General features: G+C 33.8%; 8 protein-coding genes and 1 long non-coding RNA gene across 9 annotated transcripts; 5 read left to right on the top strand and 4 right to left on the bottom strand.

The window, feature by feature from the left end:
• Nucleotides 1–35,387: 35,387 nt before the first annotated feature.
• On the top strand, nucleotides 35,388–41,010 carry LOC111986670 (TORTIFOLIA1-like protein 3). Its single transcript, XM_065770333.1, has 5 exons — nucleotides 35,388–36,447; nucleotides 36,555–36,663; nucleotides 37,631–38,190; nucleotides 39,315–39,746; nucleotides 40,489–41,010. The coding sequence occupies exons 1-4, from the start codon at nucleotides 35,674–35,676 to the stop codon at nucleotides 39,720–39,722; spliced, it is 1,851 nt and encodes a 616-aa protein (XP_065626405.1). The 5' UTR covers nucleotides 35,388–35,673; the 3' UTR covers nucleotides 39,723–39,746; nucleotides 40,489–41,010.
• Nucleotides 41,011–52,227: 11,217 nt separating this feature from the next.
• Nucleotides 52,228–58,868, bottom strand: LOC112014149 (uncharacterized). The gene is made up of 3 exons (XM_065770334.1): nucleotides 58,672–58,868; nucleotides 55,933–57,489; nucleotides 52,228–52,554 (listed from the first exon to the last, which is right to left on the bottom strand). Exons 1-3 carry the CDS (start codon nucleotides 58,774–58,776, stop codon nucleotides 52,519–52,521), a joined length of 1,698 nt encoding a protein of 565 aa, XP_065626406.1. The 5' UTR covers nucleotides 58,777–58,868; the 3' UTR covers nucleotides 52,228–52,518.
• Nucleotides 58,869–72,943: 14,075 nt separating this feature from the next.
• LOC112014147 (pentatricopeptide repeat-containing protein At1g74850, chloroplastic) lies at nucleotides 72,944–77,540 on the bottom strand. The gene is given in 7 exon segments (XM_065770396.1): nucleotides 72,944–73,500; nucleotides 73,503–73,688; nucleotides 73,691–74,899; nucleotides 75,031–75,344; nucleotides 75,912–76,431; nucleotides 76,434–77,299; nucleotides 77,301–77,540. Coding segments are annotated over 7 exon segments (3,804 nt in total). The 5' UTR covers nucleotides 77,453–77,540.
• Nucleotides 77,541–77,715: 175 nt separating this feature from the next.
• Nucleotides 77,716–83,615, top strand: LOC136066286 (uncharacterized). Its single transcript, XR_010627736.1, has 2 exons — nucleotides 77,716–77,826; nucleotides 82,829–83,615. It is a non-coding gene; the product is annotated as an uncharacterized LOC136066286 (long non-coding RNA).
• An 11,462-nt stretch (nucleotides 83,616–95,077) lies between these two features.
• LOC112014155 (transcription factor MYB1R1) lies at nucleotides 95,078–97,460 on the top strand. The gene is made up of 3 exons (XM_024046537.2): nucleotides 95,078–95,524; nucleotides 96,015–96,223; nucleotides 96,806–97,460. The coding sequence occupies exons 1-3, from the start codon at nucleotides 95,251–95,253 to the stop codon at nucleotides 97,244–97,246; spliced, it is 924 nt and encodes a 307-aa protein (XP_023902305.2). The 5' UTR covers nucleotides 95,078–95,250; the 3' UTR covers nucleotides 97,247–97,460.
• A 4,003-nt stretch (nucleotides 97,461–101,463) lies between these two features.
• Nucleotides 101,464–108,126, top strand: LOC136061085 (transportin MOS14-like). The gene is given in 16 exon segments (XM_065770335.1): nucleotides 101,464–101,610; nucleotides 102,416–102,428; nucleotides 102,431–102,534; nucleotides 102,846–102,897; nucleotides 103,142–103,297; nucleotides 104,950–105,073; nucleotides 105,167–105,248; nucleotides 105,331–105,419; nucleotides 105,501–105,575; nucleotides 105,680–105,734; nucleotides 106,350–106,469; nucleotides 106,557–106,649; nucleotides 106,803–106,948; nucleotides 107,049–107,158; nucleotides 107,161–107,225; nucleotides 107,332–108,126. Coding segments are annotated over 16 exon segments (1,674 nt in total). The 5' UTR covers nucleotides 101,464–101,499; the 3' UTR covers nucleotides 107,611–108,126.
• Nucleotides 108,127–109,419: 1,293 nt separating this feature from the next.
• On the top strand, nucleotides 109,420–113,265 carry LOC112014165 (serine/threonine-protein kinase AtPK2/AtPK19). Its single transcript, XM_024046550.2, is given in 9 exon segments — nucleotides 109,420–109,837; nucleotides 109,840–109,978; nucleotides 109,981–110,352; nucleotides 110,355–110,413; nucleotides 111,045–111,127; nucleotides 111,227–111,347; nucleotides 111,489–111,662; nucleotides 112,520–112,627; nucleotides 112,784–113,265. Coding segments are annotated over 9 exon segments (1,488 nt in total). The 5' UTR covers nucleotides 109,420–109,690; the 3' UTR covers nucleotides 113,069–113,265.
• Nucleotides 113,266–120,538: 7,273 nt separating this feature from the next.
• Nucleotides 120,539–131,690, bottom strand: LOC112014164 (transportin MOS14). Its single transcript, XM_065770336.1, has 13 exons — nucleotides 131,335–131,690; nucleotides 129,165–129,242; nucleotides 128,971–129,033; nucleotides 127,817–127,863; nucleotides 127,578–127,724; nucleotides 124,863–124,994; nucleotides 124,694–124,734; nucleotides 122,638–122,729; nucleotides 122,367–122,494; nucleotides 121,699–121,774; nucleotides 121,415–121,535; nucleotides 121,201–121,300; nucleotides 120,539–120,688 (listed from the first exon to the last, which is right to left on the bottom strand). The coding sequence occupies exons 5-13, from the start codon at nucleotides 127,635–127,637 to the stop codon at nucleotides 120,554–120,556; spliced, it is 885 nt and encodes a 294-aa protein (XP_065626408.1). The 5' UTR covers nucleotides 127,638–127,724; nucleotides 127,817–127,863; nucleotides 128,971–129,033; nucleotides 129,165–129,242; nucleotides 131,335–131,690; the 3' UTR covers nucleotides 120,539–120,553.
• A 6,633-nt stretch (nucleotides 131,691–138,323) lies between these two features.
• Nucleotides 138,324–139,837, bottom strand: LOC112014170 (cyanidin 3-O-galactoside 2''-O-xylosyltransferase FGGT1). Its single transcript, XM_024046554.2, has one exon. It carries the CDS (start codon nucleotides 139,835–139,837, stop codon nucleotides 138,467–138,469), a length of 1,371 nt encoding a protein of 456 aa, XP_023902322.1. The 3' UTR covers nucleotides 138,324–138,466.
• Between the last annotated feature and the right edge of the window lie 4,342 nt (nucleotides 139,838–144,179).

Below are 144,179 nucleotides of genomic sequence, written 5' to 3' on the forward strand. Positions count from 1 at the left end.
ATATTTTTAAAGTTCTAATTAATTTCCAAATTCAAAATCTAAAATAAGTTTGCAAATAACAACTAGCTAACTATATTTGAAAATCCAAAAAGTAATACGGCAATAAGGGTAAAGTCAACATTTAGTTGTCATAGCCACTATCATAATTAACATCATCTATGTCAAGAGGCTTTTTTTATATTTGTAATTCACATTTTTTACAGTTCAATATGTCTAGGGCCTATTAGGTCGCTTCTATCCATTGGGTTTTTTTTTCTTAAGCTAACACAAGGAAAATTTTGGTCTTAGTAGGATCTTTAAGGATTGTAGGATCGATCCGATCCTACTGACATGCGATCCTACTACGATCCCACTATAATCCTATGATCCAACTCTTGATTCGTCCAACCATGCGTCCAACCATTTGACAATAATAGTACTTTTGTATTTGGAGTTGATATTGGTATAACCTTTTTCTATAGTATTGGGACACATAAACCTTCATAAGTATTATCCTTATACCTAACAATAATGGCTCAATATGTCTAGGGCCCATTTAATAAATGGAATTGCTCAATTCAAATTGATAAATGGATTCGGATAATTGATGGATTTGCTGGCCCATTTCAGATTTTCGATTCAAACTCACAGGCCTAGCAGATGGAACAACTAAAACCACTCAAGTCCAACCCAAACAAAATTGGTTCACATTGCCATTGCTAGCAGCTAGGGGTGGGGGTGCAGGGCGTGTTACGCGTGTATGGCTCAAGTTTGAGGGTATTTTAACCTAACTCGATTTTGATAAGTTGAGAAATTCGCAATCCATCAATGTGTAAAAACTAACTCAAACCCAACCTATATGGGTTAAGTTGGGTCAATGGGTTGTGTGTATATGTTTTATGTCTTGTAAAAAATTAGGTTTTCATTAATTTTTTTTTAAAATTAAATAAATTGTTACATTTCATATAACATACTTAAATTGTATTCCAAATTTTCAAATTCATCAAAACTAGATTCTCAAAATACCAAAATCAATCAATTAAAAAAAATTAAAATAAGAGTAATAAAATAAACTTATATATATGGTGGGTTAGGTCAGATGGGTTGAAATAATTATCAACCCAAACCCAACTCAACCCAGGGCTCAAAATAAAATTCCAACCCAACCTAACCCACCAACTCACAAAAACCAACTTGAGGCATTGAGTTGAGTTGGGTTGAGTCGGGTTAGTGAGTTTGATGCAACCCTCCCCAACAGCCCCCCCCCACCCCCCTCCCCCAAATGCAGCCAACTATATTACTTTTTAATATTTCAAAGATAATGGACTATTAGTAGTTGAGCATGAATCTAATTCAAAACTTTTTTTTTTTTAATAATAGAATATTTCGTCTGTATTTTAGGTTTTTTTTTAGCAAGTTTGTATTGTAGTTAATGTCTTATTTTTAAACAAAAAGGTTCAGCTTTATTGCAAGGATTGGATCTAGGAACAATGGACCCAAGCCGGTTCCTTAGCCTTAACAGAAGGTTAGAATAGTCCCATCCCATACGGCAAAAGTAATACCTAAAATTATGAAACTTCGATTTTGGTCGAGCAAATGTGGTCAATGAAGCTATCAAGAAATTGGATTAGAATTTAGATCTCTCCATTTCAAAGTAATAAAAAGTGTACATTTCAGGGAGACATGATTTAAAGTTGAATAAATCTAGGATGTAGATTTTCCCAACTCATTACCTTTAGTTTAGTTTAACTGCAGTAAAATTTTATCACAAAAACATTTTAAATGAAGTAACAAAGTCTAGACTCTAGATTTATTCAATTTTAAATCATGGCCTTGAAATGAACAATTTCTATTCTACGTTGAAATGGAGAAGATCTATATTCCAAGGAATTGCATTCAAAAAGTCCTTGCAAGCATTAAGAAGTGGTTCATTTGTCTGGTTATGATTATGTTTCATCAAGTTTACAACAACTATTGCATCCATCCCCGCATAAAGCTTTGTAATTCCTAGCCCGGTTGTACTAAACAGCCCAGCCCATCTTTAACTGCCATAATTATGCCATTACAATTGCTATTCCCACCAAATGAAGGGAATTTTTTTTTTTTTTTAATCCACCTCTCACTCTATATATACACACACACATATATAGATAGTTGAATTTGAGTTATACCTGGTATAACTCTAAGTAATGTTACATTACGTAATAACTTATTATTGAATTTATTTTTAAAAAATCTCACAGTTAGATTGAATACTCTACATATTTTTAAAATGCATGTCAATTGAATATTATTTACTATTTAATCTATAAATTCATCTTTTATATATTATTTTAAACTACAAAAACTTAAATGTAAACAATTAATCAATGACATGACTATTGATCTTTGATCACATTGAAATTCTGCGAGAATGGAAAATATAAAAAGATAATATAATCCAATGGTTGATTTTTCAAAATTTGCATTTAATTAAAAAAATATTAAATGATGTAACATTATTTAAAGTTACACCAGATATAACTTGAACTTTACCTATATATATCCAGCGCTAGCCTCTCTTGACCCCATGCAATAGTGTTTGTTTGGCTAGGGTTTTCAATTTTTGCTTTTCGTCTTAGTTTTATTTCAAATATCTAATTTTTAGATTTTTTAAAAACAAACTAAGTTTTAGTTTTCTGTCTCTTATTATATAAATATGTTACCAAAGTCCAGAAATAAATAGTAGGCAAACGCACATAACAGGTACCAGTTGCACTCACTATCTCTTTGAAGGCTATCTTTCGAGGCTTCAAACTACTATTCAGGTTGTCAAATAAAGATCCATTTTTATTGAGTTTCATCCAATCCCTCCTTGGCTTTCTCCACTTCAAAGGGATTTCTGTTCTGCTTAGTCGAAATTTTTCATTAATCACCATGGAAAAGAAGACGATCTCTTTCTTGAATCAGGTTTCGTGATTTTTTTTATTTTTTATTTTTTTCTATCTATGACACCAATTGAAAAGTAAATTAACTGCGCTGAAGTTTCTGTGGGAATATTTTTATAAATTATAACATTGTTACTCGGTGGCTTTTTAATAAATAAAAAACTTGTTGTAAATATGGTTGGCTGCCTAGTATTCTATACGTGTGGCTAAATTTTTTAATTGCTTTTAACCATTACCTTAATTGGCTTGTTAATGTCAAACGTCCTTTTATTTGTACGGTTTTTATGTTACCGTTGATATATTATGATTCAATATAATTACCATTTACTATCCAATTTAAGGTTAATCAAAACAGCAATAAAGTAAATGTAGTTAAAACCCAATTAAACATGAACTTTATTGTATGTTTCTTTAGCCTATATCTATATTCACCTAACATGTCCGGATTTGGCATGAGAAAATCAAATTTCTTTTAAGCACCATTTTCATGTAAAAACGAAACTCCATACATATTTTTGCTAAGTAAAAATTCTAGTTTCATGAAAATAATATATCCTTATATATACTATATTTTTGGATAAAAGAAAAGAACTATTAAGAGCTTCTTAGCCTACAAGCGGTGTACGCTTAATCAGCGAAGGTGGCTAGGATGTTATTATAGGGGTGACAAATGAGCGGGTTGGGTCATAAATGGATTGGGTTATAAATGGGTTGGATATGTAATTAACCATTTATCCATTTATGACCCGTATATATATAAATTAATTATCCATTACCCGCTCAATCCATTTAATTAGTAACCTGCCCATTTAACCCAATATGGTCCAAATAAATAAATAACGTGTTACTAGATTTTTCCATTAAGTTAGCAACTACAAAATTTCTCATAAATCAAACAGGACCCTTGAAAATCGGATTAAAATCTTTTAGCTTTATAACAACATCAACCACTCCATTTTCATTTATTTTCCCAAACTTTCTCACAAACCAAACAGAACTTCTCCTCACCCAGACCAATACCTAGTTAATCAAACAACTTTGTAAGTATTTACAATGTAATCAACTTGCAATTATCCAAAATCTAAACTAGTTGAGAGAGGGTGAGTCACAAAAACAGTCACACACTTGACATAGACCTTTAATCCCCAAATTCCAAAAAGGCAAAAGTGCAACTACAACAACTACAACCACAGACTCAACCTCAACAACATCACTATCAACAGCAACAGCAACAACAGTAGCAGCAACAACAACCACCACCTCAGGCAGAGGACACAACGACGGCACCCACTAGCTCCGTCTAAGGAGGCACCACCGAAACAAGTGGCTAAAGCAATGGACAGACTCAGCCATGCCACGTGTCTCATTGCCAATATCAGGCTCGACACCAATCGACTCTTGGAAGCACTGTTCATCACCGCACAGCCTCACCAGAGCAACAAACCTCTCCACTTGTTCCTCAAAGAAGACTCCTTCATGCGCCAACACCTCCACAACCTCCACTCCGTCGTTAGGGTTTCGTCGTTTTTGGAATTGTGTTTTTTGATTTACGGTAGGAAGGCAGCTAAAGGAATCTAGGGTTTTGAGTGAATCGCTTCGATCTCGAAGTAATTCCTGGGGTTTTGAGTGAAACACTTTTGGGAAAGTGTTTGGCTACTGAGAAAATTTGAGGGAGAGTGAGACTGAGGGACAAATCTTTGGGCTTAGAAATCTAGAGCTGTTTATTTAAGTTTTAGATTTTAAAAGGTTTAGTGGTTATTAGTGGGTTTATTTAATTTTGAATTTTAGATGGGTTTAGTGGGTATTAGTGGATTTATCCATTTAGACCCACCTAATTAAATAACCAAATAGGTCTTTATCCATTTTAACTCAAATACTCAAATGGGTTGGGTTAAGACTTATCCAAATAAGGTGAGTAATGGGCGGGTTCATGGATATAGATAAAACTTGCCACCCCTAGTTGTTATATCCTGGAGGCGGCACGCACAATATTTAGTCTACTACCCGGAAACCCCATAGACACATGTATCGTCTCAAGAGAGTGACTTGATCCACGCCTTAACCCCGTCATCTAAAAATGTATATGAATTGACAGTAAATTACTTCTTGTTATGAGATTATTGTAAAGTATTGTCAATGTAACATCTCTCCACTAGTTTCTAATTTTATGGTAAATCTAATTTATGTGAATTTTAATCATTTATATGATATGTTGAATGTAATGAAAATCAATTTATTTATCAATTATTGTTCAAAGCAACATCAGTTTCAAATCATTAAATATCAATCTATCATGTTACAACTCACAAGGCTTTCATATTCCATAGAAATCAGTCCCAGTTGTTTCAAATGAAGTGTCCAATTATATAATATATATTATGATATATATATATATATATAATTTTCTTTACAGATAAATTGTGAATAGAATTTTTAAATTGAAAAAAAATCTCGAACTAGTCGGCAGTCGTCACTACTGTTCTCTGGTCAAATTAGATCTGATGATGACTACTTACCCCAAAAAAAAAAATTGATGATGACTAATTAACTAATTTAACATAGGAAAGGACAAAAAGAAAACTATCAGTATGCCAATTCAGCTAAATTAATATCTTATAATTTTTCAAAAAATATTTTAAGACAATTCCCCTCTCCCCAAAAACAGAGAAGAAAATCCAAAACTTATATTAAGTAAAATTTTCAAATAAGTGGAAACATGAGGGTTGGAACCTGATAACCCAAGCTCTATTAAGAACATACTGACACACTAATCAATAGGCAATGCTCCTTTGATGTATCCAAAACTTTATATTAGAGAGGGGATACAAAAAAAAGGACGGTGGTTGTTACAAAAGGTGTGTTTTCATGACTGAAAAAGTGAATTAAAAACTCAAATTTTTTCATTTTAGTTTATGAAAGCACACTGTGTAACTCATTGTGTGTAATAGATTTTACCCTTAAAAAAAAAAAAAAAAATACATCACCAGAAGATGAAGCAGAAGACCAGTACATGATCAGTCTAATTGGTTCCATGTGGAACCATAAGTATGAGGGTAGACTCTAATGCATGTTACCTAGCATTATGCACAACATTTACATGTTAACATTAACTATGATTTCCTTCAAAAGGGAAGGTCCCCTACATGGAAGGGGGCCCCTAAATTTTGTAATCAGTGGGCAAGTCTGTCTTCTCTTTAATTCTAAGTCACCCATCTATTGGAAAGCGAGGGAACGAGACCAAAATGTGTTCAAGTATGTAAGGTTTTAAAGTATAGAAAAGTGAATGAGGTCAGATTCACGCTACTGAACCATGTTATACTTTATTTTTTATTTATGAAAACCATGTTATACTTATATAGTTCTGTCCATGTCGATGAATTTAGATACAATTAATGTTTCCCATAGACTATAATTTGTATAGTTAGTGTATGATTAATCTATGGTTTAGCCTACTATATACATTCATGTTGAGTTCGTTGTAACACAGAATTTACATTAGTTACACTCTTATATAATAAAAATATAGCCCTTAAAGGTTTATTCTGTGGATATAGATTATCAGGCCAGATTATGTAACTCTCGTATTTTTATGTTCTCTATTTTATGCTCCGTCTTTTACATTTATTTTAATACATGGTATAAGACCTAATATTTAACATGATATCTTTTTTTTTTTTTTTTTACATCACCAGAAGATGAAGCAGAAGACCAGTACATGATCAGTCTAATTGGTTCCATGTGGAACCATAAGTATGAGGGTAGACTCTAATGCATGTTACCTAGCATTATGCACAACATTTACATGTTAACATTAACTATGATTTCCTTCAAAAGGGAAGGTCCCCTACATGGAAGGGGGCCCCTAAATTTTGTAATCAGTGGGCAAGTCTGTCTTCTCTTTAATTCTAAGTCACCCATCTATTGGAAAGCGAGGGAACGAGACCAAAATGTGTTCAAGTATGTAAGGTTTTAAAGTATAGAAAAGTGAATGAGGTCAGATTCACGCTACTGAACCATGTTATACTTTATTTTTTATTTATGAAAACCATGTTATACTTATATAGTTCTGTCCATGTCGATGAATTTAGATACAATTAATGTTTCCCATAGACTATAATTTGTATAGTTAGTGTATGATTAATCTATGGTTTAGCCTACTATATACATTCATGTTGAGTTCGTTGTAACACAGAATTTACATTAGTTACACTCTTATATAATAAAAATATAGCCCTTAAAGGTTTATTCTGTGGATATAGATTATCAGGCCAGATTATGTAACTCTCGTATTTTTATGTTCTCTATTTTATGCTCCGTCTTTTACATTTATTTTAATACATGGTATAAGACCTAATATTTAACATGATATCAAAAAAAAAAAAAAAAAGACTTACAAAAGAATTTTAAAGAAATGGAGGAAATGAGAGATTATAAAAGAGAACAAAAACAGTAAAAGACTAAAGACATTTGGACCTTATATATAGAATTCTCATCCCACATGTGGCAGATAAGCACAGGCATTAATCTTCAAAAGGTGGCCACCAAAGAAGATTGTAAGAACAGTCAATTTTCTTGTAACTTGAAACATCTTTTTCTACTTGCATTTATGTTTCATTATCTCATAAAAATACGTACGGATGATATTTATAAGAATGATTGTATGTTTATCAAAAAGAATTATTATATGTATTTGGTCTAAAATGGACAAACCATTTGACATGGAAGCTCCAATCAAGACAAAAAATGTTTTTGTAAGGATACTCAAACATAGTTCATTACGTTTTTACATTTTGTTCGTAGATCATGTTATGTGTCGCATCATATGCAAGCAAATTGCACATGGATACGTACGGATGATATTTATAAGAATGATTGTATGTTTATCAAAAAGAATTATTATATGTATTTGGTCTAAAATGGACAAACCATTTGACATGGAAGCTCCAATCAAGACAAAAAATGTTTTTGTAAGGATACTCAAACATAGTTCATTACGTTTTTACATTTTGTTCGTAGATCATGTTATGTGTCGCATCATATGCAAGCAAATTGCACATGGGATGATGGGGTTAGAGCATTCAAAATGGGTGAGACAGAGAGATCGCAGGAATGGGGGATGGACTTATATTGGGAAGGAGAGATTTTTATCACATTGAATTTGCTTCTATTCCAATCCATATCATGTAGCTTCTCCAGCATGACATTGACCCTATCTTAATAAATTACAAATCTCATCATAGGAACTACTAGATGCATGATAGATTTATGCAACTTATGTCATGTAAATTACTAGTGGAATAGGTTAAGAGTCTTATTGCTTTTCTTTATGACAAGAACTAAAATTCAAATCACGCTTCCCTACTTGTTGTAACAATTAAGTTAGAAAATAATAATAATAATAATAATAATGTTAGGATATATGTGATTCACTTGTTAGGAACATATGTCACTACTTTATGTGATTGGCTAATTCTTTGATAAAACGCACTTTACTTGTATTTTGGTAGATCTAGGATGTGTTTAATACTTCAAGAAACAGTGTTTCAAAATCAAGTGTTGAAGACATGCGAGTCTGTCCAAGATTCAAGCTGAAGAAGTGTTTGTCATTAAAGCTCGATAGCTAACTTGACAGCTAGCCATCCATCAAGCTTAAGAAGCTGTTCCAACCCCGTGGCTCGACGGCATCTGTCGAGGTTTATGAAAACAAAATTTCATATCAATTTTAACTCTAATCTGTAATTATGTGTTTGAGCTTTCTTTTCTCACAACTCTAGACATATAAAAGGATTATTTTAAAGGCCGTTAAATAGGACACAAGTTGCACAAGTGTTGAGCAAAGTTTGTTCAAGCAAATTGTGACTAGAGATAGAGTTTTGCCCTAGTTCATCATTCTTGTAGAAGTTGTTGTGTTTGTGCACCGTAGAGTTTTTTAACCCAACATCTTCCTGATCTTTATTGTGGATGAACTGAAGAACTTTGCAGTCAACAACCTTACCTAGTTGGTGATTGAAGTCGCGTACTGGGATTCGCATAATTGGTTAGTCACGTACTGGGAGCCGTGCATCAAAAGGAGAAATTGTCACTACAGAATAAGTCCAATTGGGTATTGGGGTAAATGTTCAACTGTAGGTTGGTATAAAGTACTATAATTCCTTTACTTGTAACCACTTGTTGTAATAATAGTGGAATTTCGGGATTGATGACCTTAAAATCACCCGGTGGGGTTTTTGCCGTGTAGGTTTTCTCCATTCGTAAACAAATCACCGTGTCAATTTAATTTCCGCTGCATATTTAGTTTAATTGGTGATTTGTTTGTGCTACCACGCATTTGCATGTTAATTTGATTAATTAATTAAACTTGGCTAATTAATTAATTAATTCATCACAAGGGGTCAATTCGTTTTTGACTTATCAAATAATAATAGTGGAAGGCTACAATATCATACCTTACATTTTCTTTTTGATAAATTTGATAGTTATAATAGGGAAGGGAGAGTTGAATTCTGAACCTCTCTGTTGGAAACACTAGAAGAGGCTAGTTGAGCTACAAGGCTCATGACAACATTATACCATACTTTTCAAGGAAATTAAACTTAAATTACAAAAATGTATACTCAACAATGTATACATCATGATTCATGACAAGAGGCGCCTTACAGTTCAATAGCATTATTTACTATTTTGTGAGAAAAATGTTCAAATCTCATCTCTCCCATTCTCGTAACTATAGAACTATTAAGAAATCTATGTCCGGCATCATTCACGCCATTAAACAAAGTAATAAAAACAGTATGGCAGTTAATTCTTTCTTACAATCTTACACAACTTGATCAACATAATAATAGGCCAAGAAGCACCTTCTTTGATCATCATGTTAAGTAGTAGGGTAAATTACAATTTACCCACTTGTGATTTGATTAAAATTTAAGTTGCTTACTTGTGATTTGAAATTTGACATTTTATCCACCTGGGGTTAGCTCAGTTAGATTTCTATAACCCACCTCTGATAAAAACAAAGCTAAATATGTAATTTTGCTCCACTTTTATGTCTCTCTCCTATAAAAACACAAAAAACATATAAATATAAGATCAAATAAGATCAAAAACTATCTATTGGAACACTTGCATCATGGAATTTCAAATTACAGGTAAGCAACTTAAATTTTGGTCAAACCTTAGTGGGTAAAGTGTCAAATTTTAAACCACAAGTAGTTTTGCTCCACTTTTATGTCTCTCTCCTATAAAAACACAAAAAACATAAAAATATAAGATCAAATAAGATCAAAAACTATCCATTGGAACACTTGCAACATGGAATTTCAAATCATAGGTAAACAACTTAAATTTTGGTCAAACCTCAGTGGGTAAAGTGTCAAATTTTAAACCACAAGTAGGCAACTTAAATTTCAGCAAAACCATAGGTGGGTAAGTTATAATTTACCCTAGTTAGTATCATGGGGTAATTATTGAGTACTTTCAGAATACCATAAATGCGTATTCCCCCCTTACATAACTAAGGTTCCACTAATTAAATTTATGATTGGACTCACAATTCATATGAAAGGAGGGAGTACGTATTAATAGTACTCCCAGAATATTCAATAATTTTCCAATATCATTATGGATGATCATTAATATAAAACCCCTCTCATGCATCCATTAAGAGGAGAAAGAGAGCATACCAACCCTAAACAGAATGGCAAATCTAGAGAAACTTCAAAAATATAATGTGCTAGAGTCGAACTTAAAAAAATAAAAATAAAAATAAAAAATAAAAATAAAAATAAAAATAAAATAAAAACTGATAAATAACATGCATAGCACATTCTTTAATTTGGAGGGGAGTTCGACATAATATCATTGTTGTTTCCACGTTTCTCCAAGTTTTTTATTGGTAATTGGGGATCAAAGAGCTATTATATCATGATTATCATCGTTATGAAAGATATGAAAGGAATCATCTGAATTTACAAAATAAAACATCATGCATTTCCATACCTCTAAAACCTTTTTAGAAAATAAACTATTTGTTAGCCTTTGTATTTGGAGCTGACATTGGTAGAACCTTTACGATGGTGACTCAACTATTAGGCCATATAAGGGAAAAACTTAAATACAAGCACCCTTTTAAAATTTAGACACATATCTAATTTAACAGTTAACACCTTCTCTATTTTTTTTTTCTTTTTTCTCATCTTTCTGTCGGATGCATTAAACCTGTGAGGAGTGAAAGAGTCCCCATCCAGGCCTCAAGCCCAAGAAACAATTGGGCCACAGGAAATGAATTGGCCTAAGCATGTATTCTTGTAAGAAGGTCTAGAGGGTTATGGGGTAAGGAAGAAAGGTAATAGGGCCATCCCGAGCACTCAAGAAGAGGAGAGCAACACGGGTAAATAGTTCCCATGAAGAAGGTAAGAAGTTAAACAGCCTAACCTTACCCAAAGCAAGGTGCATGGAGCATGGATGATCCACATGTAGATTCTAGAAGGTGCTCCGAACCAGGGAAAACTTCCAGAAAACACAAGAAGGTTGAAGATCTTTGCCTTCACATTAATGAGGGGATTTCTACCCAACCTCTACCGCATTGAATCTATGTGAGACAACCTGAATAGTACAAACACCTTTAAAAGTCAAAGTTTCAGGATAAAGGAAGGGAGGAAGTCAATAAAGGAAAGGAAAATATCCCTAAAAATTCGGCTAGCGACAAGACAGCTATAAAGTTTAGAACAAAGAATGTACCTATATAAAGGGAAAGATAGGCAAATATGAAGGGGAGGCTTTAGGTGGAAAAAATAGTGAAACAAGGTGAGAGAAGGAAGAAAAGTTATCTATTTGAGAGAGAGAGAGAGAGAGAGAGAGATTATAACACCACTGGAAAAAGAAGATTTCCAGTTGTAATACATGAGTTTCATCTGATATATATGGTGTGGTTGAAATCAATTGTTTGAGTTTCCTATTGTGGAGTGTTTATTCCCTATTGCTCATTTATAAATAGATTGTGTTGGTCATTTAAACTGTGTCCCGTGGATCTCACCTCAGGCTAGTTTTTGTCCCCCACATAAAATATTTGGTAATAATACATTTTACATTTGCACTTGACTTAAAAATTGTGTTGAGTTAGCCTTAGACTAGGCCCTATTTTTGCAGACCATGAATTTGAGCGAGATTTGAAAAGAATCTGTTTGAAGTTGAATTTAATAGAAATGATACCATTTATATTTATAAGTTTTCAAAACTTTTTACTTTATATTTAAAATACTCTACGTATATAAAAAGTCTTCATAGAAATGTGACCTTATTTTACATGAAAGATATTTAACATACTGATAACGTGGTTAATATTGCATATTTTGGCATGATATTTGTATAAAGAAGCCTATTCAATCGAGGCTAAAGTTGTTAAAAAATATATATCAAATTGATGGCTTTTGCAAAAAAGTATTCAATGAGTACCACCATTGGGATATTATAAGAAATTAATAAATAATAACTCTTCGTAAATGACCCCACTTTAAATTGTCGCCTTAACCCACAAAATTCGACCCTGCAACTTTAAGATGTGAAGCTCATTTTGGGTGATGAGCTATATATACTATCTGGATTTAGGAATGAAATGCTAATTCAAATGGAATGCTGCTTTGAGTAGCATGATGCCTTAAAAATGTTTAAGTATACTTTACTATATTCCAAACTAAAAATCTTTTCTTTTCTTTTCTTTTTTAATTTATGCAAGATAGAAATTTTACTCTAGTCTAATCTAAGTGTATATGTGTGTGAAATTCTCTCCTGGAGACTTGAACCCCAGCCCTTGCCCCCCACACTCCATAAACACTTAATACTTGTGGAGTAACTATTGTGCCAAGGGTGAGCGGTGGAAAAAAAAAAAAAAAATCTTCTATTGATTGTGCCTTTCATTGCATTGGCATTACTCCTATATTCTTTGTTCCGAGTGATTCGCTTAATGCAAATTTAATTGTTTTTAGTGACAAACCTAGGTTGTTGCATGCTGTTATAGACATTCCATTTTTGCAACTTACCTTTAACCATTGTTAAGGGCAAAATAGTAATTTTGAACGCAATGTCATAATTGTAATTTCAATTATTAGATCTTTAAATTTGTGATACAAAATGAATATTGACATCTTGACAATCACACAATATGCCATGGGACTCAATCGAACCACTCGATCAAAAGTTATATCAAAACAATTTTCAACGATAGTGATGCATCAACACAATCAAGTCCCAATAACGTCTAATTTCAAGCACTTGATTTTGATTGGTTCCGATGAAAATTAATTAAAATTAATAAGGTGTAATCCTAAAGTTTCATGATATCCATGAAATTTGGGTTCGAAACCTCTTAGTGCACCTTGGAGCCACTCCCAAGGGATTCCTCCCTGTAATAATCTAGTGAATGTAGGACGGGGAATAGTATATGCCCAAGGGAACAATCAGATACTCAGAAGTCTAAATACCCTTGTTTATAAAAATAATAATAATAATAATTGATGATGCCGAAAATCTCACCAGTGAGTTGCACGATGCTTGTACGCTCGAAACAACACCTGCATAACAAAAAGGAGATGACCTCACAAAGAGCACCGGTGTGGTGCCGGCCAAATACCCTCCGAAGGTCAAGTTAGAACTTCTTTCAACTCTAGAGTGCTAGAGAGGGGTTAATTATGCGTACCTCGGTTTATGAGGGTATTGGGGTTTTTATAGTAGTAGAGGGTGGACCTCTCTTCCTTAGAGTAGAAGTCTTTTCCTTATAGGAATCCTCATAAGCGTAGATTGCGGGATCCTTTCCTTATAGGACTCTGATATGGGGCGTGGAACACAAGCAACTTCCCATGCGTGGTGGCCAAGTCTTAGCTTCAACAGAGCCGTCGGCCTCGAAACCGTCAGCCTTCTTTCTCCCCTTCAGCCAAGTTGGCGTCACCTTCTTGCTATACGAGTAACCAAGGAGCTTTGAATAACTGTCGGTTAGAACTGGAGCCCTCAGCCCTGGTTTATCTTCGTCCCGTCAGCACAACTCCGTCTGTCACCCGTAATTGGCCCGTCAGCCGAAGCTCGTGCTGACGGGTTAAGCCCATGACACCTGCTATGATTATTCTTCCATATCAGTTGCCCCCTACTCCATGTCTCCGTCGACTATACCTGACGGGTCATGGAGTTTGCATTCGTCACTTCCTGCCACTTTGATCAAGAGAGGAATTATTACTGCTGACACTTTTAGTATTAAATGCTAGGACAGGTGGCGTGCTTGGATTGGCTCCGTGTCTGAACGCGGGCGTCGCTTCATCTTCCGTGCGTTTAACTTATATATATATGTGGCCCACTTCTTCCCATTTTCACTATTTCATTCACTTGATCCCTGGAGAGCACATCCGTCGCCCACATTCCGTCAGCTCTACCAACGTTCCTGCCGTTGCTTTTTCAACCGTCACTCTAGAACTTGTAAGTTTCCCTTCCTTTCTCGCATGCTTTCAATTTCTTTTTTTCTTAAAGTGAGGTTGTCATCCTAGGTGCTTAGTTTACACCCGTCACTTGTAGGTAGATGTCGAGTGACGCGTCGAGTGATCAGTCGTCGGTCCGCGAAGGAGCAGGCTACGACGAGGTGTTTGGTTCAGGCTCAAGTAGTGAGTCTGAGAGTTCCTCCTGGTCGTCAAAGAGGGAGACGTCAGCCCATGTTGCCGTCGAAGAAATAGAGGGTTAGGGAAACGGCGGCCAGGAGGAGGAAATAGGCGAGGGGAATGAAATTGAATTAGGAGGGGGGAACAGTGACGGGGATGAAGGCGACGAGGAATCTAGTGAAGGGGATTCTGAAGGTCCTGAAGGTAGTCGTCCCTTCATCCTTCCCAAGGACTGGGCTGTGAATAAATTTCTTCCAAAGATGACGCTTAAAATTTTTAATGAACTACGTACCCGTTTTCAAATCCCTGATCATATTCCCATCCGTCTGCCTATGGAGGGTGAAAAGTGTTATACGGGAAGAACTGCAGACGTTGGCATGTATGACGCATTTTTTTTTTTTTTTTTTTTTTTTTTTGAGAAAGATGTGGAACTATAAGTGTGAGGGTAGACTCTAATGCATGTTACCTACCACTATGCACAACATTTACACGGTAACATTAACCATGATATCCTTCAAAAGGGAAGGTCCCCCCCATGGAATGGAAGGGGGGCCCTTAATTTTGTATTCAGTGGGAAAGACTTTTACTTTTCTTTAATTCAAAGTCACCCATCTATTGGAAAGTGAGGGAACGAGTCCAAGACTCCAAAACGTGTTTTAGGTTTTAACGTATAGAAATATGAGTGAGGTCAGATTCATGCTATTCAACCATGTTAATAGTCCTGCCCATGCCGATGAATTTATATACAATTAATGTTTCCAGAAGGCTATAATTTGTTATATTTTTCCAGAAGATATTGTAACACCAAAAGATGGGCTAGCATGTATAATACTTACGAAAATATGTTTTATTCAATTGATTATAATTTTAAAATTTGATTCACATAAGAATTTTAAGGAAATCGAGGAAATGAAAGATTATAAGAGAGAGAACAAAAACAGTAAAGACTAAAGACATTTGAACCTTATATAATGGGGACGTTTATATAAATTATTGAAAAATTATGTTTTGAGTTTAAGGGTCTATTTGGGATTCATTTATTTTGCTGAAACTGAAAATTTTTTGCTAAAAATATTGAAGGTAAAGGTAAAAATTAGCTAAAATAGTATAGTGAGACATATGAATAATACCAAAAAATGTAATGGGACTTATAAATACTATAAAAAATAAGCTGAATAGTAAAATAAGTTGACAAAATTAATAATACCAAACAGAAACTAAAATGAACACTTGTAAAAAAGTTATAAAGGGTTGTGATTGTAAAATAAAGTTTTAAATTTTAAAAACACTTTTTTAGGGGCCGTTTGGTATAGCATTTTAAGCAATATTTTTCAAATTTTAAATAATATTACACGTATTTTTACACATTTTTTTACCGACACGTATTTTTTCAAAAAAAAAAAAAAAAAAATACGTACGGATGATATTTATAAGAATGATTGTATGTTTATCAAAAAGAATTATTATATGTATTTGGTCTAAAATGGACAAACCATTTGACATGGAAGCTCCAATCAAGACAAAAAATGTTTTTGTAAGGATACTCAAACATAGTTCATTACGTTTTTACATTTTGTTCGTAGATCATGTTATGTGTCGCATCATATGCAAGCAAATTGCACATGGGATGATGGGGTTAGAGCATTCAAAATGGGTGAGACAGAGAGATCGCAGGAATGGGGGATGGACTTATATTGGGAAGGAGAGATTTTCATCACATTGAATTTGCTTCTATTCCAATCCATATCATGTAGCTTCTCCAGCATGACATTGACCCTATCTTAATAAATTACAAATCTCATCATAGGAACTACTAGATGCATGATAGATTTATGCAACTTATGTCATGTAAATTACTAGTGGAATAGGTTAAGAGTCTTATTGCTTTTCTTTATGACAAGAACTAAAATTCATATCCCGCTTCCCTACTTGTTGTAACAATTAAGTTAGAAAATAATAATAATAATAATAATAATAATGTTAGGACATATGTGATTGACTAATTCTTTGACAAAACGCACTTTACATGTGTAAGGTTGAATTTAATCAACCATCTAATTGGCTTTATTCCATGACCAATTTGCTTGTAATTTAGCACTTAGTAACCCTGTATTTAGGTGGGAAAATTGTAAGGGTAGTGTGTGAGAAGATGTGAAGAAAAGCTCAAGAATATGCAAGAAAAACAAAGTCTCGCGACTAGGACTCGCGGGTGGTTCGCGACTGGCAAGCTGCGAAAGGCAGTCACGTGAGAGGCACACTAGGAAGCTGAAGGGTCGCGCCAGCTGTCACGCTACAGGACAAAAGTTCCAGTCTGGCCAGGCCGTTACGTCGCGACTTGATTTCGCAACTTGGCCAAGCCGCAAGATCAAGTCGCCAACTTGCCCTGTTTGGCAAAAACTGACGTTTTGCATTCCCTTCTCACCCTACTATATATACACCCTTATACCCATCATATTGAGGGAGCTTCCAGAGAGAATTTTGTGAGAGAAAACCCTAAAAAAAACAAGATTGATTCATCCCCAATCTTCATCTAAAGAGACTCTACAAATTCCTCTACTCTCTTCCTCTCCATTGTCATACCCTTGAGAGGTCATTTACCAAACTCTTATCTTACCACACCCACGTCTGTGAGAAAGTCCATTTGGTGCTTTGGGAAGCAGTTTGGAAAGGAACCAATATACATTGGTTGATGTTATGGTCAAGTAGCGGAATCCGGGAAGCTAAAGAAGAAATAGGTTCGGCGTAACCTCGTTGGAGCAAGAAGTTTGGAGGGTTTAGGTACTTGGGTAGATTAGGCTTGGAGGGTCTTTTGCTGTTCATGTATCCCAACTATATTCTTTAGTGGATTTTATCACCACTTGGAGGGCGGCGGAGAGGTTTTACGCCAAGGACTTCGGTTTCCTCTTCGATAACACATCGTGTGTTGTCCGTGTGTTTGCATCTCTCTTTCCTTTATCTTTGCCTTATATTTCCTGTTGTGGATGTGTTTATATTTGGCTTAGATTGTTTTATCAATTCTGTTATAAGCTTATTATCATATTCCGCACATTAATTGTTTGATATTAAGCTTGAATTGGTATTTTGTTTCTGGGGGTCTAAACGTTCAAGAGTGTTTCATACCCATATTGAACTTTCAACATGTATTTGGGTAGATCTAGGATGTGTTTAATACTTCAAGAAACAGTGTTTCAAAATCAAGTGTTGAAGACATGCAAGTCTGTCCAAGATTCAAGCTGAAGAAGTGTTTGTCATTAAAGCTCGATAGCTAACTTGACAGCTAGTCATCCATCAAGCTTAAGAAGCTGTTCCAATCCCGTGGCTCAACAGCATCTTGACAGATAGGCATCTGTCGAGGTTTATGAAAAACAAAATTTCAAATCAATTTTAACTCTAATCTGTAATTATGTGTTTGAGCTTTCTTTTCTCACAACTCTAGACATATAAAAGGATTATTTTAAAGGCCGTTAAAGAAGACACAAGTTGCACAAGTGTTGAGCAAAGTTTGTTCAAGTAAATTGTGACTAGAGATAGAGTTTTGCCCTAGTTCATCATTCTTGTAGAAGTTGTTGTGTTTGTGCACCGTAGAGTTTTTTAACCCAGCATCTTCCTAATCTTTATTGTGGATGAACTAAAGAACTTTGCAGTCAACAACCTACTCTAGTTGGTGATTGAAGTCACGTACTGGGATTCGCATAATTGGTTAGTCACGTACTGGGAGCCATACATCAAAAGGAGAAATTGTCACTACAGAATAAGTCCAATTGGGTATTGGGGTAAAGGTTCAACTGTAGGTTGGTATAAAGTACTATGATTCCTTTACTTGTAACTGCTTGTTGTGATAATAGTGGAATTTCGGGATTGATGACCTTAAAATCACCCGATGGGGTTTTTGTCGTGTAGGTTTTCTCTATTCGTAAACAAATCACCATGTCAATTTAATTTTTGCTGCATATTTAGTTTAATTGGTGATTTGTTTATGCTACCACACATTTGTATGTTAATTTGATTAATTAATTAAACTTAGCTAATTAATTAATTAATTCATCACAAGGGGTCAATTCGTTTTTGGCTTATCAAATAATAATAGTGGAAGGCTACAATATCATACCTTACATTTTCTTTTTGATAAATTTGATAGTTATAATAGGGAAGGGAGAGTTGAATTCTGAACGTCTCTGTTGGAAACACTAGAAGAGGCTAGTTGAGCTACAAGGCTCATGACAACATTATACCATACTTTTCAAGGAAATTAAACTTAAATTACAAAAATGTATACTCAACAATGTATACATCATGATTCATGACAAGAGGCGCCTTACAGTTCAATAGCATTATTTACTCTTTTGTGAGAAAAATGTTCAAATCTCATCTCTCCCATTCTCGTAACTATAGAACTATTAAGAAATCTATGTCCGGCATCATTCACGCCATTAAACAAAGTAATAAAAACAGTATGGCAGTTAATTCTTTCTTACAATCTTACACAACTTGATCAACATAATAATAGGCCAAGAAGCACCTTCTTTGATCATCATGTTAATTAGTAGGGTAAATTACAATTTACCCACTTGTGATTTGGTTAAAATTTAAATTGCTTACTTGTGGTTTGAAATTTGACATTTTATCCACCTGGGGTTAGCTCAGTTAGATTTCTATAGCCCACCTCTGTTAAAAACAAAGCTAAATATGTAATTTTGCTCTACTTTTATGTCTCTCTCCTATAAAAACACAAAAAACATATAAATATAAGATCAAATAAGATCAAAAACTATCTATTGGAACACTTGCATCATGGAATTTCAAATCACAGGTAAGCGACTTAAATTTTGGTCAAACCTCAGTAGGTAAAGTGTCAAATTTTAAACCACAAGTAGTTTTGCTCCACTTTTATGTCTCTCTCCTATAAAAACACAAAAAACATAAAAATATAAGATCAAATAAAATAAAAAACTATCCATTGGAACACTTGCATCATGGAATTTCAAATCACAGGTAAACAACTTAAATTTTGGTTAAACCTTAGTGGGCAAAGTGTCAAATTTTAAACCACAAGTAGGCAACTTAAATTTCAGCAAAACCATAGGTGGGTAAGTTATAATTTACCCTAGTTAGTATCATGGGGTAATTATTGAGTACTTTCGGAATACCATAAATGCGTATTCCCCCCTTACATAACTATGGGTTCCACTAATTAAATTTATGATTGGACTCACAATTCATATGAAAGGAGGGAGTACGCATTAATAGTACTCCCAGAATATTCAATAATTTTCCAGTATCATTATGGATGATCATTAATATAAAACCCCTCTCATGCATCCATTAAGAGGAGAAAGAGAGCATACCAACCCTAAACAGAATGGCAAATCTAGAGAAACTTCAAAAATATAATGTGCTAGAGTCGAACTTAAAAAAATAAAAATAAAAATAAAAAAATAAAATAAAATAAAAACTGATAAATAACATGCATAGCACATTCTTTAATTTGGAGGGGAGTTGGACATAATATCATTGTTGTTTCCACGTTTCTCCAAGTTTTTTATTGGTAATTGGGGATCAAAGAGCTATTATATCATGATTATCATCGTTATGAAAGATATGAAAGGAATCATCTGAATTTACAAAATAAAATATCATGCATTTCCATACCTCTAAAACCTTTTTAGAAAATAAACTATTTGTTAGCCTTTGTATTTGGAGCTAACATTGGTAGAACCTTTACGATGGTGACTCAACTATTAGGCCATATAAGGGAAAAACTTAAATACAAGCACCCTTTTAAAATTTAGACACATATCTAATTTAACACTTAACACCTTCTCTATTTTTTTTTTTCTTTTTTCTCATCTTTCTGTCGGGTGCATTAAACCTGTGAGGAGTGAAAGAGTCCCCATCCAAGCCTCAAGCCCAAGAAACAATTGGGCCACAGGAAATGAATTGGCCTAAGCATGTATTCTTGTAAGAAGGTCTAAGGGGTTATGGGGTAAGGAAGAAAGGTAATAGGGCCATCCCGAGCACTCAAGAAGAGGAGAGCAACGCGGGTAAATAGTTCCCATGAAGAAGGTAAGAAGTTAAACAGCCTAACCTTACCCAAAGCAAGGTGCATGGAGCATGGATGATCCACGTGTAGATTCTAGAAGGTGCTCGGAACCAGGGAAAACTTCCAGAAAACACAAGAAGGTTGAAGATCTTTGCCTTCACATTAATGAGGGGATTTCTACCCAACCTCTACCGCATTGAATCTATGTGAGACAACCTGAATAGTACAAACACCTTTAAAAGTCAAAGTTTCAGGATAAGGGAAGGGAGGAAGTCAATAAAAGAGAGGAAAATATCCCTAAAAATTCGGCTAGCAACAAGACAGCTATAGAGTTTAGAACAAAGAATGTACCTATATAAAGGGAAAGATAGACAAATATGAAGGGTAGGCTTTAGGTGGAAAAAATAGTGAAACAAGGTGAGAGAAGGAAGAAAAGTTATCTATTTGAGAGAGAGAGAGAGAGAGAGAGAGAGAGAGATTATAACACCACTGGAAAAAGAAGATTTCCAGTTGTAATACATGAGTTTCATCTGATATATATGGTGTGGTTGAAATCAATTGTTTGAGTTTCCTATTATGGAGTGTTTATTCCCTATTGCTCATTTATAAATAGACTGTGTTGGTCATTTAAACTGTGTCCCGTGGATCTCACCTCAGGCTAGTTTTTGTCCCCCAGATAAAATATTTGGTAATAATACATTGTACATTTGCACTTGACTTAAAAATTGTGTTGAGATAGCCTTAGACTAGGCCCTATTTTTGCAGACCGTGAATTTGAGCGAGATTTGAAAAGAATCTGTTTGAAGTTGAATTTAATAGAAATGATACCATTTATATTTATAAGTTTTCAAAACTTTTTACTTTATATTTAAAATACTCTACGTATATAAAAAGTCTTCATAGAAATGTGACCTTATTTTACATGAAAGATATTTAACATACTGATAACGTGGTTAATATTGCATATTTTGGCATGATATTTGTATAAAGAAGCCTATTCAATCGAGGCTAAAGTTGTTAAAAAAAAGAAGAGGAGAGCAACGCGGGTAAATAGTTCCCATGAAGAAGGTAAGAAGTTAAACAGCCTAACCTTACCCAAAGCAAGGTGCATGGAGCATGGATGATCCACGTGTAGATTCTAGAAGGTGCTCGGAACCAGGGAAAACTTCCAGAAAACACAAGAAGGTTGAAGATCTTTGCCTTCACATTAATGAGGGGATTTCTACCCAACCTCTACCGCATTGAATCTATGTGAGACAACCTGAATAGTACAAACACCTTTAAAAGTCAAAGTTTCAGGATAAGGGAAGGGAGGAAGTCAATAAAAGAGAGGAAAATATCCCTAAAAATTCGGCTAGCAACAAGACAGCTATAGAGTTTAGAACAAAGAATGTACCTATATAAAGGGAAAGATAGACAAATATGAAGGGTAGGCTTTAGGTGGAAAAAATAGTGAAACAAGGTGAGAGAAGGAAGAAAAGTTATCTATTTGAGAGAGAGAGAGAGAGAGAGAGAGAGAGAGATTATAACACCACTGGAAAAAGAAGATTTCCAGTTGTAATACATGAGTTTCATCTGATATATATGGTGTGGTTGAAATCAATTGTTTGAGTTTCCTATTATGGAGTGTTTATTCCCTATTGCTCATTTATAAATAGACTGTGTTGGTCATTTAAACTGTGTCCCGTGGATCTCACCTCAGGCTAGTTTTTGTCCCCCAGATAAAATATTTGGTAATAATACATTGTACATTTGCACTTGACTTAAAAATTGTGTTGAGATAGCCTTAGACTAGGCCCTATTTTTGCAGACCGTGAATTTGAGCGAGATTTGAAAAGAATCTGTTTGAAGTTGAATTTAATAGAAATGATACCATTTATATTTATAAGTTTTCAAAACTTTTTACTTTATATTTAAAATACTCTACGTATATAAAAAGTCTTCATAGAAATGTGACCTTATTTTACATGAAAGATATTTAACATACTGATAACGTGGTTAATATTGCATATTTTGGCATGATATTTGTATAAAGAAGCCTATTCAATCGAGGCTAAAGTTGTTAAAAAAAATATATCAAATTGATGGCTTTTGCAAAAAAGCATTCAATGAGTACCACCATTGGGATATTATAAGAAATTAATAAATAATAACTCTTTGTAAATGACCCCACTTTAAATTGTCGCCTTAACCCACAAAATTCGACCCTGCAACTTTAAGATGTGAAGCTTATTTTGGGTGATGAGCTATATATACTATCTGGATTTAGGAATGAAATGCTAATTCAAATGGAATGCTACTTTGAGTAGCATGATGCCTTAAAAATGTTTAAGTATACTTAACTATATTCCAAACTAAAAATCTTTTTTTTTTTTTTTTAATTTATACAAGTTATAAATTTTACTCTAGTCTAATCTAAGTGTATATGTGTGTGAAATTCCCTCCTGGAGACTTAAACCCCAGCCCTTGCCCCCCACACTCCATAAACACTTAATACTTGTGAAGTAACCATTGTGCCAAGGGTGAGCGGTGGAAAAAAAAAAAATCTTCTATTGATTGTGCCTTTCATTGCATTGGCATTACTCCTGTATTCTTTGTTCCGAGTGATTTGCTTAATGCAAATTTAATTGTTTTTAGTGACAAACCTAGGTTGTTGCACGCTGTTATAGACATTCCATTTTTGCAACTTACCTTTAACCATTGTTAAGGGCAAAATAGTAATTTTGCACGCAATGTCATAATTGTAATTTCAATTATTAGATCTTTAAATTTGTGATACAAAATGAATATTGACATCCTGACAATCACACAATATGCCATGGGACTCAATCGAACCACCCGATCAAAAGTTATATCAAAACAATTTTCAACGATAGTGATGCATCAACACAATCAAGTCCCAATAACGTCTAATTTCAAGCACTTGATTTTGATTGGTTCCGATGAAAATTAATTAAAATTAATAAGGTGTAATCCTAAAGTTTCATGATATCCATGAAATTTGGGTTCGAAACCTCTTAGTGCACCTTGGAGCCACTCCCAAGGAATTCCTCCCTGTAATAATCTGGTGTATGTAGGACGATGGATAGTATATGCCCAAGGGAACAATCAGATACTCAGAAGTCTAAATACCCTTGTTTATAAAAAAAAAATAATAATAATAATAATAATGAGATGTTTAAATCTAATTAGATCACATTTTGAAATTTGATGCATGCACCATACAACATGTAATAAATTGGACCAGTGTTGATTTTTCTTATAAAATTTTCCCGTGGATATTTGGGTATTGTGTGTCCATCAACTTATGCTTGGGAGTATGCTATAGGTCGGTTTTTTTCTTTTTTTTCTTTTTTTTTCTTTTTTGGTAGTGCGATGGATTTTTCAAATGGCTAGTTTTTGGGTTTCATAGGATTGATAATAAGTGAAATGGATGAGTAGTAATTTTATTGTCAGGGGTTGCCTTAATAGGTTGTAGGACAAATTTTATTTTGAAAAAATAAAAAGAAGAACAGAATGAATTCTTTCATTTTTGAAATTCAAAACTCTGTTAGACTTTCCAATATTTGATATTCTTGTAATTTTTTAAGATACTTTGTGTTCACCATTGTGACCATAGAGTACTTTTCATTCTCAATTAAACTCTTATTACTTATCAAAAATAAAATAAAATAAAACAATGGTTTTATCTCTCATTTCATAGGACTGTAGGAACTCAATAACTAGCCGGTTGAGTTAGTGTAATTATTTCGTTTTGTTCAATTTAAAGAAAAAAAGTTTATATTAGAGAGAGAATTAGAAGAAAAAAAAAGGACGGCAATTGTTACCCACATAAATTGAAAAAGTAAGTTTAACTCACTTTTTTAGTTATGAAAATACAGTGTTGTAACTCAGTGCTTGTAGTTGTAATAAATTTTATCCTTAAAAAATAAATAAATAAATAAATAAACCATTACCCATAAAAGATGAAGCAAAGAAGACCAGCACATGATCAGTCTAATTGGTTCCATGTGGATTTTTTTTTTTTTTTTTTTTTTTTTTTGAGAAAGATGTGGAACTATCTAATTGGTTCCATGTGGATTTTTTTTTTTTTTTTTTTTTTTTTTTTGAGAAAGATGTGGAACTATAAGTGTGAGGGTAGACTCTAATGCATGTTACCTACCACTATGCACAACATTTACACGGTAACATTAACCATGATATCCTTCAAAAGGGAAGGTCCCCCCCATGGAATGGAAGGGGGGCCCTTAATTTTGTATTCAGTGGGAAAGACTTTTACTTTTCTTTAACTCAAAGTCACCCATCTATTGGAAAGTGAGGGAACGAGTCCAAGACTCCAAAACGTGTTTAAGGTTTTAACGTATAGAAATATGAGTGAGGTCAGATTCATGCTATTCAACCATGTTAATAGTCCTGTCCATGTCGATGAATTTTTTTTTTTTTTTTTTGAAAATGGACTGATCTGTTATTCATTTAAATGTAAGGAATCATAATACAGTGCCTCAACAGCAGGTGGGGGGGTATCCTCCAACCAGACTATATCTTCAGTTACATCTTTTGCATATCTAGCTAAGACATGTGCCACGGTGTTAGCACCTCGTTTAACCTGAGTAAACCATACCCTTCTAATCCCATTGGCTAGCCATTGGATATCCCATGTCGATGAATTTAATATACAATTAATGTTTCCAGAAGGCTATAATTTGTTATATTTTTCTAGAAGATATTGTAACACCAAAAGATGGGCCAGCATGTATAATACTTAAGAAAATATGTTTTATTCAATTGATTGTAATTTTAAAATTTGACTCACATAAGAATTTTAAGGAAATCGAGGAAATGAAAGATTACAAGAGAGAGAACAAAAACAGTAAAGACTAAAGACATTTGAACCTTATATAATGGGGACGTTTATATAAATTATTGAAAAATTATGTTTTGAGTTTAAGGGTCCATTTGGGATTCATTTATTTTGCTGAAATTGAAAAATTTTTGCTAAAAATATTGAAGGTAACAGTAAAAATTAGCTAAAATAGTATAGTGAGACATATGAATAATACCAAAAAATGTAATGGGACCTATAAATACTATAAAAAATAAGCTGAATAGTAAAATAAGTTGACAAAATTAATCATACCAAACAGAAACTAAAATGAACACTTGTAAAAAAGTTATAAAGGGTTGTGATTGTAAAATAAAGTTTTAAATTTTAAAAACACTTTTTTAGGGGCTGTTTGGTATAGCATTTTAAGCAATATTTTTCAGTTTTTAAATAATATTACACGTATTTTCACATATTTTTTCACCCACACGTATTTTTCAAAAAAAAAAAAAAACAACGTTACTAGAATAACGTTTCCAAACAGACAATCTTTCAAAACGGCTAAACAAATGGATCCAATATCTAACTAATTTCCAGAAATACATAGACATTTGAAACATATTGGTGAGAACAGAACAGTCAACTTCTTGAAAGTTGAAACATCTTTTTCTATTTTGCATATATTTTTCATTTTCATCTCATAAAACTACGGATGGTATTTATAAGGATTATTGTATGAAATTGGTCTAAATGGACAGATCATTTGACCCAGAAGCATCAAGACAAAGAATGTTTTTGTAAGAATAATCAAACATATATATAATAGTCCATTGCGTTTTACATTTTTGTCCGAGATCATGTTATGTGTCACTTCATATGGAAGCAAATTGCACATGGGATGATAGGGCTACGCTAGAGTATATCCAAACCGTGTGAGACAGAGAGATTGGAATTTGGAGGAATGAGAGATTTTTATCACATTGAATTTGTCAATTTGCTTCTATCCCAATCTATGTTATGTTCCTTCTCTTGGGGCTTTTCTTTATTGGATAGGCTCCCCATACTTGGTTAGATGCATGATAAATTTTTGCAATTTATGTCATGTAAATTAATAGTGGAATAGGTTGAGAGTCTTGTAGCTCAGTGACATTATTGTTTGCTTTTTTTTACGAGAAGAACTAAAATTTGAATCAACATTTCCTACTTCTTGTAATAATTAAGTTAGAAAGAAAAATAATAATAATAGTAGTGTAATGCTATAATATCATCCCTCATCTTTTCTTTTTAATAAAGGCATAAATGCACTTTTAATCCTTACATTTTGGCTTTTTTTTCTTTTTTTTTTTTTTCATTTTGGTCCATATATTTTAATTTTACCACTTTTAGTCCCTAAACCAATTAACGCGAGTTATTTTCATCCTTTCCATCAATCAACCGATGAAAATACGTGAGATGGTCGACGGAAGAATTAAAATATTATAATAAAAAAAATGCCACATCAGCATCTAATTTTTTTTTTAAAATAATTTATCAATTTTAACTAAACAAAAAAAGAAAAAATAGAATTAAAAACAATAAAATACATAAATTTAGATCTAATTCATTTTGAACAAGAACACACAAAAACATGATCACAGATTTAAACATCAACACAAGAACATAAGAGCACAAACCAAGAACCAAACACAAACTGAAATTTAAAAACACAAAGAACTTTAATCTATTTTTTTTTTTTTCATAAGAACATTTCTTCTTTCCCAGCACATGAATATCATGTTATTCCCCAATAAACAAACTAGCAAACCCAAAAATTTTCTTAGGAAACAAACACACAAAAAACCCAAAAAATTTCAGCTCAAAAACAAAATTATAAATCTCAAAGACAACATTTTCTCAAACCTAGCAAAATCATCAAATTCCAAAACCCCAAAGTACCAAATCAATCCAAAAAATGAAAAATTAGATTATTATAAAAAAAAAAAATAGATGTTGATGTGGCATTTTTTATAATATTTTAATTCTTCCGTCAGCCATCTCAGATATTTCCGTCGGTTGACTGACGAAAATGACGAAAATAACATGCGTTAATTTGTTTATGGACTAAAAGTGGTAAAATTAAAATGTATTGACCAAAATGGAAAAGAGTCAAAATGTAGAGATTAAAAGTGCATTTACACCTTTAATTATTCGACATTTACAATGGAGAAATGAGATTTGAACCTTGGATTAGACATCATTGTTGGAAATATCAAAAAGTATCAATTGAGTTATAAGACTCTTGACGATACTATATCTTACTTTCAAGTCAATTGAATTTAAATTACAAATCATAAGATGTTCAAATCTTATCTCTCATGTAACTATTAAACTATTAAAAAAACAATTCCGACATCATGTGACCCAATATTAATTAGGCAATTAAACAAAGTAATAAAAATAGTGTGGCAGATAATTCTTTCTTACAGTCTTACACAAAGTGATCAACATAATAATAGACCAAAAACCACATTCTTTGACCAACATGTTAGTTAGTACTTAGTATCATGATGATGGTCATTAATATAAGACCCCTCTCGTCTTTTCCACATATATCCTTGTTCAATGTTCGTTAGCAAGTCTTTGGTTCTACTTTTTCATTAGCTGATATATATTCTTTTCCTGTCGAAGGTTTTCAAGTAGGTAAAAGAGGTTGAGAATTGTGACCCACATTTGGAGTGGGATTAGCTGAACTAGAATAACTGATCACAATAATCTCACTACACCATTAGATAGAGTACTAGTCAACTATATATGAGTGTCACACAAATATGAGATTTTTTAAGCATGTAACCAAGCACATATGAAAGTAAAATATTGGGTAGATCCAACCCACTTGCAACAATATAGCATTGCAATTGTTGTGATCATATGGTTTACCATCACTTTGCAAAGTAGTAATTTAGTTTATGTAGTTTCAATTATGACAGAAAAGTAGTAAAGGATTTTTTTTTTTTTTTTTTTTTTTTTTTTAAGGAAGAAAGCATTTGGATGAACTTGGAAATGAATGTCTCCAACAGTCCAACTATCCAATCATGATAAATATAGAGCTATGTTACCAGATTGATTTTGAAATCATCAATGGAGCCCTAAGACCATGATGAATATTAGGGGTGTCCAGACCCGACCCACACCGCCGGACCGACCAAACCGCCCGATCTCCACCGATTTCAGCCCGAACCGACGCTCCTGTCAGTCGGTTACGGGTTGCCGCGCCCAAGACCCGACGCCGGCGGGTCGAGTGGCGTTTTCTTCTCCAAAACCCGAGCCACTCGACCCGACCGATGTTCTATACAAAAAATGCAGAATCCGGCGAGGTCGAGCTTAGATTCGAAGAGATCCGGCGAGGTCGAGCTTAGATTCGAGTAGATCCGGCGAGGTCGAGCTTAGATTCGAGCAGATCCAGCGAGGTCGAGCTTAGATTCGAGGAGATCCGGCAAGTCCCATAATTTTTNGGTCATTAATATAAGACCCCTCTCGTCTTTTCCACATATATCCTTGTTCAATGTTCGTTAGCAAGTCTTTGGTTCTACTTTTTCCTCTTTTTTTATCCCGTTAATTAATCTTCTACTTGTTCCTAAACATAGCTTTCTTTATTTATTTTTGCTAATCAATTAGATACAAACATAGATTAATTTTGTTGTTGAGAGAAACGATCTTTTATTCTTTTTGTTTCAGAAACCAGATCTTGAATTATTCACTCAGAAAAAGACTTCATAACTCATTAACTTGGTTTTTTTTGTTAACTCGGCTTATGATAAATTTAGTTGACCCCTCTCTCTCTCTCTCTCTCTCATGTTTGTTGACTATATGCTATTTCTATTATGTTAATGCCTTCTTCTAACCTCAAAGTATGTATGTTGAGTCTCAATGTATTTCGATTGAGTAAATTGGATGCCTCCTAATAACCTCAATGCTTTACTTCTTTTTACACTCTTGTTAGATACATGACATATCTAACATTTGAACAACTCAATGTCATTTATTTTGATCTTCAATGTGATTACATGAAGCTCTTCTTCTTTTCTTTTGTCATTCTTTGCTTAACGAAATATATTTTAAGGTAGTTCAACCAACCCTTTCAGCCAACCATTATATCAGCTTGAAATAAAGCCAACCATTATATCAGCTTGAAATAATGAATTAGTCAATTAATGGTGTCAATGATTTGTACAACTGTTTCAGATAGAAGAGAGCTTTCAAGATGAATTTTCTCAAAACTAGACTTCCTACTGTATATTGATGTAAAGTCACACTAATCAAAACTAAAAGCATAAGGTTTCTCAAAAAAAAAAAAAAAAGAGCTTTACATTAAGCTAACTTATTTATTGAAATAACCAACTTATTTATTTTCATGTACAATTGCAAAAAACCGTGGCAACCATCCTAAAAAATTTTGTACCCTATTTATATTGAAAATATTTGTGAATAAAGAGTTTTTGTTGAACAAGAATATATCTCACAGTGCAGAGCAAAACTTATTCAAACCTCACGTGCGAAATGAAATGAGGCAAGACACACGTGTGTGATACAAATAAAGCTTGTGGCCTTGTCTACGCTATACCCAATATTTTAAAATATCAATAGAAGTTTAAAATGATGCATAAATATAAGAAAGTGTTCATTTCAAACCAATGTGAGATTTACAATAATAGTAAGTGTTTGAATCACACCAACACCAACAACTTATACTTAATCGAGGTGTATTGGTTATTTCCAGAGTCTACTTTTTCTTTTTCTTTTTCTTTTTTTTCTTTTTTCTTTTTCAAAGACAGTCCACTACTTTCTTTTAATAGAGGAATGAATTTTGGACTGGTCTAACCGACAAGGCCAGCCCCATAATAAAACTTCACGGGACCAAACCAAACAGCCATTTAGCATGCATTTTCGCAAGATTTCTAAACTTTTTTTTTTTTTTTTTGGCTATGTGGGACTTGATATTTCTTAAGATAATTATGCCTCATTTTTCTTCTAGTGTACTTCTATTCCTTTTTTCTTCTTGAATGATTGCAACCCGGCAAAACTTTTCACCAAAGCCAAAAAATGCAGAATCCGGCGAGAAAATGCAGAATCCGGCGAATATTTCCAGAATCCGGTGAGATTTCCAGGTTCCGGCGACTTTTTTTTTCCAGATTTTGATGCTTTCTTTATTCCGGTGACCCGCCCGACCCGACCGACGTTCACCCTCACCCGAAACCGACTCGAACGATACTTCCGGCGAGTCGAGTCCGGGTTCCTCCACTCTTCACCCGACGCCGGCGGGTCGAGTCCGGATTGGGTCCAAAACCGACCCGGCCCGACCCGTGGACAGCCTTGATGAATATAACAAAAAAAGAATTGAGATTATGTATTTAATAAAGGCCAGTGGATAACCAATCTTGCCACATGCAGTTACCAACTTCACTGTTTGATTTGATTTTCAGTCCATAAATTAGTCTCAGAAAATTTCATTCCATAGTTAGTTATAGGAGCACAATTTTCTGTGTAAGTTTTTTTATTTTTTATTTTTTTTGATGAACTGAATATAATTATATCTAGTAGAGTAGGTGGCAATTATTGGAGCCAATTAGGCCCTTTGTCACGAGGAGCAAATGGTGGGAAGAGAGACCACTTTATCAAGATAAAGTTGAATTTAATTTCTAATGTATTAGTTTCACCTAATTAGGTTAGGCCCTTTTTTTAAAAAAATTTGTTTGTCCGCTATTTCTTCAAAATGGTTGGAGTTAAAATTTATGATAATTGTTGCCAAGTCATGATCAAGAAAATATAATTTGTTGCAAAGTAATAGGCTAAAGATCGCAAATAGCCATCAAAAACTTCTTATTTTTCCCAAGTTAAAATTCAATTTTGTTTTCAAAATTCTAAGTTATGTTATTCTTTCTTTTAGTTATGCCATTACAGTTTTTTTTTTTTAATTAATTCAATAATAAAAAGATGAAAGATTTAAATCCAAAATGTCTCTCCTAAAAACATAAAATATATAAATATATAAATATATATATATATATATATCTCATTAGAACTACAAGACAATTGGTTATTGTTTATTATTCATTTGTTATTTGTGTTTGTGTTTGTGTTTGTGATTGTCTCTAAAAATAAATTAAAAAATCTCCTTAACCGTTCAACTAATAAACTTGTCTGGCTTTCAATCAATGTAGGTTACGGTCACCAAAATGGTTTCTCAATGCCACAACAAACATGGCCTTAATTATGAACAAGTAATAATTTGGATGGTAGAAAATTGAGCAGCTTGATTGCAGGCACAGTTATTCTTTATGATGAAACCCTGCTACTATCACGTGACTCCTTAATGTTGGAGCCAATTACCCACCCACAATAACTGCCGTGCACGCACACTAGCCAATCCATTAAGTAAATTCTCTTTAAGGACTCGTGTCGACATTGGAAAAATATGCCCTTCACGAGTAAGTCCTATTAAAAAGTAAAACCTACCCATTCAGAGAGAAGAGAAACTTATACCCGACACAGGATATAACTTCTTGTGAACATTGGAGTTTTCTTTCTTTCTTGCACCTTAAAAAGAACAAGAAGCCCAAGTAGAATACAAAAGCTAAGAATATTATCAGGGTCAGTTTTCATGAAAATTCTGTGAATCCCAATTTAAACACATCTATAATAAAATAATAATAATGAATTTATATATAAAATAGTTATCACATTTAATATTTAGAAAAAAAATAAAATAAAGAAACTTAGTGAGAGAGAGGATTGAGGCAGAAAATATACCACGTGGCAGGCTTTTTGATTAGTCGGTGACAAATATTTAAGGACAAAGAAAACAATCGGCAGTGCCCGCAATCAAGGCTGTCCACGGGTCGGGCCGGGTCGGTTTTGGACCCAATCCGGACTCGACCCGCCGGCGTCGGGTGAAGAGTGGAGGAACCCGGACTCGACTCGCCGGAAGTATCGTTCGAGTCGGTTTCGGGTGAGGGTGAACGTCGGTCGGGTCGGGCGGGTCACCGGAATAAAGAAAGCATCAAAATCTGGAAAAAAAAAGTCGCCGGAACCTGGAAATCTCACCGGATTCTGGAAATATTCGCCGGATTCTGCATTTTCTCACCGGATTCTGCATTTTTTGGCTAAAAATTTATGGGACTTGGCCGGATCTCCTCGAATCTAAGCTCGACCTCGCTGGATCTGCTCGAATCTAAGCTCGACCTCGCCGGATCTACTCGAATCTAAGCTCGACCTCGCCGGATCTCTTCGAATCTAAGCTCGACCTCGCCGGATTCTGCATTTTTTGTATAGAACATCGGTCGGGTCGAGTGGCTCGGGTTTTGGAGAAGAAAACCGCCACTCGACCCGCCGGCGTCGGGTCTTGGGCGCGGCAACCCGTAACCGACTGACAGGAGCGTCGGTTCGATTGAGATTATGTATTTAATAAAGGCCAGTGGATAACCAATCTTGCCACATGCAGTTACCAACTTCACTGTTTGATTTGATTTTCAGTCCATAAATTAGTCTCAGAAAATTTCATTCCATAGTTAGTTATAGGAGCACTATTTTCTGTGTAAGTTTTTTTATTTTTTATTTTTTTTGATGAACTGAATATAATTATATCTAGTAGAGTAGGTGGCAATTATTGGAGCCAATTAGGCCCTTTGTCACGAGGAGCAAATGGTGGGAAGAGAGACCACTTTATCAAGATAAAGTTGAATTTAATTTCTAATGTATTAGTTTCACCTAATTAGGTTAGGCCCTTTTTAAAAAAAAATTTGTTTGTCCGCTATTTCTTCAAAATGGTTGGAGTTAAAATTTATGATAATTGTTGCCAAGTCATGATCAAGAAAATATAATTTGTTGCAAAGTAATAGGCTAAAGATCGCAAATAGCCATCAAGAACTTCTTATTTTTCCCAAGTTAAAATTCAATTTTGTTTTCAAAATTCTAAGTTATGTTATTCTTTCTTTTAGTTATGCCATTACAGTTTTTTTTTTTAAAATTAATTCAATAATAAAAAGATGAAAGATTTAAATCCAAAATGTCTCTCCTAAAAACATAAAATATATAAATATAAATATATATATATATATATCTCATTAGAACTACAAGACAATTGGTTATTGTTTATTATTCATTTGTTATTTGTGTTTGTGTTTGTGATTGTCTCTAAAAATAAATTAAAAAATCTCCTTAACCGTTCAATTTATAAACTTGTCTGGTTTTCAATCAATATAGGTTACGGTCACCAAAATGGTTTCTCAATGCCACAACAAACATGGCCTTAATTATGAACAAGTAATAATTTGGATGGTAGAAAATTGAGCAGCTTGATTGTAGGCACAGTTATTCTTTATGATGAAACCCTGCTACTATCACGTGACTCCTTAATGTTGGAGCCAATTACCCACCCACAATAACTGCCGTGCACGCACACTAGCCAATCCATTAAATAAATTCTCTTTAAGGACTCGTGTCGACATTGGAAAAATATACCCTTCATGAGTAAGTCCTATTAAAAAGTAAAACCTACCCATTAAGAGAGGAGAGAAACTTATACCCGACAGAGGATATAACTTCTTGTGAACATTGGAGTTTTCTTTCTTTCTTGCACCTTAAAAAGAACAAGAAGCCCAAGTAGAATACAAAAGCTAAGAATATTATCAGGGTCAGTTTTCATGAAAATTCTGTGAATCCCAATTTAAACACATCTATAATAAAATAATAATAATGAATTTATATATAAAATAGTTATCACATTTAATATTTAGAAAAAAATAAAATAAAGAAACTTAGTGAGAGAGAGGATTGAGGCAGAAAATATACCACGTGGCAGGCTTTTTGATTAGTCGGTGACAAATATTTAAGGACAAAGAAAACAATCGGCAGTGCCCGCAATAGTGAGTCGTACCACATGTCTGAATTTAGATTGGCTGAATGCTACAAAAGTCAAACAATGAGAAATTCAACAAGTGAAAACTAAAAGAGTTAAAAAGGGGATCTGTTAAAAAAAATATTTTTAGAAATTTTTTATTAAAAAAATAATTAATTTATGTCAGTTTTTTATATTTTTCATAGAATTTAACTTACCTTTAATATTTTTTTAGAATTATGCTAACGAGTGCTCTTAGGGTATTGGTTAACAATTTATTTTAGAAAAATTTTGACACAACTTTTATGAAAAATGAAAAAAACTATCAAAATATTAATTTTTTTTCTTATAAAAACTTTCTTTAAATTAACCAACATCTTAAGGGTATTCGTTAGCATTTTCTTTTTTTTATTTTAATCTCCTTTTATTTTAATAAAAAACTATTACATCATTTACTAACCAAATAATAGATGGAGATTAAAACTCACTATCACTTATCATTATATATTTAAAACAAAAAAACATGTTCAGTTTTTTGACTAAAGGTAAGCCAAATCATTTTTCATAAAAGTAATATAAAATTTTTTTCTAAAATAATTTAATAACAATTGTCCTTAAAATATTTATTAACAGGAGCATAAAACAAATAATCAAACCATCGACATTCTAACCGAAGAAATAATTGAAAAATAAAACAGCACTAAATAGAGACTGATCCATTCAAATTTAATTGTGTCATAAATCTATAATTCAAATTAGGTTTAGCATTGCTTATATTGACCACAAAAGAGAAACAGTAGGTACAGCTAGTCCATGGTTAGCGAACCATCGCAATGTAGAAAATTGGATAGGTTTTATGGGGATCATCGTAAAAGATCTACCAAATTCATGGATTGAGCTCACATAAAAGTGAGTGCAGCTAATCAAAAACTCTATCTCAATCATTAAACTTACCATTAAATTTTTTTTTTACACAATAAGGAATTTCCAGCTATGCTTATTCTCTAAGTAGCATGACCGACTGACTGACTAGGCTATGGCCCCCCACACACACACACCTTGAGTAAAAGTGCAAAAAGAGTAATCTCCTCAAAGTCTCAAAGGAGCCGCAGTTAGCTCCAAAACAAACGGTGTCGTTTCTGTACCCTGACAGTCACTGAAAAAAAAGAAAAAAAGAATTACTACTACATTTGTGACAGACCAACTCTCTTCACCCTGTACATGCTAGTATAAAAAGCAAAACAACACATTCTGCTCTTTCTCACTCAACTTTCTGTAACCTGAAAACTCAACTAATTCTCACAACCATAATCTCTGGCAATGTTGCCGGAGATCCGGGAGGCTCCACCGCCAGACTCGTAATTCTTGCGAAACCCGACCCGAAAAAATATTAAGTAATGGCTCACAATCTCAAGCACCGGGTTTTCACGTGCCTTACCAAGCTCTCCGACCGTGATACTCAGTCTATAGCTGCGTCTGAACTCGAATCCATTGCTCGGACTCTTGAACCGAACCAGTTCCAAACTTTTCTCTCCTGCATTCACTCCACCGACACTTCCGACAAGTCTCCCGTACGGAAACAATGCGTGAACCTCTTGGCGGTTCTCTCGGAGACTCACGGGAACACTCTCTCGCCGTACCTGACCAAAATGCTCTCCTCCATAACCCGGCGGCTCCGCGACCCGGACTCCTCGGTCCGATCCGCCTGCGTCAACTCCGTCGCGGCGCTCTCCTCGCAAATCACGAAGCCGCCGTTCAGCTCGTTTCTGAAGCCTCTCTCCGACGCGCTCTTCACGGAGCCGGACTTGCCCGCGCAGATCGGAGCGGCGCTGTGCTTGGCTTCGGCGATCGATGCCGCTCCGGACCCGGACCCGGCCAGGCTGGCGAGGATGTTGCCGAGGTTTGAGAAGTTGCTGAAATGCGAGAGCTTCAAGGCAAAGTCGGCGCTTCTCGCGCTGATTGGGAGCGTGGTTAGCACCGGTGCGGCGTCGTTTGGTGGAGTGGTGAAAAACTTAGTGCCTTGCTTGGTCGAGTTCTTGAGTAGCGAGGATTGGGCGGCGAGAAAGGCGGCTGCGGAGGCGCTATTTAGTTTGGCGGTGGTTCAGAGAGAATCGCTGCCGGAGTATAAGGCTAACTGCTTGAAAGTCTTCGAAACTCGTCGATACGATAAGGTCCAAACTCTCTCTCTCTCTCTCTCTCTCTGGCTTAACATTGGTTTGGATTTTTAATATTTTTTCAATTTTTAATTAATTTATTTATTTTTGTATTTGGAGTATAGGTTAAGGCAGTTAGAGAGGTTATGAATGAAATGATAGAGGCATGGAAGCAAATTCCTGATGTTTCGGATGAGCTATCACCGCCACCACCATCAGCTTCTTCTTCCAAAGGTATATTTGATTTTATTTTATTTTTAAAATTTTTGCTATTGGTTTGAATTTTTTTTATTTTTTATTTTTTTATGATATAATAACTTAGAGGAAAAGATTTATCAAGATGAAAAACTTAGCGGAAAAGAGAGAAAAGTTGATGGTCAATGAATATTGGATCTCTTATTAAAGTGTTGTAGTCAATCGTTAATGGTTGGACTAGCTTATGGTTGAAGCTTTGATAGGACTGTGCATTCTCTTTTTTTCTTTTTCTTTTTAAGGATTCTTTTTTAAAAAAATAATAATTAATTTGGGTATGTCACTATGTATTCAGCATTAAAATAACCCATGCAAATTGGATTAAAAATATCATCTTTTTTTTTTTTTGCTAATAAAAAAATCATCTGTGGATTTTGACATTTCATGTCAATTTGATCCTTGGGACTTTAAATCTAAATGATTAACCCCTTGCACATTTGATTTGTGACAAATCAAACCTTCTGTTATTTTTTTGTTAAAGTCTAACATATATATACATATACATATATATATATATATATATATATATATCTGTTTGTGGTAGTATTAACATGTCAAAAGTATTGATGATGTGACCAATTATTTGATTAAATCATTAGTTTGTAATTGAAAATACTTGTAAAATGTTTGATTGTCACAAACCTATTCATATGCAGGGGTTACCTTACTTCATTCAAATTATAAAAAATAAAAATAAAAAACAAATTGGGTTATTTTAATTTATTCTTAGATTGAAAAGTTTTAATCTTCTACTTTCTTTTGTGGCTGTTGCTCTTGGCACCTGTTTGTGACATTTTCTGATGTTGATTGTATCATTCTCCTTTCATCTACTTTCTTTTGTAGTTGTTGCTCTTGGCACATCCATTTATGACATTTTTCTGATGTTGATTTGATTGTATCATTCTCTTTATGGAATTTTTTTTTTTTTTTTTTTTTTTTATGGGGACAGAGAATGGAGGTGATGGATGTTACCCGTCTGGGTACAAAAATTCTCGTGGTGCTGCTTTCGAAACACCTCAATTGAGGAAGAGACCCGCTGTAACTAGCCGGTTGACTCCAGCTGATAGTTCATCTGCCACCACTGCTAGGAAGAGAAGTCCTTTGAAGAGCAATGACAAGAAACCAAATTCAGCATTGTTCCGGAAGCTAGGCAACAAGAAACCTTCAGACTGGAAAGTTGAGATTGCAGTATCTAATGCTTCTGGAGCTTTTGAGGTTGATTGTAAGGAGAGAAATGAGAATATCCCAGAGGGAAGGAGTTTTGAGAAAAATAAGTTAACAAAGCCTGAAACAAAACGGGCACTTTTCAGTAAGAATGTTGATGGGTACAAGAATGCATCCCGTGTGGCTCCATGTCAAGAGGAGAGCCCAGCATCCACTGTTGTTATCAGCAATAATGTTACTGAGGATTTACGTAAGAACCACAAAGAGAGTGAGGATTTATCTTTGATCCGTAACCAACTTGTTCAGATCGAAAATCAGCAATCCAGTCTACTAGATCTCCTGCAGGTATGTGTAATGTGTCTGCGCCTGGAAATTGAGCTTTTGAATTTTGTCCTTGTTCGACGTATGTATATATAATCTTTTTTCCACCCCTCTTTTAAACTATTATGTGTGAATTTTTCCTTATATTGCTGTTGGAGTTACCTTCATGTCTGGCTTCATTATTTGGTTAATCCCTTTGATTGTCTCATTCAAATATTACCTTAAATTGATAGTTATATAAGCTTTCAGAACAAATGATACTTTTGTAGAAACATCACTAGCAATTTCATTGTCCTAGTCACTTTTCTAGTGCTGGAAAAGAAATCATCATGCTTCATTCCTTGATTTGTTACCTTGCAGATACCGAAAATCTGGTTGCTCCTAGCATGATTGTGATTCCCTGCTACTAATTTCTACTGTTCACAACTTCTTTTCCACTCTTACTGTTATGTTAAAAACAGCAGAGCTAGTTTATTAATCTGGAGAAATATCATAATATGCGACTGAACTCTATTGATGATATTAGAGAACTAATGGAATTTTGCTCTAATTAAATGCTGCAGATGTGCGTGCACGTGCATTTGACACTCTTGCACACAATTGAAGGCTTGAAGTTATAGGTGATCCACCATAAAATGTTGAATAGATTTAAGGGACTGCCCCCTCGAATAAGGAGAAAAGGAAAAACTTGTTTTGTGTCAGAATTTCACGGCCTGATACGCATTAATTAAATAACATTCAACCTTATTTGGATTAACCTAAATTTAATTTCATCTTAGACTGTTGTTCTTGAGAAGTGTGAAAGCTTTATTATTTAATCTTAACATCAATCTGTAATGAGCTCATGAGATATCAAAAGTCAGAAGTTCATGCAAAGTTATGGCGTTGACTTTTAACACTGAAATATAATTCACAATTTTCATTGTCCTTCACAAGGATGCCTACAGCAGCAGACTGTTGTACATGAACACTACATTTTCTTAGCATGACTTCAGTAGGCACATTGTTTAAGGGTAGTTGATACTCTTTAAGTGTGTTATATTGTACATTTCTACTATATATGCTGCTGATTCAAGTAGTGAATTTGATAAAGGCCACTTCTCCTTTCTCATGTTTCCTCACCTTTGTCATTTTCTTCTTGCATTTAGAGATTCATTGGGAGCTCACAAAATGGAATGCGTTCTTTGGAGACACGGGTGCATGGCCTAGAGTTGGCACTGGATGAGATCTCATATGATCTAGCTTTATCAACTGGGAGGATGACTAATACTGATTCCCTCAGAATGAAATGTTGCCTGCTGCCTGGTGCAGATTTTTTGAGCTCCAAGTTCTGGAGGAAGACAGAAGGCCGGTATTCATCCTCAAGGTTTTCTACTTCCAGTGCCACCCCTTCTGTGCCTGTCATGCGCTACAGAGCTGATTTGAATGGAAATGCTGAAACCGTGAACTCAGAGAACCGTAGAATTCGGCTGCAGGGTGGTGGCGGGTTCATTGTGAATCCACTGGCAGAGATTCAGAGTAATTCAAGGGGTATTTCAGAGGTGGCACATCGCTAATCAATGGACAGACTGAGACAGCAGGTATTGTACAACATGGTTCTTTTGCAATTTTCCTTCTTTTTCTTTTTATTTCAGTCATTTTCAAGCTCTGTCTTTTCTACCTTGCATGTAGTTGCATCCCAAAGACAAATTATTCATTTTGCATCTGGTACAGACATTGAAGTAGATAAGGTTTAGTGCTGAAGTGTCACCTCTCTAAGGGTAGGTAGAAAAGGCTGCATGCTGAAGTGTCACTTCTCTAAGGTTAGGTAGAAGCGATGCAGGAGTGATCTTCATGCATGATTTGTCACATCTTTGTAACTATAGAAAACCTGATGAGTTGAAAGATAGCAATGCCGTGCTTCTTGGTCATAATTTGTGGGGTGTGCCTTTTTTACCCTGTGGGAAATCATGGAATAGGTTATCTGATTTCAACTTTTATGTTTGGTGAGTAGAATAAGAGCAACTTCATAATACTACAAATTATGATGCTTCTAGTGAGGGGAGCACATCTTTCAACAGCATAGTGGAATGCCCCTTTCCAAGAAATTTCTAAGCAAGCCTTTTACATAATCACTGTAACATAAGCACCATATCTTGTCACTGTTTTATTCCGACAATTGGGAGATCAAATATGCCCTTTCTATTTTAATTTCTTCCCATTGTAATAATAAAACCGAAAATAATAACGACGATCACCAACCCCCTGCAAATAGAACTATTCTGGTGACAATCTGTTTCCCGGTCTCAAGCATATCTGACTAAAACTTTTTCTATTTGGCAGATCTGATGCATAGTTTGGGCTGGAGCTTTGAGTTTCCTCCCATTATAATTTCAGTTTGGTGAAAATACCATCAAATGATTAAAGGGTGTGAAGACTTAAGATGATCACTTTATGGATATATTTGGCTCGTCATGAAGTAGCTTATTGCAAATTATGTGATGAAAGCAGATCCTTCTAATATGTCACATATGGAAGTAGTCTCAAGATACTCTTGGAAAAGCCATAAAGAAGCTAATTCACTTAAAAATTCATCTGGTGCAGCAATGATTTTTCTGTATGATTCTTTATTGTACTAAAATTGAGAACTCGCTCAGAGAGTGAGCCACTAAATGCCACTATTATGGTATAGAGGGTGACGTGTATAGAGGAGTAGAATTTACTTTTACCTTCTTTTCTCCTTTTTTCTTTTTGTGGAGAGTCGTTCTCTTTATTTTGATTCATAATTACTCGATCTAGAAAGGCAGTGAAGATGTGGATATTATCATTGTGATGAGCATGCTTATAAGATATACCTGTCCTGTATCTTTACTCTTCCTTTTTCCTTTTCCCTTGCATTCTAAGTTTTCCAAATGCCTTGAAATTAAGAGAGCATGGCAACAGGTTCCACTAATGGGCATAAGATCAGATCAATAATAATTAGAGCTGGTCATACAATCGGGGATCAGGCAGTGGGTTTCTATCCATAACAATTCAGGATCACACCTACCAGAGCAATTGTCCTCTTTGCTTGGTTAAGCTGGTTTTCTGAAGAGGCACTCAATGAGCGCAAAGCAGCCATGGGTTAATATTTCCCATGACCAATGAAACCTAGAACCTATCTCCATTGGTTTTCAGGTTGGCTAGTGTTTAGAGCACTCACATCAGGATGGTTAAAGTAGTTTTTAGTCAAAAATTTAACTAAACTCATCCAAAAGACCAGTGCATCAGCACGAACACTTATCCAGAAATCTTAACAATGAACAGTAGTCTCAATACTATTGTTGAGACACTGTTCATTGCTGCTTCAATTAAAATGTTTATTTTATTCTCTCTCTCTCTCTCTCTCTCTCTCTCTCTCTCTCTGCGCCCTAGCGCATTGTACACAGCCAGCACCATCAATCCCCCAAAGACTTAGCAACACCACCACCAAACCCATAAAAAATGACCACCATCATCAACGACTCAAATCCAAAACCCAATATCAAAACCCATCAGATCCAAAATCCAACACCAACAGCCCAGATCAATATCAACTAGATCCAACATCAAACCCAACAAACCCATCAGAAACCCAGATCTAATTAGCGCATGTTGAAGTATCTACTTCGCGCATGTTGAAGATCGTGACGGTGTCGAGAAGCAAAGGCTAATTGATGATTCCAACAATGGTGGTGAGGCAGATCACTAGTGGATCTTGTTGGGTTGTGCTGGGTGGGTGTTGCTTTTGGGATTAAAAGCCAATTGGGTGCATGCGGTTGTGATGGATGATTGTGGAACTTGGGATTAAAAATGTGAAACTGGAAAAAAATAATGTTTTATTGAAATAATGGTTTAGTGTTGAAGCCGATGCATGTGTATTTTGTTTTTTTTTTAAAGGAAGAAGATAGCTAAACTAGAAAAAAGTGAAATTTGTTGGGTTAGTTTAGCTAAAAGTATGAGGCTAATGTGAATGATCTAGGGGCCTTATTACTAGTTTTCGATCAGAATAGATTCTTACCACCAAAGCTGACTCAAACTGCCAAACAAATTCTACCTAAAAATATTTATCAAAGAACATCCCTGCCCATATGTTGGCAAAAACACATAATAATCTAGCATCTTCATCCATGTTTTTGTTACAGTCAAACAATGGAACTTGCTTATCCAGGCAACTGATACCACTTGTTAGACTTGATGGTGTATTTACATAAACAACAGTCTTACAAAAAAAAAAAGATAACAGTTTCCCAAAAAAAAAAGAAAAAAAAAAAAAAAAGAAGAAGATAACAAATTGATCAATTTAATAAAAGCAAGAACCGGTGGCATCTATCAAAAAAATGCATGCCTTTTTTTTGGGAATAAATGAGTGACAAATTAATTAATGGGAAAACCCTCCTCAAATGCTCATGCAATATCTGTTGATCTCAGATCCTATCCTAGATATTATCAAAATAAATTTCTAGCAGCTGAATTTCTACAGGCAGGACCGCAGAACAAGAAGAAAAGTAAGAGCACACGGTAAACCCAAATCACATTCAGTTTAAGAGATAAGTGTTCCAAACTGCTGTCTCCAAATAACAAAGATCTCCACAAATTTTGGAAAAATAGGTCTAGCCGTTGACCCTTATTGCCCACACATTTAACTTACTATATCAAGTGACCATTGAAGGGCAAATACGAATGTTCATATTCTACATTTGACAAGACAAGAAAGTAATATGTAGGATTCAAGATGGCAACACAATTTTGAGTCACGGGGCTTGCTTAGTGGGAGCTGCCTTCTCGATTTTCTGCACAAAGAAAATTGTTGAGCCTTAGTTAGACAGTGTTCTATATTTAAAATTAAGAAAAAAATAAAATAAAACATAATATCTTGAGAACATTCTATGGTTAAGGATTGTGGAATAGAACACAAGCATATTATTCTTGGATTTTCATGGAATTTTAATGTAATAGCATTACAGTTATCACAGTTCCCTAAATTAAATAGCAAACGATTCTCACAACCAATTTCACATATTCAAAACTGCTACGTTGATAACACCAGACAAAGTTGCTTCTCTGCAATAGTGTGATATAACAAAGAATGTTTCCACCGCTCTATAGATTTATAGCACAACACCAGAGCACATATACTTCCACTCCAACAAAGTCACAGTACAATTCAAAAGTAATTTGCCAATTGTCTTTAGACAAAATGGTATCTCCTCCATAGATAAGAGTGATAAGGTCATAGGTACAATCCCATACATGTAGGTGAATTATATTTACATATCATTAAAACAAAAATCCAAAAGCTTTTCTTTATACTGTTTAAAAAAAATAGAAACCGGATATAACTAATCAACCAAGTATAAGTTGACAGCGAGTACCACTAGATGACTTGCTAAATATTTAAGAATTTAACCAAAGTAATTCTGATTCGTTATGAGCAGCAAAGGAAATGTAACAACCAAATATTAGACATGGATAACAGTAGAAGACATTGAGAGAGAAGGGAGTGTGTGTTCCGTAATCTTTAATCAGCAAGCAACTATAGTCTAAGCCTTCTATTTCTAACAATGGTGTAGATATAGCAGGGCTAGGAATCAAGCATTATCTTCTTATCAGACTATGAGATTTAAAATGCATGACCTTATAATTAAATTTCTATCAACTGATTAAGAATTAGGCTGCAAGTGGATTGGGAAGATAGTTTTAACACATGCAATTGTTGCACCAAGATGTTAACATCAACTGTACTTAAACAAGGGGGCAAATTACAACTTACTTACCTGTGGTTTGGCTGAAATTTAAGTTGCCTACCTGTGGTTTGACCAAAATTTAAGTTACCTACCTGTGATTTGAAATTCCATGATGCAAGTGTTCCGATGAATTGTTTTTGATCTTATATTTTTATGTTTTTGGAGGAGAGAGACATAAAAGTGGAGCAAAATTACATATTTAGCTATGCTTTTAATAGAGGTGGGTTATAGAAACCTAACTGAGCTAATCTTAGGTGGATAAAGTATCAAATTTCAAACCATAAGCAACTTAAATTTTGGCTAAACCACAGGTGGGTAAATTGTAATTTGCGATTTCTTAGTAGTCTATCAATTGTCATCCAATTATGCTTTAGCCTATGTATGTTTTGAGTGTCAATCTTTCAAAGCCATAGGCATTCTTGACCATGACTTCAAGTGTTCCGATGGATAGTTTTTGATCTTATATTTTTATGTTTTTTATCAATCTTTCAAAGCCATAGGCATTCTTGGCCATGACTTCAAGTGTTCCAATGGATAGTTTTTGATCTTATATTTTTATGTTTTTGGCATAGAGAGATATAAAAGTGAAGCAAAATTACATATTTAGCTCTGCTTTTAACATAGGTGGGTTATAAAAACCTAACTGATCTAACTTTAGGTGGATAAAGTATCAAATTTAAAACCATAAACTACTTAAATTTCAGCTAAATCACAGGTGGATAAATTGTAATTTGCCCTTCCTTAGTAGTCTGTCAATTGTCATCCAATTATGCTTTGGACTATGTACGTTTTGAGTGTCAATCTTTCAAAGCCATAGGCATTCTTGGCCATGACTTCAATTGAGGGCTACTGCTTAACGCTGTTTTGTTTTCCTAGTTCATCTAGACAATAGCATAACCACGCCATATCTTCAGATGTCTAAAACCTAATTACCTATCAACAAAAGCCCTCATAAACTCTATCACATGCCAATATATGAGTATGAGTGTATGACACTTAAGTCTTCCAACAGAATTTTCATTCTCTTATCAATCAGATATCACAAATTCGAAACACCCAGATGATTTTGAACCCATAATCTGACCCTCCAGCTACCCTGTGTCATTTGAGCTAGAGCTCAATTTTTTATGTCAATGAAACCCTAAAAGCATAAAGCATGCAAATTTATCAAAATAAATAAAGCAAAGCATGGATTGGTGAATGAAATTTGAAGAAATCATAAAAGGGTCACCAAAAAAAAAAATTAAAAATTGGATCCTGAAACCTTGAGTGGACATTGACGCATCCCCGCTATAGCAGATAGCATAATCATTAAATCAAAGAAGAAATACCCAAAAAGAAAAAAAGTTACAGAGAGAGAGAGAGAAGAGAGAGAGAGAGTACATGAGCTTTGTGCCAGGAAAGGCCTCTGTAGACGTTGACAGAGAAAGCGTAGGCGAAGTACAAGGTACCGCCGGCTAGACCCGTCGTGAAGGCCGTGAAGGCCCAATCTCCTGCTGTCTTACTAGCCATACCCATTGCCATTTCGATTTCTTCTTTCTTCTTTTTTCTGTGTCTCTCTTCCTCCTCTTTTCTCTCTTTCGAACTTTTCTCTCTGCGCTTCCTATGTACTCTGCTCACTTAGGCTGCGTTTGTTTTGGCTTCAATCCATTTCAGGAAATCATTTTACTGCCGATTGTTCAACACGTTAGTTATAATGAATGAAGGAAACCCTTTTGCTCTCTCTCTCTCTCTCTCTCTCTCTCTCTCTCTCACCTAGACATCACTAGAGCTCAATTTTTTATGTCAATGAAACCCTAAAAGCATAAAGCATGCAAATTTATCAAAATAAATAAAGCAAAGCATGGATTGGTGAATGAAATTTGAAGAAATCATAAAAGGGTCACCAAAAAAAAAAAATTAAAAATTGGATCCTGAAACCTTGAGTGGACATTGACGCATCCCCGCTATAGCAGATAGCATAATCATTAAATCAAAGAAGAAATACCCAAAAAGAAAAAAAGTTACAGAGAGAGAGAGTACATGAGCTTTGTGCCAGGAAAGGCCTCTGTAGACGTTGACAGAGAAAGCGTAGGCGAAGTACAAGGTACCGCCGGCTAGACCCGTCGTGAAGGCCGTGAAGGCCCAATCTCCTGCTGTCTTACTAGCCATACCCATTGCCATTTCGATTTCTTCTTTCTTCTTTTTTCTGTGTCTCTCTTCCTCCTCTTTTCTCTCTTTCGAACTTTTCTCTCTGCGCTTCCTATGTACTCTGCTCACTTAGGCTGCGTTTGTTTTGGCTTCAATCCATTTCAGGAAATCATTTTACTGCCGATTGTTCAACACGTTAGTTATAATGAATGAAGGAAACCCTTTTGCTCTCTCTCTCTCTCTCTCTCTCTCTCTCTCTCTCACCTAGACATCGCAAAACAGGTCAGAATTTTCTAACCCAACCCAATCTGACCCGATCCGAATAATATCTAACCCAAATCCAATTTTACTACTCGAAGTAAAAATGGGTTGACCCATGACCCGACTTGTGTTTTTTGCAGGTCAGTCTAACCTGACCCACGACCTGAACTCGAACCATTTTTTAAAACTTTTTTTTGGTAAAAAAAAATTAATAAAATTAAGATAATATTGATTTAATTATTTGTTGTGAGTTTTAAGGAAACAATTAAGACATTTACATAACTATATACAAATTAATTGAAAGATGAATGATTGAGCATTCTGTAACAAGTAAAGATTTTTAGATATCAAATAGATTTTTGCGAGTCAGCCCAACCTGACCCGCGACCTGAACTCGAACCATTCTTTAAAACTTTTTTTTTGGTAAAAAAAATAATAAAATTAAGACAATATTGATTTAATTGTTTGTTGTGAGTTTTAAGGAAACAATTAAGACATTTACATAACTATATGCAAATTAATTGAAAGATGAATGATTGACCATTCTGTAATGAGTAAAGATTTTTAGATATCAAATAGTAAAGTATATGCCAAAATAATCTGATTACAGTACAATTAAAAACATAAATTTAAAATTATAGACATGTGTGAGAAACATTCACAAGTGTGGAAATAGTGAAGCCAAAGTATCAAATTAACATAAATTATGAATGCTTAGACATATTTTTTAACAATTTATGTCCAAAATAAATGGCTTTTCAAAATAAATTATGAAATTTCCTAGAGTTTGTGTTGCTTAACAATGATATGATATTCATAAAAAAAAGACCATATATAAATAAGTAACCAATCAAACTTTAATATATATCTCAAATTGAAATAAAGTGTCAACCACAATTGACAATAGATTATAAACTTAATTTTCAAGATTGTCAATTTCTTGTATGTTTTTATTCTTTGTCAAATGAATTATCCAATAAATCATTTGTAATTTTGTTTTATATTTTGGGATGTTGATATTGTATAGAAATAAAACTTGTGTATTTGTTTTACTTATCTTTATATTATTTTGTTTTAGATAGCAACATTAGGATTTGTATAATTTTAAAATTATTGAATAAGTATTAATAAGTGTAATTCATTCTTAATATAAGTGGTGAATTCAAAGTAATGCATTTTACATCAAGTAATTTGTTGCATGACTTTCTAAATAACAAATATATGTTGTTTTCTTAAATTTAAAATAAAAAAAATTAAAAAAAAATTCATGTGAAAAATATAGGTCAACCCAACCAGAAACCCGATTGACCCGAACCCCATTTTTAACCTGCTTAAAATGACTCATTTTTTACCCACAACCAGATTGACCTGACCTGAACCCAACCCGACCCGACCCACCGATTTTGCTATGTCTACTCACACCACACAATGTTGACAACATTTGTTAAATCCAAAGCTAAAGGCATCGCAAATCTTAACCTAACACGTGTTTAGTGTAACACTTTATGAGGTTAATCCAAAGTCACTCAAGGTTAATGAATTGAGACAAGTGTTCACTATTCACTGTTTTAAGGGAAAATCAGTTTTATGTTACTCGACTTTTTTTTTTTCCTTTTTTTTGAGAATCATGTTAGTCGAGGTGATACAAAGTCACTCAAGGTTAATGAATTGAGACAAGTGTTCACTCTTCCAAATATGCTTCCCCAATTTGGAAAGCAATCGAAAAAACCAAATCCCTTATTGCTAAGGGAGCTTGTTACTTTGTTGGAAATGGTGCTTCCATTAACAAATGGGTGGACCCCTGGATTCCTTGGTTAGTTGAGTTTAAACCAAATCCAAAGGATGACTCAATTCAATGAAATCCTTTGATGGTGTCTAACTTGATATCTATCGAGGATCAATGCTGGAATCTACCTCTGCTAAATGAGCTATTTAATTCTTAGTCAGTTAAAGTCATCCAAAAAATACATATTCCTTTGAGGGGCAGAGTTGATAAGCTAATCTAGGTTTCGAACAACAAATGGGCATTTTCTGTGAAATCTGCATATAAGGCTAACCAAGACCCTCCTTGTGGAAGTTCCATAGTGCAATGGCAAAAAATATGGAAGATCAAAGCTCATGACAGAATCAAAATGTTACTATGGAGAATTGGGTCCAATGTGTTACCAACCAAAAACAACTTGGCAATAAGAATAGGGACATCTGATCCAAACTGTGTGTTTTGTAGCAAAGAACCTGAAACAACAACTCATCTATTCTTTCATTGCCAAGTAGCAAGGGCCATATGGTTTGGCTGTAGTTGGGGCATAAGAACTGATAAAATGAATATTGCATCAAACAAGGACATCCTCAAAGTGGTCTTGAACTTGGATGAGCTGAGCACACTTCAAATGGCAGTTACTATGGAGGCTATCTAGCATCTCAAGAATCAGGTTTGGCATAATGGCAGTAAGGTGAACACCATTTCTACCATATGCAATGTAGAAAACAGAGTAAAGGAATATCTTAATGCTTTGGACCATAAGCAGGACAAAGATAGGAGAAAGAATTGACTTCATGGATTCCCCCACCTAAAAACTATATAAAACTAAATGTGGATGCTGCTATCTCACAGGCTTTCACCTCATTAGCTATGGTAGCAAGAAATGAGTTTGGAGAGGTGCTAAAGTTATGGGCTAAAATTCATGATTTATGCACTCCTACTCAAGCTGAAGCAGCTGCAATTCTATGGGCTCTAAGCTTAGCTACCATTGAAAATTGGTGCAACATCATTGTGGAGGGGGATTCAAAAATATGTTTCAATGCCCTATCCAAAGCAGAAGAACCATCTGATTGGTCAATCTTCTCCATCATTCGTGATGCTACTGACATTAGTGTATCGTGATGCTCTTAAAGTAGATTTCTTGTGTAATAGCTGTAATTTGCCTCCCCCTATCTTGAAAGCTTGTAGGCAAGATTGATGTACCTCCTATTGTTCTTAATCTAATGAAATGGCTGATTATCCAAAAAAAAAAAAAAAAAAAGAGAGACGCTATTCACTATTTTGAGGGAAAATCAGGTTTATGTTACTCGACATTTTTTTTATTTTTTTTGATAGGTGATACAAAGTCACTTTTGGATGGTGATTTGACTTTGCAAGAGAGAATATGAGTTCGTTACTGAATAACTTAATACAACTTTCATGTGAAATACACAAGTTAACAATGAGAACGAAGAAATTATAACACAAATTATCAACTAAGAAATGTAAAGGACTACAAATTAATAAAAAAGAACACGATTGCCAAGGGAAATTAACTTAACAAGCCTACAAGCTTAAGAGCCAAGGGTTTACTTGATTTGCCTACATGCCTAGATAAAAGTCTCTTGATAGAGATTTGAAATTTTTTGTTGTCTTTATGATGGTCAAGGACATTTTTCTTGAAGAAACGTGTCTTCTGTTGAAAAATTGAAAAAAGTTAACTTTAAACACATGTATATCATATGTGACCAATAATTCATTTGCTTAAATGCACGATTTGATGCAAAATATTCAAAGCCCTTATTTTCCAAAATAAGAATTGAGTGTTGGTTTTTAATCCCTTATACAACATGAAAAAATTAAAAACCAAAACAAAGTGACACCATTGAGTTTGAATTCGGGGTTTAGATGTGCAGGGCGGAGCTACATGTTAGGGTGGGGGGCCAAGGCCCCCCAAAATTTTAATTTTATTTTTTTTTACTATATAGAAATATTTAATATTTTAATAATTAGCCCTCAAAAGGGGACTTGGCCCCCCTCAACTATTTGAGTTGGTCCAATAATGTTCTTAAAAAAATTGTTCAATTTGTCTAGTAGTTATAGAGACTGTATTGTTTCTCAAATTCATTTTTTATGGTAAAATGTGTTCTTGTATTTTTTAAAGTTTTGGATCATTTATGTCTTTGAACACTTCATTAATTCAATTGAAATTTTTTTACTCACAATGGCAATTTGGTAACTTATATTGAAAATGCAAATTGTAAGGATTTTACTTTAGAAGATGGTAAAAGATTAATTTAATTCTATGAAACATTTAATTTTAAGGATTCATTATGAAAGATACTAATTTTTTTGTGTATGTGTATAGATACATGTGTTTATGTGTGTATAAAAGTTCGTATAGATTGATAAATTAGCAACACAAATCGGCCCCCCCAAACAAAAATTTCTGGCTCCGCCCCTGTAGATGTGTATAATTTTGCATTGTTTAATGAAAATATGAAATCTTGACCCAAATCTGAGAGAAATTTTGGGTTATTTCAACCTAATAATATGTCATTTTATTCCATTTGAGTCATTTGATTTGAAAGATAAAATCAAATTGGCATACGTTAATCTTGTGCCTAGCATCAATTGCACTTCTTTAGAGCCGATTGAATTAATAAAGAATGTAGAAAACAGAAGCACATAGAATCTAATTAGTTTGTAATTGAAAATTGTACTTTTATTCTTTTTAAGGGTGGATGATTTGAATAGAGATCATACGTAGGTTTGAGGAAATAAGACAGTATACTTGCCTAGCGCATTGCTACTCTGTACTTTCATTCAAATTGTGATTGTTTAATTGTAGTTTTCTCTTTTACTTTTCTAAAGGTTCGTAATCCTCGTATTTGAGAGGGAAAAAAAAAAATCAAACAAACAAACTAAACACGTGCATAGCATACGTAACCAAACTAGTGTTGACAATTTTTTTGCATAAATACAATATTGTTCTGTAGTTAATTATTACTTCACACCCAAAATTTTCTATTAAAAAAAAAAAACACTTCTCACACCCAAACTCTTTTAGAAAAAAAAAAATTTACTTCACACTCAAACATTTCAAAAAACAATATTCACGTGCTTTTGGCCAATCTCTATCAATTTACTATTTGTAGTATTCCTCGTAATGTTAACTCTGTGACTCATATATTAGCTCGTTATGCTAGACATATATCTTCTGATATTTTTTGAATTGAGGATTCTCCTCCTCCTGCTTTGGAAGCATTGCACTCAAATTTGGCTTTTCTTGATTAATATAAAATCTTTTGGTCCGTTTTCCCAAAAAAAAAAAAATTCTAAATAATTTGAACAAATTTGCCACGTCTCAAATCTCAACAAAAATTTAATCAAGTAAAACTAACTAGATCCGTATTACACATTATTTTACATATTTTGACCAAATGTAGTTATGGACAAGTGTAAGGAGTGTCCTGTTTCGGTTTATGACCAATAGTAAGACATTGGTTTACGTACTTAAGCTTTCCCTTCACATGCTTTGTTGGATCAAAATTGAATGCGCAAGCATAACTCTTTAGCAACTATGGTGCATGATGGAAGCCTAGAAAGCAATTTTGAAGGAGAAATGATGTGCTATCTCTCTGTACAATTTTAATTTATAACATTTGAAGTTAGTTTTGTTAAAGAGAGAGGAGTGTGAGTAACCACCAAATAACTTTTGTAACCAGACGAAAAAAAAAAAAGAGTGATGCTATCACCATAACAATGGGTGCAAATGAAAGTTCATTAGTTGTAAGTACTTTTTTTTTTTTGGCTGAATCATTAGTTGTAAGTTTTATCATATCAATAGTGGATCTGTATCTATATGAAAGTGATATTCCAATCACAAATTATCACGCTAGTAATTGTGAAAAATATTATGAAAAATTCTGCATCCTTAACATTACTAAAGAAGAAAATACGGTGAAGAAGATGTTCCAACTTCCAAGAAGAAATCGATTACTCAAATGTATTTCACAGTTAGATTTCAAGCTGGGGAAATCCCCTTCCAATGTGTGCTTCAAGCCTCTTGGAAGCACTTACCTGTTGACCAAATTGAAGTCTTCTTTGGCAATTCCAAAAAGTATTAGGCCAAAAGTCAAGAAGTCAAAGCACTGACATAGATATTCATAGGAACATGTTAGGTTAAAATTGTAATGCAATCATTTTAGATAGAATAGGCCCGAGCTTGATAACAATGCCAATTACAATTTAAGCTATTTTAACTTTTAATATTATGTAAAAGAGAAAGACTAGAGAAATACAGCAATACTGTCGATTTAAACGGATAAACTATGCTCATGCATTATTCAGGGATCTATAGCTCTTCCTTGATAAAGAGAATGCCTGTTGGTCTGACTTTTTTACAAAACAACTCTTCAAAATTTCATTGCAGCGAAGCTGGATTTGGTTTCCTCTCCAAAACTATTCAGGGATCTACTGCCACCACTTCTTCCCAGACAAAGATATAAGCTGTTGAAAGAGAAAATGAAGAAAGAATTGAGGAACTCCACAGGTATAATTCTGAAAATACTATTTAAGACATAACACACCACTGAACTTGCATTAGTATCACGCGGAATAAAACAACCAACAGGGATGTTACTGCCATACAAGGAGCGTAATCCAGACATTTATTACTAGAAGTTGGGGAAGCAGCATAGTTCTTGCATCACAAAACAAGATTTGTTTTTCATTTACTGTTTCCCCAGATTCAGGCTTCTAAACTTAGGATTTATCACGGTCTCTAAAACTTAATAGAAGCTTGTTATCAAGTATTATTAATCAATCACAAGTGGTACTCACATTAATAAACATAGTGAACATGGTTTTAAGCAAACCGCATTTATAGCGTACACATTGAGGTAGGCAATTTAGGCTACTGCTTTAAGCCACAATCAAATCTATACCTCCAAATCATATTCCATGAAAGAAAATCAGAGCAAATAAATGAAAGGAAAGTGGACTGGAGGAATCCACACTATAGTTAGTAAGAAGGCTTGGAATCAAACTTAAATTAGCTTTATCATTTATTTTGATTTGTAAAATTCATACTCCTTATGACTTAGGAGTCTATCAAAATTAAGTTATCTTAAAAATTTATAAAGATAAGCAAAGAGCCTTGTAGCTCAACTAGTGCCTTCCAGTATTTTCAATGGAGACCTTCTTTTTTTTTTTTTGATAAATAACGTAAGAATATTATTAATAATAGAAAAAGTGCCAAACCGAGTACATTGGGGATGTACTATGGGGGCACAAATCATAAAACAAAAGTACAACGGTCAAGAAAAATAGAAAAAGAAGGACAAGAAAAATGAGAAAAGACCACACTCCAATCAAAGAGAGTGTGCAAGAAAAAAGACTTAATCTCTAGCAAAGATCTTTCACTACCCTCAAAGCTTCTAGCATTCCTTTCACGCCATATGCACCAAATCAAACAATGAGGCACTAATCTCCAAATATATATATATATATGTATGTATGTATATATATATATATATATTATCAGAACAATTTATGTGGAAACATGTAATCATGCAAGCAACTTCAATTAGAAGAAATAGTTTTAATTGTGGGCAAAAGGAAAATAGCATTCAAATCAGCATATGAATGATTCTTGAGATTGCATCAATATTTTGAAAATATGGGCTTTGTTGGAAACCTTGAAATTAATCTGATCAAATCATTAATAAAAAGGGCCTACTTCCATATATGGAAATCAAATTAAGCTATAGCAGTTAGCAGTTGAGATGTACTCTAATGCTAATTCAAAGCACCTTGCAGTAACCAAATCAGTTAATGATCCCATTTGCAAATAAACAAATAGGAAGAGAATTACTAAACCTAAACCATTCTACTCTTTCCTCCAAAAAATAAGAATAAATAGAGAAACCCCATTCCACTTCAATTATCTACTGTATTTTGTTTTTGAGCATATACTGTGTATTTACTTGATTTAAAAGTCTATAAATGCCCAACAGAGGATTGACTGAATTTGGAAGTTTAATCTCAAAGACGTTTTTTTTTTTTTCCCCCTTTAATTTGTGAGTTATAAATGCACCTAGTGAATTTTGAACCCACAACCTGATGCTGGGAAAGTGACAGGCTGTGATACGGTTTAGAATTAGAAGGAAAGCAAGTTGCTTAGAACACATTGATAGGTGGTTAGGCACCTCGGCAAAGAACACAAAGTTCTCAAATAAAAGCTCTGAAGGCATATTGTCATTCACATGTACAAACTGATTTACAAAGAGCTTACATTCTGCTACTTATACTAGCTGTTTGGCATTGGCAGCCTCTAGATGGTTGACCAATGTCAAAATCCTATTGGCCAATGCTTAAGAAATCATATAACTAACTAACTAATTAGCTACAAGGAGGAAATGTCATTTGAACCAGAGCTTTGGGATTTGGCATATCGAAACAAGATTTGCTTGCATATTTTCAGTATAAGATCCTGAAAAGCAAATAAAATCCAGGAGCACCAATAGTATGGTGAGTGTCTAACTATCTACGAAAGAAATGGCCATGGATGATAAAAATATAAAGAAATCAAGTTCAAAAGAGTAAATTATTTTGGCCTTAAATCAACTGAACCTAAAATTTTGAAGGAACTTTTATGTAGATTCATCTATGATATATTAGGCCAGGTATTGAAGTGATTGAATGAACCACTTTTCAAGTTTTGGCATCCTCAAAAGAATTAAACATTCAGTGCATTAGTTAGTGAAAAAAATATTCCACGTGCATTATTCACCTCCTAGCAGTTCACTGGGAGTTAAACTTTACTTGATTGGGGAATTGGAATCTCTTTTGGTGTTTTTGGATCTTTTATATTCAATCAAGGTTGAAGGTACTGGAGTGCAAAAGTTATGTTGGAGGCCATCTATTCAAAAGGGTTTTGAGGTTAGATCTTATTATAGAGTCTTAGTTCCCTCTGGAGGTAAAAGCTTCCCTTGGAAAAGCATTTGGAAGTCTAAAGACTCCACCAAAGGGCCTTTTTCCTCTGGGTTACTTTTTTGGGGAACATCCTAACAGCGGAGAACTTGAGGAAGCATAACATTATCTTGGTAAGTTGGAGTTGTATGTACAAGAGCGATGAGGAATCTGTGGATCACTTGTTGTTACATTGCCCTATTGCAAGAGAATTATGGGAAATGGTCTTCGCCTTTTTCTGGATTCAGTGGGTGATCCCTAGGAGGGTTATTGACTCATCACTGAATTTGTTTCTATCTATTCAGCTAATAAGGAAACAAAAAATTGATGTTTCAACCAAAGGTAAAAAGCACCTCAGCTAGATATTTTCTGTAAAAAAATCAAGGATGAAATCATTTCAGAGCATCCCAGAGTCAAGGAAAAATAACAATCATGTTGAACAAGCTCTTTCGTTTAAAGATGGTCTTAAACTACTTAAACAACACAGCATTCAAAATATCATAATAAAGGAGAAACCCAAATAATTGCTAATCATTTGTGGGGTAAGAGTAATCCTTGGTGAATATTTAATTAAATACGATGTTTGGAATCTTTAAGATCAGTTGCATTGGTAAGAGCAAATTTGTAGGGAAGTGGACATATATAATAAACATATAGCATGACTAGTGTCACAAGTAATTTAGTACTATAATATGATAAGGCAATTCGACTAAGCATACTGACTTTGAACCAGCTCAAGCCCAGCTGAAATTCATAAAATTGATGACACTAAAACACAGGTGTCATTGACATTCACTTCCAGATGAACTTACCAGTTCGAGATATAATTGTAATTTCTTGGGTTAGCACAAACATATGCTCACACACAAGAACAAAAGTGGGTGGGTAGGCTCACAACATAAATATATCACTAACCTGACGAGCAACCTGTGCTAGTCGCCGACTGTCTCGAGATGATTCTGCTACCAAGGTATTCTGTGGCTCCAGAGAACCATTCTGATTGTCCCCAGTGTTTATATTTAAAGTTCCATTGTCAAGAGATGAATCCCAATCGGGGCTGCTTAAAGAATCCTTCTTGCGTTTTCTTCGGAATGTGTACTTGAGAAACCTATTATTTACAGTTTGACTAACCACATCATTTGAATCTGATGCTTTCAGATCTGAATTAACTAAGGACTCGTCAAATGTCTCAACATCTGCTCTGCAACCCTGAACCTCTGAATTCTCAGCCGATAAACTTTCCTGAATTGTCATATCCAATTTATTAATTGGTACTGTGTCGTTGTTCATTGTGTTTTCAACACTACAAGGCTTCAGAAAATCCACATCATTTTGAGTCACGCCAATGGATCCCAAATGTGTACCAGTTGCATCTGAAGGTAGAACTGGGCCCACAGTGGATACTGGATCCTTTTGACCTTCATTCTCAGTTATCTTAGAAGGATCTTCTATTGCTTCATCATTGTTATCAACTGAATCTGGAGCAGTTTTGGAGCTAGAAAGGTCAGACGCTTGAGGTTTTTCCATGAGGTGATCAGCAATAGACATAAATGAGGAAGGGTCTCTTTTTATATATCTAGCTCCTCGTTTTCTTTTCCTGCAAAAGGACGTAACAATCTGCCCTTGGATATCACTTGTGTCTGCCTGCATTACTTTCAGTTGATCTAGGTTCTTCTCTTCTACTCCACTATTCTCAGCCTCATGGGTAGGTATTACACAAATCCCATTACCTTGTTTAAATGAGGGAGCTTTACATTTCTTATATCTACCAGCTCTTTTCCTTCTTTTTCTACAAAAGGATTTAGCATCCTGCACTTGTATATGATCATTATCTGAGTGCATTACTTTAAGTTCATCTTGGTTTGTCTCTTCTAATCCAAGCATATTGTCAGCCTTATGCATAGATGTCTTATACAACCCTTTAACTTCCTCATCTCCTCTGGTAAATGCTTCATTTTTCACATCATCTACTTGTCCAGAAAATGACAACTTTCCATCCAAGAGGTACTTTTCAAATGCACGAATTCTCTGGGTGCATCCATTTCTGTACAGCTCAGGTTCTTTGCTTCTCATTACTATGGAGGCAAAATAAGGGTTAGGAAGATAACTATTATCCATATGTGAATCATTTGCACCATAGCACTTATTGTCCTCATATGTCCCGTTCGAAGTCAAGCTCTTCATGCCAGATGCTGTGGCTGGTTCATGTTGTGAATTAGGTATGGAAAATATAGACCCAGGTGTCATGAGTCTATTCTCTTGTGGTATTTCTTCATGAATAGCAGTATCACCCTCTAAATTTTGTTCATCCAAAGGCTGCTGTTGGTTTTCTGTCACCTTCTCCAACTCTGCCTGCACTTCTCTCAATTCTTCTCTAAGGTCTCTTACTATATCCTCAGCTTCCTGGAGCTGTGCTTCAAGCTCTTCAATTTTCTTCTGTTGGCTCAAGGACGTCATCTCTGCTTCAGTAACCTGTAAATATGGAAAAATCAGATAATGTTGTATCTTTTAAGCGTAGATTCTACAACTAAAAATAAAAAATAAAGTAGATAAAGACAGAAAAATGTTCATGGGTTATCTTAGGACAGATTTGACTTCTCAGTTCAAAGCAATCAATTAACCACCAGAAGTAGATGTAGAAAATTTAGATGGTTGAACACCATTTTAAACTTCATAAAACTCTTTCTAAGTCCATGTGACAAATCAACTTATCAAGTCTATGAAGTTTAATCCAAAATTGGACTAGGCAACCTAAAAAGAACCTTAATCCTTAGCAAAATGAACTAGCTCAAATTTCATTAACAGGATGATAACTTAAGTATGCTATCTTATAGTCGCACAATAGGTTGCTCTAGCCAGTTCCCCATTTCCCCACTCTTGTCTTTATTGTCCCTTTCACACAAAGTTTGCACCAAAGAAGCCCAGTATGTATGTAATAGCCACAGCCCATGTTCAGCAACTCCAAAAATGTATGCAATAGCTGCAATCTATGTTAAGCAACTCTCAATATGTATCAAAAAGCAGGTTTTTTAAATAAATAAATAAATAAAATATTAGGTGACAAGAATGAAACAAGACATTGAACGCCGGCTGCAAAACAGCGAAGACCACCCCCATTCAACTATGGAAAATAATACAGAGAAAACAAATTGCAAATTACTTTCCTATCAAACGGAAGAAAGAGGTATCAATTTGACTTGTTAGATACACATTTGGGAGTCAAGTATATCTCAAAGGAGTCCGCTTTCAACAAGAAAACTCATAATTAACTCAGAAAATGGAGTTCCCAATAACACATTTGTGCCCATTGATCAAATGTTAAGAGTGAACTACCACACTCCATCAAGCCCACCAAATTTTAGGGGTGGGAGAACAGATTATATGACTTCTAAAAGCACCACAACACAGCGCGATACTGTCTAAAAAAACGTTCATTTATACGCAATTCACAACACAAATTAACACCAAAAATGCAAAAAGCATCCCAAAGAAACTCTACTAAAGATGAGAACTTTCACCACCAAACAAAGATTCACGCCAAACCCACATCAGAAAACGCAGGAAAAGTCAAGAACCAAACAAGATGTTCACATCAAAAAAAGGAAAACCAGGAGAGAATCAGAAAGCGACCCCATTTGAACAAAACCATTATACCTTAGAATCCAACATCTGTTTGATCCTCAAGAGCATCCGAAGCGCCTCTTCTTTAGTCGAAGAAAGCTCCTGCTCAAAACGAAGTGCTTTCCTCTCTGACACCATAATACGCGCCGCCGATTCTTTTGCCGTGTTGAGTATTATCTCCGCATAGGCTTTCTTCAAAGCCGTCAGTTTCTAACCAAAAAAACAAAAACAAAAACAAAAACACCAAACAAATTAAGCAAAACCCAATACAGAAAAATCTCATAGGAAACCAAAAAAACAAACAGAAAGAAGATCAAAATCAAACCCCATTCAAACATTTGTAATTTTTTTTTTTTTGAAAAAAAAAAAAAATTTTTCGATCCTAAAATATTTTCAAGGAGAAACATTTTATGGAAAATAAATTATTTTCAAGTGTTTGATTGCATTCCTGAAAATACTACAAAAAACATATTTTGAACTGCTTTCTTACATTTTCTCATCTCTCAAGCATATATATAATATTAAAAAATTAGATAAAAAAATTGTAATCGACGACAGGTGGCGACAGTTGGCCACCAAAGACTAGGGATGGTGGTTAGGTGGCAAACAATGGGGTGAGGGCTAGAAATTCAATTAATAACCTTTGAGTGAAGCATAAAATGGTTTATGAAAAATAAAAGCATAAACTAATTTCTGCCATAAGTGATTTTATTTTACGACCAAACAGGGAAAAAAAATTGTTGGTTGACCTATATTTTCCATCGCCTCAAACACTTATAAAAAAAAAGTATTTTTCAAAAATTAATTTACAATTGAACCATACACATAATTGGATACCTAGAAAAAGTATTTACCATCAAATGACATTTTTTTAAATTACACTTTGAACCTTATATTTTATGGGATTTCAAATAAATGCTTATAGTTGCAAATTTTTCAAATTAATTTTGATTTTGATTTTATAAAAAATGGTAGATAGTAGGAGAAAGTGGTGTGATTTGACGTACAGCCATTAATACCATAAATGACTTCGGGCTATCAATTGAACCTTATCATTAAGATTTTTTTAAAAAAAATTAAAAATTAAAAATGATAGAATTTCATATATGCCATCTGTTTCATGATAATTGTTCATTATTATCAAGTCAAAAATCAATTTTTGTATAAGCGAGGTTCAAATCTAATATTTCTTATTCAACGACAAAATACTTCATTAATTGAGATAACTATAATCTGCTTCATAATTTTACTATTTTCAATCAAAACTTAAACTTTAAAATTGCATCGAATTAATATTCAAAATCAAACTTGAAAGTTAGAAGTTAAATTAATATGAAAAGTTGGTAACTCTATTTAAAACCAACAAAACTATAAGATTTAATTTGCAATAATCATAAATTTCAGAAACTAATTTAATCCTCTTGAAATTATATAATTAAATTAAAAATACTTTTAGGGTTTAAAATGTAATTTACCTCTTCTTTCATTTTTTTTTTCATTTCCCATATATTTTGGTATTCACTATGGGCGCGCTTAATAGAGAGTGGAAGTACTGGTCCCACCCACCGGTCTTGTAATGGCGATGACGTGGACGGCTTGGATCTTACACGTGGCTCGATGCATGTAGTTAATCACTTCAGTGGTGAGGTTTTTGAGGGCTGAAGTGTGCTTTGGGAAGCGCAATGTGACAGTTGCGCGGTGGTGATTGCTGGCCTACGGCGGGGTAGCACAACAGAATAGATGTGCTTTGGGAAGCGCAATGTGACAGTTGCGCGGTGGTGATTGCTGGCCTACGGCGGGGTAGCACAACAGAATAGTGTGTCCCAATCTGGAAACGGCTTTCAGCCTTTTCGATGGCAATAAATTACACTAGTTTCATCACAAGTCTTACTACACAAGTAATGAGACTTGTTTTTTTTTTTAGTTTAATGTAATTTTTTAATTTAAATTTATTTATTTTTAGTGAGATTATATAGGAATGAATTTTTAAGGAACTAAAATTTAAAATTTAAAATGGACTAAACGACTAGGTTTAGTGTGAGCTAGATTTTAGGAAATAATATATTAAATGTATATATCTAAATAGAATCTGTTCTAATTCGTTAACCTATAGGTCATGACTCGAATAGTGTGAAGTGTGAACGATAAGTGATATTGTCATGCCCTTGGATGTGTGAAATTTCACAGCAAATCAAGCTACTAATGTGTGGCGTCTAGTCTAGGCTTTCACATGGACGTTTACTTTGAACTTTTGAAGAAGCCTAGCATGCGTTTGGTTCCAACTTAAAAAGTTAGTTTATTTTACTATTCAGTTTATTTTTACTACTATTTATAGGCCCTGTGGTACTCTTCAACTAAACTAGTGGTACTCTTCAACCATTGGTCATCTCTTATATGGCATGAAGAGGAAAGATATCTTTCCAATGTGGGACAAAAAGAATTCAAGTCAAGGCAAGGCAAATGAGGCAATCAAGCCAAAAAAGCCAAAGCCAAGGGCAAAGAATTCTTGAGTACCTGCAGGTCCTATTGCACTTTTTGGTACTATTTATGGGTCTCACTATACTATTTCAGCTGACTTTTATATTTATCTACAATACTTTCAGTAAAAAGTTTTCAGTTTCAGTAAAATAAGCGGATCCTAAACAAACCCTTGGTTTAGTTTATTTAATTGAAACTGAAAATAAGAGTATCGTTTGGATTCTTCCTGATTCCCATTTTTAGAATCCATTTGGGAACAATTTATTTAATTGAAACTAAAAATTTTATGCTGAAAGTACTGTAAATAAATGTAAAAGTTAGCTGAAATAGTATAATGGGACCCATGCATAGTACCAAAAAGTACAGTGAGACCTATGAATAGTAGCAAAAATAAATTGAATAGTAAAATAAGCTGGCAAAAATAATTAATGCCAAACGCACAATTATGGTATGTTTGGATACCGCTTATTTTGTTGAAAACTGAAAACTTATTGCTGAAAATATTATAGCAAAATAATTTTTAAAACACAAAACACTGTAGCAATGAGTGATTGTTGTGTTTTTTATGGGTTTGATGGTTCATGAACAGTAACGTGGGACCCTAAAAAAAAAGGTAAAACGCAACTTAATTGCTAGGCAAATGCATGTTGTTTCTCTTTTTTTTGAGGATCAATATCTATTTAAATTCACAAAAAATGCTTAATGATTGTACACCTTTTATGTGACATGACTATGCTACAAAATGGCTAGACATTTTTTACTCTCTGAACAAATTTCTTTGTGTGAGCTCAATATGAGATAATCATAATTGAGAAAAATATTGGCAAATGTATAAATTATGTTACTACGTGTGCGTTTGGGAAGCGTGTTTACGCTTCCAAACGCACGTTTTGCGTTTCAGTGCATTTTTTTTTTTACCTTTTAAGTCGAAATGTTTGACTTTTCTTGTAGTACATTGTTTATGAACTTACAAATTTCACTTTTCAACAACTTTTTTATTAAAAATGAGTCACACGATGTGAATAGTATTATTTACACATTTAAAATTATTTTATTACATTGTTTTTCAATTTTCAGTTTTCAGCTGTATCCAAACGAACAATTCATATCTATTGGATCACATGTCACATTACATGTAAGTCCAATCTCATATTCCTTTTACTTTGGGTAGCATAAAAACACAATGTTTTTTTGTTTTGAGTTTTGAGCTACATTGCTATAGATAGCAGCCCATTGTAGCTGAAACTCAAATACTTTTATCTTTACCTTCTTTGCTGTAGAAGTTGTTTTATGGGGATTGGTTGCTAAATAGCAGCCTTATGCTAATGCTTATGAGCATTCACAACGAAGGAACTAAAAATTATATCTTTTAGCAACTTAAAAAGCAACTTTATTCATTTTAACAACTCACTTTACAAAACATCCAACATCAAAGCATCTATATTTTTAGCAACTCATTTAAAATAATATAAATAACTCATTAAAATAATGATAAACAACCACCACAAAATCGTCAATACATTAAAATACCTTTTTTAACACTCTACATTATTATTATTATTATTATTATTATTTTGAGTTTTGAGCTACATTGCTATAGATAGCAGCCCATTGTAGCTGAAACTCAAATACTTTTATCTTTATCTTCTTTGCTGTAGAAGCTGTTTTATGGGGATTGGGTGCTAAATTGACTTTTAGTCAATTTAGTAGCCTTATGCTAATGCTTACGAGCATTCACAAAAAGGGAACTAAAAATTATAGCTTTTAGCAACTTAAAAAGCAACTTTATTCATTTTAACAACTCACTTTACAAAACATCCAACATGAAAGCATCTATATTTTTAGCAACTCATTTAAAATAATATAAATAACTCATTAAAATAATGATAAACAACCACCAAAATAATAATAATAATAATAATTAGTGTCTTGAATCGATGATATTTTAGAAATTATTGTGGAAATTTGTTCAATAGAAAATATTTTTCGATCCTAAAATATTTTCAAGGAGAAACATTTTATGGAAAATAAATTATTTTCAAGTGTTTGATTGCATTCCTGAAAATACTACAAAAAACATATTTTGAACTGCTTTCTTACATTTTCTCATCTCTCAAGCATATATATAATATTAAAAAAATTAGATAAAAAAATTGTAATCGACGGCAGGTGGCGACAGTTGGCCACCAAAGACTAGGGATGGTGGTTAGGTGGCAAACAATGGGGTGGGGGCTAGAAATTCAATTAATAACCTTTGAGTGAAGCATAAAATGGTTTATGAAAAATAAAAGCATAAACTAATTTCTGCCATAAGTGATTTTATTTTACAATCAAACAGGGAAAAAAAAAATTGTTGGTTGACCTATATTTTCCATCGCCTCAAACACTTATAAAAAAAAAAAAAAAAGTATTTTTCAAAAATTAATTTACAATTGAACCATACACATAATTGGATACCTAGAAAAAGTATTTACCATCAAATGACATTTTTTTAAATTACACTTTGAACTTTATATTTTATGGGATTTCAAATAAATGCTTATAATTGCAAAATTTTCAAATTAATTTTGATTTTGATTTTATAAAAAGATGGTAGATAGTAGGAGAAAGTGGTGTGATTTGACGTACAGCCATTAATACCATAAATGACTTCAGGCTATCAATTGAACCTTATCATTAAGATTTTTTTTTTAAAATTAAAAATTAAAAATGATAGAATTTCATATATGCCATCTGTTTCATGATAATTGTTCATTATCATCAAGTCAAAAATCAATTTTTGTATAAGCGAGGTTCAAATCTAATATTTCTTATTCAACAACAAAATACTTCATTAATTGAGATAACTATAATCCGCTTCATAATTTTACTATTTTCAATCAAAACTTAAATTTTAAAATTGCATCGAATTAATATTCAAAATCAAACTTGAAAGTTAGGAGTTAAATTAATATGAAAAGTTCGTAACTCTATTTAAAACCAACAAAACTATAAGATTTAATTTGTAATAATCATAAATTTCGGAAACTAATTTAATCCTCTTGAAATTATATAATTAAATTAAAAATACTTTTAGGGTTTAAAATGTAATTTAACTCTTCTTTCATTTTTTTTTTTTCATTTCCCATATATTTTGGTATTCACTATGGGCGCGCTTAATAGAGAGTGGAAGTGGTCCCACCCACCGGTCTTGTAATGGCGATGACGTGGACGGCTTGGATCTTACACGTGGCTCGATGCATGTAGTTAATCACTTCAGTGGTGAGGTTTTTGAGGGCTGAAATGTGCTTTGGGAAGCGCAATGTGACAGTTGCGCGGTGGTGATTGCTGGCCTACGGCGGGGTAGCACAACAGAATAGTGTGTCCCAATCTGGAAACGGTTTTCAGCCTTTTCGATGGCAATAAATTACACTAGTCTCATCACAAGTCTTACTCCAAAAGTAATGAGACTTGTTTTTTTTTAGTTTAATGTAATTTTTTAATTTAAATTTATTTATTTTTAGTGAGATTATATAGGAATGAATTTTGAAGGAACTAAAATTTAAAATTTGAAATAGACTAAACGACAAGGTTTAGTATGAGCTAGATTTTAGGAAATAATGTATTAAACGTATATGAGATATGTCTAAATAGAATTTAGATGTTCTAATTCGTTAACCTATAAGTCATGACTCGAATAGTGTGAAGTGTGAACAATAAGTGATATTGTCATGCCCTTGGATGTGTGAAATTTCACAGCAAATCAAGCTACTAATGTGTGGCGTCTAGGCTTTCACATGGAGGTTTACTTTGAACTTTTGAAGAAGCCTAGTGTGCGTTTGGTTCCAACTTAAAAAGTCTGATTATTTTACTATTCAGTTTATTTTTACTACTATTTATAGACCCTGTGGTACTCTTCAACCAAACTAGTGGTACTCTTCAACCATTGGTCATCCTTTATATGGCATGAAGAGGAAAGATATCTTTCCAATGTGGGACAAAAAGAATTCAAGCCAAGGCAAGGCAAATGAGGCAATCAAGCCAAAAAAGCCAAAGGCAAAGGCAAAGAATTCTTGAATACCTGCGGGCCCTATTGCACTTTTTGGTACTATTTATGGGCCTCACTATACTATTTCAGCTGACTTTTACATTTATATACAATATTTTCAGTAAAAAGTTTTCAGTTTCAGTAAAATAAGCGGATCCTAAACAGACCCTTGGTTTAGTTTATTTAATTGAAACTGAAAATAAGAGTATCATTTGGATTCTTCCCGATTCCCATTTTTAGAATCCGTTTGGGAACAGTTTATTTAATTGAAACTAAAAATTTTATGCTAAAAGTACTGTAAATAAATGTAAAAGTTAGCTGAAATAATATAATGAGACTCATGCATAGTACCAAAAAGTACAGTGAGACCTATGAATAGTAGCAAAAATAAATTGAATAGTAAAATAAGCTGGCAAAAATAATCAATGCCAAACGCACAATTAGGGTATGTTTGGATACCGCTTATTTTGTTGAAAACTGAAAACATTGTAGCAAAATAATTTTTAAAACACAAAACACTGTAGCAATGAGTGATTGCTGTGTTTTTTTATGGGTTTGATGGTCCATGTACAGTAACGTGGGACCCTAAAAAAAAGGTAAAACGCAACTTAATTGCTGGGCAAATGCATGTTGTTTCTCTTTTTTTTTAGGATCAATATCTATTTAAATTCACAAAAAATTCTTAATGATTGTACACCTTTTATGTGACATGACTATGCTACAAAATGGCTAGACATTTTTTACTCTCTAAACAAATTTCTTTGTGTGAGCTCAATATGAGATAATCATAATTGAGGAAAATATTGGCAAATGTATAAATTATGTTACTATGTGTGCGTTTGGGAAGCGTGTTTACGCTTCCCAAACGCACGTTTTGCGTTTCAGTGCATTTCTTTTTTTTTACTTTTTAAGTCGAAATGTTTGACTTTTCTTATAGTACATTGTTTATGGACTTACAAATTTCACTTTTCAACAACTTTTTCATTAAAAATGAGTCACACGGTATTACTCACACATTTAAAATTATTTTATTACAGTGTTTTTCAATTTTCAGTTTTCAGCTGTATCCAAACGAACAATACATATCTATTGGATCACATGTCACATCACATGTAAGTCCAATCTCATATTCCTTTTACTTCGGGTAGTATAAAAACACAATGTTTTTTTGTTTTGAGTTTTGAGCTACATTGCTATAGATAGCAACCCATTGTAGCTGAAACTCAAATACTTTTATCTTTATCTTCTTTGCTGTAGAAGCTGTTTTATGGGGATTGGTTGCTAAATTGACTTTTAGTCAATTTAGCAGCCTTATGCTAATGCTTATGAGCATTCACAGCGAGGGAACTAAAAATTATATCTTTTAGCAACTTAAAAAGCAACTTTATTCATTTTAACAACTCACTTTACAAAACATCCAACATCAAGGCATCTATATTTTTAGCAACTCATTTAAAATAATATAAATAACTCATTAAAATAATGATAAACAACCACCACAAAATCGTCAATACATTAAAATACTTTTTTTAACACTCTACATTATTATTATTTTTTTTTTTTTGAGTTTTGAGCTACATTGCTATAGATAGCAGCCCATTGTAGCTGAAACTCAAATACTTTTATCTTTATCTTCTTCGCTGTAGAAGCTGTTTTATGGGGATGGGTGCTAAATTGACTTTTAGTCAATTTAGCAGCCTTATGCTAATGCTTACGAGCATTCACAATAAGGGAACTAAAAATTATAGCTTTTAACAACTTAAAAAGCAACTTTATTCATTTTAACAACTCACTTTACAAAACATCCAACATGAAAGCATCTATATTTTTAGCAACTCATTTAAAATAATATAAATAACTCATTAAAATAATGATAAACAACCACCAAAAAATCCAAACCAACAACAACAACCACCTCCACCGTCACCACCGTCGTCCTACCAGCCACAACCATAAACAAGAACCCACAACTTGCAACCCACTGCCAGCCACCACCGGGGAAAAAAAAAAAAAAGAAACACCACAAAACTCATCACAACAACACCCACAACCGGCCACAAAAACCTATTACCACCACACCTACAACTGGCACAAAACCCATCACCACCACCACAACCTGTAACCCACTACCAGCCACCACCATCTCCTCCATCGAGGGGAAAAAAAACCACAAAACCCATCACAACCAAAGCCAACAAAACCCATCACCATCACACCCACAAGCGGCCACAAAAACCATCACAACAACACCCACAACCGGCCACAAAACCCATTACCCCCCACCCACAACCGACACAAAACCCATCACCACCACAAAAGAGAGAACAAAAATTGAAAGAATGAAAAAAATAAAAGAAAGAGAGAGACATATATTTGGCCATAGCTTAAGAAATTTATATATAAAAAAAAAATTAAGAGGAGAGGAGAGAGAAAGACATAAAATAATATATATATATCTCTATATATATTATTTAAGTTTTGAGCTACAGTGGGCTGTAGCACTGTTTGTATTTTTTTTTTAGATATAGCAACTTATAGTAACTTTGTTGTAGCTTACATTTTGGTGTTTTAGTTGCTAAAATAGCACTATAGCAATTATACCTCTTTTACTATGAGTGCTCTAAATATTGGTTTCTCCACGTATAAGAAGCTATTAAAGCCACACAAGACACACGTAGATGTTTTGCAATATGTTCATATGTCTTTAAACTTATCCAACCACCAAATTCTACACCCTTATAAAATCTTGCCAAAATACAGTATAAGTCTCTAAAAATTTAACTCATGAGTGATTTCTGTCTATAAAATTTAAAGTGATTGTTTTTTTTTAATAGTCATTTAGTGCATAATGTGTCTAACTAAGCGATAGTGTGTCAAATTTTAGTTTGACCAAGTCATACAAGGGATCAAAAGCGATCACTTTAAATTTTCATGACTAAAATCGCTCATGAGCTAAATTTTAGGACCAATAGTATATTTTAAAGCAATTTTTTTTTTTTAAATCTTATTAGGAATTTACCTAGAATAATCACAAACAATTTTCACATATTTTAAATTTTCTATCAAATGTGGAACACCAATACATATACAAGATTGCATTTAAATCACTCATCGTGTAACACTGTTCTTGGAGTTACAACACTCAACAATTATTTTATTAAATAATTTTGATAAATTCACAATTAGATTCCAGGTTCTTCGCATGGCTTCATTGCTTACTAAATATCAAAATACTAGATATTGACAACCATCTAAATTAGTTTGTTCATTTTTAAACTATGCTATAAGTACACGTGTTTACAATTTGGATAATAGATAACATTCTATTCACAAAATAATCGACATATTATTATTATTTTGTTAAGAAAATAATTGACATATTTGAATACAATACAAAAGAAGTATGTAATTAAAAAAATATGAACAATCCTATTAAATATTATTAAGTGGTATAGCTTGAATCCATTGCGTACAAAATGAAGCAAATTAAAAGAACTTGTATTTGTACGAAACATGAAATTTATTTAACTACAATGAGGAATAACACTTAGGGGGATTATTCTGATTTTTTTTATTGAAAAATAGCCAATGGAGGAAAAAAAATTGTATTATAGTATTAGTGTAGTTATTAAACCAGTATTGGGCGTTAATCCAGCATGGTAGTCGGGTCATTAGAACATTCCCATTTGGAAATGCCATTCTGTCATATTTTACCATCCCAAAAAGCTACTTTATCAATTATACTATACCATTTTACAACACACCTAACATCCCAACTTTTATTTTCCTATTCTACTCATTAAAATAATATATCTACACAATAAAATATATTTTTTCCTTTTTTGTTTTTTCCCAATTTTCTCCTCCACACGCGTATGTATCTTCTTGACGCCTCCATTCCTTTACTGTTCACCTTCTTCTCCTTTATCTTCCATCTTCATTTTTGTTTTTTTTTTCTTTGTGTTTTCCCATTTGTTTCGTCTAACCCAGACTAGTAAAGCTTCTCTCTAGTTCTCACTCACTCTCAGTTGCTCATCAACAACTTGTCACCACTAGCATCAGTGGGTCTCACAAGCTCACACGCTCCCTCAACCTCTAACATCGTGCCTCCACTACCCAGTCACCACCACAGCACCTTCACCATGCCCACCATGCCACCACTGCCCACTGCCCACCAAAATCCCACCGGAACAAAAACCCATATTAAAATAAATAAATAAACCCGAATCAAAACCCAAACAGTTGTTAAGCAAAACCTCGACCAAACCCACATCACACCGCTGCCACCAGATCAAAGTTTCCTCCATCATTAATCAACCCATCATCGGCGAGAATCACAGCGTCACCAAAAAAAAAAAACAAACAAACAAAAAAACATACGTCCCAGAAGAACCTAGAACTCCAAACCCACCATCCATATCAAAACTATACCAAATTCAATCATACCCACCTCTTCCTTTTGGCATCGGTCACAATATGAAGAAGAAGAAGAAAAAAAAAAAAAAAAAAAAAACCAGAACTCCAAACCCACCATCCATATCAAACCCATACCTAATTCAACCATACCCACCTCTTCCTTTAGGCATCGGTTACAATAGGGAAAAAAAAGATAAAAAAAAACACACACACACACAACACAAAACCCAGAACTCCAAAACCCATAACACAAAACACAACTTGGATCACAACCCACCATAAAAAATGAACCACTGTGATGTGGTTTTGCCTTATCAAGTTTTGCTATTTCAACATCGCCACCGCCCCCGCTAGATCAACATTTCCTCCATTGTTGATCAACCCATCATCAGCGAGAATCACAGCGTCATAATAGGAAAAAAAAAAAAAAAGAAGAAAGAAAGAAAGAACCCAGAACTCCAAACCCACCATCCATATCAAACCATACCCAATTCAACCATACCCACCTCTTCCTTTAGGCATCGGTCACAATAAAAGAAGAAGAAAAAAAAAAGAAAAAAAACCCAGAACTCCAAACCCGCCATCCATATCAAACCCATACCCAATTAAGCCATACCCACCTCCTCCTTTAGGCATCAGTCACAACAAGGAAAAAAAAAAACACAAAACACAAAACCCAGAAGAACCTAGAACTCCAAACCCACCATCCATATCAAACCCATACCCAATTAAGCCATACCCACCTCTTCCTTTAGGCATCAGTCATAATAGGGGGGAAAAAAAAACACAAAAAAAAGAAGAAGAACCTAGAACTCCGAAACACAAAACATGACCCAGATCGCAACCCACTATAAAAAAATGAACCACTGTGATGTGGTTTTGCCTTTGAATCAAGTTTTGCTATTTCAAAACTAGGTTGGGTTGCTATCTAGTGTTTTGTCTTTGATGTGGTTTTGTTTAGGTTTGATCATTGATGTCTGATGTTGGATTTGGGAGAAGGATGGTGTTTGGCTCTGAAGAAAGGAGAGAGAGAGAGAAATTTCAGGGTATTAAAAAAGTATTATCTGTATATACCATTCAACTACAATACCATCATATATTTACGATGCTACTGTAGCACTATGTCAAAAAAATTTACACTTTTCCATGAGTAGCCTTCCGGTTGTTGAGAGTTATTGGGTCTGAATGCTAAATTTTGGTTACATTTGGCATATAGCTGGCCCATTGTGAATGCTCTTAGGTCACTAGTTCATCAATTAAGGTCAAGGTCATTGGTTCATCAGTTAAATCACATGGTTAAATAAAAATAAAGATGAATTCAAAAAGTCATAAAATAGATATGAAATTTTTTGTAAAAATAAGGCATGCCAAAATTACTAATTAATATTAAGTCTAAAAAATAAGCCACCTAAATATAATTCAAACTCAAGGTTTCGGTCGCAAGTAACAACACCAAACAAATATAGAATAAAAGATGTCATAAAATTGTAGCAAAGTGTTTGCTACATTAAATCTTATTACATTATATTATCTCTAGGCATAAAAGTATATCTCAAACTCCAAAGTCACATTTTAACATATTGCATATCTCACTTGTTGGTCTAATATCATGGATTATCTTAGTCAAAACTTGAAACTATATCTTTGTTAAAAATTCAAGCATTAGTATCATTTTAAAATCAAATCTCTTGTTTTGATTATGTTCCAAGTTCAAAAAAAATTGTACTGTAGTTAATAAACACATTAAGATAAATTTATTTAAAATTATAAAAACCAAATGGGTCACAACAACCCGCTTGGGTTGTACTCATTGAAAAAAAAAAAAACCGTTGAATTTTGCTATATTTTACCTGATCAAACGTACAAGTATTCCAATTAAATAATCAGATCAATTTAGATACTGGTTCACCAAGTTACTAGTCCAATAGATCAAGTTGGATTAGGCTTAACAAAATCACAATTAGAGAACGATACTCGGGAGTGACTCTAGGAATTTTTTTTAAGGTGGTCACTAAGAAACTTAAATTATATAAAATTTAATAAAGAGACAATTTGAATATATCAACGTCACCAAAAAAAAAAAAAAAAAAAAAGAGACAATTTGAATATATCAACGTCACCAAAAAAAAAAAAAAAAACACCCAAATACATGAAATATTACAATTTTTTTGTACTAACAAAGAAAAAAAAAAGACTAATAAAAGATAAAGTGCAAATTGAAAATACTGATATGAGAATAATAAAGTGACCACAACAATTTCATAATAAATTTTATGAAACAAGTTGTTAGCCTATTATTGGTGGGTAAAACATGTCAATATTAAACCCGAATTAGAGTAACAGCTTACCACATAAGATTTATTGTGAAATTATTTTGAAAATATTGTGGAACTCAAATTCTTATGAGTCTCAAGTAAAAATGTTCATTTTTTTATTAAGATGGTCAAAATAGGTTAGTTTAGTAAGTAATATATATTTTTAAAGTGTATATATCTATATATATATATATATAATTTTTTAAAGTTAGGGTGGTCACAAAACATATTAGTTTAAAATAATTATTTATAAATTTTTTTTTTTTTGCATGTATAAATTTTTTTTTGACAAGTGAGGGTGGTCCTAGGACCACCCTCACATATAAGTAGAGCCGCCAAACCTTAGAAAATCACAACAAGAGTCACTTGGGTGTGTTTGGATATCGTTTATTTGTTGAAAACTGAAAATTTATTGTTAAAAATACTGTAGTAAAATAATTTTTAGATGTGTAAATAGTATTGTGGGACCTAAATTTATATTAAAATATGTATTTGGATGACTTTTGTGAGTCTATAAATAATACTATGGGACTTACATTTTTTCAGCAAAATGCAAAAATGCATAAAGGAAAGCTTCCCAAACGCAAACTTGGAGTTCAATACTACGAAAGTTTGGTGACCAAACTAATCCTTCATAATTAGGACTTAGAAAGAAATAAAAGAGAAAGAGAAACACTTGCTAATTTTATTTATTTATTTTAAAAAAATGATTAGCCGGTACTCATGCACGTTTTCCCGCTGCAACCACATATAGAGCCTACCGTTTCAAAATTCTGTTACCGCCAATTATTAATGTAATTCCGGGTTAACCCATCAACGACCCAAAAGCCCATAACAGTCACCCACATCAACGGTTAACTTCCGGGTAACAAACTAGTGGACCCGCGCTTTCAACCCGTTTACCCGACCCGCTTTCTCTTCCTTCTTCTTCTTTATCCACAACGAAAAAAAGCTCCACGTGGCTTTCTTCAAGCTAAGTTCGTTACTACTATTTTCAAATTGACAAGTATAATTGTAACCACTAGCTTAGAAATTAGAAACTGTTATTGTAGTGAGTTTTTATAAATATTTAAAAATTGAAATTTTGAATGAATGCTGACCTGTCACTCTTTGCATAGACGGCTAGCATCATGCAATAGCACATGACACTGGGCAATATTCCTGAAGATTTAATTTCCTGGAAGTGCTCCACACTCTCATCAACAAGACCTGCGACGCAGTAAACACTTAAAACTGCCTCAAGGGTCCGTTCATCAGGATCACATCTTGACTTTTCCATCTCAATGTATGTCTTTACAGCTTCTTCAAATTGGCCTCCTTGCCGAAAAGCTTCAATCACACCATTGAAGGAATCCACATTTCGTGCAACACCAGACTCACCCATTCTGTGTAAAATAGCTCCACACTCCTTGTATAATCCGCCCCTCGCAAATGCATGAATCAGCGAGTTGTAGGTTTCAACAGTCGGCCCACTCCCCACTTCATTCATTGTATTAAAGGCAACAAGAGCTTCCTCATACAATGCAGTTTGCCCATATGCTTCAATAACCCCAGTGTAAGCCTTAGAACTAGGCACTATCCCTTTCTCATTCATCTTAACCAAAATTTTCTTGGCATCCTCATGGAGCCCCCTTTCCCACAAGCAAATATTAACCCCTCATAAGTTTCCATATTCGGTTCCACATTCTCCTCCTCCATATCATGAAACAAAGTCACCACCTCCTTAAAATACCCACCCTCACCAAACACCTGTATCAAAATGTTATACGTAGCTGCATCCGGCTCCGTATTGCTCACTTTCATCTCAAGAAAAGCTCGCGAACATCATCATACCTCCCATTCCTCCCATACAAATTCAACAAAATACTATAAGTAGCCGCATTCGGCACACACCCTGCAGCCTGCATCTGCCTAAACACCCCCATCGCGTCCTTAATAGACCCCAATTTCGCATACGCCTCTAATAACACATTATACGACATTATATCAGGCAAATTCCCTCCTAACTCCATTTCCTTAAGTAACCCCGAAACCTTCTCGAGCTTACCCAATTTCCCAAACGTCTCAACTAAGTAACTATAAGTAGTTATATCAGGAACTATCCCTCCCTCATTCATATTCCTAAAAACCATCTCGGCCTCATCGCTTAAACCCCTATTAGCACAAGCACTAAGCAAAGTATTGTAAGTAACAAGATCAGGTTGAATCCCTTCATGTCTCATTTCAGCAAACAATCCTAACAATCCCTCCCAATCCAAACCACCTCTAGCACAAGCATTGATAACAGTATTATACGTTAATATACTCGGCGAAATCATTTCCTTCTTCATTCTATCTAAGAGTTCAAGAGAGACCTCATACTGACCGTGGCGGCCATAGGCGTTGATCACCGCGGTGTACGCGAACACCGTTCGAGCCACGCCTTGGCCAGGCATTTCATCGAACACCTCGCGGCACTTGTCGAGCAATCCTTCGCGGCCGAGCAGACTTATCATGATCGTGTATATGTGCTCGTTAGGTTTGCACCAGATCTGCCGCTGCATGTACTTGAAGAGACGAAGCGACCGCTGCCAATCTCCGCGCTGCGCGAACTCCTTGAACACGAGCGCGAAGTCGTTCAGCGACATCTTGTTCTTGAACATCTCCAAGCACCGCGCGATGCTTCCGCGCGGCGGGAGGCTGCTCAGCTTGTTGATTAGGGTTTCGACGTCGTAGCTGTACTTCCCTTTCTCCACCGTCACCGACGGGTTTCCGAGGACGAGCTCCTTCGGCTTTGCTCTCGGCTTTCCGGCGAGCGATCTCCGGTCGCCGGCGGAGAGGAATATCCGGTGGAAGAAGAAGAATCTTCTGGGGCTTCTGGCTGGGAACGTGAAGAGCGGAGAGGAGCAGAGAGGTGAAGAGTGCGGTAGAGAGAGAGTGGGCGAGAGGGTCATTCTCGTAATTTCGTGGTTAGCATGAATTTTGTTTTCCCTGGAATTTGAATTCCCACGGACTTGAAATCTGACTTTGACAAGGAAATTGAAGTCTCAGAGAGCAGAGGAAGAGAGAGCTACGAGAGTGAGAGCTGAAAATAGTAGTAACGAACTTAGCTTGNCTGAGACTAAAACAAGCCTAACTCAAAGAACACTTGGAAGATAAAAAAAATTATTGTGATACCTGTGTACATCCACAGACCACACAAGTTTGTTTTATGGAAGAGTTCAGGAAAAATTCCCCTCTTTAATGCTTCACTGAGCACTCTTGCGGCCCTTTGTTTCTGGCCCAGCCACCAAAGTGCTTCTAAAAGTGTATTATAAAACCTCATTCCCAAACCACATCCTTCAGAGTTAAGTTTGTCAAAGACATACTCTACCATCTGCCAGTTAGAGTCATCATCATAATCTCCCTTGATCAGCTGTCCAGTCACTTGATGTATACTTGATTCCCTATTTGTCAGCATCTCATCCAGCAACTCATAGGCGTCATCCCACCTGAAAGCAAAGAATTCAAGAGGTAAGACTCATCTAAGCAAATGGAAGATTGGTCATTTCTGTAGAATCTGCATAATTGCGTGAATAACTTATGCTTCATTAGTAACCAATGTTTGCCAGAAGTTGAAGTGTAGAACCCCCACAAAATTTGGATTGTTATTTTATTTACATGAATGCACCAGAAACACATACTTTACGATATTAAAACTACACTAAAGCTTCATATCATGATGTAGGTCATTGTGACTCAGTAGTGTAATGGATGTATGCCTGTTTGGGCATCAATGCAGAAAATAGCATAGAATCACTTATCACCAAAAAAAAAAATCATAGAATCCAGATTTCACTCAAAAGTTGCAGCATTCACCCTTATATTTAGTAACTTACCTATCTCATTTACAACTCATGCCAATAGACAAGATGGATTTGGATTACTTGTACCTTGGGCTTCTCTTATTCATACAAATTGACAAGTATAATTGTAACCACTAGCTTAGAAATTAGAAACTGTTATTGTAGTGAGTTTTTATAAATATTTAAAAATTGAAATTTTGAATGAATGCTGACCTGTCACTCTTTGCATAGACGGCTAGCATCATGCAATAGCACATGACACTGGGCAATATTCCTGAAGATTTAATTTCCTGGAAGTGCTCCACACTCTCATCAACAAGACCTGCGACGCAGTAAACACTTAAAACTGCCTCAAGGGTCCGTTCATCAGGATCACATCTTGACTTTTCCATCTCAATGTATGTCTTTACAGCTTCTTCAAATTGGCCTCCTTGCCGAAAAGCTTCAATCACACCATTGAAGGAATCCACATTTCGTGCAACACCAGACTCACCCATTCTGTGTAAAATAGCTCCACACTCCTTGTATAATCCGCCCCTCGCAAATGCATGAATCAGCGAGTTGTAGGTTTCAACAGTCGGCCCACTCCCCACTTCATTCATTGTATTAAAGGCAACAAGAGCTTCCTCATACAATGCAGTTTGCCCATATGCTTCAATAACCCCAGTGTAAGCCTTAGAACTAGGCACTATCCCTTTCTCATTCATCTTAACCAAAATTTTCTTGGCATCCTCATGGAGCCCCCTTTCCCACAAGCAAATATTAACCCCTCATAAGTTTCCATATTCGGTTCCACATTCTCCTCCTCCATATCATGAAACAAAGTCACCACCTCCTTAAAATACCCACCCTCACCAAACACCTGTATCAAAATGTTATACGTAGCTGCATCCGGCTCCGTATTGCTCACTTTCATCTCAAGAAAAAGCTCGCGAACATCATCATACCTCCCATTCCTCCCATACAAATTCAACAAAATACTATAAGTAGCCGCATTCGGCACACACCCTGCAGCCTGCATCTGCCTAAACACCCCCATCGCGTCCTTAATAGACCCCAATTTCGCATACGCCTCTAATAACACATTATACGACATTATATCAGGCAAATTCCCTCCTAACTCCATTTCCTTAAGTAACCCCGAAACCTTCTCGAGCTTACCCAATTTCCCAAACGTCTCAACTAAGTAACTATAAGTAGTTATATCAGGAACTATCCCTCCCTCATTCATATTCCTAAAAACCATCTCGGCCTCATCGCTTAAACCCCTATTAGCACAAGCACTAAGCAAAGTATTGTAAGTAACAAGATCAGGTTGAATCCCTTCATGTCTCATTTCAGCAAACAATCCTAACAATCCCTCCCAATCCAAACCACCTCTAGCACAAGCATTGATAACAGTATTATACGTTAATATACTCGGCGAAATCATTTCCTTCTTCATTCTATCTAAGAGTTCAAGAGAGACCTCATACTGACCGTGGCGGCCATAGGCGTTGATCACCGCGGTGTACGCGAACACCGTTCGAGCCACGCCTTGGCCAGGCATTTCATCGAACACCTCGCGGCACTTGTCGAGCAATCCTTCGCGGCCGAGAGACTTATCATGATCGTGTATATGTGCTCGTTAGGTTTGCACCAGATCTGCGCTGCATGTACTTGAAGAGACGAAGCGACCGCTGCCAATCTCCGCGCTGCGCGAACTCCTTGAACACGAGCGCGAAGTCGTTCAGCGACATCTTGTTCTTGAACATCTCCAAGCACCGCGCGATGCTTCCGCGCGGCGGGAGGCTGCTCAGCTTGTTGATTAGGGTTTCGACGTCGTAGCTGTACTTCCCTTTCTCCACCGTCACCGACGGGTTTTCGAGGACGAGCTCCTTCGGCTTTGCTCTCGGCTTTCCGGCGAGCGATCTCCGGTCGCCGGCGGAGAGGAATATCCGGTGGAAGAAGAAGAATCTTCTGGGGCTTCTGGCTGGGAACGTGAAGAGCGGAGAGGAGCAGAGTGTTGACCATTTTGCAGAATGTGGGAAGGTGGAGCATATACAGCAATATCAGTTTGGCTAAACAATATGTATGAAATGTTCATGAATGGGGAAGATCTTCCTCAACTAGCAAGCGTTGTTGTAGTGTAAGCTGCCTTTTCTTGCTTATGATATGTCTATTTTTATTTCTTCAAAACACATACCAAATACAGTGGTGGAGGAAGGGCAAGGGAGCTCATACATGTTGGGTTGGACTCACAGATTGTGTGGTCACCCTGATTCAGTACTGGGGTGTGCTGGGCCTGACAGTAAACAAGCCTAAGGCCTACAGTGCTGTGGCAGAGCTATTTTTATTTCTCTCATCACCTCAACCACACGCATATACACATATGCATTACACACAAGCCTGAAATGTTGGCAGTTTTGGCTTATATTGCTGAAAGGCTGGGCAGTAATTGACTACAATCTGTTAAATTTGTTACATGCAGTTGGCCTCTGCTTTGGCATTTATTTGGTAGACAAGCGATTTAGTATAGGTTAAATCCAATAGAATGGGTAATTGGCAAAGGTGAACTGGCCATGGTTTGGCTATTATAGGCCAATACACAGGCTTAGATACCACAAATATGAATCTTGTAGTCAGCATGATATGCATGGAAGTTACTCATTGCTCCTATGGTGGTAGGTCCTTATATAAACAATGCTCTTTTGCAATATACAATTCAAATAACTATGGTTGGGATAATTTTAGGTTCTTTGCTTTATATATGTGAAAGTTATAACCTATGGTACCACATTATGATTTTTAATATTACGTTTTTTTTCTTTTCTTTCGGGAAACTCTGCATGTGTCTGTGCTTAATATCATAGAATTTGTTCATAGCCAATCCCAAGCCCTAAAAAAAGAGAAGGATTGTGGTAGGTTGATGGTCAGCATCATATTTAGTCTCTTTATTATGACTGTAACTACAAATTCAAGCTAAGGTGTCCCATACTAAGTGACATGTTGCATCAAATCCCGGGTGCAGTGAAAAGTGGGCAATGTTTAGCTAGGGTGTTCCTGTAAGCGATGTAACACATTGATGTCTAAAAGTACGGGTGTAGTGAGAAATAGGTGAGAGTTCTCGCTCTTTGATGGACGGGTGTGGGTAAGGAAGCTAGTCCATGATATTAAGATGCTAGTAGATTCAGTGACTAGAAGGAGAATAAACATAATATGCCTTCAAGAGACTAAGTAGTGAGTAGGTAAGAAATCTAGAGAAATTAAACATACGTGATGTAGATTACGGCATACAGGAAATTTAAAATTAAAAATGGGGCAGAGATAATCATAGCTAAAAGTCTTGAAGAAGAAGTTGTTTAGTTTAGGACGATAGAGGATGGAATTTTGTTAATGGAACTTGTTTTATGAGGAGAGAATTAACATAATTAACATAGATTATGGCTAAACAATATGTATGAAATGTTCATGAATGGAGAAGATCTTCCTCAACTAGCAAGCATTGTTGTAGTGTAAGCTGCCTTTTCTTGCTTATGATGTGTATTTATATTTCTTCAAAACACATACCAAAGAGATACAGTGGTGGAGGAGGGAGAAATCTAGAGAAATTAGACATACATGATGTAGATTATGGTATACAGGAAAATTGAAAATTGAAAATGGGGCAGAGATAATCATAGCTAAAAGTCTTAAAGAAGAAGTTGTTTAGTTTATGAGGATAGAGGATGGAATTTTGTTAATAGAACTTGTTTTATGAGGAGAGAATTAACATAGTTAGTGCATACGTTCTTAAATAGGATTAGAAGAATCAATTAAGCAAAAATTGTTTAGCCAAGGTGAAATTAGACTAGGTGAGTAGGTGAGAAATCTAGAGAAATTAAACATACATGATGTAGATTATGGTATACTGGAAAATTAAAAATTAAAAATGGGGCGGAGATAATCATAGCTAAAAGTCTTAAAGAAGAAGTTGTTTTGTTTAGGAGGATAGAGGATGGAATTTTGTTAATAGAACTTGTTTATGAGGAGAGACTTAACATAGTTAGTGCATACGTTCTCAAATAGGATTAGAAGAATCAATTAAACAAAAATTTTGGAAGGAAAAAGATGAATTGACTCAAACAGTACTAAACGGGGACACGGTTTTTTTTTTTTTAGAGGAGACATAATGTTCATGTTGAAAAAGGGGTTTGAAAGATTTCACGCAGGCCAGCGGCATGGAGTGAGGAATGGAATATGAATCAAGAGATGTTATTCTAGATGTTGTAACAACATATGATTTCATGTTAACAAACACTTGGCTCAAGAAAATGGATTCACACTTAATTACCTTCAAAGCATTACAAACACTAGTTGAATAGATTTCATCTTTACCCAAAAAGTCTATCATAGATGTTGTTAAGATTGTAAGGTGATATTAGAGGTCTGTTTGGTATTGTTGTAGGAAGTAGAGCTATAGTTGTAGAGTTTTTACAATAACAAGCTTTAATGAAAAAAAGTTCTAGTGTTTAGGGTGTTTGAAAACTATATTGATAAAGTGTTATCACTGTTTTGAAGTAGTTATTTCCATTTGGTAACCAAATTAATAAAGAACTTTTAGATGTGAGAAATAAATAAAAAGGATATAGTTAAAATGTTTTGTATTATCAGTGCGCTCTCTCTCTCTCTCAAAGTGGGTGGTCATTGAGTTTCATTTTGAAAAATAAGTATGAATATTTATGTAAATTCCTTATTTTTATTAAAAGCTGAAACATTACTCTAAAGAGCTTTAATGCAAAAGCTCAAATTTTCAGCTTTAGCCTAAAGCTGGTTTTCAGCTTTAAGGACCTTTTTAAAGATCCTTTGTGATTTTCTGCTAATGAGTTTTAAGAATCTTAAAGCTCTTCTCTAGTGGTGCTGACATTTCCAGACAAGCTCCAACATAGGTTGGTAGTACTAATTATTTGTACTAGAAGATGAAAAAAAGAGAGATGTGAACCCAAGAATTAGCTGGTGGGGTTTGAAGAGTGAAATGATTTGTGTTTAAAGATAAAATTATTAAAGAAGGCAAGTGGATTTTAAATGAAGATATTGATAAGATGTGGTTGAAATGACTAGTTGTATTAAGAGAGTGGCAAAAGAAGTACTTGGAGCATCTAAAGGATTTGGATTACCAACTAAAGAGACTTGTTGCTAGAATGAGGAGTTTCAAGGCTTCAAGCAACAATTAAATGAGAGAGAGAGAGAGAGAGAGAGAGAGAGAGGGAGGTCTAAGAGGCTAGATATATATATATATATATATATAAACTTGCTAAAACAATGGAAATGAAAACAAGTGACTTAAATTGTGTCAAGTACATTAAAAATGAAAATCAAAGAGTGTCACTAAGGAAGAGGAGATTAAAAAAGAGATGGAAAATTTATTTTGGGAAACTTATCTATGAAACCCATACATGATATTGGAGTGAACTGAGTAACCCACTTGAGGATAGAAACCGAGGGCTTGTTATAAACTATGATGACCTAGGTAAAGGATGCTTCAAGAGGATGAAAATTGTAAAAGTCATGGGACTTGATGAAATTCCCATTGAAGTTTGGAAGTACTTAGATGATGTGGGTGCAGCATGGTTGACAAACATTTTCAGTAAGATCTTAAGTGTTAACAAAATGTCTAGTNAGCTGATTGTTAACTTTGTAAAGACCATAACACATTCTCCAGCAAATTCATTCACAAATGTTCACCTCCTCTTCCTTTTTAACTGAAATAGGGAGGCCAAGATTTTTTTATCAAGCCCTTGAACACTGATGAATGTATTTCAATCTCTCTTTTAAACTGTGCTTGCTATCATCTCTGTTCTTGTCATAATTCTGCTTTCAGAGACAGCATCTTTTTCGTGACCGTTCATTACACCACTTCTGGGAGTTCTTGTTCCAGGAAGATTAAAGGGGGAGTTACTCAAATCAATTATTCTGTCCTTTCTGGACCCATCTGAGGATGATTCTGTGCCCGACAAAATCCGCTTGAGCTGTGATCGCTGGCAGATAATCCGACCCTTGTTCCAGCCTGGGAAAGAAAAGAATGATGACACTTTATCCTGCAAAAAGGAATAGGCAGCCTTTGCAATGGGAAAGTCCCGTGAAATTGAGCTTTTTTCCATCTGCCCTCTCCTGATCAATGGAAAATACATCTATGTTAATCATAAAACTGTTTTGAGTTAAGCAATTCAATGGACAAAACTGTTATGCTTTTAACTTTTCTTCAGACTAGTAAACTTTTTGACATGATTAAGTTAAATCTATTATGACCTTCTATACCCCCAACCCCAAAAGAAAAGAAAAAAGAATAACGACCTAGCGGAGTTGACTATGAATCCTCAACAAATTAATCAAGATTTTGTTCACATTTATCACCGTTCTATACTATCCAAAATCATAACCTTTGTTACCTGCTTAATTGACATGTAATTTGTTTACTACTACTTAATGTTACTTTAGGCCTTCTCTACCTTCCTTCCTTTTTTTTTTTTTTCCCTCAACTTGAATCAACTTACTCTTGTCCTCATTATTTATTAATCCTCTCATTTTTACAACCACCAAACCATCTCAAGTAACTCTCTCAATTTTCATCAACAGGGCACCCCTATTTTAAGTCAATATCTTTATTTGAATCCTATCCTTTATTATATTTCCATCTATCTATCTTAACAATCTAATTTCAATTACGCTTATTTTATGAACATTCCTTCTTAATAACCCAACATTCAGTACTATAGAGTATAGTCAGTCATATCAGTCTTACAAAATTTTATCTTTAATTTAATTGGCATTCTATTTAACTCATAAAACTGTTTTGACCTTGAGCAATTCAATTGGCAAAAATGTTATGCTTTAAACTTTCAGGTTATGATTTTGGATAGTATAGAACGGTGATAAATGTGAACAAAATCTTGATTAATTTGTTGAGGATTCATAGTCAACTCCGCTAGGTCGTTATTCTTTTTTCTTTTCTTTTGGGGTTGGGGGTATAGAAGGTCATAATAGATTTAACTTAATCATGTCAAAAAGTTTACTAGTCTGAAGAAAAGTTAAAAGCATAACAGTTTTGTCCATTGAATTGCTTAACTCAAAACAGTTTTATGATTAACATAGATGTATTTTCCATTGATCAGGAGAGGGCAGATGGAAAAAAGCTCAATTTCACGGGACTTTCCCATTGCAAAGGCTGCTTATTCCTTTTTGCAGGATAAAGTGTCATCATTCTTTTCTTTCCCAGGCTGGAACAAGGGTCGGATTATCTGCCAGCGATCACAGCTCAAGCGGATTTTGTCGGGCACAGAATCATCCTCAGATGGGTCCAGAAAGGACAGAATAATTGATTTGAGTAACTCCCCCTTTAATCTTCCTGGAACAAGAACTCCCAGAAGTGGTGTAATGAACGGTCACGAAAAAGATGCTGTCTCTGAAAGCAGAATTATGACAAGAACAGAGATGATAGCAAGCACAGTTTAAAAGAGAGATTGAAATGCATTCATCAGTGTTCAAGGGCTTGATAAAAAAATCTTGGCTTCCCTATTTCAGTTAAAAAGGAAGAGGAGGTGAACATTTGTGAATTAATTTGCTGGAGAATGTGTTATGGTCTTTACAAAGTTAACAATCAGCTTGCCAGCAATGGAATCATAATGTTACTTGCACGATAACAGGTAAAAGCTCAGTTAGTCACTATTAACAGCTTGATCAAAATTCAGTTTTGTTCCCTGTATTTAGCATTGGGGAATTTCAGGTGATGAATAGCATTGTGATTTTGTAGCTTTAGATTATTCTTTTCATATGTAAATGTACATTATATATATTTTTTCCACTCCTAATATTTAGAATAGTTGAAGGGCCAGACAGGTTTAAAATGTATTAACTTTTATATGCTTAAATTCGGAACAGAGAGAAATTAGGTTTTTCTGAGATCAATCTGCTGCATAATCTAGAGGTTAATGAAGAGTATGAGGAACTTGAGAATCACAAATTAATTTTATAATTTTGCTAAACCAAATCTGGATTGTCTAAATAATTTTAACCGTTGGCCATGTGGCCTCCACTTCCGTGTGCCCTAGGAATTAAGGGCTATCTACGGTATCAATTTAGGGGCATGTGTGCCCTAGTATACAGGATTGCAACCCTATATAAAAGAAAGGAAAAAAAAATATATATATATATATATATTATATATATTATTCCTTGCCTTGTGCACTCAATTTTTCAAGGACGAATATTTCCTGTCAACTAAAAGGAGAGAAAGACTGTCAATTTCAGCCGTTGGCCAATAATGGAGCACTAATATTACAAGATTTGGAATACAAAGACTATCCAAGGGAATATATAATTTATAGAGAGAATCTTGATCCAAGTTTTAAAAAATTGTTATGGATATCTTAATCTTAACCCACTTTACCGGCTCTGAGTGTTCTTTTAATTGTTTATTATACAAAAACATGGCAATAAAAAAGGGAAAAGATTGGTTTTTGAGAACAAAAGATGGGAAAGGCATATACTACCAATTTTACCGCACAGCCTAAATTTTTCTTGCCTAATTTTATTTCCATTGGACTAAACATTTAACCCTATGTTTGGTTTTTTTTTTTTTTTTTTGATAGAACCTTATGCTTGTTGAACCTATTCTAGTGGAGTCCTTTTCTTCTTCTTCTTTTATTTATTTATTTATTTTTTTGATGAACCAGAAGTTTTTATTAACATATAAAAAAAAACAGCAACTATTCAGAATGATTATGAGCCTCAGCTTCAATCACAAACACAAAACAAAGAGATCCCAAATCCACATTAAATGAACCAAAAGAGTTGTTCAAAATTTGCTTCTCTACCCACTGAGCGTATCTACAGTTTGTGATTTAAGACTTAAAGGCTAACACATCGAGACAAATGGATCTAATTCTCCAAAGGACATCCATGTTAGGAAGTATCAGTGCATCAATACAGGCCTTTGAGTCACTCTGAATGCAGATGGAATCAACGTGTAGGTTTAATGCCAAATTTATAGCTTCAGCCTCTGCTTGGAGAGGGAGAGTGGTATTCACTCTTTTCGAACAAGCAAACACCACTTCCCCTCTCCAATTTCTGGCAACAGCTGCAATAGATGAACTCTCAAGATTGCAAGCTGCAACTACATTGATCTTGATAGAGTTCCTATCCGGTTTAGTGGAGCCTTTGGCCTTAACACAAAGATGGTGATAATTAATCAGCAAGTTCAAATTTTCCTTGTGGCTAAACTAAAACGTCAAGTTGATATTTTCTTTATATCAAGTCCATTCCAAACCCATTTTCAAGAAATGGACAGAATCAAATAAACTGTTGACATCCATGAGAAAACATTAGAACACAGGAGGGTTACTCCAAAAGCAAAATGACAAAGGGGTAACTGTAAATGCAAAGCAATTTGTAGATTATGTAAGTTCACAAGTGCAGATATTTTCAGTCATAATCGACTTTTCTTGGAGCTAAGCATCTTCATGTACCTACTCTCAACTTTTTCCTCTAATATGATTAAAAGGGCGCCCACCATATCCTATTTTCACTTTTTATCAAAGTTGGATTATGCTTTATATCTGGAGTCACACTGCTTATTGTCACATCCCATCCAATACTATTTTTTCTTAGTGGTTTATTGACTTTTACCTCTCATGCTTGTCTTATGTAGTACTTACAATTCAATTAAAGTGCTAAGGTTTTTAGGTGTGACAAACCACATCAAAACACATCTCTCTCTCTCTCTCTAGCACGTGTTCATGTGATGTGCATAGTGCACACATTTCATATTCCATAATGCTAAAGTAAAAAAAAAAAAAAAAGTGAACTGGTTATACTTTCTTTTTCCTCTTGACTTTATGAATAAAACTCCAGGTAATGCATGCATGATGGCTTTGTAGTCTGTACATCTTTCGTTATAGAAAGAGAGTTCATTTCTTTGAGACTAAGAAAACAAACACTTTTGCTGCATATAGCAAAAAAGAAAAACCCAATGAAACAAAATGAGTTGGTATTGATACAGTAAAAAGTAGAAAGGCCTTAATCTACGCATGTAAGACCATCCAAAAGCCTAGAAGTCAGAATTTGCGATTCACACGTTTTTTTTTTATACCTTAGTTGGTTCATCACTTCATTTTGCTTCCAAGAAACTAATTCCTTTGATGTTTATGGTTTACCTTTAATGATGTCTATGTGGTTTTGGTTCACCTAAATAGAAAAAGAAGAAAAGTTCTTCATAGTTCAAAGAAGAAAAGAACGGAAAGGTGCATATTTTGTGGATCTATGTAGGTTCATCCATTGATAAACAAGAGTGGAAACCAGCATTTACTGAATCACATGTATCACCATATCTACTACAGATTATCTAGTTCAGTTTTGTCATTGCAGAATGTTTCAATATAAAACTATGATCTATGAATGACATGGTTGGACGTATCTGATCTAACTTATTATTTATGACAATATATGTAAAAAGTGACGTTCATAACATGATGCTTGACCAAATTTTAGAAAATTTTCTATTCCAAATCCAAAATTATCCAAATCTGCCCATTTATGTTGTTAACCGGAGAGGAGTTTTAGTTTAACTAGTTTTATTTATTTATTTTTATTTTTAAGGATATTTCCAATAGAAACGTCTAGGACCACTGCACACTCTTGGTGCGGTGGTTATTTCACAAGTATAAATGTTTATGGGGCGTGGGGGGTAAAAGTTGGGGTTCAAGTTTCTAAGAAGGAGATTTACACACATATACACTTAGATTATGATAGATTAGAAATTCTATCTTGTATTAAAAAAAAAAAAAAATAGAAACATCTAGGATTTAAATTCCCCTTACCTAAGTATTGAATTATACATATGAGTGCTTCGAAAAAAAAAATCCTTATCATTAGTGCGGTTGAACAAGTTAGACTAGATTGGATTAACCTAAATTAAATATCTACAATAATCTTTAGCTTGGATTAAAAAAAAAAAAAAAAACTTCAGTAAAAAAATTTAAGAATTATAGTTTTAAAATTGTTGCAATCTAGATTCTCGGTGAAGTAATGCTACAAACATAATATTTTTAACAATAAATTTTAGAGATTTTGAGTTGTTAAGTTGTTAGTGAAGAAAAAAGCTCTTTTAACAATAAATTTCAATTTTAGAGACACAAATGGGAGCTTGTTCAGTGTTGAGTTTAATCAAAATACCACTTGCCATTCATAAAGAATTATTTTAAAGTCTAGGTATGTCTTAAGTACAACTAATATAAAATTTTATTAAATATAGAGCCGTGAAAGGTTAACTTGTTCCAAGTAGAAACTAAAAGTTAGATATCTATATAGTTGAAATTTTACAGTTAAATTTAAAACTAAAATTAAATATATGACCTCTATTTTATAATTTTTTTTAATTGTATAATAACTTATTAAATTTACATATTCAACATGCATGCAAGTCATACATGAATATTTATGTGAACTCATGTGGGTCTTCATGAATTAGGATAACAATTAATCCTCATCTATGGATTTGTAAGTGCATATATAATATGTACCTTCAGTTTATGGTCATGTCCTAGAGGATATATATACTTCTTCTCTCGCGGAACTCCATGTCTTTCTTACATGTTAAAAGTAAGGTAATTCAATTGCCCATTATTTAGCTAGGCAAGCCAAGTTTGGCAAGGAGCTGTAGATTTGGTTAGAATCTATCCGTGATGATATAACCTCTCTGTAGCTCGTGACTCTGTAATTTTTTCCAATCAAATAAGTGACCTCTAGGTAAAATATATATAATATGTACCTCCTCGTTTAAGATCAAAGGAAATATTTGCCAAGAGTGTGATTTAAAAATTTATAAAAACCTTTATTTGAGTGAGTGAGTGAGTAAGAGAGAGAGAGAGAGAGAGTATGGAACTTATACAAAAGGTCAAGATGGACAACGGAACCCCACAAAACCTTATCTTAGCTTATCCTTCCCAGAAGCAAAACCCACCAGTCCACAATGGAAGGCCATTATATTTAAAGTGTACGGCCTGTAAGAGATAACAAAAAAAATCTTCTTCTTCGTCCTGTCACATGGACAACAATCGAATATGCCAAGCTGATGGTCCATACTCCATAATACATTACTTCCATTTCTCTTTCCACCTATAATTTTATTTTGCTGTATGTATATCTTCAATCATTTTGTTTACAGTTGTTGTTAAGAAGCATGAACAGTCAGACACTTCATTTAGGATGTCGTATTTGTGTAGTACTCGTGTTATACCGGTATCATACCGGTTGTTTTATGTTATACTTTTCGAGTCATACCGGTTGTCGAGTCATACCCGTATCTGTGTCTGTGTCAATGTCCATGTCCATGGTTCTTAGTTTTTTTTTTTTTGAATAAACAGTAATACTTATTAGAATATACATGAAAATAGTAATATTAACATTTTAAATCAGGTTTATAATAAATTACATAACCAAAATATAATTACAAAAGGTCTAACTTTAATAGCTGTACATCATGTCAATGGCCAATTTTCTAGCAAAGTTTTTACGAAAACTTTGGGGTTGGGATTTGTTTTACATGAAAAAATACAAAGAAAAAATGTTGTGTGCGGCTCTTGAGAATAAAAGTTTGATCGTACATAGTTATTGGTTTAGATAACATTTTTTTTTTTTCTTTTGCTTAATTAAGTTTGCTCAGACAAGATGGGTTTGACAACATTCATGTGACTGGATAAAAAATGTGGGTCCATATAGGGTATTTATATATGTGGGTGATGTGCCTTCCCATGTGCTGTGTTTCTGAACTTACATTCTGATGCACAACTTGAATTTCTGGTGGTTGAGTAGTTATAAGAGGAAGTCATATCTGCTTTTTATTTTATTTTCACTACTTTCCTCGGTAAAAGTAAGAAACTATTCCAAATCCTTGCGGGCTTTTTACTACCTTATATGCAATATCATTTTTACGAGAAAAGTTAATAGATATTGTGGGAGGTATTTTTTATTTCAAAGGAAACTCATGAGTATTTATTTAGGTAAATTTTTACTTTTGTTCTATATTGGAAGATTTTTCTTCCTCTTAACACCTTATAAGGCATGAAACAATGGCATTAGAGTACCACTAGTTTGGTCTTAGCACCTTACTCTAATGCCATTGGTTCATGTCTTATAAGGTGCTAAGAGGAAGAAAACCCTTCCAATGTGGGACAAAAGCAAAAATTTGCCTAAAGGAGTACTCATGAGTTTCCTTTGAAGCAAAAAATGCCTCCACAGATATCTTAATAACACTGATTTACGAAATATTTTTAGAAATTTTTACGAAAATGTTAAGAAAAAAGTAGTTTTTTTTTATTATTTATAATCTATATATCTATATAAAACTGAAACTTTTGAAACTTTCACAATTTTTCACGTCACCACTATTTTCTTTTTCTTTTTATTTTAGATTTTTTTTAGTGTTATAATAGTTTAGTTTAAGTAAAACTCTATTAGATATATTTTGTTGACCACTACAGGGCTTATCACATCATTAATATTATCTATATATAATATAAAATTGAAGATTAAAAATTAATTATAATTTTAAAAAAAAAAAAAAAAAACTTTAGGATTAAGAGAAGAAGAGAGAGACTCCTGGTAGGACTCTCTCTTCTCTCCTTAAAACCCTAGCAATTACCATCTCAAAACCTTAAACTTAACTTCACTTTAAAATTAAAAGAAGAAGAAGAAGAGAGACTCACATAATTTTTTTTTTTTAAAAAAAAAAAACGTAGGTTCTTTCTTTTTTATTTGCTTTCATATGTATCTGAGATTTTCATTCTATCTTATTCTTTTGTTATATTTAGAATTAATTTTCTTTTGAGTATTTGGGTTAATCTCTATATTTTGACAGTGTTTTTTTGGGTTTGGTTTTTGGGTTGAAATTTCTAATAATTATTTTATATTGTATATAGCAGATGAAGTATCTATATTTTTTGAAGAAAAATCAAAACTGCAACCTATGTCTTCCAGCCCAAGCAGTGGTAAATTTTTATTTGGTATATTATATATGAATATTTTGAATTTGAAGGGCTTTGTTTGGTTTTGAAGTAGAATATGGGGATTCTATAAAATTTGGAAGTTTCAAGTCTTGGGGTTTTTGGTATTTGCGTCTCAGTAGGTTGATCTTAATTCTTTACCTTATATATTTTTGCTTTATTGAGAATTTTTATTTGGGTTCATGCGACTATGTAAGATTTGTTTATATTTTTGTAATTTATATTAGTTTTGAGTGTGTGTATATATATATAACTTTTGGAAATTTTGCTTTATTAATTTAAGAATTGCAAATTACTTTGTAGGTGTCAACAACTATGTACCTACAGTGAGATGTTGACAATTAAGCATATATATATATATATATGGTATTAATATTTTATAAAAATCTCTCTTACAACCCAATAACATTTTATGTTAGACAACACTTCTAAACTATAAAAAAACATAGAAGTTAAATATTTCTTTCCATTGTATAAATAACTTTTCCGTGCATCACACGAGTTAGCAACTAGTTTTTTATATTTCTCATAAAAGTGGTATTAAAACTTTCATAAGATAATTCATTAACAAATACTTTAAGGACACACATTAACAAAATCCATACTAAAATTAAGTGGGATCTCAAAATTTAAGGTCCTAGAGTATTTTGTAAACCAAGAAAAACTTCATTTATTTATTGTTTTAATAAGTTGAGTTTCAATCAATACAACGTCAATGGAATAGAACTCAATCTTGATGAAAAAGAAAATAAGATCGAGTCATTGGACATATCAAAGATATGCATGATCCCCATAAGGCCTCTATCATGAAAAGAATGATACCAGAAATTTTGACTGTCAAAATCAAAGAAAAAGAGTACGACCTTTAAGGTGATTATCACAACCAAAGAAAAAAAAATAGAGAAAAGAGATAAAAAAATTTGCCTCTAGAATTTTATTGTGAATGATAAAATTCACATGATCGTTTTCTATGCAAGAAAGTGACATTTTATTGCACTACTTTCACCAAACATCACTTTAAAACTGTTGGTCTATTATATGAGAGTTGTGAAATTTTGTAATAATTAGATGTTTAGTTATGGTGACCAAAAAATTTTATAATAAGATTTGTTATTATTATTATTTTTGATAGGAACAAAAACATTATTTATTATATACGTTCATGTCTGAAATCGCGTTACAACATAAGGCATGGACCTTTAGATAATTTTTCACAAAATTTGTAAAAGTTGGGTCCTAGAAGTTATAGATGTGCTCTATTGCTAAAATATCAAATGACTTATTAATTGTTAAGATCGTTTACTTAGTAAATCTCTATTACCTAAATTTTAAAATTTTAAAATATTACTCCAAATTAAATTCCATTAGCAAAAGTTTCAGAAAATTTGAAATAAAACTTATTGTTTAATTTAATTATTTTGATCATCTATCATTATTTTGTGTTAGGATCTTATAAAAATTACATTACATCCTGCATATCATGATTGCGTCGGTGACTCAACACATGTACTACATGTCGTAAAATTTTGTGTACTTTTGCCATATGGCTTATATTAAAATAGTTACTTTTATTCTAAGGTGAATATCAATTAAATTTTAAGTGACTAACTAATTATTATGATAGTTTTGATAATAAAACATTGTTTGATACTCGAGTCCTGAATAAATGATAATGGGTCGCTCGTTACCACTACCAATGTGCTTCCCTTTTAACAATAAAATATACTAATTAGTAAGTAAAATAAGATAAAATATAGGTAGAAAAGGAAATTGAAAATATATGGAAAGGAAATTTTTTTTTCCTTTACAGAGGTAGTACCTCAGATCATAAAGCATCCAAAACCAACAATGACAGATGCAGTGGTGAGGAAAGAAATACAACAACAATAATGTTGAAAAAAAAAAAAATCTAATACTGCAAAAAAATGCATTATTTTTTCACAATTCTTCACGTGGTAAATTGTGAGTACTTGAAAAAAAGAAGTTTATATGAAAATAATAAACAGTCAATCATAGTTTATTATGTAGGAGAGTTATAATAAAAGTAGTGAATTTATTTGTAGTACTAGAACTTTAATGTTAACTATGACATATTACCCAATACAATTGCAAAATGTGGAATTTCTAGAGATAATACAAGCGTACCAAAAGTTTCTAACAAAAATGGCTAAATTTGGTACCAAAAATAGAAAAATTAGTTGCCACTTGACATGTGACTCAGTCCACTGCAACCTCAATAACTTTTTGCCGCTTCTGAAGGAAGCTAATCCACCAACACATGAATTTAGGCTTCGAAATTTTAGGTAAACATGCCTGTAAACCAACTAGATTTTAGGTCTCGAGGCCCTAGGGACCAAATTTGTACGACAAATCGTTTTCATATTTAACATGCAGCTCCAACTTGAGTCCAAAATGACAAAAACAAAAGGGGTGCTAGCTTTTCCGTAGATAAGATTATTTGGAAATCCATAAGATTCGTTGAATGGGAGTGAATGTCTCTTTGATAGATAGGACCTTGTGTTCCTAGTTTTGATGAATGTCCCTTAACCCAAAAAAGAAATCAAAATAAACATGACCTGTTTAGAGTTTATTGGTGCTTTGAAGCCATGGTTGTCTCTAGCTTAGCTCTCGTTATCTCTTTTTACTATATTATAGAGTTCACTAATTTTTCTATCAAACATGTTGGGGTACAAATGTGTGACCACATGAGATTATGTGAATCCAACAGCTAGCATGTACGATTGATGATTCCATATCCACACGTTTTTTGCTACAGAACTATAGAAGATGCCATATATCTTGCAATAATCGAAGAAATCCCAACAAAGTTACAAAACTGAAGAAGTTAAAAAATATGTCTAGACAAAAAAGTCAATTTTAGTTACTTGTGTTGATATGAGACAAATTTTAACCATGTATGTGGCTGGGATATCATTCTTATCTATAAGGCTTTGATTGATTTGGTTATGGAAAAGTGGAGAATAGAAGATATTTAGTTTTTCTATTATGTATGTTTGGTTGGGGTGAAAAGGTTGATAGATAGAAAACTCATTTGTTTGATTGAGATGAAAAATAAAAGGATAGAAAATGAAATTTGTATAAATAAACTCTCATGACCCTATTACATAAAAAAAAAATTGTTGTCAATAAAAACCTAAACATTAAAGTTGTAAAAGGAAATATATATATATATATACACACACCAATGTCAAATACAAGTGGGAGGAGATGTGGATATATCAAAGATAAGTAATTTCCTATCAAATCCCCTCTTTCCCCCCACATTTTCTCTCCAAAGTAAGGAGATTCCAAAATCACCCCAAATGAGTGAAATGACCCAAAGAGAAAACTAGTTACTCTTAGGCCCACATTTTCTCCTCACCTTTCTCTTTCCCACTTTCCATCTTCCTATAATCATTCCAACCAAATAAGCCTAAATGATAGTTATATATTTGGTTGAAGAATTTCTTTCTACAAATTTGCATAAATAAATTAAGGGAACCTACATCTTGGTTGTAGCAATAAATAAATCAAATTATTTATGAACAATGTTTTGAGAAAATCCTTGTTGATGTTTGTTTATTTAGCTAACGAGTAAAATTCAAGGCTTGATTATTGAAAACTAAGCTCATTTATAATAATGTATTTATGAGTAAACTCGTTAATATAATAACCAATTTAAATATATAATATTATATGTAATATATGTATAAGAAAATAATTATATAGACTTAAAATGAGATAATGTAAATTTCTAAATAAATGTATAAGATATCAAATTATTATTTATAATTGATTGATAATATAAAATTTTAATTTTATAAAAATTTATATTAAAAATTGTATATAATTTTTAATAATACAAGGTTAATAAATCTAATTTTTATAAGGTTGTAAATGAAAATATTATATCTAATTAACTTAATAATATAATTTCAAAAAAATTTAAATAATAATTTCAACTATTTTAGTTATCAATTTTTTGCATAAATTTATGTAAAAAGTTTTCAGTCATATTATTCACTATATTTGGAGAAAAATTAAGTCAATGAAGTAGATTTTAAAAAAGATCAAGCTTGTTTGAAAGGTAAATGAACTAAATATGAATATGTAATAAAGCTTATTAATGAGTTTAAATTTAAATTGTGTTCAAAATAAAATTAAATGAACAATTTTAAATATTTAATAATTGGTTCTACTCAACTTGTTTACATTCCTAATGTCAGTATTTTAATCTAAATCATTTATTAAAGAAAGGACCAAAGGTATCACTCCAATTATGAGATACTAGGTCAATAATTTTAATTTGATCTCAAGTCTCTTCAAATTTTACATGAATAACATTATTGAGGAAGCATCACATTTGAGTGTAAGATGGGGTCTAAAAATTTGTTCAACTCTCTTTGTTGATGACAAGGATTGATTGGACGCTTGTGGACTATACGAATCAATAAACCAACAAAAGAAATGCAGCTTCAAATTTTTTTTTTTAAATATATAATTATTTTTAATTTTTTAACATATAACATGAGGCCCACAAAATTTTCATCTTCGTGTCACACATTCGTCACATCACACCTCAAAATGCATTGATACATACTGCTTTATCACGCTTGGCCAATGACACCAAAACCAATACATCACCTTAATCCTCTTAGCCAAATAATAACAAACTAAACCCAAAATGGTCCCAAGACTCCAAAACACCAAACCCATAGTTTATATACACAAACAAATAATGATAATGATATATAATCAATCAAATATGTCAAGTGGATTGACCTTAACTAGTTAAACCCCTTTTTTACAAAATTTAGGTAAATAAAAAAAAAAAAAAAGAGGAAAAGTCAATGACGCCTTATGAATATTGGTTTATGAGTTTTTTTTAAAATATTTTATAATAAAATAATTAATTATTTTGACAATTTTTATATTTCTCTAAAAATAATTCAAAACTTTTTAAAAATAATTTATTAACAAGAATAATTATTAAGTATTTTTGAAACACAAAAAATAATTCCACTCCTCTCACATTTATGGTAAATGAAGATAAAGCAACACCTATTCAAAAAAAGAAGAAGATGAAGCAACACAATTTCTAAACTTCCATAATACTTAAATTTTTATTATTAACAATTGTATCTGTGAACTTGTCCTAAAAAAAATTGTTAAAAATGAAAAAAAAAAAAAAAAAAACATAAAACAACGTACGAAAAGAAGACTCAAACCATAGGTTTCATAACGCCACAACTTTACATACACACATCCACATGGTGCCACCCCATCTCTGTCTTTCTTTCTCTCTCCCACACACACACACACACACACGTTTATATATATACACCAACGCACACAGCACCTTTCATTCACTCATTCATATTTTTCTCTCTCTACTTCCACTTGTACGGTCTCTTAAGATTCCACCTTTAACAAGAACAATAAGGAGAGAGGAGAGGAGAGGAGAGGAGAGAAGAGAAGAGATTTAAAAAAAAAAAAAAAAAAGGGTATAGCAAAGTGAAAGGTTTTCTCTCTCAGAGATGGAGATGAAGTCAGAGACGTGTGGAAACGGAGAGATCATCTTGTTTGGGGTGAGAGTTGTGGTGGACTCGATTAGGAAGAGCGTGAGTATGAACAATCTCTCTCAGTATGAACAGCCTCAGCCTCAGCCTCAACAACCTCATCAAGATGGAGAGGTTTCCAATAATAGCAGCAATAAGATTCAATCCAAAGATGATGTTGCTGCTGGTTACGCCTCTGCCGACGACGCCGTCCCTAGCTCACGCGCCACCCGTGAACGTGAACGTAAACGAGGTCCTATTCTGATAGATCACCGATCATTATATTTTGAGATTTTTTTTAATTATTTTTTTTCATAAATCCAAATCCAAAGCCTTCTTGACTATATATTCTATACCAAATTCTGCTATAATGGGTATTTTTTTTTTTTTTGCTGAATTTTTAACTACTCCTAGTTGATCCATAAAGCTATGAATTCGCATGTACAAAATTCCTTGTCTTTTTTACTGTTCCTATGTGAAAAAAAAAAGAAGATTGTTTAGAAAAATGAAGTTTTTGATTTGATTACTATTACAAGTGAGTTGATTCAAGTTTTGAGAGAGAGAGAGAGTAAAAAAAAAAAAACAAGTAACATTAGTAGAAGCAGTAAAAAAAAAAAGTTGTCTTTATTAGTCTGTTGAGACTAAGATTTGGTTACTGATGATGTTGTTGTTTTTGTTGAATCTATGGTAGATTATAAGATTTTGGGACTAAGGTTTTGGTTGTTTTTGTTACTATGTTTTAGGTGTGCCATGGACAGAGGACGAGCACAAGCTATTCCTGCTGGGATTGCAGAAAGTAGGGAAAGGAGATTGGAGAGGAATATCTAGAAACTTTGTGAAGACTCGCACGCCAACCCAGGTTGCAAGTCATGCTCAGAAGTACTTTCTCCGCCGTACCAACCTCAATCGCCGCCGCCGCCGATCTAGCCTCTTTGACATCACCACTGATACGGTAACCCATCAAATACTATGCTTGCTTTCTTGTTTGGTTGATGAGGGAAAAAAAAAATTTGTGGACAACAAGAACAAAAGAATCTTGAAATTTTCAATCTTGAATTTTTAATGAGCTGTGATCTAATTATGTTTGAATGTTGACTTAATTTTTGGGGAATATTTTTAAATTATTTTTTATGAATATATAGATTGAGTGTTGGATTTAATTTTGTTAGTTCTTAGGCAATTACCCATGACAAGGAAAAATGGTCTTCTTACTCTGTCGGCAATGAGATAATATGTAATTTCCTAGAAATGAAAAGGTTATTAATTTTTTAATGGTGGTGCTCATTTCTATGTTATTTCGTCGGTTTTGCTAGAATAGTACGTTTTGGTTGTTGAGAAAATTTAGAAAGACTAAACCCAAGGTAAAAAAAAAAATAGTAGTAGTAGTACAAATGGAGAATCCTAGGTTTCTTTAAGGATTTGTGAAAGTTGACCCAGTTATAGTTGAGTGATTTTCTTTGTGATTTCCTACGTTTTCTCAATGACCAAATGGTAAAAACCTTTTCTTGACCATGGACCAATTTTCCTGTGTTAGGTCACAGCAATTCCAATGGAAGAGGAACCAGGGTATAATAATCAAGAAAATGTGTCGAATTCACATTCATTGCCACCTCCGCCGCCTGAAAAGTGCAATTTTAATGGTTATCCTATGATGCCTGCATTTCCAATGACTGTTGGGCCAGCAGTGGTTCCAGTTCCCATTGAGAACCCAATGGAAAATCTAAGCTTAGGACACGGGAATCTGGATATCAATGCATCATCAAAGCTTGTCCGTCCAATTCCTATCCATACGGCTACTCATGCTGCAACCATAACGGACCTTAACTTGAATTGGAAGTTGGCTAATGATCCATCACCATTGACTCTCAAGCTGTCATTGACATCTGATCAGAGGGAGTCACCGTCGAGGCATCCTTCAGCTTTCCAAGCAATGCCAAACTTCAACAATGGGGATAGTATCATCACTGTTGCTTGAGAAAAATATTAAATATGGGGGAATAGTTGATAATTAGTGCAGGTTTCTTAGATCAATTTATCTCTCTAGAAGGAAAAAAAAAAGAAGAGAATGGGTTAGAGATGACAAGGTAACTAGGTGACTGAATTTGTCCTTGTTTGTTTTGTACAGGCCCAGAAACTGTCATGTCATTTTCTTTGTTGTTGGTTTATGCTATTATCTTAGATTCGCGTTCCTTTGGCTGTTTTTGATTGTAGCTAATATAACTGAAAATAACGAGGGCACTGTTCATTACTTATACAATGGTGGGTCTAGCCTAACTCTAACGTTAGTGGTTTTCATGGCTTTTAGAGGAGAAAAAATCAAGTTGGATTATTAGTAGAAGCGCATTTTCTTCCCTTTTCAGTGATGGACACATTGATTTTGTGTGTGTGTGGATTGATTTTGGTACCCAATAATGGAGCAGGGTAGTTGTGGTAGAGTGATTAATGCCGCGTTGTGGGTCATACATTTGTAAGGTTCAATTGAATGGGGAAAATAGTTATTAAAACGTGTGGTGGGTTTTGCATTTATGGTTTTATTGATTGTTACATTTTGGTAGAAAATGGTTGCTTTCATTGAACTTTGAGAAGTGAGAAACCCCTTATTGAAGCGATTGTTTGTTTAAAACTGACGTTGATATTAAGAATTATACTGCTCTGTGAAAAGAAAAATACAAGAAAGTAGAAAACAGAAGCTTTTTCACATTTGCCAGAGGAGGGTCTGTTAAATATGGTTAGGAAAGTGAAAATAGAAATGGAAAATTTGCAGACTGACTTGCTGATTTTTTGGACTTTTGAGATCTTTTTTTTTTCTTTTTTTCTTTTTTTTTTTCCATTTTCTGTACTATAGGATACAGAGAATGTTCTATTGGCATGGATATGGTGACTGAATTCTGAAATTTCTTGCCCCATGGCTAACTATTTTTTTGGGATTAAGTGCAATAATTCTCATTTGGCCCCAAATTATAGTCTCAGCTGAATTTATGGTATTCATTCTTATCTTTATTTGGATTAAGTTTATTGACTTTTAAAAAAGGAAAGTTGGATTGGAAGTGAAATCTCAGTAAAAAAGAAAAGTTGCAGTTAATTTTGAAACATAGACATTATTGTATAGGAAGCTCTGTACCTGGGTGGGCCATTGGGTTGAATCTGGGACAAGTTGGTTGAGATGGGCTTAAACCTTGAGTTTGAGTTTATGGGTCAAACATTGATGATTAACTAATTGAACCAGAACTTGCCAGCCCTGTTTATGATCAGTGTCCTGTCTGCTGTGGCAGCTGCGTCTGGAACAGTCCTTTGGAAGAAGAGAAAATGATAAATTTACTTGGCAAAAAAATGTGATTGGTTTCACTTCAAAAATTAATATATAAATATTTATACTACTTTTATGTGATTGGTGCAGTAAAATTTAGAATACCTCTTTAAATATTTATGCTTAATCCTATGATTTATTTAATAATTATACAAGTTTAAATAACTTAATAAGTTATATGATTAATAGCACATGAGTCATCTACAACCCTTTGTAGTGGGCTTAAAGAGATTTTAGGACTCACATTCCAACTTGAGACATAGAGAATTTGGGGGTGATAATTTGTTTTTGTGTCATGTTAGTGTTAAAGTAGGGGTATTTTAATACATTGGTCAACTCTAACTTAATGAACGATGAATTTAATAATCTTGTCAAAACTCTTCAATTCTATCACAACTTATTTATTAATAGGTTTAACATAATGCAAACAAGTTTAACACACTTAATACATACCTATTCTATCTCATTTAATAAACATGTTATATCGGATTAACATGAATACTATCCATTTCAACCCACAAAAATAATATGATCCAAAATAATTGACTTTTTTTTTTTTTAATAAATATTTTGTAAGTACATTAATTATAACAGTTACAAACAAATAAATTATATACAAAGTTTAATTCATTATAACATTAAAGTACTAATAATAGCTTACAATATAAAAGTTATTATTTCAACTCAATGGAGTTCCACCCAAATTGATTCGTATGGAATTGACATGAACATAAATAAAGTCATTTATTAATTATGTCAAGAGATGAATTGACCATTTTAATACAAATTCATTTACACTAAAAGTCTAACTTCGAAAAAAAAAAAAAATCAAATTGTCAAATATTGCCACCTAGAGACACAGACTTTTGGCATTCCTTTTTGGAAGCTGTATCTGGACACCGTGTGACAATTGCCATTACTACAATTTCTTTTGTAATCATTTCTAGGTAATCTAGCTCTGGAAATGACTACAAAAGAGGAGGCAACACTATCTTCGAAGAAGGTCCTATCTGAAAGGAATCGTTGAAGTTTTCCATCATCTTAATATTTGAAGGCTGAACAAACCGAATCAAGTTCAACTACGCACTCATTAACCTGATTTGACTAATTTACCATAGGTTTGGTTAATGGATGTCTAAGTGTATTTGTTAATACATAATTTTTAGGAAATTTTGATATTATTTTTATGAAAAATATAAAAAATTGTCTAAAAAATCAATTAAATTTTTTTAAAATTATTAACAGAATATTCGTTAACTTTTCCTATTTACCAGTTATAGCTAGTATAGTGAATGAACAATAATGCTACTATCTCACACTTTGACATGATTGTCATACGTGGTAGACTGTAAGTGGTGAAAAAATAAATAATGAAATTATGTAATAGTGATAAACAACTAATCATAGTCTGTCACATAGGTCAATTGTGATAAAGTGTGTAATACTAACATTGTTAGTACGTGAAATGGAAAAAGAAGCAGGATTATCACATAAATTACCATTATTTATTACAATCATTACTTATTAGACATTTAGGGCTTGGTTTATACAATATGACCACCAAATCCAATGCATTAACAATGTAAAGAAAATTCTCTACGACCTTGTTATGGTTTTCCTTTTCCATTAAGGTCGTTAATGTAACCACTAGAGTGAAAAATGGCCTTTATTAATGTCACAATTATGACTTATCATTGCCATGAGTAAATTGATGAGTGAATATTTTCTTCATTGTTGAAAGTAATTGAAAGCAAGCATGCGGCTTAGATAGTGCGAATCACTGTGGCCAATTGAATTTCTAGTTGGATTTGTTCAGAGACAAGTACGATGATGCACTACTATTTTGTAGCAGAATTATGGGCTATTTGAAAGGTTTAATTTTCCGCATGGCACATTACAACTTACAAGTAGATCCTTTAGTTGGATATACCGACATACTGCTACTTTTGTTCTGCTAAAAACAAAGGATGATGATTTGTGAGTAAATGCTTCTTCTTTTTTTGTGTGTGTGGAGAGGTAAGATTATTTGTTTTTTGAGAAGCTAGGTAAGGTTATTGAATGTGTATTTTTTTTTAAGTGTCCCAATTTTATTTATGATATTCCTTTGTGAAATATTGAGCAAATGGCCATCCTACCACATCCGTGTTTCTAACAAAAGAGTTGTTTATGCTAATTGAAAGCATAAGAAAAATCATAGGGCATTTTTTAGTTAATAAGATAATGTTTGACTGACCTACAAGTCAAGGGATAGTCTGAAATAGATAGTTTATCCTCTTTGTTTATAGTGATTTTTTTGCTTCCTAGGTTTAAATTTAAACTTTTATATAAGTTCTTCACAAACTTATTTAAGGCTAAAAGTTCACAAGGTACAAGTATAATTTAAATCATCATTTTCCAACCAAAAAAAAAAAAAAAACTTTGCATTTTATTTTTCAAAATTTGCTTTATGCCTACAAGGAAAAAAAGTGTGTGTGTGTGTGTGTGTGTGTGTGTGTGTGGAGAATCTTCAAAAAACATGAACCAGAATTTTGTGGTTGCTGAAGTAATGATTAAGTTTGTACTATACACAATTGTTGAAGAGAGGCAGGGTATAGGCATAGGACTAATGTTCTTCATTTCAGGTCATGGTGAGACATCTCGTCAAGTGCAAAAAGATTGTAGTTGATTGGAATTAATAATTTGTGGTTAATGAAATAGATCTCTGGATCTCCATTTTCTTTGTTGCTTGGAGTTCTGGAGTATTCTATCCATTGGCAACCGGAAGAAATCCTAATCAAAGAAATGCTTTCATTAAAATAATTTTTTAGATTTTTAAACTTGAACCTTCCATTGATTAGTTGAGTTTTTTTTTTTTTTTTTTTTTTTTTTTTTTAATGTCTGTCTTTGACCACCTGATTTTCATTTCTTGTTCTTCTTCTATAATGCTAACTGAATCTGTAATGTTGCTAGCTGTTGCCGATGTCCTGACTGATGCAGCATCAGTTTTAGGTGGTGATGCAACGCTACAAATCCTTTACAAGAAGCTTCTTGAGGTGCATGTTATTATTATTTTGGATTCTCAAATAGTATTTTCCATGTTTATAACAGAAGATCTAAATTTTGTAAAATTTGGAACTGATTTTAAAAGTAAGTCTTTATTTATCAACTTCTAAGGTATCTAAAATTGCCAATGATGAACTGTTCTGTTATTTTCTTTTTAAATTTTTTTTTTCTGCAATTTGGATTTTTACTATTACTAAGTTTGTTTTTCTTTTTGGTGTCATCATAAATTATTCTGGATGCTGAAAACCTGAATTGCTAGTACTAAATTGTTCTCTGATAATGGATTTTATCATATATAAAAGGGTTGTGGCCTATCAAAAAAATAAAGGGGTTGTGTCAAACTTATTGAGAAGATATGTCTTTAAAAAAGATGGAGAAATAGAATAAGTATTTCAAAATTTTGTGACCATTTGTCCTTCATTTGGTCTCTGAGAAGAGAGAAAGAGCGTAAAAAAATTCTTTTAGTGTTTGGGACTAGCTTATAAGCTAGCTTTTTGCTTTTTAGGAATTATTTATAGCTTTTTAAAACCTCACATTTTCTTACTTTTTCTCACTTTTTCAAAGTTCAAGTATTCTTTAGCACACTTTCATCAAAAAGTTTTTAGCAAAAAGCTAAATAAGTGGTTCTCATTTCTTTGCATTAATCCGATTCCCAGAAATGGTGGGTTATGGATCTGTGGTCTGTAGGTCAAAACTTTAAGAAAGTTTCAATATCCTGTATTTTATACTTTTTGTTGTTTGAAGATCTTTCTACTTTTTGCTATGGTATATTCACTATCTATTGTATTATTTAAGGCCGTAGCTCGCTGTGGAATGGTGAAAATAATGAATGGTGCCCAGTGGAGGCTGCTCTATTTTGCATTCGGGCTATATCAAATTATGTTTCAGTTGTTGAAGCTGAAGTAATGCCTCAGGTATAGTGTCAATCAACTTCCTCATGTTCTTGGTTCTTAACTATTTGCCGTGTCATACTAATTACTCCCTGCTGGTGAGAATATGGACATAAATCTACAATAATATCTTCCTGCCAAAGTTCTTTTGTTCACGTGGCCTATGCTTAACTATTGTACATGTGGAATTCGTTAAAAAAATAATTTTCTAATTGAAGAGTGCCTTCCTTCTTTATTGTTTTGTAATATATATATTTTGACAATATCTATCAGTATAGAACTCTTAAGAGTATTTTTTGTTTTTTTTTTGTTTTTGGTGTATTTGCTATTTGCAGGTTATGGGTTTGCTTCCCAAACTTCCTCAACAACCCCAACTACTTCAGACGGGTAATATTTCTGTTATAGCTTAATAGGCTGCTCTTTTCCCTTCCACCTTTTCCCCCGACCAGGGCCATGGTGTTACCATGGCATGGAGATGGTGAGCCATCTCTACCTACCCTGCTTCACCTGGCTGCTGAGGGGGATGTCTTTGCACTTGCATATCAAATAGCAATTACCATTTTATCACAGCATGTGATCTCTAAATTTCATTGTTTATAATTGATGTTTGTCTCATGCTTATGGAAAACAGTGTGTTTAACAATTGGAGTATATTCAAAGTGGCTTGACTCTGCGTCAACTGGACCGGCTATATTGCCTTCACTGATTGATATCCTCATGAGTGGCATGGGTACATCTGAAGATTCTGCAGCTGCTGCAGCTTTGGCATTTAGACACATCTGTGATGGTAAGGAATTTGTCTTGTAAAGTATGTATTTGATTAGATTTCTGTGTTTTTGCCATTAGGATCATCTATAACACATTTGCTAGGATTTTAACATCTTGGTGTCCAGTGATTTCACATATGTGAGTGAGTGCTTTGGATTTCACCTAATGATGACAAAACTCATTTTTCTGGATGCTTTTAATCAAGCCCTTGATTCCAAACCTGATGTGAGACCCGGATTTCAGGTCTGATGAATCTTAGCTACTAAGATTTGTTGGTGGGACTGTAACAAGCTGACTTCCAAATTCTGGAATCCCCAGTGTATGGGCTGAAAATGTGTTATTGATTAGCTGTTGCCTTGATTTTAGAAGGCTGGTAAAGAATAATTCTCCTGATTTGATTTGATAACTTATGCTTCTGTTTTGGTCTAGAGATATTTGGGACATATTGTAAAGTCATCTAAAGGGCTTAGTGTGATGGGAATGAAAGAAAAGAAAACCTTATGCTTAGTTATCTCCCAAAGGTCTTAGTCTGTTTCTGTTTTACATTCTGTTTGAGAGTTTGAAGGGAGGGGAGAGTTTGAAGGAAAAGGAGGAAACCACAAGGGGAGAAGGGAAAGGAGAGGGTGTAGGTGTTGTTAAAATGTCAATAAACTGTTAAGGGAAAAAGGGAGAGTATAGAAAAATTTATTAAGTTTCAGTATCCTCTCTGTCCAAATTTATTTAATTTGAAGGAATTGAAAAAAGGATATTTTTTGAGGATGGTCTGAATCCTTTTTTAATAAGTAATGAACTTCATTGAAAATAAGAAATTACAATGAAAACAAGGCACACAGGCAGTGTGCCATACAGACAACAGAAAATATAAACTAAATAACAATGAAATTGCAAAAATCAAGCAAATCAGGCAGAAAATTAAAAGTAAGAGCACCCAAAGTATTTGTCCATTCAAACAAAGTCTGAAAGAAGAAAAGCTTCAACTCATGATATTATGAAATCCCCCAAATCCTCTCTCCCTCAAAACATCCAATCAGGGGAAGGGTAACCCCCACCCTATTCCTCGTCTTTCCTCTCCTCTCCTATCCTTGTAAACATACCCTTATTTATTATTTACTCTCTTTGTATAGGTAACACCCAAGTCAGGGATTGGACTTAGCTCCCTCTTTTTTCATTTTTGGATTGGTAAATAAAAAACTTTATTGGAAATGAAAAAGAGGTACAGCAAAAAAACAGTTAGCCAGGTAAACAGTGTACAAAGGGAAACAAAGCGCTATATAAAACTACATAAATCTAGAAAATTCAACAAAGAAGACACAGGAATACCACCCAAAGCTGTCATCCACTCAAACAAAGATAAAATGAAATTGAGCTTCAACTCAATGACTTATATGCTCCCTCTTATTCCCTACAGTGGGAGGAGGTGCGTTTTGACCATCGACTTCTTTTTTATTTATTTTTTTTCTCGTATGATTGTTTGATATTGAATAATTGATTTATATATGTTTCTTGTAGCATTGACTCTCTTTTAAATGTACACCATCGATATTTATTTTTGGTTCTTAAGATACTAATCAGTTAGTCTTCTTTGCTGCCCTCTTTTGGTGGCCGTATTGCAAATTAAAATTTCGTTTCATAATATTCTTTATGGAATAAAATGGTTCATATTAACTGTAGATTGCCGGAAAAAGCTTTGTGGATGCATAGAAGGTCTCTTCCACATATACCATAGGGCAGTTAGTGGAGAAAGTAGTTTTAAAGTGGCTGCTGAGGACTCATTGCATCTAGTTGAAGCCTTGAGGTAAATTTGTTTCTTACTGTAAATAATAAGATTGCATGGTGAAATTAGAGTCTGTATTGGGCATCTATTTTGAACCTTTAAATATTATTGCAGCATGGTCATTACAGAACTTCCTCCCGACAATGCTAAGAGGGCTCTGGAGGCATTATGCTTGCCAGTTGTTACTCCTTTACAGGTTGGTTTTATTTCTAATGGAATTATTCACTAAAACTTCTTTTGTGGATGATTTCAACGAATTTTATAATGTCAATATCCAGGAAGCAGTTAGTCAAGGTCCAGAGATATTAAATAAGAAACCTGCTCGTGAATTAACTGTTCATATTGATCGATTTGCATACATATTTAGGTTTGACCAAATCCCTTTGTAATTTCTTTAATATTCTTAATCTTTTTATATGTCCTCAACATGCTTCTGAAACCTTTTCAGATATGTAAATCACCCTGAAGCAGTAGCAGATGCAATTCATAGGCTGTGGCCAATCTTTAAGGCAATCTTTGACCTGTAAGTAATTGTATGTTGTTTCTTAGGTTTGATGAGCTCATAATTTAATGTACCTGAATTTTCTCATTCTTATGTGATCCATGTTTTAAATGATTCTGGTGTAGTCGTGCTTGGGATATGCGAACAATGGAGTCTCTTTGCCGAGCTTGCAAATATGCTGTGAGTTTCTGAACCATGTCATTTTCTATGTTAGCTTGATGAAATTTGTAAATCTAATTGTTAAAACATTAGGTTGTACTGGTGAAACTTAGGATGTCAAATACAGATTTTCCTAGTATAATAGTGCTGAGAACCAGTCTTTTGTGTTACGTTATTTTAGTATGTTATTATTCCCCAGTTGTGTGCTTTCAATCTTCATGCATATTATGCACTGGCAACTTGACTTTTGATATGTTTGTTCCCAATAACTGATGTTATAATTATAGTTCTGGTTCCTGTTGTGTGCTGCTCAATAATCAACTGCATGCTTGATATGCGTCTGTTATAAAGTTTGAGTTTTCAAGTAAAGGAATCTATGTTGATCTAGGTTCTCTATAATGATGACTTAGCCTTATAAGTGCCAATAATCCTTGTATCACCTTTGAATTGTCCCTATTTTTTTTCTTTAAAGTGTGTTCTCACTTTCTTCTTAACTATGTATTAATTATTGGGGTGGCTTTTTAGAATTATGTGATTAATGTGAAATGATTGTTATGTTAGTATAGTATTTGTTCTGAGGGAGTAGAAATTTAACGATACTATTAGTGGTTGTATAAAGATCTAAGTTTTTCTTAGGTAAGAACTTCTGGAAGGTTCATGGGAATCACAATTGGAGCTATGCTGGAAGAGATTCAAGGCCTATATAAACAGCATCATCAGTCATGCTTTCTTTATCTCTCTAGTGAAGTCATAAAGGTATGAATTCCTCATAAAAATAAGATACTTTCATTTTTTATTTTTTAAATATCTTAATATTTGAGCTGAGTTCATATTCTGTTGCAGATATTTGGTTCTGACCCTTCTTGCGCAAACTATTTAAAAATTTTGATTGAATCACTCTTCATACACACAACGCGTCTTCTCACAAATATTCAGGTATAGCCTGTAAAGCAGTTCATTGCATTTGGTTCTTCAGATCTGTCTTTAAATTTGTTGATAATTGACCTACTTATCAAAAGAAGGGGGAAAAAAAGAAGTAAAGATGGAAGAAAAAATAAAACTTGATCCTATTTGAATCTTTTTCTACAGGAATTTACTGCCAGACCAGACATAGCAGATGATTGTTTTTTGTTGGCATCGAGGTGCATACGCTATTGTCCACAGTTATTTATTCCATCTGAAGTATTTCAACCATTAATAGATTGCTCATTGATTGGGATCACGGTACAGCATAGGTATAGCCTCTATCTATCTATCTTCCTCCCCAAATTATGTTATCAGTGACAGTGACTCACTTCTATTTCATGGTTGTTTTACCTTTTTCTTCCCTTGCAGAGAGGCCTCCAATTCCATATTGACCTTCTTATCCGATGTCTTTGATCTTGCCAACTCTAGCAAGGGAGAGCAATACTTACCTATCAGGGACAGTGTGATTATCCCTCGAGGGCCAGCATCACCAGAATTTTGATTGCCTCTTTAACAGGAGCTTTACCAAGTTCTCGATTGGAACCGGTAGCTCCTAGTTTTACTCTGAACTTGTTATAGCATTTACATTCACATGAACGTATCCAACTTTCACTTTTTAGTTCTGGAAATTTATGTCGCCTCCTTTTCCCAGGTAACTTACACAGTACTGGCATTAACGCGTGCCTATCGGGCGCAAGCAGTGGAGTGGGCTAAGGAGAGCGTTTCTCTAATTCCCTTGACAGCTGTCACAGAAGTTGAGAGGTCAAGATTTCTGAAAGCATTGTCTGATGCAGCTTCTGGATTTGATATTAATAGTCTGACTGTTGCAATTGAAGAGATGGCAGATGTTTGCCGCCGTAATCGTACTGTTCAGGAGATTGTTCAAGGAGCTCTGAGGCCGCTTGAGTTGAATTTGATACCTGTATCATAGGAGATTAGTGAGTGACAAAAAGGGCCATTTTGATTAGGCCACTATAGTCAAATTGCCAAATTTGTCTGTGTATTAGCTTTCTTCTTTTCTTTTTTTTTTTTCTTTTTTTTTACCCTTTCTGTATTTAATTTTCATTCTCCAATTTTAAAGGAGAATCATTGTCCCTTCATATTGGGTTGGAGGAGCGACTGTCGTTTCGCTGTTGATGAGATGTGGGAATTGGGATCATAGAGTGGTTTCACTTGTCTTGGCTTTGTCATTTTTTGGGTACCAAGTTTATTCAGTATAGAGTTGTAATTTACTGTAATGGAAAAGAAAAACAAAAAGAGAAGGTACAAAAAAAAAAAAAAAAAAAAAAGCATTCTTTAGGAGTCATTGATCTTTCATCCTTTACAATGTTGGAATTTTTTGAACCATTGCTATTCTTACTAGTTGTCTACTCGTCTTTGTCTTTGTTAAATTGAGGCAAGTTACCTCTCAAATGCATTGCATTATTTGGATTGATTATGTTCATAATTTCCGGTTAAGAAATTGTTTAATTTTGCTAGGAACGAAACAATGTCAGATGGGCAAAATGCATTGGTCAGTAAGCCACAATTTTTGTTAATGAAGGATAACACTGCTTGTGCTATATTGGCTGATACAGAAACAAGGTTGAATTAGCTAACATGGTTGAATCTAATTTTAGGATTTAGGGTATGTTTAAATACTGTTTTTTGTTGAAAATTAAAAACTGAAAATAATAAAAAAATAATTTTTGATTACTGTTTACTTTTTAAATTACTGTTCATTTGCCATAATGCAAGGTGCTAGTAAAAAAAATAAGGTAAAACGCAAAATGTGAACGCTGGACATGGGATCCAAACGTTCACTTAAAGTACAACATTTAAAACTTTAAAGTATATACTCAATGAATTGTACCTAAATTTTATCCATGTCAAATTAATAGTAACTTGCGTAAATTTGATTGTTGAGAAAATTTTTTTGTCGAATAATAGTAAATTTAATTTTCAAGAATTTAGATATAGCTTAAATTGAATTAAAGAAGAAACAGCATTGGAAAGTCGTGTAACAAGAAATGCATACCAAAATTTTACAAGCGGCGATGAATCAGATGATTATTTCATATAGGCTTCATGTGTTACATTTTTGTTAAGTGAAACTTATTTCCGTTGATTTATATTTGCTTAAAAATTAAGTTTTGGGAAAAAAATATAACTATACCATACTGGTTGTGCTATCTTTTGTTGTTTTGTTTGTTAGGAAGAGAGGTGAGTTTGCTGAGTTTGGAGTAAAAATTGCGTACTGAGAAAGAAGAAAGAGAAGAGCGATGGTTAGTTCTAAATTGATGGAGACATTACTCTGATGCAAGCCCCATACAGATGCATTTATTTACAAGACTAATATTAAAATTCGAAACTCAACTTGAAAACGCTCAAAACTCATTTTTTGTTTTCGTGACTCAAACTCAAAATTTAAGTTGTTTTCTGTTTCCGTAACTCAAGCTCAAAATTTTGAATTTAAAGTTATAGAAACTCAACTTAAAAACTAAACCAAACACATATTTTTTAGGTAGGGTCCACAGATTTTGTGTTACAAAAATGGCTAAACCAAATACCCTTACTAGTGTGTTATCCCAAACTAATGTCGTACTCAAAACTCTAGCTTTTCACTTTCTCTCAACCCTATAATACTCCAAAGGTTTCCTAAAACGACAAGTAGGATAATGGATACATAAATTGTTGCTACTTGCGAGTATTGAACACGAGCCACCAAAGGCGAGTTGGCAGCCAGAGTCAAACATATCCCCGTTGTTGTTGAATTCAATGTATTCTCGTTCTTCCATGTTCTTCTATGTAAAAGCAAATTTGCGTTATGATTGTTATTGCCTTGCACCAATAATTGTCACCTTTTCTTCTCTACCATCAATCTCTCTCTCTCTACGATGTGATGCCAAGCTCTCTCAGCCCGCCTTGAATATCAATAATTCTTGGCTGGCTCTCTCAAATCTCTAACCCATAAATAAATAAAAAAAAAACACAAACACAAACACAAACACATAACCGTAACAGATTAAAAAATGTTGTCGAATTCTCAGAAGAAGAAATACTTGCACACTTTCTTAGCCACAAACCTTAACAACAAGCTCACAGTTTCAATCCCATCGTATTCCGACACCACCACCACCACCCAAGATGACTTCGACTTCTCCGAAGTGTTTGGTCCCTTAACCCACATCACCACCAAAACCAAAACCCAACTTCAAATCCCAACCCTTCATCTTCATCACCACCGTCCACGTCATCACCCTCCTTCTCTGCCACCGCCGCCTTCCCAATCCCAGTGGACCCACCTGTGATCCACAACCGTCCCACTCCTTCGTGGGTCCCTCTCCTCGCTTCACCACCTCTTCTCTCTCTCGCTCTCTCCCTCTTGAACCCGAACTCGAACCCGACTCTGAACCCGAAACCGAACCCGGAAATGACCCAACTGATGATGATGGTGAGAGTGAGAGTGTGGGAAAGATTGGGCCTTTGGATTTTGAGATTCTGAGAGTTGTGGGGCAAGGTGCTTTTGGAAAAGTGTTCCAAGTCAGAAGGAAGAAGAAGAAGAAGAAGAAAGAGAATATTCATTGTGCTTCTGATAGCGATAGTGATGGTAGTAGAGATGGGATTTACGCCATGAAAGTGATGAGGAAGGACACCATTATAAAGAAGAACCATGTGGATTACATGAAGGCTGAGAGGATATTCTCACTAAAGTTGTCCACCCTTTTATTGTTCAGCTCCGCTACTCCTTTCAGGTATACTCTCTTCTTTTCTTTGTGAATTTCAAATTTTATAGATTATTATACATGGGTTACATTTATTGTGATGCAAGGTTCAATTTTTATTGGTCGTAGTTTGCCAATTGTGAATTGGGTTTTAAGACAAATTAAACGTGGAAACAATGAAAGATTCTAGATTCTCACAAAAATTTGAGATGGGCATTTGACCTTTGTTGTTGTTGCTTTCTACTGGCCCACATTAATAACATGATTTGAAAGTTTTTTTAATTGGTGGTTTTGGTTATGGATTATGGGACTTAAGAAATGCAGTTATCACATTTCTATAGATCAAAGATTTGATTGTTAAATCTGTTTACTAGGAAATCCTAGATGGCAAAATGGTATTGCTTAATTTGCTTTTGGATTAGCTTTTTGCTGATTTGTTGAATGAGGTTTTAAAAAAGCAGTATATAAGCAAATAAGCTTAAAAGCTGAAGCTAAAAGCTAACCCAAATGGCCATTACATGTAGAAGATTTGGCTTGGCATGATAAATGGTCCAAAAATAGGCTTGGGATTCTTTTTGGTTCCTCTACATTTGTGGAGAATCCTTATGAATTTACATGGATGTAGAACGTTGTAATTATTATTTTGTGGATGACATTGCAGACCAAGACTAAGCTTTACTTGATTCTGGATTTTATTAATGGAGGGCATCTCTTTTTTCATCTGTACCGGCAGGGAATCTTCAGGTATCTTCTATAGTTCTTTTTGGTATTCTAGATTTCTAATCACATTGTATGAATGTATGTTCACCTGTTTGATTTTGGCTTTGGGTGTGTCTTGAGTAGTGAGGATCAGGCAAGGGTTTATACTGCTGAGATAGTTTCTGCTGTTTCACATCTTCACAAGTGCGGGATCGTGCATCGGGATCTTAAACCTGAAAATATTCTCATGAATGCTGATGGCCATGTAATGGCCGTGCCCATTTACCCATTTTGGTCATAGATATAAATATGCTTGAAAGTCTTGAAATATGCTTTTCTTGCATAGATATACTTTCTTAAAATAAGTTGGCTTTTATTTGTCTTAATGTTGGTACCTGTGATACAGGTTATGCTAACTGATTTTGGACTGGCAAAGGAAATTGATGAATCAAGCAGATCAAATTCAATGTGTGGGACCACAGAATACATGGCTCCAGAAATTTTGCTGTCTAAAGGCCACAATAAAGATGCAGATTGGTGGAGTGTTGGGATACTCTTGTTTGAGATGCTAACTGGACAGGTAATACCACGTGAAAATTTTAGTGCTTTAGAATTTCCAGATTTTAACTTATGGATGACCTTAGGAGTACCTAATTTGAATATGAACATTGTATCCATCCATCCCAAGTGGTCACTGGGAGTGATTTGTTTTAGTCTTCTTGTCAGTAGTGGCTTTACTGAAGAAAAGGAACTCTTTTAACAATTATGGCTTTCTTGTTGCCCAAATAATTGCTAGATTTCCAAACCAGTAACCTGTTAATTGTATCCGCCAATGTCAAAGGGTCAAAAGTTAGGTAGCATGGCTTTTACTGGAAAGGGAGAGCATATTGCTTCCTAGAATAAATGGGGATAAGAAAAAAAAAATGATAATGGACAAATCTAACTGAATAGCTATTTTTGTAATTTGCTCTCTTTCCATACTTCACGCAAAAACAAAGTGCCTCTGTAACATACTAGCATGTAAGGCATGGTTACTTCATCATTTTGAGAATGATTGAGGTAACTTACAGTCTGCTAGCAAGTTGTTCCTTTTTTCTTTGTCATAGATGCATGTTGAGGACATATCCAACTGTTTTGTTGAGTGCAAACCCTATGCCCACATGCTTGTCATCCTGAGTTAAGCACAGATACTCACCTTTTAGTAACCATTATTCCATATAGCGCAGATGTTATGGAGTCACCTGCTTTGGACTGCAAGTTGCTCCTGATAGAACTCAGTTGACTCCTTTTTTGGCTAATATCTAGGCTGATATTGATAGTTGAGGAATTTATCATTAAATATCTTTGAACTGTCAGGCTCAACTAGCTAATTATTAGGGGTCTGAAGTGTTGTTACATTGATTGCCAAATTTTTATTCTATTTATTTCTTTCTGCAGCCACCATTTACACATGCAAATAGAAAGAAGCTTCAGGAGAAAATCATCAAAGAGAAGTTTAAACTTCCACCATTTCTTACCAGTGACGCTCATTCCTTACTTAAAGGAGTAAGTATATTTCTTTATTCCTTTCCAAGTGATTTTTTTTGTCTCTCTTCTTTTCCTTCCTCCCCCCACCCTGCGCATTTTTTATTTTAATTTTCCTGTCAAATAAAACTTAGATAAATATTTCTCTAATTTCTTTTTCTTTTTCTTTTTTTCCAGTTGCTGCAAAAGGAGCCATCAAGAAGATTAGGTAGTGGTCCTAATGGAGGGGATGAGATCAAAAGTCACAAGTGGTTTCAATCAATCAATTGGAATAAATTAGAGGCCAGAGAACTGCAACCAAAGTTCAAGCCAGACGTGAGTGGAAAAGACTGTACAGCCAATTTCGACCGGTGCTGGACAGCAATGCCTGCAGATGACTCGCCAGCTCCCACGCCAACTGCAGGTGAACATTTCCAAGGATATACTTATGTGGCACCTAACCCTTGGCTTTCATCTGTATAAACTTACAGCTTCTGGCCAAGAGCATAGTTAGGATGATATGAAGGGTGGTTTGAAGCAGGGTTGCCATTCAATTGTAATCTTAACTGATTGCAAGTCCTGCTATCAAACAAACAAATACGTTCACATTCGTATCTCATGTACAATATTTCTAACTCGTCTTAGAATAAATAATTTTGTGGATTTTCACTTCCTACTCAGCTTAGTCTTAAATTTTTAGTGAACTTTTAAAAAATTCTTACAGTTAAAAGATGTTTTGAGATGAAGTGTGGGCATTTATGTTTCATCTCATTCCTTCTGCACTAGAGCCATATCAGGTACAACATGTCCGGTAAGATACAAACTCTGCATGGCAAGTTTTATTTTTTTTTTCTGAGGTTGACAATTTCTCTATCACAATTGCTTTTTACTAGTAGGACCAACAAAGTACATGGAACATAATTTTAGTAAAAGTAGAAATATAGATGAAGGGGTTGTAAGACTTAATGCAAGAAATTTCCAAGGCCAAGAGTGAGTTTATGATATCTTGGATCAACAATTGATTAAGATGGAGAGATTAAAGATGATGTAAATCATGGGAAGAGTAGAGCAAATGAAGTGGTGAAGTACATCAAGAGTTTTGCTCTTATTAAATTAAGTAGAAAATTTTATAAAACTGCTATAAGAACATCTAAGTTCTATGATGCTAAATGTTGGGCTGTCAATAAGCAAAAGATTAGTGTAGCTAAAATGAAAATATTAAGATAGATAAGGCTAGCATCTATTGATCAAAAGATTAAGGGAGAGTTGTTTGAGATGATTTGGTCATGTGCAAAAGAGAGCAATTATGCACTAATAAGGAAGAGTAAGTTGATAACATTAGTAGTAATAATTTTAATAAGTTATATGTTAACCAAAAGCCTTGTAGCTCAACTGGTCTTTAGTGAGTTGAACATTAGTAGTAATAATAGTAATAAGTGATATGTTGGCCAAACACATTGTCGTTCAACTGGTTAGCACCACCTAGTGTTTCTAATGGAAACATTCAGGGTTCAAATCCTCTCTCTCAATTGTCAAATTTTAAAAAAATAATAATAATAAATAAATAAATAAATCTTAACAAATTTAAGACTTATTAAAAAAAAAAGTGGCATATTAATTAAGGAAGTAGCAAAGAAGATTGATACTTTGGATAGTATAAAATGATGGAAAATAATACACGTAGTTAACCCTAAATAGTCTGTTGAGGATTGATAGTTGATCCCAAAATTTTGAGATAAAGTTTTGGTTGTTATTTTTATTGTGGAGAAAGAGACTATTGTAACGAATAACATCAAACATCAAATAGTGAAGACGCTATTCATTAAACAAATAATAATGATCACCAAAGAAGTAGAAGAAGTCAAACATCAAATAGTAAGATGCTGTTCGTTAAACAAATAATAAAGATCATGGAAGGAGAAGTCGAAGAAAGATGCTAATGATAATAATAATAATCATCATCATTTAAGGAGAAGAATATGCTATTTAGCACAAATAATTTTGGTCTATTTGAGGCTGTGGTATAAGAGACTATATAGTAAGATGCTGGATAGGATTGTATAACAAACAATTATCTGAGTTAGCTCCAAGTAGTGGGTGGACTTAAATTGTGTTTGAAAACAAAGAAGTTGAGATGAGTGGAGAGCAGAGTAGATATCCCTCCTCTTATTTGGATGTTTTGAAAATTAAGAGTGGAGGAGAGTTGGTTGTAAGATGAAAATGAGAGGAAATGATTACTTGTTAAAAATTAGATAAATATATCATTTATTTGTTAAACTCTACAATTTAAGAGCGAAAAAAAAACACGTGGGGGGAATACATAAAATTTATAAAATTAGAATTCATTCCCCTATAAATTCTCTCAAATTGGACATCTCTAAGCCCCAAATCCCATCAAATTCTTTCCCCTTCCTGTTAAAAAGAAATCCAAACGATTTTAAATCTCCACCTGTCTCCCTCTCTCCTCTCCTCTCTACCCATCTAATTGTGAAGTCAAGCTAAGGTTTGATAAATTAATATTAAAAAAAAAAAGTGAATCTCCACTCATATGGGCAAATAATAGAATGCTATGCATACTTATAGTAAGAGTGATGTAGACAAGGAAGAGCTCAAGGAAAAAGAAGATTAAATATACAAAGATTCAAGAATTGTGGTCTAGTTTTGATGTCGGACCTTCTTTGCACCTTTGGTAGGTCATTTTAGTTATTAGTATTTGAGTCTTTTAGGTTGAGAAGCTGCTGGATCAGTTTTAATTAAGGTTTATTAGAACAAGGGCAATTTGGTAATTTCCAGAAATCTGGAATGGGCTGTCCTTGGCCGTACCAAAGGCCCATGAGTCTTATTTTATATTTACGTATTATTAAGTCTTTTATTTAATTATTATTAGTATTCCTATTCATTCTAGAAATAGGTTATTTATAGTCCAAGTCCTAAGGAAAATGATAATTATGGCCTCTATATAAAGGCTCTTTTGTGGTCACATGATGGCAGAATATTTTGATTAATAAAATTCAGTAGCTTATTTTAAGCTTTGTTTGTGTGATGCAAACTTCTCCGAGGTGTAATGCCAAGAAACCCTAAGTGTGAATGCTTAGGAAGATTTAGGTGTGATTGCCTAGTGGTTTATTTATGTTATTTTCTGTTATCCCATGTTTCAGCCCAAATAGCCGTCAACATTCATACTTTTCTAACCTAAACTCTTGAACAATAAACTTTATTCAAGAATTCATCAAGAAACCTAGTATAGTGCTGAACTTTCTTAACGGTCCTGCACCAAAGAGATAAATAATAGAACATTATGCTGTTATGCATGCTGGGAGAGAAAAAAGAGAGCCTACTGTGCACTAACTTTTATCCATTTTATTTATATTTTATCTTGGTAGAGTGGAACAAATATTGGTTTTTCTTGTGAAGAAATTGATCCCGCGATGATGGCAAATTATTCATGTTTCTCCTTGTAGAGGTTGGAGAGCTCAATAACTTTGAGATTTTTAAATTTCTAATATAGTTAATTGCATAGTGAATGATCATGGTTACATTCCTCACCTAAGTTGCAGAGTGTGATAATTTATGGAGGTTTCAAACTTTTTAGATAGTTACTAATTGAAGCATATCATAATATTTAATCCAAATCACTAAACTAAGCTTGTGGCTAGGCTTCTGCCAAATTTCACAGAGAGAGAGAGGCGGGGGATTCTGTCTGGAACTTCCTTAGGAAGTTGACACAAAGCAACGGTGAAAAGTAAGAGATGCAATTAGAAAGTATAGAGGGGAAAGCAACATTGAAGAATCTTGTTCCAACTCACTTTATAGACAACGAGAAAATTAACCATTAAAATCTAGACAACACATTAACATGTGCTTAGCTAATGATGGCATCTCAGAAGCTTGATATTTGTTATGAAAATGATTGACATAAATTTGATTTTTTTTTCCTTCTGTGTTGATTAGAATTAGCTGTACAAGTGATAAGAGTTTTGCTGGGCATCTGTAGGAAAAGTAAAACAAGAAGTCATGATTGGTGATGAGTACCCCAACTATTAGGATATGTGCCCTTTAAATCCTATTGTATGATGCTATATATGACATTATGTTGTGAATAATAAAGTTGTTTTATTATTATTTATGTGATTTAGTCACAGAATATATAAATCACAAGTTCTTTGTAAACTCAGAATTTTAGTTTGTAATCGGTGATGAAATTGGGCATTTCATCTGCGAAGATTATAACATATCAACTAAGATGATTTGTCTTGATCATGGAAGTGGAGACTTCTACTTGGTATGTTTTAAGTGTTAAAACATATTGAACTAGACCGCTGTAAAGTTTATTATTCTACTAACGACTGTCAAATGAATAATAAATCTCATGACTTCTATTTATATCAACTCTTAATCCTGAAAGAATAATGAATCTGATCATGAAGTGTAGGCTGCTTTGATATATCAAGAGTGAGATTTAAAGTCACGATCAAAACCTCAGTATGTTAGGCAGTCACATTTAGTGTTGAAAAAACATATATTCTTAAGATAGAATTCATAATCTCTTAACGGAGATATAAAATATTCATTTGAGATAAATTTAATGGGTTTGGTTATTTAGAGTGTTAAGCCTAACCATTTTAGTAAGGAGTTATTAAAATATATATTTATGAAATTGGATTTTATAAATATATGATGAATAACTTAAAGGATTAAATCGGATACTCAAGGATTAAAATGTAGTGATCTTCAAAATGGCAGTCAATATTCATGACTTTGTATTACTATGAATATTTTAATGAAGGGGTTGTATGTATAATAAAATCTTGGGATATAATTTATTAATAAGGCTTAGAGTGCAATTATATTTATATAGTGGTATTAAATATAATTAATGGTAATTTTGGGCTTGTCAAGAGTTGGTAGAAAGACCCAAAACCCATTGGAGCTAGTGTTTTATTTGTCTCCTTTGGTCCCACTCTAAGCCACATGCAAAAGCTCAATAAACATACAAAATTTTGTAAGAGAATGAAATTGTGTGTATATGAGTGTAAGTTACCCTCTTATTCTCACTTGAACACATACATATAACTGATTAAGATATCATACTTCTTGGGCAAAAAGTGGAATTAGAGTGAAGATTAAAAGTGTTCCCAAGTACTTCTAATCTTTGATTTTGAATTTCACCTCATCAAGGTATGCTTTTGTAGTCTTAAATTCTAAAATTTACATAATACATGTTATGAATTGCAAATGAAGTTGATCTGTTAATTTTTCGCTGCGTATGTTTTGTATGCGATACAAACCATGTTTTTCCAACAACAACAATGGCAAATCATGTTTCACGCCAACTCTTGTTAAGCATAGATAGGTAGGGGGGATATATTCTTTAAGTAACATTATGGCCCCCAGAATAGGACTTTATTTCATAAAATTTGAAAGGGGTGCATCCACTAAAAAAAGTTGGTGTTTCTTTGGCTGTTTTTTTCCACAACCCTAGGACCCAGATAGAAAATCACCTATCTACAACCCTACATTGCTTCAGAAGCATCACTTGCTTATTTATATACAAAATACCATTATCATATCACCAATTAACCTCAATTGTCTTAATTGCTAATAGAGAGTAGCTGTGGCAGTCAAAAAATTTGTAGCCATGAATAGTAAGGGCAGGAGCAACAAGTCCATTTGTGAGAAGTCAATGAAGATGGTAGTGAACATCATTAAGCTATCATCTTTCTGTATTTCTAAGATGAGTCTTGGAGTAGGTGGAAATCAAGTAGTAACTAAGAACCTTGCCCCTGTGATGAGCTCTGTCATGGTTGACTTGTCAACCAAGAACCAAAGGTCACAAGAACCACAGAGCAGGTCAAAGAAAATTTCATACTTGATTGAACCCGGTGAAAACGATGAATCTACGTATGTGATCTGCGAAGAGATGAACATTGATGGTAGGGCTTCTGCATACATTAGGAAGGTACATGAGAAATGCCAAAATCATTATGATGCATCAAAGATTTCTCCATGCATACTACCTTCTCAACCTTATGCAGTACTTAAATAGCCACCTTTATCTGTGTTGTGTGTTTATGTTTTTGTTTATCTACTTGCTGTCATCTTGGTTAGAATAAACCAGTAAATAAGATGGCGTATGTTCCTTGCTTGGATAGGATAATGACTAGTGTTTTGTAAAGTGTATTAGATTCTCCTTTTGCTGTTGGTTACCTTTATGCCTTGCTCAATAGAAGGGGCTCATAGTCCTCCTCTTCCAGAACTTTATGTGGCATTGTTTGGTGGAATTGAATACTTGTAATTGTGGGTTTGGATTCATGTTTGCGGGTGTCTGCGTTACTTTTCAGCATTTTCCTTTTTTTCTTATTTTTGTCTCACGCGTTCTAAGGAGACCATTGTCACTGTTCACACCTGAGCTTGAACAGTGACAATGGTCCTCCTCTTCCAGAACTTTATGTGGCATTGTTTGGTGGAATTGAATACTTGTAATTGTGGGTTTGGATTCATGTTTGCAGGCGTCTGCGTTTTACTTTTTAGCGTTTTCTCTTTTTTCTTTTATTCTTATTTTTGTTTCACGCGTTTTAAGGAGACCATTGTCACTGTTCACACCTGAGCAGCACTGTTCATACACTGTAGCAGTATTGTTTATGGGACCCACAATCACTTTATTTAAAAAAATATATTAAAAATGGGTCCTATAGCACTATTCATATATTTAAAAATTATTTTGTTATAGTGTTTTCAGTTTTCAGTTTTCAATTTTTAGTTTCAGCAAAAATAAATTGTATCCAAACAAATCCTAAGTTGTAAATTATGGTGTCCTTTTCAAAAGTGTGGATGTACTCCTTTTCAAAGCTGTCATTTGGCTTCATAATACTCTTTTTTACTTTTTTTTTTTTTTTTTTCCTTGTAGGCATAAAGCAAATTTTGAAAAATAAAATGCAAAGTTTTTTTTTTTTTTTTGGTTGGAAAATGATGATTTAAATTATACTTGTACCTTGTGAACTTTTAGCCTTAAATAAGTTTGTGAAGAACTTATATAGAAGTTTAAATTTAAACCTAGGAAGCAAAAAAACCACTATAAACAAAGAGGATAAACTATCTATTTCAGACTATCCCTTGACTTGTAGGTCAGTCAAACATTATCTTATTAACTAAGAAATGCCCTATGATTTTTCTTATGCTTTCAATTAGCATAAACAACTCTTTTGTTAGAAACAAAGATGTGGTAGGATGGCCATTTGCTTAATAAATTGTATCCAAGCGGATCCTAAGTTGTAAATTATGGTGTCCTTTTCAAAAGTGTGGATGTACTCCTTTTCAAAGCTGTCATTTGGCTTCATAATACTCTTTTTTACTTTTTTAAAAAAAAAAAAAAAAAAAAAAAAAAAAAGGAAGCTAGAAATAACTTTAAAAATTTTTGCATGCTACCATAAGCGTTACAACTTAAGAAATTCTTTAATCAACGTTGCATGTGCAGATGCAGTGGTGAGACTGTTGATCATCTGTTGTTGCATTGTGAAATAACTTATGTAATGTGGACTTTTATCTTGTCAGTTTTTGGAGCATAATGGGTATTGCCCAAGAGAGTAGTTGAACTACTTTCTGGATAGAGGAATTGGTTTGAGAATTATTCTACATTTGGGTAGAACTTAGCTCCTTTATTCCTTCTGCAAACTTTGTGAAAAGAAAGGAACTAGCATACTTTTGAGGGAGTGGATGCCTCAAGCCCTCGACTATTTAGCTAAGATCTTCTTTCACAAGAACTTTGTTTGAGTGGTATTGTGTTTTGGGTCATAGTGAGATACGTTGCATTGTAGATTTCATTCTTTCTCTTATATTTAGATTTTAATTATCTCTTTAGGATACTTTGCACACTGTTGTGTAAGCAAGACAGTTCTTTCAATAAAATATTATTACTTAAAAAGAAAAATTCTTGAACAACATGTGTAATACATGAACTTGTATGAATTACTAATGGACAATAAACAAAAACAAAAACAAAACACCAAAAAGCTGATAATTACCATATCTAGTCTGTTTAAACTCTCTGCGGTCCTCGTGTGAGAGATCAAGATAATCTTGAGGATATTCAACTCGGAAGCTAACCTGTGAAGAAAACCATAGCTCTCTATAAAAATCTTATAGGCAATTAAAAGATACTCATGAAAGTTGTCTTCAACTCAGTTTTAAGTTTAGTTGAGACATATTTGTCAATTCTTCTTCCATTTCACAACACTTGGTGACAGAAAAAAAAAAAAAAAAAAGAAGAAAGTATCAAACTGTTATTCCATTGTTCATAAGGAATCATTTATTGGCAAATGCAAAAGTGAAGGGGGTGCAAATAGCAACAATTCAAGAAAAGCTTGTGCTTCTCCAGACCAAATATAAAAGACACACCTAACTATGCTAAACAATAAGATCAGGAATAACATTTTACGAAATTATTAAGATGACGATACTACCAATGTAAAGGAGACAAGTAAATGCCACTAAGTTACAAGATTCTTGGCAAAAATGAAGGATCAAACTTTAGATGAACGAATACCAAGAAAACAGTGATTTTATCACATTACACAACAAGAACATGAATATTTGAACTTCTAATCCAAAAGGCTCACCAGAGAAACAAGTGACTCATAAGATGGAACAAAAGCACCCTGCCTCCGCTTTCTCTCAGCTTCAATGGATGCTTCATTACCAAATGGTAAACTAGTATCCCTGGCAGGTTGCAATTACTGAATTTATTATTTTGTTTTAAGCACAACCAAGTAGCATTGATGTCATTACCAACCAAGAAAATAAGAATCCCTGGCAGATTACAGGAGGATTCACCTTTTGGTCAAGATCACCTGAAGACTGTGCCAAAAATTAAATGTCATTGAAGCGATATAATTTTCTGGGTGAGAAGCAACTTCCAATAATGCATTTACAATTATCATTGATTCATCAGAACCTGAAGAAAAAGAAATAATTAACCAGAAAAGAGATTTATCAGATAGAAGACAATTGATAAGATCAGGAGCACTTGGCAACACTACAAGGTACTTTGCTCCAACACAGGAAGAAGCATCCAAAAGTTTCTAAAAAGGGTTTCAATCATTTATAGATAAGTGTACCAGTGGCAATCAGTTCAACGTATGAATCGCCCATGTCAGCAAATAATCGAGCAATAGCCTTGACATCCTCCTCATCCTAAAAGTACAAATAGAATAAAAAGTTAATAATTACCCTTAATGCAATAACTTTTTGAGATCTGAACATATATACTTTTTTTGAACTCTTTGATGGGAAAAAAAGGGTCTCCAACAATTTGTTTACCCTCAAAGGAAAGCATAAAAGAGAAAAGAAATAGAACAAAAAAACCATTTAATTCTCTGTCATCATTTCATTTAGTAGAGCAATTTTAAAATATCTAATATTATGCAATAATCTCATTTCCCATATCATCCATGACAACCATGCTAAATTTCACTCAGATTTAGCAAAATCCCTGGGACCAAACACACCCAGTGTATATCTTTACCAATGTACATTGCCAAGGTCATGTTCCCAGTTTGGAGAACACTGTAGCAATAAATATATGAATAAGTCAAACCATATCAAATCTTCTGGTTTATAAGATATTCCCAAGTGTGTGTGTGAAGAGGTGACCTTTCAACCAAGAATTGTTACTTAGCCAAAAGTAGCCATAAATTGTAAGATGATACGTTCTAAAAAAAAGACCACTAGTTTAACAGGAAGCTATTTATTTAATGCTATTACTTTTCTCAAATACATGTAATACCTTTGAAGAATCTTTAAGAAGTGCCTTTAGACTCATAACTTGAGGTACAAGTACTTGAATCAAGGGCATCTGTACAGCAACACCACCAGAGCTTCCTGCCGCTGTGTAGTGTATTAATTCAGAAATCACTGCAAAGAAGAGAGGGTGTAATGAAAACAACAATCTCATTAGATATTATAGAAATAGACTATGCAAGTTTTAAACATGAATTGGAAAAGGAACTTTTCTAATAAATTCCCCCAGAAATATTAGTACTTCCCAACTACGATACCATTTACGGATGCTTCTGAAAGAGGTTCAGAATTCAAGCTTGAAAGAGCTGTGAGCACCAATGGGTGAGAAGCAAGAACAGATCCAGGGATCCTGAAACCAAGACAAGATTCACTTTTCATGTTATTCACCCACTCCGCAAAATTCAAAAGCTGTGCATAAGAATGGCACTCCAAGGACCCTTTGCAAGTTGAGGCATATTAAGTCAAGTTACTGAAGTAACAAGTTTTATTGATATCAAAAACTGGACACCCTAGTCAAGTAAGATACATGATACACAAACACAGGAGTACAACATATTTAAATGCATAACAAATGGATTCATAGGACCCAACTCAACAAAGCCATTGAGACAACTATTTCAAGAAGGATAAAAGAAAACGTTATGTCTTATCATTCTGTTCTTTACTTCAACCCATTTCCCTTAGCTGTCTAATCAAGTCTACCCTTAAGTATCACAATCTCTTTACATTTTGTCAAACAAAAAATTAAAGCCAAGGCCCCAATATCTCGAGTCTCCATACAATTTCCAATCAGTAAAAGCCTCGAAATCTTAAACCTCTATGATTCACTCTATCACATAATAAATAAAGCAGAGTCCCCCGCATCTCATTTGTAAAGTAGTGATTAAGCCCTCCTAGAAAGCCAATATTAAAAGACCCAAAGGATAAGAAAACTTTCCATTAAGTTCAAGGAGACTAGGCCCTACTTCAAAAAAAAAAAAAAATCAACAACAATGGAGCAGCAGTTTGAAGTTGTTCGAAGGGCAAGCCACTTCTATTACACTAAGGGTTTGTTTGTTTGAAGGTGAAATAGAGTGGATTGAAAACTATGGAGAGAAAATAGAAAGAGAAACTTTTTTGGAGTGTATTTTGTTGGATGGAGAGGAAGGAAAAAAAATGGTGGAGCCTAGGTGTTTTCTTCCTGAGCCCAACAAAAAGTTCTCTCCAAAATGAAGAGAAAACTGGGAGGAGGAAGCTCATTTCATGAGCTTCCAAAAATACCCCTCACATTGGAATTCACCTTCCAAGTCTCCAACATGTTGGCTTTTTTTTTCCTTTGATTTTTTTTTTTTCTTTCCCTATTACTAACGTGCTGGCTTCCTTTTTTCTTTTTCTTTTTTCCTTCGAATTTTTCTTTCTCTGTTACTAATAATCTGGCTTCCTTTTTCTTTTTCTTTTTTTTCCTTTGATTTTTTCTTTCTCTATTAATAACATGTTGGCTTCTTTTCTTTTCTTTTTTCTGGACGTGTAGCTTTCTTCTTCTCCTTTTTTTCTTTTTTTTTTGGTGCTCATATGTTTATTTTCTCATTAATTTTGGATGGTTTTTGTTTTTGTTCTTTTTTTTTTAGAAAACAGTTTTGGGTTAATTTCTTATGCTATTTTTTTTCTTTAATAAAGTGTCCATCTATACACAATTTTTTTAAAAGTATAATATGTTACTTTTTGTTTTATTTAAAATGGACATGATGGTAAATTTACACAAACTTCATTTTCAACCAAACAAAAAAGTTTTCCATCCCTTCACTTTTCCACCCTCCCAACCAAACACAAACGAGAGAAACTAAAATATTTTCTATCCTCCCACTTTTCCATCCTCTCTCCATTTTTTATCCTCCCACTTTTCCATCATCCCAACCAAACAGACCCTCAAGAAACTTTCCTATCATCTATCGCACAAATAAATGGACTCCCGGCTATTAAAAACTTCTTTTTTTTTTTTTTTTTTGAAAGTGCAATCAATTTAACAATTCTTTCCCAGGTGGAGGATCAGAATTTATCAAACTACCCCAAGAACCCAGTAAATGCAAACCCTAACTCTTTACATAAACTCAATGCTAATTTTGCCACCCATGCACCACTTTTAATGAACAACGCCACAACAACATAATTTGTCCCAGGACCTCCTTTAGATTAGAGGGGTAAGAGCCACCAACTGATATTTACTACAGAATACATAACATGCACGAAGTACTCCCCTCACTGTATAGAAACAAATTCTGAATGAAAATTTTAATTACATGTATGTACAAGATTCAAAGACGAGGAAATACATACCCATGCTTCAGTCGAAGCCAAGATGCAAATGCCTCAAGAACCTGACAAAGGCATTAGGTTGAAATGATACAAAACCAGTTAGTAAACGATCCAAAGTGAGCACCTATCATGTCCTGAACATCAAAACAAACTAAAGAATTACAAAAATTCTAACAAGAACAGCTCTTACCTGCTCCTTAAGTTCATTGATACTCAAGCAAGCTGTCAAGATACTTAAAGCAACCTCCATTTGAGAAGTGAGCTCTTTTTCAAATTGACGGCGTCTTTCGGGACGAGCTGCTATTTTGTAATTATATACTTCCTGATTACAATAACAAAACAGGTAGAGAATGCATAGAGGCAGCAAAATTACTAACTATGTATTATTAGCTTTTCAATAAAGACCACTAAAAGAAGCATTCCTGCGTTTCTTTTTTTTAATGTCCGACTCAATACTATTACTTTCTCTCAAACCATGGTAATATTATTATTTTATCAAATCATTAATTATTTATTTCTTTTGTAATTGCTTCAATGTTATATTTGTGTTATTATTTAGCAACAACGAAGTCTTAACCTCAAAACTTTGGGGTCGACTATAGATCCACAACAAACTAATCAAAGTTAGCCACATGTATTCTTTTCTTTCATTCAACCCAATCCAAAATCACACTCTCTATTATGACCTTAATTGACATATCATTTTTTTCCTAGATAAATAATGAAAGGGTTGGTGGGGGTGCAAACTCTAGTGCCCAAGCACCACAAAAGATGTTGGAACCACTAGGGCCTTACAACTCTACTAATGTTATTTTAAATCTTTCTCTTCCTTTTTTGTTTCCTCGACCTTGAATCAACTCATTTTCCCTCATTGATGCATTAATCTCTCTTCTCTGCACATGAAAAAACTATCTCAAGTAACTCTTCCCATATTTTCATCAATTGGGGCCCCTTATCATTAAAAAAATTTCTTCTTTTGGAATCCTATCTTTCCTTGTATTTCCACTTATCCATCTTAACATTATCATTTCAGCTACACTCATCTTATGAACATGTTGCTTCTAAAGAGCCCAACATACAGTACCATAGAGCATAGCTAGTCTTATAACAATCTTAGAAAATTTTCCCTTTAACTTAAGAGACAACTTAAGAGGCATTTTACAATCACACAATACTCATGATACGCTTATCCGCTACATTTAACCTACTCTCATTATATGATTCACATCTTCTTCAATCTCTCTATCCTTATAAATTATTTATCCAAGCTATCAAAAGAACTCATCTTTAGCTCCATCATGCTGCTGTCAGAACCTTCAAAGGATCTTATTAAGTTCCCCCCAAATGGTCCACATAAGATAAACAGGTACAGCTCTCCAAATATCACCATTATTGTGATTAGCAAATCTCCCCTTCCAAACTCCAGCAACTCAACTAGAGACACTGGCCATAGGCTTGCTCTATTTGGGCACGCAACGTCTATGGGGGTTAGTATGGGCTGATGAGCTTGCAATGAACCAATTGTATCACAGGTCAAAAGAAGATAATTGAGGCCACACAACTCAAAAATTTTATCATGTGAGCATTGTTTACTCCAGAGTCTTCATTTTTTTTTTTTTTTGAAACATGGAATTCTCCAAGAAAAACCTCAACTACATAGGAGTGGTCTGCAAGACCCAATTGGTCCTCACAACAGGTCTCAATCCCAGCAAAGATCAAGCAGCACGATGGTTGCCAATGGAGTTCTGGCAGTGGTGCGGCATGTCTCTCATGGTGTTGAGGTAAGTTTGTGTGAATTTTGAGAGGTGACAAGGCCAGTTGGTGACTGGGTTTCACAAGAATTATGTCCAATGGATTTGAGGATAACTGCTGCCCCAGGGGTGGGGGGTGCAAGCGAGTTTGGCTTTCGGCGATCTTCAGTTCAATGATAGGCTTGACAAATTTGGGGCCAACAGGTTTGCTTTAGCGAAACCTAGGTGTTTTGGGTAGTGGCAGTGAATGAGACTATGTTGGAGATTGGGTTTGAGAGAGGTATGACTGGTTTTTGTGGCTTTTTTTGTTTGTTTGTATTGTTGATGGTGGTGGGATGGGTTATTGCGAATGGCAGAAATCAGATTTTGGCCTTAACTTGGTTGTTGATTTTTTTGGTTGTGAACCCATGGCAATGCTTTGAACGGTTTGATAACAAAACCAATGCAGAAAAAAAACCAAAACAAATTCAACAACAGAAATGGAAGCAGCACCTAGGCTTGCTTGGAGCCAACACGTAGCATGAGAAAACAAATCCAGTAGTAGGTACCTAAAGTTGGCTTAAGTTAGCACAAAACCATTGGAAAATGTCCAGGATAAATTTTATTTTATTAATCATAAACTTGTCTCATATGAGAAAAATACCATGAATAAATTTCTTACATAGAATACTAAAACCAAACCTTAATTCTAGTTGACTTGGGAAAGCCAATTATTGAGTTACAAAAATAACCTTGACTCTAGGAAATTAAATAAAATTCTTCACACCTCCGGCGTCACTTTCCCTACAACCATGTTAAGCAAAGAGTGCTATAATTAATTTATTGTTTCAAAGTTTTCAGGATCTTCCTTACACTTAATCATTTGTTTTCAAGATATGCTAGCAGTTGTTTAAAATTTTGGAGTAAAAAAATTACCTATAAACAACCCTGCAACCCCCCCCCCCCCCCGGTGCACGGGCGCAAAAAAAAAAATTCCAATACACTGTCTAACCAAGCACATTCTACTTGGACTCAAGGGCATTACTTAGCTTTTCTGTGGACAACATTCTCATCATTTAATTCATTTGTAGAAAACATTTCTGTCTTTCTTCTTCCTAAAAAATGCTGAATACATCACAGATATAAATTCTCAACACACGTGATTTAATATATACCTCGGGCAAAACTGTAAGTAGCTCCAAGAATCCTGGTATGTATTCTGGATGAGAATTCATCTCATCTCTAAGCCAATTCACAATACCACCATCTCCCCAATCTTCTGCAGGAACATATACAGCCAAAGCAGCCACCGCAATGCTAATCTACAAAGCAAGCCATTTGAGCATAATAATATCCTCTTGGTTTCATAATATTACAAGATGGATATGCATGAGAAAGGACTTTCAAATAATACCTGAGTTCTAACTTTAGGAGGCCTTTGTGAAATTTTTTCAGTAATGTCTGCATTTAAAACATCCATGCAGCCAAATTTCATGAATATGATAAGAAATTCCTTAAGTATTTTGTGTGCATGCATATGAATGCTTGTATATACGGATAAAAAAAATAACACGGCTTCTTCATTGACTAAATCTAAACAAAGCAGTAATAGGAGACAATAGCAGAAAAAACTACTATAACCCAATCAAATATCTGGCAAGAGAAAGGAGTGGTGAAATCCACAGCTTGACAATAATGAGATGTGCTACTGCTACCACAAGATCCAAAGTCATAACCTAGATAGCATTATTTACTTGTACTTCTTCCTTTACAATTACACATGAGCTAATCAACTAGATTTCTATCACTTTCTTCCTTCCATAAAAATGCAACATCCAGATAATGATTGAACATTTTTCAAAGTGGTATGGACACCAAAAAATATATTTTTGATGCAAGGGATCAATAATCCTGTTTCTCATGCTAATACTAGTAAAAACATGAAATTCCAGTATATGTTTCACAGGCATGTAAAAATGGAATTAATTTGCCTCACAGTTACCACAATCTCAAAGATTAATTAATAAGGACCGATCCAATTCAAGTGCTTCATTAGAGAGATACTGTCTTCTGTTGAAAGCAGAAGCATATAACTTACAAAAACAAATCATTAAGATCTGTAACATCCATTGATGAGATGTTCACCCATCTTAATTCTTTTACTTATTGAATTTATAAGAATCAAGGGAAGATAAGATTTTCTACCATTTTATACGCATAAAAAGTGTTTCGCACAATTGACTACTATTGAGAAGATGCAGCAAAAATAAATTCTTTTTTTTTGGGGGGGGGGGGGGTTTGTTCTATTAACTAATCTGATGATTACACACACACACACACACACACACACACACACATCCAACTAATGAAACAATTCAATAGCATCTTTGTTTTGTTACATAGACAAAAGAACACATATCATATATTTCAAAAGGGAAAAGTCATGTTCCTACTAGCAAAACCAGCAATTCATGCTTGATTTATCCGGCAACATTAGTAGTAGTAAATATGATATCAAAATCCAAGCTTCTTCCATGGTCAAAGGTATAAAAAAAGATACTCACTCACATTTAAGGAATCCCGCAATGGACGAAAAGCTTCAGAAGGTAGTTCTTCAAAATCTCGTTGTACCTAAATCAAATGCAGAGTGCATGAAAACTCAAAAAGAGCCAACATCACATGCTAAACAAGTTTTTTCATTGTTTAGAGTTTCACATATCTATAGAATCAAGCAAAAAATATTCACAAGTGTGTAAGTTTACCTTGCTTCTAAGGGTCTGAGAACAAAAGATTAAGGTTTCTAGATTGCTTGTGGCGTCGTGAAGCAAATTATCAGCAACCTAAATAGGAAAGAAAAATGTTAATCCATCTAAAACAGAACACTGACACATGGCTTGATGGGCGGAAAAGCCAGATAACAAGAAAATAACTATATTACATAACAAATTCTAATTAGAGTGAAATGACATATAAATATAATAGCATCTAATATACTTATTAAAAAAAAAAAAACATGTAATAGCATCTGATACAAATGGAACCATCACACAGGAACACCAAAGCTTTTTGGAAGATTCCTTTTTCTTTTCTTTTTTTTTTGGGGGGGGGGGGGGGTGGGGCGTGGCACAGTGATAACAACTGCTAGAACTGACCATTTAACTTCAGTCTATACATTAAAAACATGCCTTAAATATAATCCAGGAGGAGGCAGTTCTATTAGAAAACAGGAAGCTTGCTACAGAGAGAGAGAGAGTTAACTGCTACATATAAATCAAGTCCAAAGCAATTTTCATACTAAATAATGATTTCAGAGGATAGTGTTTGAAATATGATGAGTTGAGCAGAAGAATGAGATTCATCTTTCAACTGACTTTGAGAATATTTGCTTAAAAGAACTCATAATTGATATGCTGTCATCATAAGTTGTAAACCTTTTACTGACTAGAATTAACGTAGTGCCCGAAATCAGGCCAAGCCTAGCCCAAGCCCAAGATACCAGGCTTTGATAGTGAGCATGAGCCTTCAATCTCAAGCCAAAGTCAAAGCAGGCAACACTGTGGCTCATTTGCAGCCCTATACCAACACATATCAGTTAAAATTTAATACTAAACAAGTATGGAAGAAACAAATTTCTTTGATAATTAACTATTTGGAAATTCAAATTCTTCTTCCCAAAACAATTCTATAGCAACAATACATTCTCTAGTTGATGCACAAAATTAAAATTACAGTGCTGAATTACATAAATTTTCATCAGTCAGAAATATACAATATGAGATTTCAAAAACTTCCAGTATATTATTTTTCCCTATTTCTTTCCCAGAAACCAAACATAATAAAATTAATTCCGGTATACAACATGAACTTCATACCATTCCCAACATAAATTCTAAAATTCAAACTTGCCAGTTTCTTTTCATTTCTCCACATTTTCTCAGTAACCAAACAAAGCATACGTTCATTTCCTTCCCAGACATATAACCAAAATCGACATATACACATAAAAAATACAAAATTCAAAATAAAAAATAGTGAAGCACTACTCAAATTTCAAAAACAAACCCTAAATGAAAATTCAACTCCTTCACATTTAAAAATAAAACACATGTAAAATTTGAAAATGTGCTTGTGAACTTCTCAGAATCCAATTCTCATCGAAACCAAACATAATACAATTAATTCCAGTATACAACATGAACTTCATACCATTCCCAACATATATTCTACAATTCAAACTTGCCAGTATCTTTTCATTTTTCCACATTTTCTCAGTAACCAAAAAAACCATGCCTTTATTTCCTTCCTAGACATATAACCAAATTAACATACACATATAAACAACACAGAATTCAAAAAAAAAAAAAAAAAAGAACTGCGAACCCTAAATGAAATTCAGATCCATCACATTTGAAAAAAACCACACGCACCTAATTTGAACATGTGCTTGTGAGCTTCTTGAATCCAATTCTCATAGAAACCAAACATAATACAATTAATTCCAGCATGCAACAACTTCATACCATTCCCAAGATATATTCTACAATTCAAACTTGTCAGTTGCTTTCAATTTCTCCACATTTTCTCAGTAACCAAACAAAGCACACGTCCATTTCCTTTCTAGAAACAATACAAATTCAAAATAAAAAAATAAAAAAATAAAATAAAAGGAAAGTGAACCACTAATCAAGATTTCAAAAAACGAACCCTAAAAAATTCAAATTCAAATTTAAATCCCTCACATTCCAATACTTCACACATGCGCTCACGAACTTCCCGAAATCCAATTCTCAATCCACAAAACAGTAAAAACATCAACCAAATTCATCTCGCAACAAAAAATCAATCAAAAACATACACAAATTCTTCGCACGAATCGAATCCAAAACCTCCAAATCTAAGAAGCAAAGCAAAAAAAAAAATCGAGAGCAGTACCTGCCACGCATCGAGTGTTCGCTGAAAATCTTGCAGCCACCGATCGGCTTGCATACGCACAGTATCGTCTGGGTGATGGTACAGTGCATTTAGGGCTTCTTTCACTGTGTTCTGGAGCTCCATTTTTTGAACTCACAAAATCAACCAAAACCAAACCAGTAGCTATTCGATATATTAATTCCAGACTTTCCAGTAACAATACATATCTCTCTGTTTGTTATTTTTTTTTCTTTGTTTGTTCGCGTTTGATTTTTGTTTTTTTTAATTGGGCTTGGGTTTTTTGGATAAAGGGGATTTTGGCGCCCGGGGGGGTGAGAGGAATGATGATGATGATGATTGATTGATGATCAGGAATGGTTTTTTTTGAAGGGAAATGGAGGTGATTTAGTTTTAGCCGTCTGATCTGTGCGTGTTTTTTGACTATTGGTCAACTCGAGCTGGAGTATGGACACGTGCCATGTGATTAGATTGGGGTTGGGTTCTTTGGGTCCCACTCAACAGCTTGTCAATGTTGAAATCCCCGTTGGATTAAAACATTTGAACTAGAGAAGAGGAAGCTTTTTCGTTGTATTTTTCAAATAAATAAATGAGTATAATATAATTTAATTCTACTTTTCAAAAAAAAATTATAAATGTGATTAGATGAGTTTGTTTTTATTGATTTATTTTAAGTAAATAATTGTGTGTAAACACAATTATACTTAAAAAAATAAAAATAAAAAGTATTAAAATACACAGAAGAGCATTGTTTGTACTTCGTTTGGAAGTGGAGATTGATGCTAAAGTTGGTTTAGATGTAAGGGTGAGTTTGGTTAGCTTTTTGTAAAAGTGCATAATGGAAAAGTAGAGTTTTTAAAAAGTGCATTTTCAAAAAACTGAGTGTTTGATCAAAACTGTTAAAAAATGTTTTTTGAAAAAACTGAGTGTTTGGCTAGCATTTATAAAAGTGACAGTTTGAGGGGTAAATTACCAAAAAAAACAATGTATATATAAGGGAATTTATTTCATACTTTTTTTTTTTTATGTGAGTTTGTTTCATACTTAAATCAACTACTTCATCATACTTAAATCAATTTTTCTCTTTCTAAAAAAATTATTTTTTTCTCACCAATATTAGCTAATAATAACCTATCACTTAAAATTTATTGCGAAAGTATTATGAAAATACTGTGATAAAAATTGATACTGATTTTAATTTTAACATACTATTACAATTATTTTTTTCTCTTTCTAAATTTTTTTTTCTCACCAATATTAGGTCCAGAAACTCCCCTAATGTTGCTTATTCTTCCTTGCTTTTTGATTGTAGATTATTGTTGGAAAAGATTCCCCACATCACAGTGAAGCATGTATTTAGGGAGGCAAATAGAAGTGTTGATGCACTTGCTAGAATAGGTTGTAATTTGCAGGAAGATTTTGTATTTTTTTATTTTCCTCCATCTGATGTAGTTGCTGCCTTAGTGAGTGCAGACAAAAATGGGAAAACATTTTGTAGGCATGTTGCCAACTTAGCCATTTTAGCAGCCTAGTTTATATATATTTCCTTTAAACCAGAGAGAGAGAGAGAGAGAGAGAGAGAGAGAGAGAGAGAGAGAGAGAATGCCAAGTTAGCCATTTTGGCTGCCTAGTTTATATATATTTCCTTAAAAAGAAAAAAGAAAAAAAAGAGAGGTTGCAATTTGTAGGAAGATCTTTTTTTTTTTTTTTTAAATTATCCTCCATCTGATGTAGTTGCTGCCTTAGTGAGTGCAGACAAAAATGGGGAAACATTTTGTAGGTATGTTGCCAAGTTAGCCATTTTGGCTGCCTAGTTTATATATATTTCCTTAAAAAGAAAAAAGAAAAAAAAGAGAGAGAGAGCATTTTTTGTACTTGACATGTTCGCAGATTGACAATGTAGCAACATTTAATTTAATTTAATTTTTTTTTGAAGTAATGACGATGCCAAAAAAATAAAATATTACTCTTGATTTCTCTTTCGTGTAGTAGTATGGTAAGAAAAGTATAGCCCTAATCCACATCTCATTGAAAAGCAGAACAAAACAAAATTTGAATTATTAGAAATTAATTACTAAATCATTCATGAACCATCAAACTGCTTCAAATGGTACTGCTTGACTCTCCCTTATGAGAGAGCTTAGGTTTGATCCCCAATAACTTGTCTCCATTAAATATTATTATAGAAAAAAAAAGATTTAAAAAAAAAAAAAAAAACATTCATGATCTAGTTAAGGGAAAATGCATTGGTTCGTAATAATTGTGAACTATACATAGAGAAACTATTTTCCTTCTTGTGGGGTTAAAAACCCAAATTTATATATTGGGCCTTGGGCCCTATTTAAAGATTAAGGTATGTCTTAAGAGGAGTAAATGATTGAGAAAAGCCCCAGATTGGAGAATCATGCAAGGAAATGATCGAAGAATATAGTTTGAAAAGTGTGTCCTCCTCAGATATGAAGAATATTGGTCAAGCAAGTACCTGGAAGGTTTGGGTGACCCTCTTAGTAATTCTAACGATAAGGATTAACTTCAAGCACGTATAAAGATGATATAAATAGAGAAATATCTAAAGGAAAAGCTGTTACCACTGCATTAAATGCACTGCAGCAATTTTTCTAGCCGCATTAATGTGGAGAAGACCCCTGAACAGAACAGTGCAGTCTCAGCTACCACTACTCATAGAAAACCAACGAAGATACCTGATGGGACATATACTCAAATGAACGTTTAGATGAAGAACAAGTGGACAATCAAGATAGTCTAAAAGAAAACTATATAAGTGTAAGAGACCTCTCATAGTGAGGGGGATCGGAAAAGAGAGAGAGGAAAAGAGAAGGAAGGTTTACTATAACTCTAAGAATTATATGAACAAAAGTTTGTCTGCTTGGACAACAATTTATTCAAGTTTCAAGTTTGTTCTTGCACTTATTTATCCGTTAAACCTTTATTGCATGTTGTTTAATTCACAATCAGTCCAGCTCTTTCACCCACTCTCTACAAATTCATTATTTTGGGCTCATTTCATATCTTTTGGGCTTGGGCTACAAATCTTGACCTTACACTTCTCATTTGCAAAAATAAATATATATAATATATAATATATAATTAGATACAAATATGAAAATTTTGACTATATTTTTAGCGTGGTATCATGTAGATGTAGATGTTTATTTTGAAAGATTTTATTAAAAAGAAAATGTGTGGATCATTTGAATTTTGTCCTTTTTATTTATTTGCTAAAGCTATATTTGTGCCATCAAATCTTAACGCCTTGATTGTTAAAAGACGTTTGGTTCGTTGTGATGTGCCTTTGATATGATGCATATTACGATGATGTGACATTAATATTTTTGGTTTATTTTATTTTTTCTAACACTACTATAATTTAAAATTACAAAATATATCATATCACCTTAATCTCACCACCTTCCTAAATAATGTAACATTTCATTTTTGTATTGAGATTACATTAATTTAAGATTATAATAATGTAATATTAGGGTGTAATGTAACATTACAGCAATCCAAACACCCCTTTAGTAATTCTACTAAAGAAAGAAAAGGAGAAGGAGAAGAAGATCATCGAAATAAAAGTCACATCAATGAAATCCAAATAGAATTAGATATGCAATGGATGGAACAAGTTTTAGTACTTAAAATGGTGTAAACTGTACAGATCTAGTACTTTAATTCTACATATTTTGGTTTAGCAAAACAAAAAATCTACATATTTTGTATCTCATTCAACATTTTTAATTTATAGAGCATTCAAATATTTGAATTTTTTATTATAATAAAAGTTATAATGTATGAATTTTATTCCATTCATTGTTTCGTGTTTTTTTAATATGGTGTCAAATGCCAATAACCCTTATCATTGGATATCACAATTCTGTGAGTAACTGTGTTGGCAAACCAGTATTTGTAAGTGATTAAATTTAATTTATTAGTCTTTAGTGGGCAAAGAAGTGGAGGAAGTTGCTTCTCTAAATAGCCAACATTACAAAATTCTATCCCATCCTATTTTATCATCCCAAAAAATTACTTTATCAGTTATATCATACCATTTTACAATATTCTTAGCATCTCTACTTTTATTTTACAATACAACACATTAAAATAATATTTCTACACAATAAAATAATATATCCAAAAACCCAAAACCCAAAAACCCAGAAAGAGAGAGAGGATAACTATTTCATTCACTTATTTTATAATCAAAAAAAAAAAAAAAAAAAAAAAGAATTGAGCTATAGTGCAATTCTATCTTTAGAATTGCACTGTCGTACTATTGCAATTTTTTTTTTCAATAATTAGTTTTTACAAGTCCGGATGTGTGGGGGTTTAGACTTTTATACTAAATTTTTCTTACTTATGTCATATGTCATTCTCGATATGAATGCTCTTATTGAATAAGATAAGAGTTGTAAATTGAAAAAAAAGACAAAGAAAGAATATTGTACTTGCTCAAGAAAGCTGTTTGTAATTGTAGTCTCGATTGCATATGACCGATCAAACCTTGGGATTATTGAATTCCAAACTCAAGCCCAATTGCCTTGAAAATTGTGCCTTTAACAAGGTTCACTTAAGTCAACCTAAACAAGGGAGAGAGAGGAAAGATTGATGTGTTTGATGTACACCAAGGATTTTGTGTCAAGTGAGAATCTCCTTTACCAACAAAATGAAGATTTGAAGACTAGTTATTTGGATGAAGATTTGAAGACTAGTGATTATTGGGAAGTTGTTGAAACTTACACACAGTCAAGTTGTTGCTTTGAGAACATTCAAATTGATACTTGAAGTCATAGACCTGAGTTTTCGTGTGAAGAGATCCATTGTGGAAGAGTTCAACCGAGTTAAAGTTACATGCCTGGGATCACGGCAGTAAATTCTACTGGAGGTATGTAGCAAATTAGTATCGAATAATTCTAATTGTAAAATGTCAATGTCATTGATGGATTATTTTGTTGGGGATGACTATTATCATTTGTTGATTCTATGAATAAAATGAATGGTGCTTTGCGTAGAAAAATATGAAAGTCACTTAATGCCCCATTTGGTAGAGCATCTTAAATACATTTTTTTACCCACACGTTTTTCAAAAAAATACAAATAACATTACTCAAATTCTTCTACCAAACGAGTATTTGTGGAAAATGTATGTTCCACCTTATTAATGTTGTATGAGCATTTCTAAATGTTATTATTCCAATCATGTATTTTATTCCTTATTTCCATTTATTACAAAATACAGAAAGTTCAAGAGATAAATTTTTGTGAATTGATTGCCTTTAATTGCAAATTGCTTTTCAAAGTAGTTTTTCACCTTTTGTCTTTTTATTTCATATTGTATTAGAGGTCAGATCTAATTATAGTCATGTTAGGTATACATGTGTGAGAGCAAAGTTCCACATTAAACAAAAATAACAAGAGGTAGTGATTAATATAACATAATTGGTAGGGGTGTCCAAACTCAACTGGAGCTTGAAAAACTGACCAACCCACCCAACGTCGACCTGATTTCAACCCGAACCAAAGATCCGGTCGGTCGGTAGCGGATTTTCGAATCCAAGAACTGACGCTGGCAAGTCGAGTGACGGGTTTGCTTCTCCAAAACTCGAGCAACCCGAACTCGATCGGAACTATATAAAAAATTGAGCCAAATCACCAGATTCGGCAAGATCTTAACTAGATCTTGTGAGATCTTGACTAGGTCCGACTAGATCTTGACTAGATTTGGTGGGATTTAGATAGATCCGGCTAAATCTCAACAATTTTTAGAGAAAAAATTTAGATTCTAGCAACGTTTTTGCAAATTTCGACGATGTTTTTGCATATTCTGGCGACCTTTTTGTAGATCCCAGCGAGCGACCAAACCAATTGATGCTCACCCTCACCCGAAACCGACTCGATTGATTGATTCCGGCGGTCAGTTTCAGGTTCCTCCGCCCTCCACCTAACACTGGTGGGTCGAGTCTAGGTTGTGTCCAAAACCAACCTGGCCCAACCCATGAATAGGTCTAATAATTGGGCTCAAACTCATGGACTTAATTCTTTTAGACCAGGTGGTCAATATATGTTATATTGACTACTCAATTAGAGTCTCCTCAGTATATTTTCTTTCCAACAAGTCAAAGAATGGTGAAAGTTGTTTTCCAAGCATTTTTGTACTATGTCTTTTGTTTAAGATATCTCATTTTTGTGGCAATACAAGGATGAGAGATCTAATATCTCATCTATTTGGTTCTCCTTGCATGTTTTGTAGAGTATCTTGCAACTAAATGTGCAGAGACTTTAAATTTTGCAAATGAAATGCAATAATATAGAATTATTGTTAGCTTAAAAAGCTGGTGCATATATAAAACTAGCCTTACCACATGCGCTTCGCATGTGTGATGAGGCTTTTTTTTTTTTTTTTTTTTTTTAGTGTCAAAATTTTTCAGAAAAATAAAAATTTTTTTTTTTTTAAAGCACTAAAAGAATTACCTTGTAGGAAAGGACTACTCCTACCTCTAAGAGAAAAAAGAAAGAGATTTAAAAAAAAAAAAAAATTAAACTGATGAAGAGAGCCATTTTCCTCGGAGAGAAAAAAGAAAGAGATTTTAAAAAAATAAAATAAAATTGAAGAAGAGAGGCATTTATTTATGTTTGATTTTAAAAACTGAATTGACGTTTAGAAGGAATAAAGAGAGATGAAAGTGCCTAATTTGAAGGGATATGGATAAGTATCTAAAATTTAGGAGTGTTTAAATTAGTACTTTTATATATTTTACCTTATTATTTAAACTTTTTAAACATATGAATTTGAGAGTATTTTGGTAAGCAAAATAATGAAACCCAAACATGGAATTATGTTCTTAATTAGTAACATAGATACAAGAACAATTATCACACATTCAATCCAGTACATAATTTTTAGATTAAATTATTATCTAAATTGTACAAATTGCAATTAATCCTTCAATGATAATCATTATTAGAAGCCCCAGTACAATACAAGTCATCTTTACCTTCACAGCCTCGTCACTCAAATTTAAAATCATACATTCATATGTCTTGCATGTTGATTTAAACCAAACCAAATAACTTCAAACAAAATAAACATAACTTCCAAAATAACAATACCATAAAATCATTTGAGCAGATAGTGCAGCTTTTGAACAAAGTTATCAATGTAGGAGTTTTCAAGACCTTTGCTGGACAAGAACTCTCTCCATTTAGCATGGTTGGCTCTCACCTCTTTCCCCACTTCACTATCATCATCCATTACAGCTTTCACTGCCTTGCACACACCTTCCCTAGTAAATAGCCCATCTTCCTCACCTTTCTCAACTTCAACTCCCACTTTTAGATCTTCACTCATCAGCCTTGCATTGATAATTTGATCTCCAGCGTGTGGTAGCAGCACCAATTGGCACTCAGTCACCATGGCCTCTGATAAAGAACCAGACCCACAATGTGTCACAAAGCACCCTACAGAAGGATGCCTCAGTATTAATTGCTGCTGAACCCAATCCGCATGAACAACGCCTCTTCCTTTTACTCTCTCTTCAAACCCTTCTGGCAATGCAGAGTCAATTGTTTCAGCCTCCATTGGTTTTTTAAGTGCAGCCAAAAAAGGCAAGCCTGTTAGCTCAAAACCCAAAACCAGTTCTTGAAACTGATCTTCCTTTAAAATGCATTCAGTTCCAAATGCACAGAATATCACAGTTTTGGCCTTGAAGCTATCCAACCACTTTGCCCATTTCTCTTCTAATGCTATAGTTGGTGGCTTAGGCACTGTTGGCCCTGCAAGAATAACAGGTTTTTTGAATTGTTCTGCAACATAGTCACAATAAGGCCCTTCCATCTCCGTGCAACTTTTGAAACTAATCGCATCAGATTCATTGAAAGACATCAATTGGCGTTCCATGAATGTTATGCCTTGGCCAAATTCTTTCACCCCTCCAAAGGTTAGATGTCGATTTTCAAAAGGAGTTAACTTGATCGATGAAGGTGGGAAACTTGGTGGAGGTTCCTTATAATCAGCAGCTGTAAGGGGTTTTTCATTTTGTCTTTCTGGACTTAGCAAAAACCCTATAGTTGCCGGGCTAATGATGCAATGAAGTACCGACTTAATGCCAAGCCGGCGTGCCAGTGCTGGTAACCAGTGAGTGAAATCATAGAATACAAAATGGGGTTTGAGGTCACGAAGAGAAGCTTCAATGAAGGGTGCAGTAAGGTCCATAGCAGTCATGAGGAGGGGATGCATTGGGAGAGGAACATCAGTGGTTGTTTCAGTACAAAGAGGGAGGCCATCTACATGTGGAACACTGATTGGGATGAAAGAAATGAGGTCTTTGTGAAGATTGAGAGGTTCTAGCTTAGCTTGAGCTTTGGTTGGCAGGAAAAAAGAGATTCTGTGGCCTCTCTCAGCAAGATTGTTGGAGATTTGGAGGAATGGAATTAGATGGCCCATGGCAAACCATGGGTACATAACTACGTGAAAGGTTTTGTCACTCATATTTGCTGCAAAACAAAAATAAACATGAGCATGAGTCAACTTATATAGATTTCTATCCCTTGATTCCTTTCTTAAAATATGCAACAACCAAATAACAAATGAGCGGATTTTTAGAGCGGTATTGTGATATTGTCACCCAAAAGATATTTTTTGATGCACGGATCAAGAAGAAGTAGTAAAGTATCCTCTATTGTTACGATATGAGAGCCTCCTATAGAGTGTTGTGACATTTGAAATTCTAAATGATGTGTAGGAGGCAAAAATTTATTCACCCAATTATAAAATCACACAACACAAAATTTAATAACAAATTTCGAATCTATAGGTCCGTTTGAATAGAACTTATTTTGCTGAAACTGAAAACTGAAAATACTGTAGCATGATAATTTTTAAATGTGTAAATAGTGCTGTGGGACCTATTTTTATGAAAAAATTGCTAAAAAGTGGAATTTGTGGGATCCGTGAACGAAAGATTTAGTCAAATGTTGCGGCTAAACAAAAAAAAAAGGGGGGCAAAACACAACAGAACAAACGTAGACATAGCTTTCAGCCTAATCCAAACACATACTATGTGTCATTAAATTAAATAAATTAAGTGTTGGCATGTATCATCCAAGATGACATTAGATTGGTAAATTAAAATTTGCCACATGTCGTTGGGCCCTATGATGAATAATTTTTTTTTTAATAAAAATTGTGGATAATTATTTTTATTAAAATGAATAAAATTAGAGATAAATATTAACAACAAGAAGTCTTAGTGGACTCTTTGATTTTGAGCCAATCAAAATATACTATATATCCTCAAGGAGATCAATTTAAAGTGGAACTCATCTTAAGAAACCACTAGACGGCACCCCTTTCATTCTACATCAATTTTTTCTAGACATCAAAATTAAATCGGGATAAATTCTATCTCAAGAACACTTGAAAGACATTCAAAAAAATTCTTTGGGATCTTTCTTCTAAAACTTGAAGTTCATGGGAATTAAGTTCAAAAACCTCCAGAAACTTCAAAAAGCCCTCTACAAATCAAGCCTCTAAAACCGCAAAAACTTCCACCCAAAAGCCTTCAAATACAAAGAATATTTCAAGAACTCGAAATCTTTCAAAGAACTTGATGAACAACAAATCTCTAGCAAGCTAAAAGCTAGAGATTCATTATGAAGATTGTTTGATCCATCTTCCAAACAATGTAGAGAGAAGATTTCATGTTCGAATCAAGACTTCATCTACACAAATTGTGGAATGAAGAACTTTTTAAGAAGACTAAATCATGGGATCATTCTTTTGCAAAAGAATAAAAACAAAGAATTGTACTCATTTATCCATATTTGTGAAACATTTTCAATTGTTTGATTTTCAAACTGGAGATTTTTTGTCCATTTGGGAACAACTTATTTAGTTTTTTGCTGAATTTTTTTTTTATTGAAAGTGTGCTAAAGTATACTTATACTTTTGAAAAAATGAGGTTCTAAAAAATTATATATAAAAGCCAAAAGTTAAAAACTAAGCTTATAAACTTTAGCCAAATAGAAACTTTGTGTTTACAACATGTTATTGGATTTTTTTTTTTTAAATTTGTAACATTTTAATTAGAATCATAAAATAAATCCATTTTAAATGGAGGTGATCAGTGGCAAAACCAAGATTTGAGTTGACAGAAGGCAAAATTAATTTACATTTGACATATGCACATTTACGCATATGTTTGCAAACATGCATATTCGTATAGTATTTGAGGTCATTTTGAAAAATAACAATTCATTCAAGTAAATGCTAACTGGTACTCGATTGCCAAAAAAAAAAAAAAAAAATCACATTAATATAACGTATTCATTATATTATATTTATCTGTGAGGGGGCTATGCACAAGAAAATCATTTTTCAAAGTCATAATTCTACTTACAAATGAAAATTAAGGTTTTTAAATGTTAGATAGATATCACGTACAACTTACATAAATTTCTATTCTTTTAGCAAAGTTATATTGTAGATCGATCTGTTTATTTTAGCTTAATTATCATGTCATCTTATTTTTATCTTTAACTATTGTATACTCTAGTTTTTAAAAATCTCATTCTTTTTCTATATTATACCCTTGTGCAATTACATAATTAATTTTTTTTTTTTAAACAAAGTATATCAAGGAAAATATTCTCTTCCAAAAAGTAAAGTGAAAAACCCACCTTAATTATATGAGGAGGGTTTTGGTTTTCGCTTAAAACCCACCCAATATATTAACCATTTATTCATAAATTCATAATTTTCTAACAACTTAATCTTTTAAAACAATTGATAATTTAGAGTAGGAAATATTCATAAGTGTTTAAGTTTGGGTAAGGGAGTCTAGCCGTCTAGTTCCACATGTGAGACAATGAGGGAATGTTAACATCATAATTATATGAGTAAACAATTAATTCACTATTTATTGACTTGTCCAAAAAAAAAAAATCACCATTTTCTTATTTTTTTAAGTTTTTAGGCTAATCAAGAAGTATTCAATTGTGTGTAAATTTACTTGCTATTAAACGTATGGTCTAGGGGTATTTATAAACTACATAAAAATCCAGTCCAAAGAGGGAAATCAGGGATGGAGCCAAAACTTAGAGTCAGGGGGACGGCTTTGTTGCTGGTTGTATGCAATGACTTTCGCTTCTGTCTCTGCTGCTGCTTATTTGCTGTCTGTTTAAAGGGTCAGATTGTTTGTTTTGGGTAACATTGGTTGACTAGACTTAATTTTTTTTTTTTTTTTTAGTTTTACTATTGGTAATTTTGTTGTTGGACTAATTTTTTTGAGCTTGTCTATTTTGTTTTAGATTTGGTCTTTAAAATGAGGAAAATGCTAGAGTTACAAACCTTTTTATAAATTGCTAATGTGATGAGTGATTATTGGTAAGTAAAAAATAATGTAAGTGGTATTTTAAAGTAGACTTTCTTGTGTCTTCACATCCGGAAAAATCAGAATATGAATAACCCATCACCTCCAATTGATTAGTGTGCTTATAAGTTAACTTGTAATCCTTAGTTCCTTGCAATTACCTCGTAACCTTTTTCACAGTTTTACAATACTCCAAACCAGGGTTGCGTTGATATCGACCTAATAACCAATTGCAAACACAATATCAGTCCTTGTACAGACTTTTGCATTCATTAGGCTAGCTACTACACATGCATATGGTATGTTTTTCATTTTTGTTTGCTCCAATGCATTTTGAAGAGGCTAGAAACTAATTAATTACCTCAAATATGTCAAGTTGGCTTGATTTATATAGATTTTTGAGTGTCTTTTGGTGTTTTTCGACGATTTATGATGACAACGAGACTTGTTGTGGTTAGACTAGGATTTCTATAGGTTTAGAAGGTAAGGGGAGTAAGAGGGTCTCAAGGGTGTTTAAGTAAACAAGACTTTTAAAAAAAAAAAAATTATTTGTTTGTGATTTTGTTGTTTCTTGGGCATTACATTTTTGTCACAAGACTCAGAAGTCAGAACCAAGGAAGTACCAACCACTTTCCAAAAGAGCTACTCAAGTTATAATTGGAGTTCCACATAATTATTTATATAACTCAATTTGCCGAATATTTGATGTGAGACTCAAGACATGCATATAGAACACATAGTTATACAATCCAATCCACACAATTTTGACCATAACATGAAATTTCTTGTACTAGTTCTCAAATTAGTATAAGTAAACCTTGGTTTCTGCACCAGCTTAATTAATGCATTCTCACAGATTTCTAGCTAGGCGCAAAATGCATTTTGGAGAAACTATAGGTGCTTGTATGACCCTTTAATGTTTTTGGTTTGATGGAAAATATTTTTCAACCATAAAGAAAATATTTTCAAGTGTTTAGTTGCATTTTGTAAAATACTATGTAAAACGGGCGGTGACGGAGACCGAAAACTACCGACAATGGCAACTAGAGATCGGGGACATTAGTGGGTAGGGGGGGGGGGGATGGTTGAGGTGGAAAATGATTTATGAAATATAAAAGTGTAAACAAATTTCTACCATAAGTCCCATTATTTTTTACGGTCAACCAAAAATTGATTTCCAGTTTAATTACCAACATTTTCAGTTGCCCCAAACACCCACAAATGCTAAAAGTATTTTCCAAAAATTACATCAAACCAAACACAGCCTCCAATGCATTTTGCGGATCTCACATTTTAGAGCATAAATTAGTCCGAAGTAAGTTAAAAATGTGACTTCTCATTCTAATTGGAACCCACCACACTTTTCTTCCTATTTTTCTTCCTCTTTTAGTTCTACGACTTTATCCTCTCAACCCAAAATATTCCAAAATCATAACAGCAACAAACAGTAACAAAAATCTC

Source organism: Quercus suber, unplaced genomic scaffold, assembly GCF_002906115.3.
Source record: "Quercus suber isolate HL8 unplaced genomic scaffold, Cork oak 2.0 scaffold_30, whole genome shotgun sequence".
NCBI classification, from domain to species: domain Eukaryota; kingdom Viridiplantae; phylum Streptophyta; class Magnoliopsida; order Fagales; family Fagaceae; genus Quercus; species Quercus suber.

Excerpts from the sequence above, each read along its gene's own strand:
- LOC112014164 (XM_065770336.1), bottom strand. The coding sequence starts at position 127,637 with ATGAATTCTCATCCAGAATACATACCAGGATTCTTGGAGCTACTTACA. Across the intron at positions 121,536-121,698 it reads CGTTGAACTGATTGCCACTG|GTTCTGATGAATCAATGATA; the intron begins GTACACTTATCT and ends CTTTTTCTTCAG. Across the intron at positions 121,301-121,414 it reads CAGGTGATCTTGACCAAAAG|GGATACTAGTTTACCATTTG; the intron begins GTGAATCCTCCT and ends GCAACCTGCCAG.
- LOC112014155 (XM_024046537.2), top strand. The coding sequence starts at position 95,251 with ATGGAGATGAAGTCAGAGACGTGTGGAAACGGAGAGATCATCTTGTTT. Across the intron at positions 95,525-96,014 it reads TGAACGTGAACGTAAACGAG|GTGTGCCATGGACAGAGGAC; the intron begins GTCCTATTCTGA and ends ACTATGTTTTAG. Across the intron at positions 96,224-96,805 it reads TTGACATCACCACTGATACG|GTCACAGCAATTCCAATGGA; the intron begins GTAACCCATCAA and ends TTCCTGTGTTAG.
- LOC112014149 (XM_065770334.1), bottom strand. The coding sequence starts at position 58,776 with ATGGTGTCAGAGAGGAAAGCACTTCGTTTTGAGCAGGAGCTTTCTTCG. Across the intron at positions 57,490-58,671 it reads AACAGATGTTGGATTCTAAG|GTTACTGAAGCAGAGATGAC; the intron begins GTATAATGGTTT and ends CCATATTTACAG. Across the intron at positions 52,555-55,932 it reads TAGCACAGGTTGCTCGTCAG|CTTATATCTTTGTCTGGGAA; the intron begins GTTAGTGATATA and ends CTCTTTCAACAG.
- LOC111986670 (XM_065770333.1), top strand. The coding sequence starts at position 35,674 with ATGGCTCACAATCTCAAGCACCGGGTTTTCACGTGCCTTACCAAGCTC. Across the intron at positions 36,448-36,554 it reads AAACTCGTCGATACGATAAG|GTTAAGGCAGTTAGAGAGGT; the intron begins GTCCAAACTCTC and ends TTTGGAGTATAG. Across the intron at positions 36,664-37,630 it reads ATCAGCTTCTTCTTCCAAAG|AGAATGGAGGTGATGGATGT; the intron begins GTATATTTGATT and ends TTATGGGGACAG.
- LOC112014170 (XM_024046554.2), bottom strand. The coding sequence starts at position 139,837 with ATGAGTGACAAAACCTTTCACGTAGTTATGTACCCATGGTTTGCCATG.